The sequence below is a fragment of the Elaeis guineensis genome, chromosome 11 (genome assembly GCF_000442705.2).
Source record: "Elaeis guineensis isolate ETL-2024a chromosome 11, EG11, whole genome shotgun sequence".
Lineage (NCBI taxonomy): Eukaryota > Viridiplantae > Streptophyta > Magnoliopsida > Arecales > Arecaceae > Elaeis > Elaeis guineensis.
The window spans coordinates 106934720-107078898 of record NC_026003.2 but is presented as its reverse complement, the minus strand read 5'-3'; the positions used below and the strand labels follow the sequence as shown (position 1 = coordinate 107078898).

At 36.8% G+C, this 144179-nt stretch overlaps 4 protein-coding genes across 5 annotated transcripts; 2 read left to right on the top strand and 2 right to left on the bottom strand.

Moving 5' to 3' along the window:
- Positions 1–575: 575 nt before the first annotated feature.
- LOC105054291 (uncharacterized) lies at positions 576–16316 on the bottom strand. Its single transcript, XM_010935783.4, has 6 exons — positions 15865–16316; positions 7142–7250; positions 2801–2931; positions 2628–2702; positions 1904–2053; positions 576–1282 (listed from the first exon to the last, which is right to left on the bottom strand). Exons 1-6 carry the CDS (start codon positions 16081–16083, stop codon positions 1163–1165), a joined length of 804 nt encoding a protein of 267 aa, XP_010934085.1. The 5' UTR covers positions 16084–16316; the 3' UTR covers positions 576–1162.
- A 13838-nt stretch (positions 16317–30154) lies between these two features.
- LOC105054292 (calcium-dependent lipid-binding protein) lies at positions 30155–60038 on the top strand. Its single transcript, XM_010935784.4, is given in 12 exon segments — positions 30155–30504; positions 34110–34211; positions 36923–36973; positions 40742–40862; positions 41990–42004; positions 42007–42107; positions 42302–42400; positions 45535–45615; positions 45704–45789; positions 47076–47301; positions 52120–52287; positions 59502–60038. Coding segments are annotated over 12 exon segments (1530 nt in total). The 5' UTR covers positions 30155–30399; the 3' UTR covers positions 59877–60038.
- A 7195-nt stretch (positions 60039–67233) lies between these two features.
- LOC105054293 (V-type proton ATPase subunit a3) lies at positions 67234–87603 on the bottom strand. Its single transcript, XM_073246074.1, is given in 19 exon segments — positions 67234–67717; positions 67799–67858; positions 68226–68419; positions 68502–68585; positions 68664–68847; positions 69426–69632; positions 69714–69874; positions 70894–71047; positions 73464–73557; positions 73560–73611; positions 73730–73837; positions 74045–74152; positions 77781–77918; positions 78371–78544; positions 78623–78733; positions 80979–81086; positions 81189–81311; positions 83264–83308; positions 87344–87603. Coding segments are annotated over 19 exon segments (2475 nt in total). The 5' UTR covers positions 87509–87603; the 3' UTR covers positions 67234–67512.
- Positions 87604–123668: 36065 nt separating this feature from the next.
- LOC105054294 (ATP phosphoribosyltransferase 2, chloroplastic) lies at positions 123669–143490 on the top strand. Of its 2 annotated transcripts, none has more exons than XM_010935789.4 (12): positions 123669–124062; positions 124175–124234; positions 127343–127456; positions 135508–135573; positions 135693–135800; positions 135890–135973; positions 139064–139165; positions 139299–139412; positions 139512–139592; positions 142223–142342; positions 142655–142839; positions 143173–143490. In XM_010935789.4, the coding sequence occupies exons 1-11, from the start codon at positions 123823–123825 to the stop codon at positions 142748–142750; spliced, it is 1185 nt and encodes a 394-aa protein (XP_010934091.2). In that variant the 5' UTR covers positions 123669–123822; the 3' UTR covers positions 142751–142839; positions 143173–143490. The 2 variants fall into 2 exon arrangements, with proteins under 2 accessions (XP_010934091.2, XP_029123037.2); XM_029267204.2 differs by lacking the exon at positions 123669–124062 and adding an exon at positions 126412–126506 and having other exon boundaries at positions 124178–124234.
- Positions 143491–144179: the final 689 nt, after the last annotated feature.

Here is a 144179-nt window from a genome sequence, read left to right as displayed (position 1 = left end):
AAGAAGTTAATATTATATTAAATAAATTAATATTATATTAATATTATATTAATATTTATGTAAAATTTGGAGTAAAAAATATGATCTTATATTTATTAAGAATATAATAGATATTATACATAATATTTTCAAAAAAATAAATATTCAACTAAATATAAGCAGTAAGCCATTTTGAAATAAAAATACTTTTCTATAGTTCACTAAATATGCCAAAACCATATCCCAAACATCATATTCTCATCAATCAACTTCCCAAGAATAACATTCCCAAGAATAAAAGTTCTTCCTGTTAACTCAACAAGTCCCAAAAATATCTTAATTCGATGGACGTAGCACACTTAAATTGGTATGGACTTATGCAGCATGTCAATCTTCAATGGTTGAAATTTTCAAATGGTTGAAATTTTCAAATGGTTGATGTGCACAAAAAATTACTCAATGATGAATTAGAAATGTGGTCGATTGTAGCTTGTCCCAATGGGCATACATGCACATCCACACACGCACACACATACATGCACACAAATCCAAGAAAAAAAAGCCTTGTTGGACCAAGTAGGGAAGTACTTCTGAAGTACAAGCAACACCAATATTCAACCAAATAGACATCTAATTCTTAGATATAATCAAGCTCACATTAGACAAAATAGAGGACCAAGTCTTGAACCGTATTTCATTTCACATCCCTAAAAATGAAGAGATTCTTCCCCGTCATAAAATACCTCTAAAGCCTGACTTGAAAGTTTTGTCATGACAAGGATGATAGAATTCAATTCCACGTTCTAATTTCAACGAACAAAGTTGAAGCATATGACTGTTTTTGGATCCACTATAGTTCCAATCGTATTCTGTAGCCGTCCAATCATAGAAACTTGATAACATGACACTATCAGCAATATCTTTGCATCGATTGACAATGGTTGCACCAAGTTGGGGATCTGTTGTAACTGACAAAGGAAAGACGTACATCTGTCTGCAGAGTGACTACAAGAGCACCTGAATTTGTATCGTGAAAAGTCAAAATTAACCAATTTCTTTTGCAGTGAATATTGTTTCAAGCAGAAATCACTAGTCATAGGATGCAGAGGTTCTAGAGGAAAAAGGCTTTCCATCTTTGAGCATCATGGTTCACACAAGCATTCTGGAAGCAACAAAATGGATCTTATGCATTATCCGCTTCCTCGGTGGATTTCTTGTATTCTGGCTTAAGCTCATGGGTCCCTTGATTGGGTCCTCTCTTGTTGTAAACACAGAGATCATTTAGTATCTCTTTCAAGAATTGCTGCAGAGAGAAACAACAATCACAAAACTATGTGAAAAGGCTGGCCTCATGGAAGAACACATATATACAAGCATCTCAAATTTAAAAAGTTGAAATCAGTTTGTCATTCATGGTCATACAAGCCAATGTATGAAAAAATATTTACAAGTTGCAGAAGATGGTCACTGATCCAGGTGATTATTACTCAGCAAGTTCACAATAAGAACAAAGGGTCACATCATTATTCATGTGTTTCTTAAAATTTGAAATGAATTAACCATACATGCAAAAAAAGTGATTGCCAAATGTTATAACAAATTAACATTAAAAAGATCAAAGTGTTTGACCATCAGCTACTAAAATAATGATCTTATGCGCGAAGGTCATAAGTGAGCTAAAAGAAATATTAGCATTTTCTACTTATTTGAGATATATGTCCCATATTTCATATCAAGGATTTGTTTTTTGGCTTAAGTTACATCAATAATAAACTAGAGCAGCTACATTGATACATTTCTCAAGGCTCATGACAGAGTAAGTCCAAATACTGCTCAGTTATATTTTATATAAGGGTGAGGAATTCAGCAGTAAACTTTCATCTCCATTACACAAAAAGTTTGAATACCGAGTCCAAGAATATACCTCAGGTTGATCTGTCTCTTGTACCAACTGTTTCAATGCCCAATTTGGCTGCCTTTCAAAGAGTTTAAAGATAATGTTCTCCAGTTCCCGACGGTCTCTACGCGTCCGTTTCACGTCAGATCCTTTTGTTGGTGTTGCCTTCTTCTTGTCCTGGTACAAAAAATATGAATAAATAAACAAACAAACAAAATATGGAACACTTTTTATGGAAGCGGACATAATTGGTATTATTGAAATCCAAGTTTACAAATGCAATAAGAAGTCTTGAAAAGAAATTGGAGTTACAAGCACAAAATACCGAGGCAATCCACATATGAGCTTATATATACATATACAAGCATACGTGATGTATATGTTTGCCTTTCATGTGAGACAGGAGAAACACATTTCTGACCCCGAGATAAATCATTGAGAGACCAGAATAAATATCATGTCAGACTGGAAACCAGGTCAGCCGCCAAGATCTGGAAAAACTGACGACTGCTGCAACTGACCAGGCTACTACAAAACAGCTCTGCACATCGAATCTGGCCCAACATAACCTGAGCGATACTTACCTCAGGGCTAATGTGCCTAATGTCTGGGCAGTTTATCTCTAGTCCAGTGTGTTTAATGTATAAAACCAACTATGATAAGATTCACATTGCGCCACACACAGAATATCCTCTCCTCAATATATAGTTAGTATATAAATGAGACAACATTTTCGAAAATATTATTATACCTTTGAACCAGATGGAACCAAGCCAACCATACCAGGCATAGGCCTCATAAGTCCTCCATGATCATTGTCAATTACCTAATACAGTAAATTTTTCCACAAATCAGGACAGTTTAAGAAAATGCAAATTTTAAAGGGAACCCATAAAAAGCAGAATATAATATTAAGATATAAACCTGCACTTGTCTAGTTTTTATCATAGCTTTGTTGGTCCTTTCACGGCACATTTTACCATACTCCCCAAAGTTTTCACTATGAGGTTCCATGTCAAATTTATGTTCCACCTTTCCTTCCAATGAAAATTTCCCTGCAACAAATAACAGTTTACTTTCAAAGTGATTATATCACAAAGGCCTCAGCAAAAAGGAACAAACATATAAAAGCGAAATCATACAACAAGTATAATGAGAAGAGATAGTATAAGTTTTGTTAGTATTATCAGAATTGTCTCTATCACATGATTATACATTTCCATTCAAGGTTCTACAATTTGGTACACCAGCAATAGAGATCTCATGGAAACAAAAATGAGCTGACATGTTCAAATAACACAAGAACATTCAAATGTTCTAAGAATAGAGTTAATTTTGAATTGACTAGCACTAACATAATAAGATTTGTCCTAATTACCTTTTGTTTCAAAAAGTGGGAAACAGAGAACTAGAAGATAACATAGTCAATTGCTTTCCATATACCATCTCTGCAAGTATCCCATGTTCTTTTTAAGGGAAAATGATCTATACGTCCCTAGATAGATCTGAAATAATTTTTAAGTTCCTGGACTTTTCAAGTTGAATAAAAAGTCCCTAAAATGCTAAGAAATTATTTCTGTATAACCAAAGTACATACCTGTATAACCTAAACATGAACGTGCATAACCAGATATTGAAACTAGGTAACCTGTGTAACCTGAACATAAATCTATGTAACTTGAACATAAATCCGTGTAACCTGAATATGGATCTGTGTAACCAATCTGTGTGGACGGCAGGAACCTAGAAATAACTTCTTAGCATTCCAGGGACTTTTTATTCAACTTGAAAAGTCCAGAGACTTAAAAGTAATTTCGGATCCATTCAGGGACCTATAGATAATTTTTTCTTCTTTTTATCTCAGTTTGGGAAATTTGTTAGACAGCAGGCCTCCAAAGTATCCCTTTCCCAGCGAAAGTTAGGCAACCTGTTCTTTATTCATGATTTCTAGAGCCATACTTTCCTACATCTGTTTTTTTTTTGCTCAATCTCCATGGGTAGTATATTAACACTTGTTTTCTCATCTTATAATCCATATTTTCCTTCTTCAGAAGTTTTCTTTGGGCAGCAAATATATAGGCAACTGCTTTCTTTCTCTGAGGCTTTATATAAGATCCATACTACTAAAAAACTACACATGGTATCAAAGTAGTCTTAAGTCAATCACAATATATTTATACACACATATCTCTACATGTATCTTTGCTCAAGACAGCCCAAATGGGAATTTCTGTGTTATTTTTCCACTTAAGTGTATGATATTTACAAAATATATTCCCTTACGGAAATAACTCTTGGACGCACAAAGGGAACCATGTAAAGAGGAAAAATATTGATGCAATTGTAAAGTTGGTTCACTAATATTCATAAGTCTGCCAACAGGCTTAGGCTGGCTCTAGGTAAAGACCAGGCCAAGGGCCAAAAGAGCTACAAGCCTATGTCAGCCCCAATTCTAATGTCTGAGTTGAATTACAGTTCTGCTCGGCCTAGAGAACGTTCTCTTGACCCAAGCCCAGCCTGAAGCCTCGTATCACAACATGATAAGTTTCAAAGAATTTGGACCATCTATTGAGATGGATGACCTAGTCTCCTAAAACTTTTATCTCAACCAACCCTAATGCTCTAGCCTCTCACAACCTCATCCTCCTAATTCCCTTCCCATATGCTCCCCCCCATCTTTATCACCACCTACACAGCACCTCCCCACCTGTTAACACCATCTACCAGTCATGGACAAGTCCGCTCACCTTGTTTCCAACCCCAAGGTCTCCTTCCTCTCCCTTCCACCACCCCCCAACCCACTCCACATTTTTACTCCACTTCTCCCCCATGTGTATCAACACTTCCCCTTTCCCATGCCCATGCAGTAAGTTCCCTTGACCTCTCATCTGATGTCAACCTACTTTTGACACCCACCCACATTAACCGACCTTCAGCCCTTCCTTTCCATGATCCACAGCCCCAACCCCCTCCCTACACCTTGATCCCTGGTGAACCCCCATTCCCTCGTGCCCATTTCTGCTCACCCATCTCTCCCTTCCCCTCCTAAGTTATCATCATTGCCATCAACATCACTTTGTAAGGCTTCCTAAGCCACATACAACCATCCTCTTCTGACCAGGGTTAACAGAATGTGAGCCAAAGATGACCTTAAGCTTAAGTAATTCAAGCAGAGCACAAGCTTAGAAAGGCAAGTTAGCTTCTTGAACCTCCATGCTCTACCTATGCATGCAGCTCCCTTGACATCTCCCCTCATCCAATGTCAACCCACCATTCACTCCCACCATCACTAGCCCATCTTCAGCCCTCCTCTGCGCCATCCACAGCCCCAAACTCCTCCCTACTCCTCAATCCCTGGTGAAACCCCCCTTCCCTCCTGGTGCCTATTTTTCTTCATCCATCTCTTCCTTCCCTCCTAAAATACCGACACTGCTATCAACATTATTTTACCACTTCCTCACCCATATACAACCATCATCTTCCGACTAGGGTTAGTAGAATGTGGACCAAAGATGGACTTTGAGCTTGAGCATTAGTTTTGCATTCAAGCGAAGCATAAGCTTTGGGAGGCAAGTTTGCTACCTGAACCTAGAGGCTTTCAGATGTCTAATATACATACATACATACATATAGATTTGTAATATACATGCATGCATACATATTTACATACATATTGTCATGCAATATACTGACATAAATACATGCGTATATACGTATCTGTGTACGTACATTCTCTGCACCATTCCATTACTAAAGCTTATTTCCTTAGCAATTTTTTTAAAAGAAAATCATATACTTATGTCCAATAGATAAGCATCTTGAGGTGAATTATATCTCATCAAACATCCACTTGAAATAAGGACCTAAAACTGAAAAACAAATTTTATCTACAATGGGCTCAGACAAGTTGAGCATTTATTGGGTCATCGGTATCTCACAATACATGCATACATACATATACACATAGATGTATGTATGTATGTATATAAATATGTACATATGCATGTATATTCTCTGCACCCTCCTATTACTAAAAGTTTTTCCCTTAGCAATTTTTTTTAAAAAAGTCCTATATTAAGTTCAATAGATAAGCATCTTGATGTCAATATACCTCATCAAATATGCATTTGGAGTAAGGACACAAAGTCATATTACATCAATAAAGGGCATATGCAAGTTAAAAATTTATAGGGTTGTTAGTCTCACTTCTATTCCACCCAAAGAAAGTAAAACAGAGAAGTGGAATAATGAAGATTTGCATATTTTTACTTGGATGTGGAACAAGATGAAACTCCAGATCAACTAAAATGTGATTCCTAAAATACTCCAATATAAAAAATTTTGTGATTTTTTTCTCCGAAATCCAGCCCTACACCTAGGAGATTAGTCACCTAGTGTTATGTCATTCTGATAGGATATTACCCTCGTACACATGATACAGAAATACTGCAGAAGGCAAGAGTATTTTTGCTGATAAACTTGAGAAGGCTATAATCCAAGATTGAAAATGTGCAAGCCTGCAAACTCTTTTTTCCCGTTTTGGGTGCAAGCCCTCATGCTTACCGACAACGAAGTATCTTTTTCATACAGAATGCACTATCAAGTATTATGGCTGACAATTTGTTCATATATTCTTGTTATTATGATAATTAACCAACAACCATGGTTAGTGGTCATGGTTTCACAGCTCTACTGAACTTGTTTGACAGCCCACTAGATAAAATTATAAGCTATATATCTAACCATATATCCTGGGGACAGATTCGCTCAGTTAGTTATATTAGCGTTGCATATTTTGTAACCTAAAGCTGAATGATAACTATTTAGTTTTTATTTATTTTGAGCTAAATCAAGCTGCACAAGAGCAAGCAAAGCTAAGTTGTGTTTGAATATAGCAACAAGTTTCAGTGAAAGAATGCCATTCATCTCCCAGAAAGCATCATTGGTGCCATCTCTGATATTGTGTCAGCAGATTAACATCACATGAACTGTTGCATAATCTCAAATGGACAACTGACAAAAACTAATGTGCCATGTGCCAAATGTTTAGTATAATATAAAAGATTGGCTAAATATGACAAATATACTACAACATGGTCTTGAGCTGTATAGAGAATACTATATGATGATTTCTGTTGCCATAAGAAATACCACTGAAAGGAAACATTTTCAATTATTTAAAGAGCCCATTGGTCATAAGACAACCAACCAATATTTGTCACAAATATATAGCCAAAAAATGCATAAGTGGCAATGCGTCCTTACCTTGGTTAGATTCAGAAAAAACACACATTGGAACAAAGTCTTTAAACATATTGAGAGAGTAACTCTTGGGTGTATTGCTTGAGTCATTTTGAGCCATTTCCATCTTAAACTGTCAACAGATAAGATAGAAAGACCTATTACAAAGGAAAAATATATAGTGACTGAGTTGTAAAATATCATTAAGATTAACAAAGCCAACTTAAAAGTATTGAGCGTAAGCATGGTGTAAAGAATTATTAAGAGTTCATATGCTTTTGATACAAATAATTATTTCTTTTTAAAGCTTCAATATCAAACTTAAGATCAAATAGAAGGTCACTTAGAACAAGATTTTATGTCTTGCTACCAGGGTGCGACATGATATGCCCCCATACTGACATATGGTAAAGGCGCTAAGTCCGAAGAGCACCCATACCATCTGTTGGTATGATATTGTATCATGCCCCCATGCCATATGGGTTCCCTACCAGTATGATACACGTAGTATGGATCAATATGGTCCAGTATATAAAACCTTGATTTAGACACTTAAAAAGTCATGTCTGGCAAGTTCTGAAATTATAATATGTAATTAAAGTGAAATTAACAGCCTTAAGAAACCAGCAAGACTTCAAATTTAGACCAAGATATTGATAGGGACAGATCATCACAGCAGAATATATAACATCATACAGGCAAGGAAGATAAACTAGCTCACCTGCAACTTTGAGCACTTCACCCTAAAGATCAACTTATAACAATTTTTATTGATTCTATACATGTATAAGCACAAAGTTTGCCAGATAAGTTGAGTGCCATGAATGTGCCACTCAATTTATGCAATATACATCAACATCTCTGCTATGTTAGCTTCACTCCATCAATCCTATATAAAGTAGCAATAACACATGCACAATAATATAGTAAAATTCCATAACAATCCATATCATATTCTCAAGCGTATTAGTTGTCATTCTCTTGAAGAATTCCAGAACAGATATGACTTTAGTCAGTTTACAATAGACATCAGAGCATGCTGCAGCAGTATTGACTTCTCGTGCATAGTCATAAAATCACAATGTTTTTCCATATATATTCGGGATTCCTTTTATTGGCAGAATGGTTCAGAGAATTATTCTATAGTAACTGAACCCCTATCAACATATTTTATAATTAATAAAATCTCACAGTTCCACCATAAAATTTCAACTTTTTGATAACTGAAGCTACTTACTGTTTAAGTTGTCTCCTTTTTTGGGAGGCTTTTTTGCTGTTGCTTGCCCAACTGTTGTTTTTTCATGCAACTGTACATGAGATCACTAATATTCTCCATATACAAATTTTATCTGGCTTTGAAATCTTATGAGTCCATGGTTTTGAAATCCGGACAGAACCACCCGATTCAGGCCGTACTGAGCCATACCGACACGGAACCAGGTCAGTTTGGCCCTGATTTTTGGCACCCAACAAGAAAAAAAATTAGGAACCGTCCAATTCAGCCCTGAACCAGATGGTTTTGGACTAAACCGGAGTCCCGGAATCGCCTGGTTCAATGGCTTTTTAATCCCCTGACATAGAGAAGTCTTTCGACTTCTTCTCTGTTTCTCATCTCTCTCTCTTTCTCACTCCCTAACACTGAGAGCGCAGAAGACTCCAAGAATGCATGGATTAAAGCTCTTTAAGGTATGTTTCTCCTTCTTATCTCTCTTTCCTCTCTTCCTCTCTTTTTTTTTGAAAAATTCATGAAAATGAAAAAACAAGGGAAAATCATGTCAAAAAAAATTTTGACATGATTTTAATATATGTTATAGATCTATGGATGATCTACACAATGACACTAAAATCATTAATTTTCAATACATTTATAATTTTTTAAATTAAAAATATATTTTTGAAATAAAAAATTATTTAAAAAATAAATTTTAAAAATAACTGTCAAATCAGATTATTGTTTAGGAACTTGCAAGCTATTTTTGACATAAATTTAGTGCCCTTTATTAAATTATGACGCATCTTGTGCATAGTGACATAGCCTAAATTTAGATAAAAAACAGCATTTCATGCATGTCCATTATCTCAGAAAATTATATGTAATATGCATGGTAAGATTCTACATGGATCTAAGATCACATTATTTTTTCATAATTTTTAAATTTTTAATATATTTTATTTTAAAAAATAAATAATTTAAAAAAAATATTAAAAAATTAGGGAAACGAAATCTACTATTTTTAGGTAATTATTGAAGTAATGTGCTTGTCAATTTTCAAGAATAGATCCATCAAAAAAGAAGAAAGATCCAAAGCGTGACATTGGTTGGGAGCATAGGGAGATGCTCTCAAGTCAACATCATTGGAGATATAAATGGTATAGTATAAAATTCAAAGGAGTTACACAGTTAAAGCAGCATTTGACTGACGGCTATCCGAATGTAGCTATATACCATAAGTGTCCACAAAAGGTCCATCAGTTAATGAAGAAATACTTCGCTAATTTTAAAACAACGAAGGGAAGAAATTTGATAAACAAAGTAGAGGTGGACCGTCGAGCAGCAAAGCCACCTTATCGCTCCAGAGAGTCAAAGAAAGGATCTGTTTCAATGATGAGCAGACACAGATCGAGGCTGTCATTCAGACAAGCTTGGATGATCAGTGACAGCTAGAGGAGGTAGCCAGGCATAGAGCTCAATTTGGACCGTCAGCTTATAAAGGTAGGTCAGGCTCAGGAAGCACTACAACAAAGTCTGAACCACGGTTTAGGAGAATATCCTCAGTTAAAGAGCCCACCAATAGAAGCACCAACCATCTTGTATCTATGTTGGGAGCATTTGACGGTAGAAAGAAGTTCTCTAAAGAGATTCTAATAGGAGCCACTGTCCGCGATTTGAATCCACATGCCTTTCCTAACAGAGATTCCAAGCAACAGAGGATTGATACTGTTGCGAATGAAATTTATCTCGGACCGGAGGCACTGGAGCATGATAAAGCCCAATGAGTCGACGGTGATCGGACCTACAAAAAAAATTTTTGCCGAAGATGGCTCCGCGGGAACCCTCCGATGCTCGTCAGATTTCTCACAACAGACGGAAAAGCACGTATTATTGAGGGAGAGGAAGCTACCTTTTGGAGGCTGGATCCATGGAGAGCACGAGGATGTCATAGATATTTTGTCTCCCATTAAGTGTCCTTGAAAGTGGCATCTGGCAATGTCTCCTCATAGCACGTGGGGGCTGCCTCTATTAATGGTACAGGCTGACAAGCAGCAGTGAGAGAGCATGAAAGATTTGCTTCACTAATGATTACTCCCATTTATTAATGGGTGATGTGATGGGCCACAAAAAGACCTTTAGGGGGGTTAACGGCCAGAGTTGAAAATGGAGACCTATGCTGGGATGCGGCCGATGCTAGATGTAAGGGTCGAAGGAGGCTCGCTGATCGAGGAAGATCGGTAGCCGATGCAAAAGCCAAGGCCGTCAAGAGGCTCATAGGCCGAGGCGGGGGTCGAAAGAGCACGAAGAGCACAGGCACTAATGGCCACCTTTTCTCTCTCCTCCACTTCTTTCTCTTTTCCTTTTTGTCTGGTTAGGTGCTCATGGGAGGATGGGACAAGGAGCAAAGAGGCAATTAAAGCCTCTGTCAAATCCCCTGCTGTTGTTTTTATTAATGATATGGGCATGCGACCATGAATACGACGTGGCTTTGTTGATGGCCACCTTTATTATTAAATGGAGCAACATGACCACTCTCACCATGACAAGCCACCCTCTTTAATTGTAGCATGAGGCCTTCATTCAGGTTACATTAGATAACTTCTTAGATAAATGTCCCACTATTCTGGGACGGTGTATCTTATTGTGCTCATTATGCTTCCTCCGACATTGTAATAATATTCCTGCATGTCTCCTATCATGACTCCCCTTCCGCTCCGTGTCTTCGGTATAACTGAGGTGCCAACCCCTGACAGGAGTCATCCCCCCTCCAAAGCAGTAATTTGCTATAGTCACTAGTGTGACACATGATTAGGAGTAAAAATTGGTTAACGATCAAAACACCTCTTGGGTCGGTGCCGAGTGAAGGATGACACTTCTCAAGTCATCCATGACTTTCAGGCCTTCAACTTAATAAGTGCTGTTGCTTCGCAACACGTGCTGTGGGTAGACACCCATTAATTGAATGCTGTCGTTCAATAAGCTGAGAGTGGGAAAGGGGGCCTTGCCTTCCTCGAGACCTCTTCTCTGTGTCTTCGGCATGGCCGGGTTACCACCCCCAACAAATACTATGTTGAGAAAAGACAAGAAGAAGGATATGCAGTGAGCTATTAAATCTTAGTTTCACTTCAGTCATATCCAAGCAAACGTAGCAGACAGCCTATATTATCGCTCTGCCATTTCATCTATACAGGCTATCGGTCTAGATGTAGATCCTCCAGGATCAAGAGATATCTATGGTGAGCTTCTTCATCAGAATAAGAAGGATCTAAAAAAATAGATTGCCTCGTATCAGAACAAGTAGTCAGTGTATGGGTTGACTGTGATGTGTGATGGTTGGACTGGTCATATTAGACGAAGCATCAACTTCTTGATATATTGTGATGGAAGAATATTTTTTCACAAGTCTATTGATGCTTCAATTGAGATGCACGATGCCAACTACATCCTCAAATTGATGAACGTGATTGATCAAGTAGAAGAGCAAAATATCGATCGATTATCATAGATAATGAATCACAATATAAGGCTGCATAAAAGATATTGATGGAGCAGCGACCGCATATTTTTTGTACTTCGTATGCTGCACATTGTATCAATCTAATGTTGATGGATATTAGAAAGATTCGTAGAGTACAGAAGGTAGTAGAGTTGGCACAAAGCATCATCAGATTCATCTACAACCATACATGGGTCTTTTCACTGATGCGGCAGTTTGTTGGGGGCGATATATTGAGACCAGATATCATACGGTTTGCTACCAATTATATAGCACTTGATAACCTGATTGATAAAAAAAATATAATTGCATTAAATATTTGTCAGTCCTGAGTAGCAATAGAGCAGATATGCCAAGACAGACACTAAAAAGAGCAATGTGGAGAGCTTAATGACGAGACAGTCATTCTAGCAGCAGACCGAGAAGATGATGGCGGCTATCAAGCCTCTATATGAAGTGCTTCAAACTGTGGATGGTGAGCGATACCTCCAGATGGGTTTCTCATATTATATAATGGAGAGGGTAAAGAAACAAATCAAGATGGCAAATCCACAGCATACCGATGAGTACATTAGGATCATCGACCATCGATGGGGCCATCAAATGGGCAGGGAGTTGCATTTAGCAGGTAAGCAGCAAATTAAAAACTCTTTCAAGATTTGTATAAATAAACTTAATCAATTATGAAAATTTATATGCAGCTTATCATCTGAATCCGAGGTTTCAATACTCCATACCTGAAATTGGAATGGATAAAGAACTTTTGTCCGTCCTACAAAATATAATAGACAAAATGAAGTCCGATCCAGACATGATGGCTGTCTTGAACAAATTAAGTTCAGTGATGTTTATTAACTTAGCTATATCTTCAATAAGTAAGATATTATAACAAATAATTTTTTTACAGATGAAAATATTTAGGGAGGGCACAGAATCATTTGGAAGTAATATAGCAATCAAAAGCAAATCAAAGATGAATCCAGATATGTATTAATAAATCTATTATTATATTGACATATACAATCTTCTTTTTGATTTTGCTAAATTTCAATGATTTTGTAGCTGAATGATGGATGTATTTTGGTGGATCCGCACAAAATCTGAAGGATCTTGCCATCAAGATCCTCTCCCAGACAGTTTCATCAAGTGGATGTGAGCGCAACTGATCGATCTTTGCCCTTATCCACAGCAAGTAGAGGAACCATCTAAAACAGAAATACCTCAATGACCTTATGTATGTGCACTATAATTTGAGGTTGAGACTTAAATGCGTTAAGAAAGTTCAATTGAAGTATTCGAATCCAACTACGAGTGATTTTATTGATGAAGATGAAGATCTGATGATCGAATGGGTTATAAGTCAGCAACATGAGCAGAGCTTGATGAGCCAGGATCACCTCCATAACCTACCAGTTTTGTTGCTAGTAAGGCTAGGATGGACGCCTCTCAATAGACAAGTAGCAACATTCCACATAGGCCTCCAGTCGATACACCACAGTATCCACCCTCACAGCCTAAGCAGCCAAAGCAAGGCATGACGAGAGGACAGGTAGTTGCTAGGCATAGAGACAAAAGAAAAGGAAAGACAGTTGCAGTCCCAGTAGAGAGGGAGCATTCAGTTCACTCAGATTCGACACCAGACAGAGCAGTGATGATAGTTCTACTCATAGATCCGGTGATCATGGAGGGACCGGAGGACAGGAGACGCAGCTAGTTGATAGTCTTAAATTCACTGATGAGTTTCAGTTTATGCACGCCGTGCAGAATAGAGACTATGGTGCACGAGTTGGTAGAACCCGCGATGATACGATTTCATACAGACGACGGACTCCATAAGATCGTTCAAGATATAATGCAACTATAGATGACCTCACACGTAGAGTAAAACCCATAGATGTATCAATTTCATCCTCATATTCTAAATCCTCTTATCTGCAACCAGAAGCAGCCTATGATTCTTATGGATATGAATATGGATATCGTGTATCGGAGATATCTTCTAGTGGCTACTATCCTATGCAGTCCAGAGTGTCTTACGGATCAGAATTTGCTGCCAGTATATTTGGATGGGGCCCTTCACAACCAGACTATTAGCCCGATAATGCCTCTCAGAGTCAAGACCTCAGCGAGAGTTCGAGGATGAGTTATGATCCAGTGCGTCTACCTTATGGAATAAACACAGATGATTATAATGCTATATGCTTAGACAGATGGACTGATGTTCCTCCTAACTATATAAATGATCCTGCTATTTATGAACATCAATGATCAACCAAATTCTGATGATCAGTACGTATTGAGTATTTTTAGATTTTTTAATTGATTTAAATATTTTAGGATCAAATGATATCTAATCCATGTATTAATTATTTAGGATGCTAAATAACATAATGTCATACTTAAATTCGCATCATATGCGATTAAAGATGTATCGAAATGATACAAATCAAGAAATGTTGTACCATGCCGAACCGATTAGTACACCCCGTACCAAGCTGGACCGATGGAAAACCGACATGATTCGGCCAGTTCAAACGGTATATCGATGGTATCGGAAGGAAAAGAGAGAAAAAGTGAGAAAGAGAGAGAGGAAGAGAGGGAGGTCGGAGCCACGGAGGCCGACGGTGGCCCACTGCAACTGTCGGAGGGCTTCCGAGCCCCGTTATCGTCCGATAGGACACTTGAAAGAGCGAGAAAGAGAGAGAGGATGCTTGGGGGGGCAACGTACCAGACAAACGACGCCTCCATCGCGAGGCCCCCTGATGGTCGGCGAGCCCATACCAACAGGCCTGAGGGTGGTCGAGCGGGAGGACGGCCTCCACGGCTCTGTCGGTTCGCCCCCTTCTTTGAAACGAAATAGGGTTCCCCCCATTTCATAATTTTTTTTTTATTTAAACACGTGAAGTTGGCAACTTTCACAATTTTTTTAAAACAAAATAATTAGTGAAGTCAGCAATCCAGTTGCCGACTTCAACTATTTTCTGATTTTTAAAAAAACCCGTAAAATAGAGACCTGTTTCACCCCGCGGCACCATCCGCGCGACTGCGCCATCGAGCGGCCACTCAATGCTTCCCTATTGCAGAGGACTGAACTCCTGCATAATCAAACCTAGCCACTCATCTAAGGCTTTAAAAAATTTCCTTTTAAGTTTTCTGACATATCATGGTTTTGGGTCCTATGATCATAAGAAATCAAATATTAACTCAAGAAAAGTCTACATCAAGCAATAAATAAAAAGTCATGTCCTGCTGAGAACAATTTTGAAACACTAATTATAGAATCAAAGGCAAAAGCATAAGTTAAATAGAAACTGTTGAAAACCAACGGCCAAATCAGTTGTAATACACAACTTCCCCTTAGTCTGGCATGTTATTGGCAACAAACTTGAAGGCACGAGGCATATGATTCCCCCACAAGCTTAGCATTTGCAGCAACTTCCACATTAGAAAAGTATTGTGCTGCCTATTGCACCACCAACTCAACGCTCCTCCTCAACCTCCTTTGTTTTCACTTCACTGTCTTCAGCCACATGGAGTTCTAAATCCTCCCTTCACCATCCCCGGACCAAACAACAGCTTCCCGATTGTAATGAATCATATGCTTCCTGTAAATTCATGGTGGCAATCTTCCAATAACAAATTCTACACTGCTAAAAATGGACCATCAAAACGCTCAAATTCACAGCAATACTAAAGTCCTGAATGAGAACCTAATCATAAGGACCTCAGAAAGCAAGTCTCTGCACTTCAAGCATAAGTAACAGCATCCTTTCCCTTGTAAGAGTAGCAGCAATTTCGTTCAACTATTCCACCGATTAGTTTCCTTTTCTGAATTCATTCAATTACCACCACCGATGATTGTAACCACGAATAGCAGTACAATTAACCTAATTTTTCAAAACAATTCTTCCACAATTTCTTCATCGGAATGTACTTAATCAAATTGCACGCAAGGAAGAAAAAAAAAAACAACAATTACTTAGAAGCAAGAGGAGTGCCCTAGATGAATGGGAAAATAAAAAAAGGAGGAAGGCTTGCCTGCAGAGAGGAGGGCTCTTCGGGATGGAGAGGGTCGAGGGAGAGGACGACCTTGGAGACGATGGGGGGAGGGAGGCCGGCATCGGACGACGAGGCGGCCGCCGAGGCAGCGGCGGACTGCCACGACCTCGACACCACCGGCGGGCACTTCATCAGCCACACCGACCGATCTGCCCTCCCCGTCTCCAGCACGTTCCTCCCATCGTCCTCCAGCGACATCTCGTCTCCCCTTCTTCTTTCTCTCTCTTTAATCTCCCTCGCCCCTCTCACTCTCTCTTCTTGTTGTTGTTCTTCTACTCCGTGAGGAAAGCTGAGAGAATCGAAGATTTGGTGCACTCTCGACGACCGAATGGAATTTTGAAGGGTTTATGGCTTTCTCCTTTTCGCTGTGGAGTCGCTGGAGCTGTCGTTCGCGCAGGGAAGCCCCAGAGGCGAAAGGAGGTGGAGGAAGGGGAGGGCAGGGAAACGCGACGCACGGCCCGTCGGGCTGCCCGGATGCTGTTTATAATACAATATGGTCGGCGGCTGATCAAAATTCGGGAGCAGAATCGCCGACTTCAGATACTCTGGTTAATATATAAAAAGCAGAAAATGAAAGAAGATTGGTTTGCAAATGAAACTTTCCGGTCCCTTTTTTTTTTTTTTTTATGCATACTATTTACACTCTTCTATTAAGCATTAAATATATATATTTTATTTTTAATAAATAAAATTAAAAATTATTTATATTTATTAACTGATATTATTAAGATTTTTATTTATGAACATCAAAGATATCAATGAATATATTATTCATAAAAAAAATTATAAAAATATTAAAATTTATTTATATTCATTAATTGATGTTATTAAAATCTTCATGAACATTAAGAATATAAATAGATATATTATTAATTTTTTATAAATATAATCAATCAATTATATGAATATGATCTACAAACACACACGCAACGCACGAGCTTAAAAACTAGTTGATAAGGAAAAAAAAATGCTGCCCTGGTGGAAGCCGATGGATGGCTGATGATCCATGGGACCCCGATCGTCTCACTCCCATATCATCAATCATGGATTGCCATATTGGATAAGTGTATTGAGTAGTGATGTGGAACGTTGTTGATGATATTATCGACGTGCTATATCAATTCTTACCGCCATGGCGGTCCTTATAATCAGATATGATGTGATTGTAACAAGTAGATATATTGAAAATTAATGTAGTGTAATGAAACATTCCTATCATTCCATAATTTATGCAATTAAAAATATCTATGAATAAAAATATATATAATTTTTAATACATGTAAAGATATCATAAAATATTTTTGATCAATTTTTTGCTTTGAAATTGCCGTCTGGATTATAAAGCAAAAGGAATCAAAAAATCTAAAACACACTTATTTTCATTGTTTACCGATCCATTGAATTATTTAGTTTCTCATGATCCAATATTTTTATTGCATTATGCATCATAGACGCATTATATCTATTTCTAAATTAGATTTAAATTTTTAAAAATAAAAAATACTTTGAAATTCTGCTCTATGCAATCATTCATCATCTTTTTATGGCAAATTTTGTAGGAGACAGAATCTATAGCGAGAAACAATAATTATAATTATTTAATCTTCCTTATGCACCACATTATTTTTGGATGATTGGACAGTTTATTCATGAAATAAATTTATTTATGACAATAATTTTATTTATGAATAAAAATTATTATCTTCAAATGGCGCCATGATGAGAGGAGAGAGAGTTCTTCTGTTCAAATCAACTGGTACAACATAAATTACATCACAATAAGAATGTGATATCCACTTTTTCGAAATCGTAAGATTAGTGGATTTCCCTGATTGCTGCACCTTTGGTCTCTTCCAACGTAAAAAATTTAGACAGGGTTCTACCAGAGGCACAAATTTTTTTCTCCCTAATGGAGGCCTCAAGTAGATGTTATTGCCTTAAGTACAGTACTCCGCTCATGCACACCACCGGTTAATGTGGTGCATCCGAAGGAACCATGCATCAACGAGCAAGAGGCCTGGCCACATCTCTTTCGGCTTTTGTGGAGCGATGTTTGGGTGTGCATGCACAAGGCGCGGAGAAAATTTGAAGGCACGGAACGGTGCGCCAGCCATCGAGCGCCGTTAAAAAATGGACGGCCATCAAATATGGGAACAAAAGTCATATAGAACGTACATTATAAAATATTAAATAGGGGGAGTTCATACTTTATTGCATTTCTACCTGTGTCAAATTTATAGTGAGCGAGATTTTTTTCTACTAATAAAATTATTAATTTTATAATTTAAAAAAATAATATTTTTTATTTTTATTTTTATATATTTTTTTTAACATTATATACTATAGGATCATATGATATATATTAAATAAATTAATCATCAAAAAATTAATACATATCTACAAATAAATTAAATACAGTTTTTATCTAACAAAATATTTATCCAACATCCCAATATACACCTATAGATAAGATGATATATAGCTTTTAGAATATAACACTCATGAGTGCATCGCACATAATTAAATAATACATATTAAACGGCTTACTGATATATACTGTAAATTTTTTTAATACATATCCAGTAACAATCCAATACACCTAAAGATAAATTGATACATAATTTATTGAACTTAGTACTCATAAATATACAGTATATGATCAGTTAATACATACCTAGTAAAATATTTATCCGACATCCCAATACATAATTCTAGATAAAGCAATATGCAGCAGAGAAATTTGAAAGAAAATAGATAGACTTAAGGAAGATCTCATGGATAGAAAAGATGGCATATGGAAGAGGAGAAAAAGACTCAAGAGGAGACCTCATAAATGGAAGAAATGACTTAATGAGGAAGATAATCGATGAAAAGACTTGATGAAAAAGAAAAAAAGATATGGATAGAAGGATCTTTCTTAAACGTGCATTTTATTTTTTTCATTGTTTCAGTTATAAATTAATGGGCTTCATTAATAAAAAATTTAATTTTATTTAACTTGTTGGGACAATTCAACCAATCTCAATTCTGACTATAGATCGACTTCATAAACACAGTATGCTGACTCACAATCAGTTGACCGACCGACAGTCGGCTATTCTCAACCATCAACGAACAATCACGATAACTCAGTTAATATCCGACTCACGACCATCAACATATCAGAGTTATCGATCGATGCTCATTCGGATCTTTACGACTACCAACATATAAGCGGCTTATCTTTCCACGATCACGTAAGATCAGAATATGCGAAACCTACATATCTAACTGTTATAAACGGTTATCAACTACGTATCACGATCATTAGTGGGCATAAATAATCCATTAACTCCATGATTATGGTCCGATAATTTAGTGCCATAAAAAGTGGGACCACGTGCTCGAGATTATATCTGAATTATCTATAAAAAGAAGATAAATAAACAACATTGATAAGATAATTCTGAGCTAATACTCTATCATTTCAAATATTCTTCATCTGTTACTCACCACTTTCCACTAACTTGAGCATCGGAGGTTCCTGCCGAACACAATTTCAGTTTGTGAGGATTCATTTTGCAGGTGCTCTTCACCGGCGACAGACGCAATAGGAGATTAGCCGCAACAAATTGGCATGCCAGAAAGGGTCGACGTCCGTCTCAATTCCTTGGGGCTGAGGTCCACCTCGGCTGATTATGGGGCCCTCAGACTGTACACATCGGAGTCCCCCTTGATTGGGGGCTTTGTTGTAGTTCTAATAATGTGGAGGCACCAATAGTCCCACATCGGTTGTGAGTCAAGAGGACTCACGCTTATAAGAAGGAAAAAATTTTTCCACAAAAGGTGCCTTTTAAAGGGCAAAATCGTGAGGTCCATGGACCAAAGCGAATAATATCTCACGTGATGGGCCGAGCCCTTATCCGCAATAATGGCATGCCAGGTAGGGGTCGAGGTTGCCTCAGTTCTCTGAAGCTAAGGTCCATCTCGACTGACCGTGGGACTCCTCAGACTGTATACATCAGAGTCTCCTTTGACTGGGGGGCTCTGTTATGGTTTTAATAATGTGGAGGGCACCAATAGTCCCACATTGGTTGTAAGTCAAGGGAAACTCATGCTTATAAGGAGAAAAAAATTCTTCCCACATGAGGTGCCTTTTAAACGGCAAAACCATGAGGCCCATGATCAGAGCGAACAATACTCACATGATGGGCCGATTCCTTATCCGCAACATTGGTGCGCCAAATAGGAGAAGAGATAAACAACCATGCCAAAAATCAGTAGTCAACAGTCAACAAGGTCAGCGAGGCAGTCTTCCCATCGGAAGATGTTCCTCTCCCACCTCCAGTGGTAAAGTTCAGTTCTTCGCATCCTGTAGTCACTACGAATGCGCAAATTATTGTACTTATGCAGCAAATAAAGGTATTAACAGAGGTAGTCCAAAGCCTCCAGCAGCAGCTGCTGCCGGTGGAGGAGCCGATAGCTCAATCAGTACCATTAGGCATAGCCGCCATCCACCATGGTGCTCACCCTCCTTATCTCCAGAGCGACCATCTCGACACTCTCACCGAGACGGGCAAACACATTTTCGACACTCCCATCATGCCACCCATCATTCACGGTACTCCCCCTCTCCTTCTCATGCAATAGTATCAGGAAGGGAAAGTCTACGGACGCCTTCTGCTTCTCCATCTTCAAGCTCTTCAAAAGGTTCTACCCTCGATTTTTTTTGACAATGGCAGTTCGACGACCACGAATGCAAGTTCAAGAAAATCGATCGCCAACTTGCCCGACTTCAAGTAGAAGTCGGAAGTCCTCCAACGACTACGACTTCCACACTGCCCAGCCTCTCTCTAGCACATCCTGGATGAGCTGATTTCGTCTCGATTCAAGATATCGCAGATGGAGCCATACGATGGCTCCACCGATCCGATCGACTATTTGGAGAGCTACAAGGCTCTTATAATGATTCAGGGGGCAACCGTCGCCCTCTTATGCATCAGCTTTCTGTAACTATTCGGAAGGCTGCTCAAACCTATATTCTGGGCTTTAATCAGAGAGCATTAATTTTTTCGAGCAACTCGAATATTCTTTCGCGGCTCACTTCAGCACTAGTCGAAGGCCACACAGACATTAGACAGTCTCTTCTCTATTAAGCAAATGAGATAGAGACGTTGAGAGATTTTGTAGCTCAATTTAATGTGGCCACACTTGAAGTCAGAGATTTTAATGAAGATATGGCCATATCGATCATGAAGAAGGGTCTGAAGAGATCCAGATTCATCTATTCTTTAGATAAAATCTCTTTCAGACTTATGCTAACTTTTAGAGTGTGCGTATAAGTATATTCGTACAGATGAAGCTGCTTCTGATCCAACCAAACATACAGAAAAGATCAGAAGAAGAAATAGAAGAAAAATAAGCTCTGACCGAATCAAGTCGGCCAATTACCAATAAGCGAGCTTCATCTCGACGGAGTCGAAGTCTAGCAGCTATGGCAGGTATGACTCTTATATTCTTCTTTCTGCTCTCCATGCACAGATCTTGATGGAGATCAAAAGAAAGAAGTATTTAGACACCCTCCACCAATGAAAGTGCCATCGAAGAGCCGTAACAGAAAAAGTACTGTCGGTTCCATTGTAATCACGATCATGATACTGAACAGTGCATCCAGCTCAGGGATGAGATAGAGATCCTGACTCGATGAGGCTATCTCAAAAAATTCTGACGCGATCGTCCGACTTAACCTCCCACCGACCAACAATCTCAACCGCAAGCTGAGGAGACAATTAATAATTGACCAACGATGGGAGTAATCAACATGATTTTCAGGCGACCAAAGAACTGGGGGGCAACTTTCGAAGAAGAGTCGGTGAAAAACGACGATTCGATAATGTAATTACTTTTTTGGAAGATGATATTCGGAGAATATAAACTCCTCATGATAATGCTATCGTTGTTTCAATGATGATAGCAAATTATGATATAATAAAAATTCTAGTTGATAATAGAAGCTCAATAGATATTTTTTTTTACTCGACTTTCTCTCGAATATGACTATCGACTGATCGACTTATAGAGTCTCCACATCATTATTCATTTCACTGAAGATACAGTTACTGTGGAAGAAAAATTACTCTCCCATTAACCGCAGGAACAGATCCACAATAAAGTACTGTTCTATTGATATTCACGATTATTGAGTTTTTTCAGCTTATAATGCCATACTCGGACGATCTGGACTTAATTCTCGAGAGCAGTAGTCTCAACATATCATTTATTGATCTGATTCCCAACAAAAAATAAAGTCAGAGAGATGCGTGGAGATCAACAACTCGTCCGACGTTGCTTCCTAGTTCCGTATAGAATAATCAACCTGAAGACTCTTTGTCCATTAATAAATTGGATCAAAAAAAAATAAAGAAATGGATGAACCAGTCGAGCAACTAATTTTCATCCCACTAAAAGAAGAAGATCCTTAGAAGATGGTCCATTGGATCGTAGCTTCCTGATCCGGAATGTCAACAACTAATAAATCTACTAAGAGCAAACGTCGATATTTTTGCTTGATCAGCTACTGATATGCCAAGCATCCCTCCGAAGGTAATAACTCATCGGCTAAATATTGATCCAAAGGTTAGGCTGGTGAGATAAAAGAAATGGCCTTTTGCTCCTGAAAAGTAGAAGGTCATCGATGAAGAAGTCGATGAGCTCCTCACAGCTGGTTTCATCAGAGAAGCAATTCTGATTGGCTCGCTAATGTAGTGATGGTGAGAAAAGCCAATGAGAAATGAAAAATCTGCATCGATTATATAAATCTAAACGAAGCCTGTTCGAAGGATAATTTTTTTTTCCGAAGATCGACCAACTAGTTGATATAACTTCGAGACACTGACTCTTAAGCTTCATGGATGCCTTTGCTGGATATAATCTGATTCGAATGGCACCTGAAGATGAAAGCACACAGCCTTCGTAACAGGATAAAGGTATCTACTGTTATAAAGTAATGCCATTCGATTTAAAAAATATCAAAGCTACTTATCAGTGGCTAGTCAACAAATATTCAAGGCATAAATCGGATGAAATATGAAAGTTTACGTGGATGATATGCTGGTAAAAAGTTCTCAAACTACTATCATATTCAAAATCTGAAAGAAGCTTTCAGTACACTTCGACGACATCAGATGAATTTAAATCCGACTAAGTGTGCATTTGGGGTAACTTCTAAAAATTTCTCAAATTTCTTATGTCACAATGAGGAATTGAAGTCAATCCTGAGAAAATAAAGGCTATTATCAATATAAAGCATCCAAGTTTTAAGAAAGAGATACAACAACTTAATAGAATGATCGCCGCACTCAGTGATTCATATCAAAGTCAGCAGAAAGATATTTATCCTTCTTCAAGATCTTGAGATAAGTAAAAAACTTCACATGATCAGACGAGTGCCGACAGTCTTTTGAAGATTTAAAAAGATATCTGGCATCTCCACTGCTACTTATAAACTCAAAGGTCAAAGAAACTTTGTATCTCTATTTGGCAACTTCGACTGAAGCAGTTAGTTCGGTATTCGTCCAGGATGATGAGAATGAATTAATGACCAATTTATTATACTAGCAAGTGCTTCATAATGCTGAAATAAGAGATTCGAGGATAGAGAAGATGATCTATGCTCTAATCATATCATCACAATGACTTCGCCCATATTTTTAAGCACATCCTATTATCGTCTTGACAGATCAGCCGTTGAAGATGATTTTATACCGATCTGATACTTCAGATCGAATGACAAAGTGGCAATAAAATTCAGTGATTTGATATCCAGTATTACCCACGTCCATCGATGAAGGCACAAGTTTTGACCGATTTTATCGCTGAATGTACTATACGAAACAATAATCCTGAGGATAAATCCAATGACAAAATAATGCAAGTTGTAACTCCCAAGCCCGACTTAACATCGGTATGGGTGCTATATATTGATAGAGCATCTAATACACAAAGCAGTGGAGCTGGCTCATTTCACCAATTTCGAAGGAATTGTAATAGAATATGCATTTCGATTCAATTTCAAAGCTTCAAATAATCAAACCGAGTATGAAGCACTCCTAGCTAGCTTAAAGATTGCCAAGGAGTTTGACATTGACAATCTGAAGATCTTCACTGACTCACAGCTAATTACTGAACAGGTTAAGGATGAGTTTGAAGCTTGAGATTCTGTTATGATGAAGTATCTTTAGAAGATAAAAGATTTATGTTGACTGTAAAATATTTTGAGATCTCTCACATCCTAAGAAAAAAAATGCTCGAGCCGACGTACTTTTTTGACTTACGACTACTTCATTTAACTCGCTGGGTCGAACATTCATCGAATGTCTTAAACAGTTGAGTATTGATAAAGTCAATAATGAACCAAACTGGATGGATCCAATCATCCAATACTTGACCCTTCAGAGACCAAACGACTCAGATAGATGCCTCGCAATATATTTTAATGAATGGCTAACTTTACAAAAAGTCGTTCTCTCTTTCCTTACTGAAGTATTTAAGACCAACAAATGCCAACTATGCACTCAGAGAAGTTCATAAAAGGATTTGTAGAAATCACTTGGGGGACAAATCTCTCACTTATAAATCTTATGATAAAGATATTATTGGCCCACCATGAAGAAAGATACAGCTGAACTTGTTTGAAGATGTAAACCATATCAGAAGTATGTAAATATACAACATTAACCAGCTATTCAGCTGACATCAATTATGCACCATAGCCCTTCGCACAATGAGGAATTGACATACTTGATCTTTTCTCTCAAACATCTGGTTAGAGGAAGTTCATAGTGGTTGCCATTGATTACTTCACCAAATGGGTGGAGGCATATAAATCTTTGGCACAGATCACTGAAAGTAAGATAGAAGACCTCATTCAAAAATTAATTATATGAAAATTCAGTCTATCACCCACCATCATCACTAATAATGGTCGACAATTTGACAATCAGAACTTCAAAGACTTTTGTATGAAATTTCACATTACGTACAAACTCACATCAGTCGGCTATCCATAATCTAACGATGAGGTGGAGGTAACAAACCGAATAATCCTGTATGGTCTCAAAACCAGATGAATGAAGCTAAAGGTCTCTGGATAGAAGAACTATATCTGGTCCTATGGGCATATCGAATAACTCTTCGCATATCAATGGGAGAATCGTCATTCAATCTGGCCTATGAAATAGAAGCAATAATCCATTTGAGATTGGATTACCATCAACCAGGGTGGAACAGTACCGTGAGTCGAGCAATTCAGAATATCGAAGAGCCGACTTAGACCTACTTTCGAAAGTCTGACAGCAAACTCAAGTTGAATGGCAGCATATCGACAAAGAGTAGTCTGATATTATAATGTGAAACTCAAGTCGAAGGTCTTCCATCCAAAGACTTAATCTTAAAAAAGATAGAAGTCTCAAAACTTTGGACCAAAGAAAGTTACCTCCAAATTGGGAAGGACCTACAGAATAATCGAGACACTTCGATCGAATGCATATCGGTTAGAAACTTTTGATGGAACAACTATTCTTCAGACCTGAAATACTGATAATTTAAAGATGTATTATCAATAAAGTTGTTCATATGTACAATGTTCAGAATGAAATATTGAATTTCAGAATCATGAAAGTTTTAGCCAACTACAAAATGATAATAGACCGATAAATGAACGATCAATTCTCATCGATTGTATCTCGACTGTATTTCAATTTTTACTGTAAAAATCAACATACCAACTATATTCTGATTTTTACTGTAAAAATCGATTCTAGTCGAACAACTACTTATGCTGACTTAGTTTTAACTAAGCAGAATATTATGCCAATTCGACTTTGATCGAATCGAAAATATACCGACTTAACTACGATCAGTCAAAAGATATTCGGTTTACCATCATTTATCAAATATCTAGATATACTGACTTGACTATGATTAATTGAAGGATATTCGACTTATCATCGGCTATCCAAATATCTAAAAGGTAAAGTATGTCAATTAACACTCGACTAATGGATGAATTCTACAATAGTTATTACTGAACATTTGATTCGCCAATTAATATTCGATTGTCCGACTATGATTCTACGATATTGGAAGTATACAAAAAAAAAGAGAAATTGATACTTTGAAAATGTTCTTTTTATTCATTAAAGAAAAATTATAAAAAATGGATCAAAGTTCAATTACAAAATTTATCTAAGTACAAAAAGAAAATGAAAATGCTACATCGATCACCAATTGGTTTCTTCATCTCCCTGCTCTGATACAGCTTCGATAGCTGGAGCAGGCTCTGGTGTAGTCGATGCATCATCTTCGATCAGTGTGGCACCCTCTTTAGCAGCCTCTTCTTCCGAGCCAAGAGGAACGACGCTGCCAAGTCCAAGTCTGGATACAATTTACTGATCGTATCTCAACCGTCCTCATATCCAATGCAGTAGGAAGTAAATTCACCTTTGCGAATTTCCTCCTTGAATTTCTCCAAATTTTTGAAGTTCTTGATGGCCAGATTTAGAGTGTCCTTCGCCGACTTTGCTTCAACTCTCATGGAGGCCAACTCAGCATCGGCCAGTGCCAGCCTTTTCAAGGTGGCCCGATGCCTTCCACGCTCTGCTTCAAGTTCATCAATGCATCCATCCCTTTCTCTTCAGAGCCGATGGATGGAGTGCTTCTTACTCCTAATCCGAGATTCGAAGGATGTAATATTTTGTTGAGCTGACTCAAGCTTGGCTTTGGAGGACTGAAGCTCGGCTGTCAGATGGGAGACTTCTTCTTGAGGCTTTGCCTCCCATTCGGTTGCTGCCTGAAGTTGTTCGAGGGTAGCAATCTTCTCTGCATTGGCCGTCGATACCTTATCCATCCAAGATCGACGAAAGTCGGTGATCTTCTGATACCCGCTCTCTAGAGCGTGCATATCGTGTGCCCACTGAAAGCAGAAGACAAATCAAGTCAGATATAAAAAAAGAGAGAGAGAAATGTCGAAAGATTACCCCAAGTATCATCGGATAGAAGGAAGAGAACATCTCGGCCACTGTCCGACTCTTCCTATTCTCTTTATCAGTTGGGAGAAGAGCAGCTTCAATAAACCACTTGGCCAATGTTGGATTGGCCAAGGCTAACTCACCTTCGGAGATCCAGATGTCGAAGAGAGTGGGGAGGCCCACAGACGACCCATCATCGGTTGAAGTCATTGGCACCTTCCCTCGATCACCAATCAATGGTCGTGCGCTTGAGACCGTCGGAAAATCAGTACTTGACTGCGCCTGAGATCGTTCCGCTTGAGGAATAGTCGATGCAGCCGCAGACTACTGAGGTTCGGCCACGACCAATCCAGCCTGAACCCATGCTGATGGAGCTGCCGATGGTTCTGTCGTAGCTCCGTCATCTCTCGCCGCCCATCCTCAGCAGACGGTGCCTCAATTGGAAGAAGCATTGTCGGGGCCGACAACACTAGGACTGGCTCGAGAACTGACTCCGACGGAATGACGAATTCCCTCATCGGTACCGACGGAGTGGTGACCCGACTCTTCTTCGATGGTCAGGAAGGTCCAGCTTCAGCTGCTGCCTTCTTCTTGGCAGCATGCGAATGAATATCGGCAGCGGACACTCATGCCCTTTTCCGCATAGCTGCAATCAAAAGAAAAGATCAGTATAGAACTCAGAAATAAACAAAAAGAAAGAAATGAAATGGCCAACTATATTATACCTAAGGAAGTTATCAAACTAAGTCTGGCATCATAGAGAGCTTGTTCGGTCATCAGCTCTCGTTGTGGTGAAACTTTCATGTCTTTCAGTCAGAAAAAGTCTTCCCGATCATTGGCATCCACACGACTATTCTCATTGGGGCCAGTTCTTGGATAGCCCTAGCATGAAGGGAAGCCCCAGAGAAAAAAAGAGACAAAAAAAATTGATTCTTCCATCCATGAATGGATGATGGAAAATCGGAGATGAAGGAAAGATCTTTCCTCGGGTTGAAGAACTACTAACCCTTGGCCTTGGGATGAGGACGAAGGACAAAGAAAGTCCGAAATAAAGAAGGACAAGGTTTAGTCGGGATAAGCCGATATAACAAGGTGAAACTAATGATCAACCGGATGGAGTTCGGAGCCAGCTGAGCAGCACAGAGACCATAGTAGTCGAGCAGATTTCGGACGAACTTCGAAATCGAAAATCGAAGACCAGCCCAAAGGTCCTCGACATAAAATGCGACCTGGCCCGAAGGAGGAGAGTTCACCCGATCTCTGTGCCAGGAGCAAAAAGCTGATACTGCTTCAGAATATAGTATTGTTCCCAGAGCTATTCAATATTGAGCCCGGATAAGGAAGAAGCTTCCATTTTCAGACCCAAAAGAGAGTCGTTGGCTGGATTCCCCGAACGATTATCCTAAGAAGAAGAAGCCTTTTTACTGGCCATCAAAAATGAAAAAAAACTAGAAAAGAGGAGGAAAAATCCTAAAAGAAGGAAAATCCTAAACGAGAGAAGAAGAACTCGCCCTGGAGCCAAAGGTGACATGAGGAACAAGACTCGGAAGCACCTAACACTAGGGCAGCAGAACCTTCTCTTGCAGAGGAAAGCAACAAATGCAAAAGTAAAGCCTGGATGAAAGCAACTTTATATATATAAGATCTCTCAACGGTCCGGATGAAATCAGGATCTCTTTAGATGTCGACACATGACGACATCGAGACCGACCATTGACCGAACGGTTTGACGCACCTACTCTTAGATCATGCCACCTCATCATTATCCGCGTGAACAATTCGGAACCAATAGTATTTGGACACATGGCCAAGACCTATTAATCAAAATCAAATCGTCCAGATTTTTTGGGCACCGAATTATCTTTCCGAAATGGCAGTCCAATGATAATCTCACGGTTATCAAAACAACAAATAGCTGGAAACCTCTCGTATTTCAAAAATCATAAATGCCAGTAGTCGATTCGGGATTTGAAGCAGCACGTGATATGACAACTCTCTTCGTCTAACGTGAGACCACGTGACAATATACACGTCAGATCACCTTGGATTTGGGAGTGGGGGGCAACTGTTGGGATAATTCAACTGACCTCCGATTTGATTATAGATCAGCTTCATAAACACAGTATGCTGACTCACAATCAGTTGACCGACCGACAACTGGCTATTCTCAACCATCAATAGACAACTATGACAACTCAGTTAATATCCGACTCACGACCATCGGCATATCAGAGTTACCGATCGATGCTCATTCGAATCTTCACGACTACCAACATATAGTCGGCTTATCTTTCCACGATCACGTAAGACCGAAATATATGGAACCTATATGTCTGGCCATTATAAATGATTATCAACTATATGTCACGATCATTAGTGGGCATAAACAACCTATTAACTATATGATTATGTCCAATAATTTAGTGCTATAAAAAGCGGACCACGTACTCGACGGTTACATCTGAATCATCTATAAAAGGGAGGTAAGTGAACAGCATTGGTAAGATAATTCTGGGCTAATACTCTGTAATTTCAAATATTCTTCATCTGCTATTCATCATTCTTCACTGACTTAAGCATCGGAGGATTTTCGTCGGACATCATTTCGGTCTGTGAGGATTTTGTTTTGCAGATGTTCTTTACCGATGACAGACGCAACAAAAAAATTAACCACAATCTGATTTATAAATTTTATTTTTAAAATATAAAAAAATTAAATTAAATCTATCTCATATAATTTTTATTTTAAATATAAAATAATAAAATAGCATGTGACACGTTGTTACCGTCCATCTTCCAATGACAACCATTCAATATATATATATATATATATATATATATATAGCAACCAACCGTGTACCCTGTAGGATCCTTGCTGCGTCAGATCATATAAATTTGCCGACAACGACCCCAATAACAACCAATCGAGGCGGGGATCCTAAGCAACGAGTAACGCTCACCACGGTAACATGATGTGCCGAAAGAATGAGACCACTGAGTGTGATTTGTTTGCTTAGGCATGCCGGCATGCCGACACCAGCAACCTTCCCAAACAAAGAGTAGTTATGACGAATTTGGAAGCGGTTCCATCCCGGGACCAGTCCCAGAGAGGAGTAACGCCGCGAAGTCAGTTGCCGAAAAAAAAAAAAAAACAAAGGACATCAATTATTATTATTATTATATATATTTTTAGCGCAGAAGGAAGTTACAGGCCACAATATTATTTGAAACCAATATCTAGTCCACCTCTCTTCAGTCCCACCTCCCTCGCGGTTATCGTCACGCTAGTACGCTTCCTGACCACCGTCTCATCTTCTTTGGCCTTATCGGTCCGGGTCGTTAATGGCTGCTCTCCAGTATTGATTTCCACGCAGCAGAGGTGGCATTGGATCCGAGAATCAGAACAATAAAAGGAAACTAAACGGGAAAAAAAATAGGAGGGGAGAGACAAGGCGATTGGTCTTCTTGTTTCGGGGAGGAAAATAGGGAAAAATTAAGAGGGAGAAATATGGGGCTGATCTCGGGCATGGTGATGGGGACGATGGTGGGGATAGCGCTGATGGCCGGGTGGAGCCGCATGATGAGGTACCGCAGCACCAAACGCATCGCCAAGGTTGGCATCCGGATTCACCCTCTCGCTTCCCCCTTTTCTTTGATTCTTTCTTTCTATTTTCGGATGCGGTTTTTTAATATCTTTTCTGCCTTTGATGACGATGGCATTGTGAGGATGGCTTGGATAAGATTTTTTTTTTTTTTCCCTCGTTAAAAAGGATAACATGTTTTCTATGCACGTACTTCCGCTGAGTCTGTTTTTGGGAGTTGAGAATTGGCTGATGAGAAAGATTGGTATTTCACAAGGTTGGCATCTGCTGAGTTTGAACGAAATCAAAGTAGCTGTTCGTTTTGACAATCATGGCTCCTTATGGATAAAACCATAATTGGATTTCGTTATGTTGTTAGGTTATTGTTAGCTTGTCTTTTAGTATGGTTTGTTAATTTATTGTTAGCAGAAGTTATATTTTTATTGCTTTTTCATTTTAATTGGCAATGGCAATCATTTATAACCAAATGCGTCATGAATTCTGAACAGAGCTCCCAGCTATGACTACTGCATTGTCAACAAAATTCTCTTTCAAACCAACCTCCGTTTTTTTTTTTTTCATTTCCCATCTAAAGGATCCAAGAGCTTTCTTTTAATCACCCTTTGGAGCATTCTCTATGCGTATAGCGGTAATGTCTAGATTCTAAACAATGACTTCTTTGGCACACATTTTCACCACACCTGCTTGCATGGATGCTTCCCTCTAAGGTAGAATGCTTCCCTACCGATGCATTTTTACATCCCACAGCTTCGGTAGATCGCTTAGCCCCATTCATCTTCAGTACAAGAGCACTCGATTAGTGAGCTATCATGCACTCTTTCAAGAATGGCTGGTTCTAGGCAAATCTCCTGGTTGTCTGTGCACTGCTACCTCCTTCATCACTGAGCAGTTATTTAGGGGCCTTAGCTAGTAATCCGGATTGTTTCCCTCTCAATGATGAAGCTTATCTCCCAACGTCTCACTAGCCGACCTTGACCCCTGTCCTTCTCCTTTATTTTTCGGAAAAAGAATATGAAAGAAATGCCGTCTATCTCTTAGATGGGAGTAAGGAACCACCCAAAACATCTGAGATTGGGAAGTCTATTGCTAGGTGCATCTCCTACCTCGGACCCAGATGCCTAGTTGCTATTTGATTCAAAACCATCTAGGATGCAATATTCTAATTCCATATTTCAAAGATTTTTGTATTACCCCTCATGTCCTTTTTTTTTTTTGTTTTGTTCTTAATGTATCCATAATAAGTTTTAGCATGTATGTTGTGGCTGGAGTTTTTCTTAATATAGCTTGACATTCTCTGTATATTTGTCTTTCCCTTTTTCTTTAGATAAAATGACCTATTTGCTGCACATTTGATCCACTAATGAATAGTACTACGGCCTGTCCACTCTCTTAAGATATTGTATTTGCCTTTTCTAGGTCATAGGCCGGAGCAAAATCAAGTTTTTATCCTATTATATTATATAATGTCTCTGATTCTTCTTCTGGGGTACAGCTGCTGGTAATGATGTGTCTCATTTACTACCACCAGCTTTATCGGTGGTGTCCTGTTATCATCCAATTTACATCTAGAATTTTGCCATTATGCACCATAGCTTTTTCTGTATGTATAGGATCCTGTAGTCTTAATCTCCTTTTTCTTGTGGAGGAAAAGCACTTTTTTATATTCTCCTTTATAACTATGCAATACAAAGTCTTCTTTCCATCCTTGTGTTGTCAATCTCATTTCTCGTTAATTTTAGAAGTAGAACATTCCAAGTTGTTCTTTTGTCAAGATAACTGTCTTCACTTCTTTTCATGAAGAATCCTTGTCTCCTTGTTGTAAAAATTGGGAGCTAATGCAATGTGCTACTTTCAAAACCCCAGTTGACCTTGCACCCCTTCATCATAGTTAGGTTATGTTGTGATCAATTGCCCATGAGGTATGCTTTACCACACCTTTGCCTATTTGCCATTATAATGAAGTCAAGCCATGAAACAATGCTTTTATAAAGAATTCCTTGGGCAACACTTACTTAATGCTTGCAGTCTAGCATTAATGAGAGCTGTATTACAATTCGTTTCATAGTTTATTCTGTTCACTGCAGGTATTGTAAAGTCTCTTAATTACATTTTCTGTAAACCTAATGTCATCCCTAAACAATTACAATTTGGCTTGGGATCAATGAGTGATGCTGATATTATGTATCATATCGTTCTGTGATCATAAACAATGTCTAGGAACTTCAGGTGAGTGCGATAGATGTAAGAGTATTCGAGATGGGTGCTTGTCTGAATAAAACAGGCATGTTCAGATATTAGAACATTGGAGGAAAAAATAGAGGGGGCCTAATTAGGGTAAAGGTGTTGGAAAGCAACAAAGATATTATTAGTAATTTAGTATTGCTAACAAGAAAAATCTTAGGAAGCCTTAATAGGAAAGGTTTGATTTTAGTCTGAGCACTGTGAAAGAAGCCTAGGATAACCTGGCTAATTTGAAAGGGAAAAGCTAGTGTTCATGGTAGATGTAACCGTCAGTGCGAATCAATGGTGAGAAACACTGGTGGCATTATTGACCCTAATAACCTTTCTTGGCATGAATTGATTTGAGCTGGGCAAAGGTTATACGATATTCAGTTTGTGTCTACTTTGGGTCATCATCTTGATCAAATTTATTCTAAATAAGATGGTTCCAGGTCAGATGCCATGTCTCTTTCAAGTCGTGAATATTGTTAAGAGGCTTTTTTGAGGTAAGTTGGATCTGGTTCATGGTTCGGAGTACTAGTTGTGGTACCTATACTGGTACCTTGCTGGTCCAATGTCGGGTCAATTCATGGTACTGAAACTCGATATGCCCCCTGTACTCACTGTAGGTTAGCTACTAGTATGGTACGCCTGGTACCAGGCAGTACAATCTAGTATGGTGGGCCATGGTCTGATTTGTGTGGTTCAGGTCATTCAAATCATGATATGGTTCAAGAGTTGAATCAAGCTGTTCAGATCAGTTTGGACTGTCTTGTCACTTACCTCTCTGGCAGGATACATATTTAACCCTCTAAAAGGTAGACATGGGATTGTATCAAACCAATCAAACATAATTCCCAAAAATTGAACCCATTTCCATCTCTAACAAAGAAGTGTTCATAACATGGATGCGTATCTTTAGTTACAGCATATTGGTTATTATTGTGACCTGACCAACAAAATATATCCTCAATAGAGGCAATTCATGCATCATGGTATGGTCCCTCAACATTTGAGATATTTTTTTGATGGACTTTCAGTTTAAAATCAAGCTTTTAGCATGTTGGAAATTCTGGTGAGCTGGGGTACCAATCAAGTTAAAAGACTAAAAACTTTGAAATTTAACGTCAAGGCTTGTTATCTATGATTTTGTAAAACACCAAAGAATTATTGTTGTGACTAAAATTTTTTGTTTATGCTAACTTTTGTTACACACAGAAGCTAGATGTTGATAATCATGTTAATTCTCTCAATCAAGTTATATGGATGCATCATGTTATAGGGTGCCACACTCTATATTTCAAGATATTGTTGTGCTCCTTAATATTTAAGTAGCTTGCTGAATTCAGTCGAACAAGATTGTCGATACTTCTGCTTATACCTTCATCTTTTATAGGCAGTCGATATAAAACTTTTAGGATCCCTCAACAGAGATGATTTGAAGAAACTGTGTGGTGACAATTACCCTGAATGGATATCTTTTCCTGTATTTGAACAGGTTAGTGCAACCTGATCACCATTTTGCAGCACTTTAATGTATTAATATCTCATGTGCATGTTGACTGCATTTATTGGGTCATTTATATTTTCTAAGTGTGTATTTTGTTCCTAGATGTGTGCAGCCCAAATATTAGTTTTGGGGCTTAATTCCTGAGAATGTGATTTCCCAAGATTGGGACGGACTGAAATTTCTGAGATTAATATTCAAAGGAGGAGGAAGATATAAATGAAACCAACATGTAGATGGAACTTGAAAGAGAAGAATTTGGGCAACGTTCAAAAGCAACTTATGACTTTTTCACTGTAAATCACAAAATATTTGCAAATTTGCTAAATGAGGAAAAATACTTATTTCTGATGTTGCATCACATGTGAAAATAGTTTAAGTTCAGTATTTGTGTGTAGCTTGAATAACTTATAAACTGTGACCATACATTTATAGATTGGGTCAGCTCACATGTTATTTTCATTTTGTGCAAATAAATGGATACTTATTGCTTTATTTTATTTGCAAAATCTGAAAAAAAAAAAAGGAACGTCAAATGATGTATCTTGGATCACACCACAACCTCCATATATTTTATGCATGCCTTCTCTTAGAAAAGCATTCTTTAAAAAAAAATGGGATTTGAATTAAAGTAAATATCAACCATATTGGCAATCACATGTACAGAAAGTTTTTTTTTTCCATTTTTGAGAAGGTAATGATTCTCCATAGGAGCACCAAAAAAAATTTATTAAAAATTCGAGAGAGAAGTTACCGGTGAAAAGAAAAGGAAAAGGAACAGAAAATTGATCAAATTTACAAGCACTCCCAGTTTTGTCATTCTTGCACACAGCACAGAGATGCTTTTTCTTTACCTGTGAAAATAACCCTTTGAGGGCTGACTTAATCCTCCCAGTGGTCTCAACTCTTGAGGCCTGAATTGTTGTCATCTATTAAAAGCCACCCATTCTGCTCCAGTCAATTTCTCCAGCAGATTGCTGCCACCAACATATTCCAACTAATATGATCAGCCTTAGAGATATTAGCCTTTGTCCTATATCACTAGACTTCATTAATTTCACAGGCAGTCCATGAGCTCCAATTGTATGCATAAGGTGTTTTCAGATAGCACAGGTAACGGGTAGGACCATAGATCAATAGGAGAGGCCAAGGATCTCCCTCCTGAGTGCAGAAATTTGTAGGCTGAGTTGGCAGAGAGAGCCCATCCAAGTTCCATCTCCACTTGATGGTGTCCCAAGCATTTGAAATTACAGAGAAACCTTGCAACACCTATTTAATTCAACAAATTCAAGGGTCTTGTCCTTGTTATGCTGTATCTGAACATATCCCTGAAGACCTATGCATATTAATAGCATAGTCCCTTACGGAAGTGTTGGGTTATCCACGATCCTGAAGAAGCTTGGGAAGGTCTGAATCAAGGGATGACTACCAATCTAAGTATCCTTCCAAAAGAAAGTTTTAGACTCATTCCCAATTTTCTTGAAAATGCTGGCAAAGTGGAAGCTTTCAGATTTAAGAATACATGTCCAGATGGGGGAGACTAGAAATCTGAAGGACTTGGAAGTATGACTGGGAATTCTGGTCTTGTAATATCTAACTGGCCAAGCCTCTTCCATGGAACTCATCCTGGTGGAACTTCCACCACCATTTACAAAGCAGAGTAACATTAAAACCCATGGAGATCAACAATTCCAAGCCCGCCTCTCTCCTTTTTAGGTCTACAAACCATTTCCCAGTTGGCCAAGGAGGGGCCACCTTCACAGAATCCTTGCCTTTCCACAAAAAGCTTCTTATTTTGTCAACTCTTCTTCTTACCCAAGCTGGTGAATGGAAGATGGATGGGTAAAATGTGGGGAGAGAAGTGATCAATATTTACTCAAATTAGTCTTCTGGTCTTCCCCTAATAGACAAAAATTTACACTTCTAGCCAGCAAACCTTCTTTCAAATTGTCGATCAGAGGGATCCAATCTTGCTTAAGGAGAATATTGTGGTGCAGAGGCAACCCAAGATATGAGATGGGGAGAGAGGATGCTTGAAATCCCAGAATATCAACAAATCTCTTGGCTACATCCTGGTTTTCCCCCTAATTGAACTAGTTGACTTTTGAAAAGGTTTGTTTTCAGCCCACCATCAGCTCGAAGCCCAGAAGGATAAATTTTAGAGTATGAATGCTATCAACACCAGAATAATGAAAAAAAAATAGTATCTTCTGCATAATATATATTGAGAGTTCCTTTATGGTCACCAAGGCTTCCAGAACCCTTAGTGCTTCATCCAGAGCTTTGGAGAATAACTTAATTAGAATCAAGACTCATGAGTAAGAACAGAGAGATAAGTTGTGAGGAGATCACCTTGTGTCTGCCATCTTTTGAAGTTGATCCAATGACCAAGAATTCCATCTACAAGAATTGAATTCTTGCAGTATGCAAGTAGATCATCCAGCATCTCCATTTGCTACCAATGCCTCTCTCTTGCAACAACTCAAAGGGAAGTCCCAGATCACCAGATGGTAAGCATGCACATCTGAAACAGTACAGTGTAAACTAAATACTCCAACTTGTGCATTTAACTAGAATAAGTTGTTTGTAAAGCCATTTTCTTATCAATACTTACAAATTAACTATGTTATTGATTTGTTCATGTACTTGGTTTTATATCTATAACGTCACTGTGTATGTTTTACTTTTTTGGGTCTATGCAGGTGAAATGGCTAAACAAGCAATTGAGTAAACTATGGCCTTTCATTGCAGATGTAAGATAATTCACCTTTATAGCATGCTTTTCATTGTAGCAGCTCTTCATTTACCTATATACTTCTATAATTTAGTTTTCTTTCTAATTAGGACAAATTATACTTAATTTAGCAGGTCTGTATTTAAAAGCTTGATGAGAGCTCATTCTCTCCAAACCGCTTATACAACTCCCTCTTAGTTTTCCTGATTAACCTCATCGTAAGACATTGAGTTCCTGATTGTATTTGTACAGGCACACCCTTTCTTCAATTAATGGCTGGCTTTGGACTCTCTTTATTTTACAAGTAATATATTACTTCTACATGCTTTTCTACTATTTTATGCAACACTTAGTTGTCCTTGAGGGCATTAAGTGATTTTATCACAAAGCCTACTTTTGTATTCTCTTTGATTCTCTCTCTCGTTCTTGGAAGAGAGAGTGAAAAGAGTAAAAAAGGGCAAATATCTAATGAAAATGGAGTATATGTATGTATGTTTGCATGTGTACATATGTGCATATAAATACATACATATATGCATGCATGCGCATGCACATATATGCATGCACATATATCCACGCATGTGCATGCATATATACATACAGATATGTATAGGTAAATGTACTAAAGTATATACTTCATATAAACTAGAGTCTGGCACATGGTTACTAAAACCAGACAAGACCAGGTGGTCGGATCAGGAAACCTGTGAACCAGCTCCTTATCCTGTCCAATTTCACTACAAGACTGGGAATTCAAATGACTCGGCATCAATGTATCAAACCAGTTGGTTTTCTGAAAAACCAATTACCCTGGGGGTAATAACCAAGTGAACCGGGTTTGTCCAGCTTAAAAAAAAAAAAAAAAGAGCGATCAACTTATAAAGATTATCTCTCTTATTTAGAAAAAGTTATATGCTAATAGTCAATTCATTACAATAAAAAGCAATGAACTCCTTTTTTCTTTACTAGCAAATTAAAGAAATAAATCTATACATCATTTTATTTATTTGGAATCTTAAAAATTTACTATTTAAAAATTAAAAATATCAATAATTCTACAATTTTCCTCATTATGTATTAACTTTTATCACAATGTTTAAAAGTTAGATGAATTGTGATTTTTCCATTTATATTGCATTGAGAGTTATTGGTAGTTTTTCATATCTTCCTATATTATATCTAATTTTTTAATATCTTTAAATTTTTAACACTTTTAATTATAACTCAGCCTGATCAATTGACTTGACAATTGGACCAATATCCTAGTGATGAGTCCTCTTGGCTGATTCAGTCGCCATAACTATGGTCTGGCATGTGCGACATGCAGGAGAAGTACAATGGATCTCTATGATACCCCAATCTGATTGACATTCATCCTTCTTATTTCTTGTCCCTGTAATAAGAATAGATTAGACAGATAACCACAGTGTACGAAGCCTCGTAGATGGTGAGGCACTGGAGAGTTTCTTTAATATTAGAATAACAAATACACGCGCACATACATACATATGTAAATATATATCCACTCGCTATATCTAGACATCATTTGACATGCTTTTTATGATTGGCTGTCAACCTAACATCAGCCCTCCACGTTTTTATTTGGGCTTGGGATTGACATGGGTATGTTATATTTTATTCCATTGAAGCACCATAATTTATGTTGGATCCCTAATTCCCTATATTTTTGAAAAACATCCAAAACTGAAACAAAGAAATCTAAGAGTAAGATGACAATGTAATTTTTGTTTTCTCGATCAATGTGTTAGTGTGTTCCCCTTGATAGTATGACAGGTTTTTCCCCTTGAGTTAGAACTAACTAACACATTGACTCTTTAGGAGCTCTGAAAAAAAATTATTTATACAAGTAATGCCATTTTACTTTTCCACATGTTACTTTCTAATATGGATGTAATTGCTTTTGCCTTGAATGAAAACTGAGAAATTTTATAGATGTAACAGCTCTTTTGCCAGCCCTCCCTAGTGAGAAGTTCTTTGAACGTTTTTCCATTTATTCCCAAATATTTTGCTGAAAATTTTCTGAATTTTGTTTCAACATAATGATGTAACCATACAGATAACATATATATAATATTTTGAAATTTCAACTTCCATTAATAACTTATAACTTTATGAATATTTTTTGAACTATTCTGAAATTTTCTATATTTTGGTATACAATGCCTCCAAAATGTCTTCAGACTACTATTTCTTATCTTAATCACATAATCTCTGACCTTTGTTAAGTCAGTCTCACTTTTGGCTGAAATTGTGAAGTTAAGCTTTAGGCAAAATATTTTTGAATTCCAAAATTTTTACTATGATCAATGTAAGGACCCATGCAGGCGTATATTTAGTCTCACATCAATTATTCATTGAGAAGAACTTGGATACTCATATAGGCTAAGGAACATAAATAACACCTTTCGGTTAGTCTTTTTGGATGAGATTCTCGATTGTTACAATGGTATTAGAGCCAACTCGGCCCATAGCTTATGTAAACTAGGGGATACTGCAGCACGGGCTCATTGACGTTGAGCACAAGCTGATCATGGTGTTTGTGAATAGAAGTATGGATTTGGACTCTTAGCCTAGCGAGGATGCCAAGGCTTAAACGGGGGAAGTATATGAGGATTAGTGCGGACGTGTATTTAGTCCCATATTGGTTATTCGCTGGAAAGAACTTGGGTACTTATAATGAACCAAAGAATCCAAATAACACCTTCCGAGCAGTCTTTTTTGATGAGATCCTTGGTTGTTACAATCACTCCACAAGCCCACTAGGATGTACATCAGATGTAATTGGTTCCATACTATGCAGTGAAAGTTGTTTGGCCAGTTTTATCAAGCTTATAAATTGACCCTAGCAAGGTATTTACAATGCCTCATGTTGATAAAACCAGAGCAGGAAGCTTATAATCTGGTTAAGTTTCTAATTTCAGGTGCTCAATCACCAGAGATGCCACAATTTTATTTAGGGCTTTCTAAAGTCCACTAGATGGTATCTGTCATCTTTTTAAAATTTTCGATCCACGATATCATTCCAAGATGCTTCTACATTCTTTGTGTATCTGTATCATGCTCTTATGACTCATTCCTAGTATTGGACATTGCATGGGTGCTTGGTAAATATAAGTTAGTTTGGGGAAAACCATTAGGCATGGAGCCAACACACTCTATTGGCTTTTGCGTAGGCCCACCTTGGATATGCAATCAACTAATTGACACATTCACCTTTTCTATATTGGAACTCCTAGAGAGTTCCACATCATTCTTAATATTGCATTTCATGTTTGTATTCATATAGTTGCATTGAATTTTATTATTAGATATTAAGGAAATCCAAGGTTTTAAATATCATGGGACGGGACCATCCCAATTTTTTCATGAAACAGGATGCCTCGTGTCTGGCATGTCCAAACCCATCCTACTCCATTTCCCTAGTTGTCTAATCCCGCATGAGATGTTGCCCATCCCGACACAGGATAGTGGTATGCCTCGCCACCCCATCGGTATTTAAACCTTGGAAGTTGGAACAAGTGCAATTTATGATTTTTAGAAAATATAAGAATTTTATATATTTTGTTATTTCCTTGGAAGTATGGACATATATGGAGCTGTATTATTGAAATTGATAATTTTTTTCTTCTTATGTTAAAAATTTGCATGCACCTTCTCATAATTGCAGACCAATAAATCCTTTGTTTAATGCTGCAAGTCTGTTTCTAGGCTGATCTCTTTTCTTTTCTTTTCTCTTCCGTTTTTCTTTTTTTTTTTTGGGTCTTAGGCAGCAACGATGGTCATCAAGGATTCTGTAGAGCCACTACTGGAAGATTATCGGCCCCCAGGAATATCCTCACTTAAGTTTACAAAACTTTCTTTGGGAAATGTTGCACCCAAAATTGAAGGTTTGTATACAACCCAAATGTTATACACACACACACACAGACATTATATATATATATGTGTGTGTGTGTGTGTGTGTGTGTGTAAAAGTTTGTCTAACATGTCCCTGGAAACGTATTATTGATAAGTTTGAGGGAAGGCAGGGTTCTTTACCTGCTTCGCTTACAAAGAGGTATGGCTATTATGCATATAGTTATTATAATCATATGTCTTATGTCACAAATCTTGTGGTCAATGTGATCTTTTTTGTTTGACATCAAATCTTTTTTGACTGGTATTATCAAAACAAGGTTAGTTTTGATTAACATGTGAAGGGGGACATGTATGACTTGTTGTTTAACAGAAGAAATTATAGACGTAGAAAATAATGAATTTGTCAAAAGTCAGTAATTTTCACTTCTTTTGGCTGTCATTTTAGATTGGTATATGTTATATGGTTTATTACTTCATATAAACAATCCGGTGTTCTCCACAACTTTTACTTGGAAAGTCAGAATTTCCAAACATCTTTCTTTCACCTTTTCTTTGTAAATTAATTTGATGGGCATATAATACTTTTTATTCATTTGCATTTTTTTATTTGATTAAGGATAACCTCTTATTATTGAAGAAGCAATTTGTTTCCAGATGTTTATAGAATTTGTATGGTTATGATATTACCTTTGAACTAAAATTTTCAAGTCATCAAAACAGGATGATATGCATATAATACAGATATCACTCTTGAGTTTTGAATAGACTTAAGAAATATGAGCTGCGGCTTGGTTACTCTCTCCTACTGTTTTTATAATATTTTTGAGATCTACTCTTTCTTCTCATCTTACCTCATCTTCTTACTCTGCCAAATTTCCATCTAGCCGAGAATCTGTATATGTTGGCTGTCCTTGGGCTGCTTTTGTTGTCATTCCTCTTAGCCTTCATACTGAATATTTTTCTTGAAATCCTCAAAACTTTAATGGTGCGCTTTTTTCTATTTTATTTCCATTTCCCCAGAGTTCTGATACTTTATTTCCTTTTCATAATAGAATGGCATAAAGTTCAAGTCAAATGTGATCAAGTCTTTTGACATGTTGTTTAGACTATGTTTATTACATATATATTCTATGATACATGTATTTTCTGTATGTAGGCATCCGAGTTCAGAGCCTAAGAAAGGTCAGATTACAATGGATATTGACTTTCGATGGGGAGGAGATCCAAGCATAATTCTTGCAGTTGAAGCACTTGTTGCTTCACTACCCATTCAGGTTTGCATGTTTATTTGGAACTTAAAAATTCATTTGTGGAAGGGCACTATTGTCATGGTTTGTCAAAGTGCTACTACTGGATTTTTATTATTCAAATTAGATATGCATCCATGGAAGAAATGCATATATTTTGATTTATATAATATTTTAATAAGTGTGAGATTTTACTTATCATTATCTTGCTTTGGTTGCAGTTGAAAGATCTTCAGGTTTTCACTGTTGTACGTGTTATTTTCCAACTTTCTGAAGAGATCCCCTGCATTTCTGCTGTTGTTGTTGCTCTCCTTGCTGAGGTATGGCCAATTTTCTTTTTGTGCAACTTCATGAAACTTAGACATGGGAGAGCCCCATTATTATTTCCTTCCCTGCAATTCCATAAATTAGTTGTAACATGAAATAGGTATTAGAAAAAATTGGCAATTACTTGATGCTGAATCATTTGTTATGGCACTGCCTGTTCATGGTGGGAATCAGAGGATTACTTTCAGGAAAATATAGGTGGGGCCGTGGGGGTTTTTGATAGATTTTGAAATGCTTGTGTCGAGCATAGATTTAGACTTTGGTTGGAACAAGATGAAAAGAGGATATGGATGCCCATTTTAAAATGAATGAGATAATTCTTGTTGGTTATGGTTATAATACACATCCATCCCCCTTGTGGTGGAGAAATTGAGAGATCTTTTAGTTATTGTATTGTTAGATTTGATCTCAGCAACCTTATATAAAGCCACATGGCATGCCATGCTGAAAGGTTCTGCTAATTGTAACAGCAGATGCTACTTGGTTGATTTGATATTTGCCACTGTTTTGATCTTTTGATCTTGTTTGCTTACTGAATAAAACAGCTAGAAAATGTCCTGGATTTTCATCAACACAATTGTAGCATGTTTATTCCACCTAGGAAGGATGTTGCTAGTGTGACAAATGAGCCTTATGTTACACCTAATCTTCCTTCTCTACTGGGAATTTTGCTATTTTCCAAGGCTTGTTCTAAATCTTGATACTTCCTGTGCTATTTTCCACCAGGATTCATGTTTTAGTGTTCAAAGGATGTTGGCAACAACACTGTACGATAAGTTTGTTGCAGAGGGATGGTGGACTCAATCCGTTGACTCCTTGTGAAGTTGATTTGAAATAATTGGCCATTTTATATCCAAATTTTCATTAAAAAGTTAAAACAAATATAGGAACGCTCCCAATATTGCCAGTGCTGATCCTAAACATTAATAAAAATGAAGGACTGTTGATGTCAGTTTGACTGGTTGCAAGAACAGAATCTCAAGCTATGAAATGATCCTGATTTGACTGAATGGAGAACATTGATAGATCTTTACCTAAGTGGCTGCAATTGGTATTGTTGGTCGTTATAATGGTTTAATGCAATGACATCTAATTCTTTTGACATAGGTGCTGGCCTGCTGCGTTAATTTCTAGTGTCACATTTTTTAACATTGACTTATTGTTAGTTTTGAAGTTTCTGCTAGTTATTAGAAGACAATGTGCCTATATCAAATTGACATATTAGATAATTGCACTAAACTTCAAAACTGGAGTAAATGTGAAAGCATTCCCAACATGGAACCCATCTGACCAAATTTGTTCTGAACCTGATCCGATCCCACCCAGTGTATTTATGTTTAAACTGGATCTTCCATGAAGCTACTGATGGACAGGTTATAGCTGCAGAATTCTAGTTACAATGCCAATCTAGGTCAGATGCAGATCACTCGCATGAGTTGTTCATGGTCCTTACTGCTTCATTATCACGAAAAGTTACAAGAGTAAAGCCTTTCATGCTTGTTTCTCTCCAACTAGAAACTTTCCATCCAGAAGAATCTTTTTAGTATATGCATTAGTTATATAGTATTTGGATGGGCCGAGGATGCTAATATTACTTGGTTGGTATTTTTTTTATTGAAGGAAAACATGTAAAAGCTTTTAGAGCCCATTTTTTAGATAAAAGAATATTTGAAACTTGCCTTCCTTGACTATGTGAGATGTGCCACTAATTTTAGATATTTTCCAACATAAATCTAAGGGCTACTCTTTTAGGCTCCACCTCACATCTCAAGGAAAAGCACTTGGATAAATCATTCAGATTCATGATGTAATTACCTGGAGAGAGGCATAAAAGCTACAGCGTGAGCCTCATGTGATATAAAGGCACACCCTGTACAGCTCATTTTGTCTTCTACCACACATGTATGTCAAGCTTCAACTGTTGCAACAATCAAGTTTTTAAATTTCAAGGGACCAAGATGTCCCGATTTCTCCATAGAATGGGATGCCCCGCTGTCCCATCCCATCCCATTCTGGCAGTAGTCTCAATTATGCATCCTGGTAGATATCCTCCATCTTTCTTGTCCACTTTTTTTTTTAATCTTTTTTTCCTATTTTTCTTTCTTTTCCTCTATCTTCTTTTTTTCCTTTCCTTTTCTTTCTTTTTCTTCTCTCTTCCTTTCTTTTTTTCATTTTTCTTTTTCTTTCCTTTCATTTTTTCCTTGTCTTCATATTTCCTTCATTTCCTTCTTTCTTCTTCTCTCCCTGTGTGGATGGATTTCGGAGTCCTGAGCCTTTTCCAGTCCCTTTTTCTCATAGGAATGGAACGCAACGGCTGGGATGCCTCCGGTCCTGCCAGGATATAAAACCTTGGCAACAATTAATAGAAGGATATAGAACATTGTGAAATAATAAGGGTTTTTGAAAAGCAATTTTGGAAGGATCATAACTTAGAGAGGATGAGACATTATTTTAGGTAGGGAGTACAGATTTGGAATGGAAAGAAGGTTCAAACTTCAAAGTTCAAATAACAATAATCCCTTTCAATCAAAAAAAAAAAGGTTCAAATGGTCCTTCAAATAATAGTATTATGTAGGCATACAAGAAGGAAAATGATGTGTTCTTCAGAAAAGTATAAAGGAAAATGCTGAGCCTACTTGCTAGTACAACAAACAAGTAAATCTCTGGCTGTGTGTGGTTGCAATAGTCCCATCAGCTGCTTCCTTGTATCATTATAACCACACTCTCCCTCTCTTCAGTTGGTAGGCCAAACCAAAATATCATAATGTAATGGGTAATGCAATTCCTTTGAATGAATTTCGAAATGATGGTTGAGTAGTGAAAGATGATAGTAAAATGGAGAATTGTTTTGTATCTATATGAATTATATTTTTCAAATCTTTGTGAAATTTTAATAAATCAACCATTTAATAAAGGTTGCATATCTATCTATGTATCATTGGTGTCACATTATCAAACAATGTTTCAAAGCACATGCATGAACCCCAAAAAAAATAAATCTATGTTTATTCTACCATGGCTAGATGCTTCAAGATTTTATATGTTAGATGCCAGAATGTGTTGATTACATCTATTTCATGTAACTTTGAGTCACTGATATCATGATGAACCTGCTTGTCTGTTTCAGCCAAAGCCTAGAATAGATTATATACTGAAGGCTGTGGGTGGAAGCTTAACCGCTATTCCTGGGCTTTCGGACATGATTGATGTAGGTTTGAACATTTACTTTTGATCAATGTTCTTCTTCTTAGACAGCAACTAATATAAAGTTCACTTTGCCATTCTCCATAATATAGGATACTGTGAATTCAATTGTTACGGACATGCTCCAGTGGCCTCATAGAATTATAGTTCCACTTGGTGGAGTAGATGTGGACATAAGGTAATCTTTTCTCCCTCTTTTTCTTTCTTTCTACTTTCATGCATGTTACTTTGGTATGAATGCAAATCTCAGTTCATGAGTTATCCTACTTCCCCTTTTAAAATATTTAAATCCTTTCCCATAAATTTCACATTCTGCCTTTCACGTCTCAAGGCAGTCCTAACCTCATTCTGCTGTTCTGACATTGACCCCACCCCATATTATGTGTTTTCATAAATAGTGTACCTTATAACCACATCCTTTCCTTCTATAAAGTAGATCTAGGATATGGAACTGACCTGTTTGGGTATCTTTTCTGCCTTGTTTCTTGTTATATTCTATATTTTTCATGTATTCTCTTTAGAGTTTCTCTCCTTTGTACTTTAGACAAACTAATTTTTTGTCTTTACAATTTTGACTCACATTTTGTAGTGTTATTTCAGAGTAAGTTGATTCCTCAATTTTATTTATTCAATACTATCATCTAGACGTAAAATGCACCGAGCTCATCTGACTTATGTCATGTTGTCAAAAGTATTGTCAAGCTGAACCAGGGGCACCATTTCAAGTGGTAAGTCAAGAAAAATGTATAACCATCCAGAACATAAATTATCACAAAATCTTGGCCATCTCATTAGGCTTTGCACAGGAAGGATAGATCAAGCTTTTTAAATAAGTTATGATTTCCATTACAAAGTCATAATTTACTTGTTCATCTTCTATGTTTTGTTAGTTATGTTATTGTTTAATGCAGTTTACTTTAGGAAAAATGCCCACTCCTCTACTCGCTCAGGATGTGCTGTGGAGATTGGGAGAGTTGCATGTATGACCCACTTGACAGCCACCAGCCCCATATGTGTCACACCGTTCCTCAATTGCCACATAGAAGTATAGAACCAGGTTAATGAGCGGGTAGGGGAGTGGGTAGACATTGCAATACTTTTTCTTTATTATTTAGATTTATAACATTGATTCAGTGTTATGAAATTAGAGATGGGTCTACCGTATGGTCTTCAGAAATTATGTTCTGATATTTCTATTGTGTGCTATTGAATTATACATAAATTATGTAATGTAAACGACTATATGTACATGTGAATATATATTTATGTACCTGCGTGCATAGCACAGTTGGATTTTTGCATTGGTATTTCAGCTTTGACAAACCAGTTACATCTAGCTTTTTGTCAATATAGTGACAGTTATCATAGTAAGACTTATCATTTTGAGGAATCTTCTTTGAGAGACTTTGCTGGTGTGAAGCTCACAATGGGATGATGATATAATATTATGAATGTTTTTTGCAGTGAACTGGAGCTTAAACCACAGGGAAAGCTTACATTGACTGTCATGAAAGCAAATGGTTTGAAAAATATGGAAATGATTGGTAAATCTGATCCTTATGTGGTTCTGTATGTACGCCCCATGTTCAAGGTTAAAACAAAAGTGATCGATAACAATCTCAACCCTGTATGGAACGAAACATTTGAGCTGATTGCTGAGGACAAGGAAACACAATCTGTTATTTTTGAGGTACAGCCGTACAACCCACTTAGCATTAAATTCATTTCTTAATAACCCATTTATTCCTTCAGTTCATTTATTTTGAAATTTTTATTTTATTTTCTGCAAGGACGGTCTTTTCATATTTTCACTGATTCCAGATAAATTTGTAGTTGTATCTACTAGAGCCTTCTGCATAAGAACTTGATTGCAATTGTTAGAAATTTCAGTAGGAGATTGCTTATTGGTATCTTCCGTCCATTGTAGATAAGAACTTGGTTCCAGACTTGGCATAAGATGTCTCAGATAGTTTTATATAAGGCCCAAGATCTTGTTTAATTACACTTTACAGTCAATAGAAAATTCCTGCATAGGGTGTTACTAGTTATTGAGATTTTCAAAAGCAGTGGTACATGCTTACATGTATCTGTGAGTTCTCAAAAATAGCTTTATACGAAGGCACCAAAACTTAAAATAATATAGTGCATAAATTTCCTTTTTTGTGGCTCCTAACTTAATTTTCTGAAATTTTTCTTAGAAAAACTTGTGGAAGTAAACATGATTTGCCCCTCTGTGAGTATAGGTATAGGATTGCTTCCACTGTGTTTTCTAGGCAAAATATGTTTATGCATGGGATTTATACATAGATAAGCTTAGTTAGCAGATTGGGAGGGTTTAATTCCCACCTCTTCACCCTATACCCACCCCAACCTCAGCGACTGACTCCAACCGAAATCAAACGCCTGCCCCCTTGCCCGAGTGCCAAGGGGGGTTGCTTTTTGTTGTCATCATGTAATCTTGAAATATCTATGCAGCTGTCAGAAATGCAGGGGCATCTTAACCTAAGGGGATTGAAAGCTGTTTAGGCATTTCTGTTTAAACTTTGTTGTAACTTTCAAGGATGATGGGTATAGGCTGGGACCTGGGAAGTATAGATCACTGAGATTGTGTTTGAGGTGTATAAAAGATATTTCTTGTATAATCAGATTTTATGCAGAATATTAATGAAATTTCTGTTTTTCTTTTATCCTATTGTGCAATACCATAAAACAACTTTTGGGCTTGCAACCCTTGATAAGGCCTAGTTTTATGATGGTGTGAGACCATTAAATATCATTTGCTATTTTCTTTCTATCAATGGTTTCCATTAGTTCATGTTATTTTGCCATTTCTTGTCAAGTGTTACAAGTTTCAGGGCAAAAATTTTCATAGACTCCATTAATTTCTTCCTAAATCTTATATAAACATCCATACCTGGCCATAATGATTCACCCCTGCTACTTAAACCTAAATTCCACTCAACCAAATTCCTTTCTTCCATGCTAGGTTTTGATTACGCAATCAAACTATACTGACATTTTCATTTTCTTTTGGCACCTTCTCCGTCATCATATTGCATCAAGCTTCCAACAATCATAGTTTAACCTCAGGAGAATCTTTTTTTTTCCCACAAAAAAAAAAAAGAGGACAAACTAGCAAACAATTAAAATCAGCCATCGCCTTCATATCATACTAAACCCTAGACTGTCCTACATCAACTAGTGTACTATGACAACACGTTTAAAAATTAAAAGTAATTTTTTTTTTGAAAATTTTAGAATCTATTTTGATTAATAGGTCTGCCAGCTGTTCAACTTTGAGTTATTCAGTTGTCATTTGGCTTTGCAAACTTTCTAAGTTTGAAGCTTGGATTTTGTTACAAAAACCTTAGTTTTTAATTTATATAAAGACAGATAAGTGTGGCCTAGCTGTTCGCATATCTTGGTATTGTATATTATTGGATGTGGCTAGCTTCTTATGAAAATGAGAATTATAAAGGACTATACTTTTGCAACAAATCTTGTAGAGAAATTTCATTTAATATACCTTTGAGTTGATGACATACTCTGAGAAATAAAAGTCCCTTTGGTCTTTTTGACAGGAAGCAACCTCGATACCCAAGAAATACTTTAGGTTACCTAAATTCTCTCTATCAAAAACACTAGATAAAAAAAATCTTCACATTGATTGTTAGCTCAGAATATTATGTAAAAACAGTACTTTCAGCTTTGAGAACGAACACTGTGATATAGACTCAGCAATGTGAGATCAAATATTGAATGATCATAGACACTTTTTTGAAATCCAATTTGAAACAGATCATTGAATCTCTAAAACCAAGAAAGTTGTTCAAGTCCATAAAGAGTCTTATTTAAAAGACATATGATCAACCAGTTATCTTGGTGGTAACTCCAATAATGTCTTCTTTTGAGGATATGAATGGAAAAGTATTCCTCATAGGTGGTACAATGGTCAAGAGCTATGAACAAATATATGATAGGACCCAAAACAGATTCTAGAAATCCTATGGTAGTGTGCTTCAAGCTTAGTGACCCTTTTACCATTAGGTGAGCCTTTTACCGTCAACTAGACTATCAGACCTAAATTTAACCTGCAACCAACCACATTACCACCAGAAGGTAAATGAAAAATCTTTCACGATATTTTGATTTTAAAATTCAAATTTTATTAAAAAAAATATCCATCCTATATCCATAACTTTCTTCCACATTGGAATCATTCAATATATATTTCACCTTTAAGGGTACTGACATAGAAGATATGGAAGCAATATAGAGGTTAAAGGAAAAGGATAAGGCATGATAAGAAAACAAAGCAGTCAACTAGATTTCTAATGCTTAACCAAGGCACACCATACCGTACTAGATGGTATGAGGCATACTGAACCAAGTGGTATGGAGCATACCGTACCATATAGGTTTGGTATGGTACATGGTACCGAAGGACATATCAATACTTGGTACACGAACCGGCCCCCATACTAGGTGTACCGACACAATAATAGGTGTACACAACCAATATGGGGTCCGATGCTAGGACTTCGTATTTAATGCTTAACCCTTTGTGAAGAGCAAGGTTCGCAGACTCGATATCAGAACCTATGCTAGTTGTCGGTTGGTACTGTATAATATCATACCGTACCGGACTATAACATGCTGTATTGATAATAAAAAAATCAAAAAAATTTACCCACAAGCATTTAAAAAAAAAAAAAGAAAACCGGACCGAACCGGCCCCAAACCGCTCGATATCGGGTGGTTCGGACCGATACCATACCGAACCGACCAGTTCGATCATGTTCAGTCCATTTTTCGAAAATTCGGTTTGAATTGAACCAGCTTCCTACCGGTATGGTTTAATATAGGGTGTATCGGTCAGTTCGGGCTCCTACGGAATATCATGGTGAAGAGCAATTAGGAATCAATTGAAGGAGGATTTGATGGAAGCAACATAAAAGCCTGCTTTGGTAACAACGGAATCGAGATAACTGAGTGGGCGATTGGCTTACCTTAACAGGCAACTCACAGGTAGGGTGATGCTACATGGGGATCCATGGGAGCTAGTCTGCTATCGAGCAATTTGTGTATGTAGATGCCCAAAGAGGGTTAGTAGAATTGGATTGGAAGAGGGAGGGAAGTTGCAGCTTTATAGCTTTCCTATTATTGTTGTGAAAAAAGGTGGCTATTTGTGCTTATTGAATTTTAGTGTGGAAGGGAGGTGGGTTCAAAAATCAAAACCATATGCTTAATGAAAGAGTTTTCATGAGACTCTTCTAGTCATTTTGTAGTAAGGTCAAACAATGAGGTTGGAGGGAGGGTGTGGTGATGGGGTTGGGTGGGGCCTTGGTAAACATGGTTAGTGGTTAAATTAGATGACTGATTTTGGCCCATGTATATAAGCTTTGCTTATAGGATTGTTGAAGTACTTAAAATCAAAGGCTAAAGTATCATAGATCATGCATGTGCAAGTAAGGGGTGTGGTTTGTGTCTTATGCATATCATGCTGTTAGTAGCCATAGTGCCATACGCTAGCAAACATAAAAAATTCATTCTAAGATACATTAGTTTATTCATCATTCAGAGCAAAGTTTTAAAAACCAGTATTGGAGGGCTTGCCGGATTTTTGAAAAACCAGTATGGTACTGGGTATGGACACATGATAAGGGACTGCATCAGCATACTATATGCCAGTGCCAGTTTTCTACCGAAATGGTACGGTGCCGCTCATACCATCCTGTTCTATAGTTTTTAAAACCTTTGTTCAAGTGATGAATTTTAGATATTTCATAATTGCATATACACATGTTTTAAACAAATGAATATAGTTTTTAAATTAATATATATAAATTTAACATTAAATATTATCCTATATATGTGTGTGTGTGTTCATCATTGTTTAACATGTGCATTTTATTAATTTGTCACATCAACTAGTCTTACACCTAAATTTACACATGTGGAACAAGTAAGCTCAAACAATTCATGGTAAAAGCCACAGGGGGGCATGGAACTATGTTATATATTATAAACATGGTAATGTGCTATTACACATTGTCAATCCTCTTGGAAGCTCATATTCAGTAGTGTATTAGAGATGTTGAGATCACTAATGGAATGTGAGGAGCCTTTTCATGGATTTGTAAGAACAAAATCAACCACAAATGCAGCAACATCTATGATCATGAGGCAACAAAAAATGGAGCCATCATCCTGTTATATGGTCGTCAAAAAAAGTTTGATTGTCCTGTGCAAACTACAAAATAGATAAACAAAGGCCTTGCATAGTATGCATGGTAGAATGGATCCATCGAACTGACAATAGGCAAATGGCATGAGCCTTGTTACTTATGCTATGATATCTTAGTTGTCAGCTCAAACTGGTTGTCCTTAATTATTTAAAACTTTTTTATATCTTTTATACCGTAACTTTTCAATGCAATGAATTAAATTACTCTTCTTTTCATTTTTGAATCTAGAATCAGCTCAAAGCTAACCTCTCCTGCTGCAGGTTTTTGATGAAGACAACCTTGCACAGGATAAGAGATTGGGTATAGCCAAGTTACCTTTGATTGATTTGGAACCTGACACTAATAAGGAATTTGATGTGAGGCTGCTACCCTCACTAGATACACTAAAGATTAAGGACAAGAAGGACAGAGGGACTCTTACAGTAATGGTCAGTGATTTCTACAATCCCCCTGTATTTTTTGGCTCTTTGCATTTTTCAGTTGAAAACACCAATTTCAAGAAAGCACAACGTTTGCATATTTATATGCTTGCCAGCAATTGTGTCTATTATTTTTTATTCTTTAACAAATAGGTTGGTATCTTAAGGTTCTTGAGTCCATAGAATGGCATCATAAATAGGCATGCAAGGATCAAAGTCCAAACACTGGTACCGGGTCGGTATGTTGCCTGGACTGGTCAAGGTGGACCGGGATGGACTGGAATAAACAGTAGCACAAGAATGAATAAGAAATATTAGAATGAATAGTGAAATATTTTTAAAAAATGGTTTCCCAACATTCCAGGTTATCCCAAGTTTCAAGATGTAACTGTCCTGGTTTATCCCAGCCAGTATTAATCAGGATAGTCAGATGTGCTGGACCATGTCTTGGGTAGTGTTTTCTCATTGGAACAGTATGGTACCAGCAGGATGCACCCGGTGTTAGATAGTGATGCTTGACAGTATCTAGCAAACACTCCCTGCAGCATTCTCGCCTCACAAGAGGATGTGCCAATGTAAGAGTAATGATATCTAGCAAGAACCCCTGCAGCATTATTACCTCACAAAAGCACCCCTATGCAAGCTGATTCTAATACTTCCTAATTATCACCTCCTCTTTTACTGAAATAATAGAATTTTACTCTTGGAAACTTCTGGGTACAACAATGGCACTCTGACGGCATGAGGTATGCGGCATATTAAATTATTTGGCACATAAAAGTATCCTTTAGTTATTTGCTATATCATCGTTCAAGCAACAAGAGTCTGGACTCATAATTTGAAGTTTTAGCTAATAACAGCTATTGATAATTGGCCTTCCACCTAAACATTGTCATCCATGATATGCTGATTTAACATCTGTCTCCACACTGCTGAAAGAATATTTTGTCTCAGTAGAAGATGATGTCAGTCTGATCATTTCATTGCAATATTTTCCAGAATGGATGGAAAGAACTTGAAGACCTGATGCAAAATAGTTAGGTTTTGGGGTCTAGAATACTATGAACCAGATTACAAAAAAAAGGAACTTGGAATCATTTCAGGTTCAGTCAGACCTTCAGAGTTTCAGTTTCAGCTGTTTCAGCAATTTCTATTGGAGTTTCAGATTTCGATAAAAAAATTGGGGAAAAGGAAAATTAGAAAAACAATAGAAAGATAAAGCAACAGGAAAACATATATCACAAAATTTTAGTGTTTTCTGTTGCTTGGAACAGTTGGTATATGATTTTGGCATTTTGGACTGAGAATCTAAAATGATAAAATATGTCAAAACTAATAAAAAATGCTAAAAAATCCTGCTACACGTCTATTTGAGGTTTGATATATTATTCAATTATTTGATAGACGTACTTACTCATGCATGCCTTCAAGTGCGCAACCTATCAATGGATATCAACTGGATATGACAATTCATATCAAGTATTCATATGTGGTTTTGGAAAGAAAGCAAAATAGGAAGGTATGAGGCTATGAGCTATGAGGGCTAGATGAGATACCTATTGAGGTTTTTCAAATCATGAATGATATTGAGATAAATTGGCTTACAAATTTAATGAAATTTTAAAAACTAAGAAAAAACCAAATGATTGGAGAAGTATTGTAGTACCTATCTATAAGAATAAAGGTAATGCGTTCAATTATTCTAATTATTGGGGAATTGAGCTTGTAAGTCACTCTATGAATTATGGGAAAGTGTAACTGGACCAAATATAAGAAAAATGACTATCATTTCATATTAACCAATTTACATAAATGGCTGAATGATCAGTAATGGAGGCTTTTTCTACTTAGATAATTGATAGATAAATGTTAAAAAAAAAAGCAAAGGAAAGTCTCCACATGGTCTTCATGACTTAGAGCAAGCTTATGATAGGGTCCCAAGAAGAGTAGTTTGTTGGGCTTTAAGAAGGAAGGTGTACAAAAGCGGTATATTAAATAATTAGGGAAATATATGCTGGGACATCGATAAGTATTACAAGTTGTTGTGGAACGAGAAATGTGTTTTCAGTTACTATAATCTTACATCAAGATCAGCAGTTCAACACTACGTCCATATCTTTTTAGACTAATTTTGGATGAACTTACTACTAATGTTGAGGGAGATGCATCACATGGTATGTTATTTGTGGATGACATAGTGTTGATGATGAAAAGCTAGATTAAATACTAAATTATACTTATGGCAAAAACTTAAAAGGATGAGGTTTTAAAGAATAGTAGGACAAAGATAGTATATGGAATATGCATTTACTAAAAATAGAAATGAAGATGTGATATCAATTAAGACTAATGACCAAGAGATACAACAAAGTAACCAATTTCATTACCTTGAATCTATTATACAAAAATATATATATATATATATATATGATAGAATTAGAACTAGTTGGATTAAGTGGAGAGATACATCTAGAATATTGTGATAGGTACATATTTTAGAGACTTGCGAGCATGGTATTCCGTATCGGTCCGAATTAGTCAGTACACCCCATATCGAACTGTACCGACGGGGAGCTGGTCTGGTTCAGGCTGGATTTTTAGAAAATGGGTTGAACCAGACCAAACCGGTTGGTTCAGTATGGTATCAGCCCGAACCACCCGATATCGGGCGGTGTGGTCCGGTTCGATGTAGTTTGATCCGATTCGGTCCGATTTTCTTTTTTTTAGTGCCAATGGATGAGATTTTTTTTTGATTTTTTATTATCGATATGGTACGGTATAGTCTGATACAATATGGTATGGTACCGTACTAGCCGACAATCGGTATGGATTCCGATACCGAGTCTGTGAATCTTGCTTGCGAGAAAATTTTATTGAAACGCATTAAGGCCAGCCATGTTATAGGGCTCAAGAGTGCTAGCCAATAAAGAAAGTATATGAATACAAGATCAGAATGATGAAAAATCATTTGAATGGTTTGTACAATGAAGATCCAAGGAGGTCTCAATAAGGAGGGAGATGTTTTGGTTTGTGTTGAAGATGACAAGGGGTGGAAGACGTAACATAATATTGATAAAGATTGTGAGAGAGGATCTAGGAGAACTTGGAATAGCATTAAAGGTAGTTCAAAATACTTAGCGAATGAGGATTTATAAAGCCGACACCAAATAGTTGGAAAAGCCTAGATAGTCATGGTAGTGCTTATAATTATCAAGTCATGACAGATATATTATAATTTATCAAGTTTAGAGATAAGACTACAATCATATATGAGTCCTCTAACTATGGAATACTATATCGAGCCGAACAGTCCAGTACACCCCATATTGTACCATACTAATCTCATACCATACGGACACTCGGTATGTTATCTCGTATTATATAAAATCACATACTGACACTATAATAGGATGGTACTGGTAGGGGATCCAGTACCGAGACAGCGAATCTTGCCTCTAACTATATATAAGATTTAAGCTCTATCTTATAAGTTTGAGTGTAAAGCTGCAAATCTTGTCTCTTCTTTCTCACAAAGTTCATCAAAATTTCTAAAGTTCTCTTACAGCTAGCACACTTTTGTCATACTGGCCAGCACCATACTATACTGAGTGTACCGTACCATATCGGTATCGAACCAATACATGGTACGGTATTGCACCAATACATGGTACACTAAATCTTACAATATTGCACGGCATACCAACACTATAATAAAATGGTTCCAGTATGGGGTCTAGTATCAAGACACCAAATGTTGCCTGGAACTATACTCCTAGGCCTTGTGCTTTGATGTTCTATGTATAATCTTAATATGATGGTCTTTTTGAAGACTAAAGTTTGTCATTCATGACTCAATAGTACTATAGATAGGCAATCAATCATCTAAATCATGGATAAAATGTAATTATCTATCTCACACTCAAGTTCACAATTAGACAATTATATTTGGAAATCATGTTTTCTATTCTTTGCTATTTTTATTCTATGGTATTCTTATTAGTTGGAAACTAGCATTTATTGATATAGCCTTTTTCTGCTTGTATCTTTTTGACAACTAGGACAATTTACCTGCTTATTAGTTTGGATGTAAATATGACTAATAAGACTTGGATTGTTTGATAATTACTTATGCAAGAAATTCACATGGATGAGAAATATTACCATGAGGTCAAGATCCCATTTTAATATTTATAATTGAAAAAGTGAAAAATGACAATATATTATAAGGAATGAATAAATGTTCCCAGAATGATCCTAAAAGAAAAATTCATGTATTCCATATCGGTTCGAACCGGTCTGTACATCTCGTACCGTACCGTACCAACAGAGAACTGGTTCGATTCAGATCGATTTTTTGGAAAATGATTTGAACCGGACCGAACCGATTAGTTCGGTATAATATCGACCCAAACCGTCCGATACCATGTGGTTTGGTCCGGTATGGTATGGTACGGCACTGGTTCGGACCAGTATAGCTTTTTTTTTTTTTTTTTGGCCGTTGGGTGAAATTTTTTTTAATTTTTGTATTGTCGGTACTGGCCGGTACGGTATCGTACCATATCATATTGTACCGTATCGATCGGAAACCAGCACGGGGTCCGATACTAGTATTTAAAACTTTAGAAAAATTAGTACATAAAAGTATTATCCATGATGGTGATTTTTGCTTAAAGATTTAAAGCTGGCAGGAATCTTTAAATATGGCCAAAACTGGATGGGAACTGGTAATTTTTGGCGGAGACTGAAGTATTGCTAGGAACAGTCTTTTATAAGAGAATGTAATTCCATAGAATTGATGATAGTTCTACTGTTTCTGTTCTTGATGTTAAGTAAATAAGATGCCTGCTTCTTTAAAAAAAAGAAAAAATGGTCTATTAGTTATTCTTTAATACTCTTCTCCTTTTTCTCCCGAGTTTCAGCTAGCTGTCTTTCATTGGTACCTGCCAGTTGCCTTTAGCTAGGGCCGAGGGGGAGCTGATGTCAGGTTGAAAGCCAATTGCAGAGTCTTGCTCACTACTTTTAAAGCCTTCCTGTAGAGTTGTGTTCATAGCTGACCCGTACTATTGAACTAAAAAATGTGGATTCTTTTGATGGCATCTGATGACTGTATAGCATTTCTACTGAACTTCCTGACATTGAAGATGGACTCAGTGGCATGAGTGACAATTGGATAGAATGAAAGATTGAATGCTTAGAGTAATTCCTCATTTTCCAGAAAATGAAACAGGGAAAGAAGATAATAGTTGTACACCAAAAAAGCGTACGAACTAACAGTGCAGTGTAGAACTGTAGACGTTGCCCAGCTTGTCTTTTCTCCGAGAGTATGGGAAGTTAATTAACACATAATACTTATGCTATCATTTTTATAGTAAGATAAAACTTTTGCAGCACTCAAGTTATAATTATTTATCGGATTTTCAATTTCTGGACTTAGTTATAACTTGGCCTATTTTTTGAGCTAAGGTTACCCATCCACAAGCTAGTAAAATCTAATATTTTGGGATTGTAAACTATGCTGGAACCAATTACTCTTATTAAACCAATTAAATTTTGGCATTCAACAAGATTGCAGTCATTCTAACAAGAGACAATTACAGATGTGAAAGACTGCCATTGTAAGGATAAGCAAGAAACACTTCCTAGTTCAAATAGGATGAAAGCATGAATTATTGGAGCAGTTTCTTTCTTTAAGGAAACATTTCATATGCCACCTATCTTAGTACTTCAGCTAGTCATGAAGTGGATAGATCCTCCCAACAGTTTGATGTCTTTATAGCACTTATACTAGAACTCCTGCTATCTAAGGAAGTCAGCAGTCAATTAATGGTCTTCATCACCAATCATGATAAAGCATTTCTATTTTCACCCTGCAGTAGCTTTTGTCATGTCAACTCCACCTCTTCTTTTTACCTGTGATACTAGTAGGAGTGTCATGACATGGCCAGATTCCAATATATATCAATGATTAAATCATTTTGTTTGCTGTTTAGTGGGCAGTGGTGAGCCAGCCCATAGGACATTAATCTTGTATTATTTAGAATATTATTTCCAAAGTTTTACATAGTGGATGATATTTGTAGGTCAGGGCTGACGACATCTGAATCATCCTTGTATATGAGGTCTTTGTCCATAAAATATAAAAAGTTATTTGTTGTTTCATCTGGTTTAGCTAAACAAGGGATCAATGTCTTACTGATTGGGAGAATTGATGTAACAATTGCTGGTTTGAAGCATGATGCAACATTATACCATGTTGGAAAGTGAAGCCACTGCTAATTTTTCTTTCTGTATGCTTGAAGGTGCACCCATACGTCACAAAGTTGAACAAGCTATTGAATCTCAAGTTCAAATAATACAGCATATTGTGGAGCATACCAGGACAGATTTTTTGCAAGAAAGACCCAGTATACTTGATTAAAATAGAAACACACATTTATTGTAGAGGTCTTTTTTGTTGGTGTTATGCTAGGAAACATTGTTGGTTCGAGATGCAATATATTTTATGCTCCTGATACTTGAGCCAACATGCGTTGTGACTGCTTCACGTCATTCTGATGCTATTTCTCTACAGGTTTGGCGTGCCTTCATCATGTTCCCATTTCCCTTGAGCATCAATGGACGCTTTCTATCTTGATTGCAGAATTTGTGTCTTTGTAATTTAAGTAATAACAACAAAAACAAGAGCCTGGATAGAAATCTGAAAAGGCTTATATGGAATGATTATTTCAATAGAAATCAGCCTGGATTGCCCCTGGTGCTCACATGTTGTGATGGCCGACATGGCCGGGTGCTCCTTCTTTTGTTGTTAGTTTTGTTTTCTTTCTTGTTTGGGGCTCTGCCCCCCCACTGTATCAAAAAAAAAAAAAAAAAAAATCAAAGATCCCTGTCAAATGATAGTTGCCAAGGTAAAGAATAAGAACATGTTCAACCACACACACGCACAGATGCAGAGAGAGACATTATATGCAGTTTCCTATTTTAGCATGCATCAGTATTTATTTGATTCAGTATCTTTGTTTGTCTCTCTCTTCACTCATGCTAAATTCTATGTTTTTTTTACTCTGATAAATTATATTTCCATAGTTCAAGTGATGTTCAATGAATTAAATGTCATTTGATGCCATGTACAAACCCACTAGCATTCTGTTCAGTTTAGCAGTTCTATCTGCCTGATTGTGTCTCCTTGAATATTTTTTGATGTAAAGTTATTGTGAGCCTTGCAGGTAATGTATCATCCATTCACAAAGGATGAACAGCTACAGGCTTTAGAACAAGAGAAGAGGACTTTGGAGGAGAGGAGGAAAATGAAAGAGGAAGGGATGATTGGGAGCACGATGGATGCACTTGGTGGGGCAGCATCCTTGGTTGGGTCAGGGGTCGGGATGGTGGGTACGGGGATTGAAGCTGGTGTTGGTCTAGTAGGTTCAGGCATTGGAGCTGGTGCAGGGCTGGTAGGAAGCGGATTTGGTGCTGTAAGTAGTGGTCTGAGCAAAGCTGGAAAGTTCATGGGTAAAACCGTGACAAACCAGTTCAGCAGTGCTAGGAGGAATGGTAGCAGCTCCTCAGCAGGACAGGGAGAAGGAAATGAAAGCAGATGAGCAGCTCTTGACAAGTTCACTTTATATCTATTTCAATTTCTATGTTTTACATGGTCACATATGCAAGTATGTCGATAGAGCGGTAAAAATGCTCAAGTGGTTTCTTTGTGATTACATTCTGTGCGAACCATTTGATGATTCAAGAGACTCATTACCAGCTAATCCATTCTTTAAGACAGGCTCAGATAGAAAAGAAAGGGGGGAAAAGAAATGCATTATAAAATGCCCAAGCATGCAAGCATCTTTGTTGCTTTAGGCTTTGTAAGCAGTTTGTTGACTGATGGTGGCCTTACGTAATGTAGCCCCACTTGCGTGGAGTGTGCTTGATTCAGTTATGTATAAACTTGATGCTTGGAGCTTGCTCGAACCAAGGTCTAAACAGGTCTGGATATCTTTATCTTTATCTATAGATTGATCCATCCATCCATACCTACCGCACACATGCACACATCCACTTATGCATACATACATACTGTATGTATGTATGTATGTAGAGAGAGAGAGATGAGAGAGACACGCACACACCCCCACCCCATCACATCATTATTTATACAAATGCACATATAAAATAATGTGAGAAAATTCGATGGTAATTGCAATATGTTGTCTAGTATTATGAAGGTCCATATAAATTATAATCATTATTTTTACTTGTGCCTTTCTATTAATAAAATATTTTGAGAAAATTTTTTTTTTATAAATACCTCTAGAAAAGATTGTGCAAAACAAAAAAATAATATTTTCATCTAATGGTAATACTTCTATGAGAAGTGCAGAAAAAGATAATGCTGTTATTTTTCTGTTATTCTTTTATTTTCTTTTATGGCACCATTATAATGGTTGTTCCAACAGTGATTAATAGAAAAAACTCAAATTATGTTCCTTGTCATATTAATGGTTGATAACGGTATGGTGGGGTCCGGCGCATTACTTGAACCTTGATATGGTACTGTTCTGAGATGTCGCTCCTGAATCAGCCTCAATGAAAAATATAGTGGAGTAATTAAGTGACTGCGGGATAAAGATACAAGTACTCTGTTTAACATCTAATTATTGATTATGCCCATTTTACTTGCATGATTAAGATTCCATCAAATTCAGAAGCATGTGCATTTATCGCCAGCCAAGAAAAGACATAATCATAAGACCGTATTAATGCAAAAAAATAACCCTTTTTTTTATTGGAGTCTTTTATCCAAATAATATTTTAAAAAAATTATAAAATTAATATATTTTCTAACTTATCTACAAGAATGATACAAAATCATAAAATTCATTTCAAATGATATTTTTTTTATAAAAAATATCATTTAAAATAGCGTTTCTTCGCTCCACATCATCTCCTCCTTTGTAGAATTAAAAAATTTTAAAAAAAAATCGTCATTTGTAATGACGCTTCTTTGAAAACGTCATTTGAAATGGCGTTTTCAAAGATGTCAAATGCTATTTTTTCTGTCCTCTCTGCCCTCTCCAAAAATCCATCCAATGGAAAAAAAAAAAGCGGTTGGTGACTGCGCCATACCGTATGGTTTGATTCATGTCGTTTATCGAAAAATCGATCTGAATTGTGTCGATTCCCATCGGTATCTTAACCTTCCTACTTGGATCTTGTATTCTAATAAAATGAAGATGCACATCCCAAGCAACTCCTGTTTCCTCCATGCCTAAATGTACCATCCTCAGAATCTGCATCAGGATCCAATCGGCGAATCATACCACTTGATAGTATCAAGATAGAATCCACCCATCCAAAGTTTGCATGATTTTTTACTAATTTATTGTTAATTTTAAAATAATTTATAAAAATAATCGAAAAAAGTCGTCCTATGATAGGGCAACTTTAGGCACCACCTAACCCATCCCTCACGCCACTGGGAGTGCTCAATCAGTCAGGAAAAGTGCTGAATTAGTCAGAAAAATCATAGTGTGGAAAGGTGACTCTATGATAAAGCGACTCAGAAACCGCCCTAGGGCGACTTTGTGACACCCTCCCACATGTCCTCCTAGCTCTCATCCTCCGATCGGATCCCAGCTTTATCCTCAAGTCAGATCCAACTAGCTCTCATCCGATCGGATCCTCTCAGCTCTCCGGGTGATCAGATAGAGCCGCTCTACTATATGGCAACCTATTATTGATGTGCACTCATCTCCAGAATATCCATCAGTGCTTGTCATGGATGTGCACTGATATTCTGATGTTCTGATATGCACTAATATTCTATGTGCACTATCTTCTTATTCTTATTATTCTTGTTGCAATATTCTGATATGCGCTTACGTTTGCATATTGCAGGCTTTCGTGACTTGGCTCTCATGACTTGCTTGGCACTTAGATCCGTGACTCAATAGGGATGTAGGCCCTATATCCAAATGTAGCTGCTTATATCTCCACGATTTTAGGCGACTACTTCCGCTCTGATTTTAGGCATATTCTTCTACCATTTTTATATATTTCCAAGAATATCGACTCCTATTCATCTTCTTTTCCTTCTTCTTTCTCTTCTATTTCTCTCAGAATCCCTAGCCAAAAATCTCCTTCCCATCTTTTTTTGGCCAACCTTCAACCTCCTTGCCACGATGGCTCCAAAGATGCATCTTCCCAATGCCAAAAGCAAGCAGAAGTGAAGAAAGCAGTAGAAAAGGAAGGGGGAAGGGAAGCAAGCAAAGCACTATCATCTCCTCCTTCAAGATCATCTCCTCCAAGAATTCAGTAAGTGATAAAAATATTCTCTCCAATCATATTATTAATATGAACTTTTTAGACTCGGAAGGATTTGAGATTGCAACTTAATTAGAGCTATAGGATGGAAATTTATCTGCACTCCTGAACAAAAAGAGATTTAGCAATTATGTATCATCTGGTTAAATATATCTCATTCAGCCTTCCAAAAATGATAATAAAGATTGTGCAAGAAGCTATGGATAGGACACAGACGTCTCTACCTTATGCTTATGCTACTATGATGTTATGATATTAGCTCATATCTTTAAATATTATAGAGTAAGGATTCTAAAATTAGATAGAGGTGGCAATTTGTTGAAGCTAGTTGGGCACAATTTGTGACTATTTATCGTTATGGGTCTTAAAAATTTTCTAAGTCAGTAAGCTAGCAGCTATATAGAGGGCTATATAAAATATGTATTTTTTAAAAATTGATGATAATTGATCCTTGGATGTTAGTGAGTTATAAAATATTTTTAATGAATTTTGAGACCCTTTGATCTATTCGTTTGAAGAAGAAAAATTTTAAAAATTTCGGATTTGAAAAAAATTTTAACTAAAACCCAAATTTTGACTTCTTATTCTTAACGATTTTAATTTTTTTGATATTTTTATTAATTTCAAATATGAGATATTTAATTATTTATATTTATATTTTAAAATAATGAAGAGTAAAATAATGAGAATATTAACTTAAAATAAAGGAATATAAATAAGACAGAGACGCAGACATCCACACAAAGAGTATTATATTAAATTAAAAAATAAAAAAAAAATGCCTGGATTGTAGGCACCTATATTGGATTATAGGCACCTACATTGGATTGTAGGTGCCTACAATCCAGGAGATTTTTTTTTAAAATTTTTAATTAAATATATATAATGATATTTTATTTAAAAAAATAAAAAAAATTACGTGTAGATTGTAGGCGCCTACAATCTACAAACACTTAATTTTTTTTAAATAAAATATGATTATATATATTTAATTAAAAAATTAAAAAAATTAAGATGGTAGGCGCTGCAGTCTTAATTTTTTTAAAAATTTTTAATTAAATATATATAATTATATTTTATTTAAAAAAATTAAGTGTTTGTGGATTGTAGATGCCTAAAATCCAGATGTACTGGATTGTAGGCGCCTACAATCCATATGTATTTTTTTTATTTTTTTAAATAAAATATTATTATATATTTAATTAAAAAATTAAAAAAAAAGCTCCTAGATTGTAGGCGCCTACAATCCAATGATAGGCGCCTATATTGGATTGTAGGTGCCTACAATCCAGATTGTATGCGCCTACATTGGATTATAGGCGCTACAATCCAGGCACTTTTTTATGTAGGCACCTGCAATCCACACGTAATTTTTTTCATTTTTTAAATAAAATATATAATTTAAAAATTTTAAAAAATTATTGTAGTCTACAATCAGATGTAGGCCTACAATCCAAGCAAATTAATCTGTCTCTGTCTTATTTATATTTTTTTGTGTGGATGTCTACTGCGCGTCTCTGTCTGTAGGTGCCTACAATCCAGGCAAATTAATCTCTGTGCCTCTGTCTTATTTATATTTTTTGTGTGGATGTCTACTGCATGTCTCTGTCTTATTTACATTTTTGTCTTATTGTGCCTACAATCTAGATTGTAAACGTCTACAATCCAGGCAAATTAATCTCTGTCTCTGTCTTATTTATATTTCTGTGTGGATATCTACTGCGCATCTCTATCTGTAGGCGCCTACAATCCAGGCAAACTAATCTGTCTCTGTCTTATTTATATTTCTTTGTATAGATGTCTACTGCACGTCTCTGTCTTATTTACATTTCTGTCTTATTTACAAAGTTAATATCCTCATTATTTTACTCTTCATTAACTTTAAAACATAAATATAAATAAGCAAATACCCCTATTTGAAATCAATAAAAATATCAAAAAAATTAAAATTGTTAAGAATTAGAAGTCAAAACTTGAGTTTTAGTTAAAATTTTTTTCAAATCTGAAATTTTTAAAACTTTTCTTCTTCAAATGAATAGATTAAAGGGTCTCAAAATTTATAAAAATTATTTTATAACTCACTAACATCCAAAGATCAATTATTTTGGTTTCAAAAAAATATATATTTTATATAGCCCTCCATATAAGTGCTAGCTTAGTGACTTAGAAAATTTTCAGAATCCATAACGGTAAATAGTCACAAATTATACCCAACTAGCTTCAACAAATTGCTGCCTCTATCTAATTTTGTTGATTGTTCGCTTAGAATTCTTAAGAATCCTTACTCCATAATGTTTAAAAATATGAGCTAACATAAGGTAGAGATGTGCCTACCCACAGCTTCTTGCACATCAGAATACTGCAACAAGAATAATAAGAATAAGAATAAGAAAATCAGTGCACATAGAACATTAGTGCACATCAAAACATCAATGCACATCCATGACGAGCACTGGTTGGACATCTTGGTTGGACATCTTGAAGATGACTGCACATCAATAGTAGGTCGACCTATAGTAGGGCGGTTCTATCTGATCATCCGAAGAGCTGAGAGGATCCGATCGGAAGACGATCGGATGAGAGCTAGTCGGATCTGACTGGAGGATAGAGCTGGGATCCGATCGGAGGATGAGAGCTGGACGGACATATGAGAGGGTGTCACAAAGTCGCCCTAGAGCAGCTTTCTGAGTTGCCCTATCATAGAGTCGCCTTTCCACACCACGATTTTCCTGATGATTCAGCATTTTTCCTGGCTGATTGAGCACTCCCACATGGTGTCAGGGGTGGATTAGATGGTGCCTAAAGTTAGAGTGACTTTCTTCCGATTATTTTTATAAATTATTTTAAAATTAATAATAAATCAGTAAAAAATCCTGCAAACCTTGGATGGGTGGATTCTATTATGATACTATCAAGTGGTATAATTCGCCGATTGGATCCTGGTGTGAATTCTGGGGATGGTACGTTTAGGCATGGAGGAAGCTGGAGTTGCTTGAGATGTGCATCTTCACTTTATTAAAATACAGGATCCAGGTAGGGAGGTTAAGGTGCCGATGGGCAACCGATACAATTCAGACCGATTTTTCGATAAACGATATGAATCGGACCATACGGTATGGTGCAGTCACCAACCGTTCTTTTTTTTTTTTTTTTGCCATTGAATGGATTTTTGGAGAGGGCAGAAAAAATATCATTTGACATCTTTGAAAACGCCATTTCAAATGATGCTTTCTAAGAAGCGCCATTACAAATGGTGATTTTTTTTTTTCTGATCCTTTAATTCCATGGAGGACGGGGGAGGAAACGATGTGGAGCGAAGAAACGCCATTTCAAATGATATTTTTTATCAAAAAATACTATTTGAAATGGTGTTTTATAATTTTGCATCACTCTTCTAAATAAATTAAAAAATATATTAATTTTATAAAAAAAATTAAATATTATTTGGGTAGAACACTTCTCTATTGCCAGCCAAAGGTGGCAAGCAATTAGCTGCATGGCTGCTGCTACGCTGAGGCTGTGTTTGGATTGGGAATCGGTTTTATCAGGATAAGAATAACTTATGCTGGGTGGTTTAGTTTATACCGGGTTTAAACATTATTTTCTGTTTGGAGAAACGTGCCGTTACCCCAATCAATGATTGTACTTGTGTTTGTGTGTTTGAACGCCAACCGGGAACTGCTATTCGGATGTTCCTTGGAAACAAGTGGAGGAAAAAGGTGAAACTTCACAAAATTGGACACATTTGCCAACACAATCCCTATTATTCTATAATATAATAATATATCATATAATATAAAGAATATGATAAGAATATTATATAATACACTATGTATTAGAATTTTATACTTTAATACCACATCATACATTACACTACAACACTATAATTATTAACATTACATTATATTACATTATCTATTATTTAATATTAATATTACATTAATATTGTAGAACGCCTAAAATGGTCGTTTTGTCTAATAATAGAGGGGAAGAGGGAGGGCATCTAAACCAAGTTATACAGGGTTTGAACATGTACCATGGAACTCCTAAGTATAATTATATCCGGTTTAAGTTTAATCATGAAAGTTTAACCACACAACAGACGTAAACAATCCCAACAAACAACTCAAGGCGTTTGGCTGGAAGATAAATAAGAATAAACCCCAGCTAACCTGGTTCCAAACAGGGAACAAGGCGTGGACCATCTTTTCATCACCCTGTTACTTATATCAGATGCCACAACATTTTTATAAATGGAGTTAGGGCATGACTTCATCAAGAACCAACTTGGGGCCTTAACTCCTATTGGCATATCCTATGAATGCATACTATATATATATATATATATATATATATATATATATAGTGTCAGGTGACCTAATAAATGTCCTAAATTCTGAACACAAACACACAAAAAGAAAATCTGTTACAAACCTACGATGTCCTTTTTCTTTCAAAGATTGGCTAATTACCGAACGCACGCCAAACATCATTAGCAAGATGCACAGAAGAGAATATGGAAATGTTTGAGACGATTCGATGACTAAAATGTGAATACAACTGAAAACTAAAGGGACAGCTAGCAGATAGCATAGCTTATGAAAGGACAAAAATTTATTTATTACCGACAAGCACTAGTAAAATAAGGTGATGCCCTACAACATTTATTATCACCATTTGGATTGCCTTCTAGTCTTCAATGAAGAATAAATATCATATGAGGGCAACCCAAATCAACCACCTGTCTATACAATAAACTCATTTTGCTTGGCCATATGTCACTTGGCCTTCCTCCTCTGAATAAAAAAGCAGGAGAACAAGAATGGTATGGTATTTTTTTCCCATCTACAACAATTCATTCAGGCTGCCAGAGCCCATCCACCTGCTACATGTAAATTAGAACCAAGAATACCATCCTTAGTCTTCAACCTCGCCCAGCAATGCAAATGAAAATGGCGAGAACTTATATCCATCTCCCTCATAGAACTTGTTTTGAAATTCCACCCAGTGAAGCCTCAAGGCATGCAAGAATGCACTTAGTGTTTCCATCACAAGCAGAACACCAACAGTCGCAAAGACGAACACAATGAAGCCAACAATGAGAATGATGATATTGTTGAACCTGATGCACAGCCAGTCATTCACATTCAGCATACAGGAAAATTCCATGAGACAAATAAATTGCAAAACAAAGACTACTCACCCCCAAGCAAGAAGAAGGACCTTCTCATAAAACACAGTCGACAACTCCGAATGAGCAAGACTGCAGACATGGACCCGAACAGTATCAATTAGTAGGTACCAGAGTTTCAGTATCAGACAAAGTGGACTAGTGCTGAAAATATGAAACAGTCTTACACATTTAATTTTGCCTTGGCAGTTAATACAATTAAATCACAACAACAATATGCAACCATGTGAACTTGTGCAAGAAATATGAAACATTCTACTTCATATGTGGACAGCAGAGCACATCAATCATCTTATGTAATGCCTTCAATAATGACCAAGGCCACCGCATGTTCTTTGACTCAATAACTGGACTGGTGCAGTAAGCCATTGTTTCATCTTATAATATATAAGCATAATCCATTATCAATGACCATAATTTATCAAGATGGAAGGTGTACCTGAGAGCCCATAGACGAAGATATGAAGCAGTATTGGAGACTGCTCCAAGGACAAATTCTATTGTATGTATGAGTTGGTGAACAAAAACTTCACTAAATTCAAACTCCTCATGGCCATGTGAACTGTGATCTTGCTCCAGCTCAAGCGATTCTTCAGTGCTCTGTAGCAAGGTGTATGACTGACCTTGGTGTCTCTGAAGCAATAAGCATGCACAAAATTAGCACAGGTTACGCAGGGGTCTACAAGAAAAACAAGCAATTAAGATAGACACATACTTCTTGGTGTTGCTTCTTCAAGAGAATGGGCTTTGGAAACAGCATCCAAGGAACAGAAATGAGGGCCAGGAAAAGTAACACAAGCTGGTAATGATGACAGCGTCAGTGACATTCATGTTATATTGGTAAAGAACAATATGGTATGGATGTAAATGCACAAACCTGAAGCGTTTTCTGGCCAGGAAATAGCTGGTTTTCACCGAGATCATCTGTTGGACTGAGGAACATATATATCATTACATGGTACAGATCTGCTTTTGATCCAGTGCACCATTTCACAATGATGAGAAGTGACAAGTAACCAAACAGACTGTTTAAAAAGATCAACTGTGGAACAAATTGGTACCTGCAACAGAAAACAAACGCACAATTACTGAAATTTCCAGTTGTTAGTAACAAGAAAATACATATGCATGGATGCTGTTGATCAATGATAAGTGCAATAATCCTTATGCATGCTAATGGATTTTGTGATCAGGATCAACCATAACCAGATATACATGACAAAATCTATAAATAACCATAACCAGACACAAATGATTACAAACTTCCACAAAGTGGACCATGCAAAGTCTGAGGTACAATATGTTGTCACTTTCCAGCAATATTAAGTGCAATGTCCCCAAGAAATAGATGGTGGACGAGGATAAAAATTTCAACATTGGCAGGAATTAAAGTTGTTGGCTGGTGCATATTCGGTTACCTTAAGATACACTAACCTCCAGCGAGTTCCATATTATCTTTGTGGTCCGCAAGGTAGCATGTTAAAATTAGCAATAAAAACTAAATGAGCACAGGATGTGGGGCTCTAAATATGCTATATGATCACCAAAGTACTGTCACCACTATAAAGAGCATACGTGAGCAGGAAACAAACTGCATTAGATTCTGAATGCAATATCCATGTAAGCAAGATCAAATTACCAGATATTCAAATTATTCTTAAAGAACTTCGCATTGAAGTAACTCAACACAATGCCAAGGTTCATTTGTGCTACCCCAAGAAGGATAGACATCTTCATCTTCAATGAGTTGAGAAATGGCAACTCACTTCGGGAACCATACCACTTCGGATCCACACCAAATGGATAGGTCGATCTCACCTTGATCAAGCCCACTGTAGTAGCATTGCTATAATAGAGCAAAATAAATAAATAAATAAGTCTTGTAATAAACAGTGGAAAACTTTCAAGATGCGAAATTTTTCTCTACCTGCAGGAAGGATCACGGCATGCATAGGCAGATTTGCCAAAAAGCTCAAATGGTACAGAAAAGAACTCATTATAGATTAATCCTGCGTAAATTGAAAATAATCCCATCATCATAATAACATAGCGGCCACCAAACGTCATTTCTGTTATGTCTCCGAGCTTCTGCTAAGCACCAAAACAATTCAATGAGATTGAACTTGCAAAAGTAAGAAATCATGACTAAGCAAAAGTGAACCAAAAGCAAAGGAGAATTACAAAAATGTTCTATGTTCGAGGGCATGATAAGAATCTTCACAGCCATCAAAGATATGACTATAGGCTGAAAATGCAAACAAGTTCCCAAATTCATTTTCCATCTAAAAGGAATCGTGCTCTATGCTCTTAGGAACTAGATAAGCTAAAATTTTATTCATCGGAATCAATTGCCTGAAACAATACTGTAAGTTATCCCTTACAAATGGCTAGGAGTATATGCCTCAGCTTCCTTTCGATGGTATTTCAAGAATTGAAGTTCAACATTCTAAAGGCCACCACAGTTAGATAGAGATGCAGAATCTACAGAGAATAGTGATGTTGATATAGCTAGTTTCCCTTGTTACGCAAAAACTTTGTGCAGTTCACATTAATGTTTAGGCAAATTGCACAACAAAGTAGTGCACACTGCACATATACCCACTTGTTGTGTAGCCTAAGACATCATCTGGTTACCATATGCAATATGGCAAAATCACATGTAAAATAAACATGGATGGTTTTAGGCAATCAAGCAGGACTTTCTAGCAACAATATAACAGAACTAATAATTTTTACTATGATTCTATTCATGAGTCTATTTATCACAACAATAATCCAAATTCATAGTGGTAAATATTCAGGTTGCTTTTGTCTCCATGTTATTGAGGTGTTTTTTCTAGGCATCTACTTTAGATATGACATGCATCTTATTTAGAAAGTTGTCTCATATGATCATGAAATATTAAACAGTCAGAAAATATAATCATATGCAGCATTGAATATAGAAATTTCTATGTTATTTAGAGTAGCAACTTCAAAAAGAAATGAAATTTACAAGTTAAAAATTACAAACTTCATTGCTAGTGATCTACTTAGAATGACCAGCGTTCACAACTACAAAGAATTGGAGCATATACAGCGAAAGAAAGATGCTCTCAACAGCTGACCTGGGAAGATAGTTTCTTTTCTCGGAATATGAAATACATAGTTACCAGTAACAAGCAAATACCATGGCCCCAATCACCAAACATGACAGCAAATAAGAAAGGAAATGTAATGATAGTGTAAACACCAGGATTTGCTTCCTGATATTTGGCAACCCTGCAATAAGCATAAGCCACAGTATTAGGTAGATTCTCCTGGAAACTGACAGAACAATCCCTATCTTCAAGGTGATTAACGTTCCAATATATCAGATATTTGAAAAAAAAAAAAACAAAGAAAACGTGAGACACATGATTGTTTTAGTATTGTACATTAGCATGTCAATTTATTGATGACCTACGCATACAATTACAGAATCTAAAGATATAGCATGTCAATTTATTGAGGGCCTATGCATACAATTACAGAATCTAAATAAACAAAAAGATGCAGTAGATAATCGCAGTTTAGTATTTATCAATTGCCATCCCTGACAATAGATGATTCACAAGAAATGGATGCTTCACAAAAAATTGTAGTCATCCAGCAGCCACTAAATGTTTGTTTTATATATATGTGTGCATGTATATTTTAGACTTTTAGCCAGAATGATTCACAGAAGACTGTTCCCTATTTACAATGAACAGATAATTCAGTAACAAAAACTTCTCCAAGAAATAACCTTTAAAAAACATGTTGAACAAGTAAATTATAGCAGACATGTTATAAAAATAGGCAAGATCAACCAAAAAACCTAAACAAGAAATTTCTAGATCACATTTCCGGTTACATGCCAATATTAGGAATTTTAACTTTACTGCATAATGCAATTTGGAGCTTCACAAAATATGAATAAGCTCTTAAAACAAAAGCAGTAAATTACAGGTTATGGGTGAAGTACAAAAAGAAGGCAAGACGTGGTAGCTGTGTTACTGACAAAGCTTGGGGGATTTTCACTACAAAGAGCCTTGTTGACACCTATATACAGAATATTAATCATGACAATTATGCATGTTATCTTTACAGACGGTCTAGCTACATAAAGTGACATGAGAGGCACAGATGCAGAAAAAGGGAAGTTCTAAAATGATCCCAATAGGGGGAAACAAATATTCACTGTTCCCCAAAATGCACTGTTAATGCAAGGAATCTAGTAAGAAAGGTTTTAAGATGATTAAACAAGGATTTAAAAAAAAAAAAAAAAAAAAGGAGCTCGATCCCTCACATGGTAGGAACAATTTTAGAAGCAGCTTAGGTTAGCCGATATCCAGAACCATTCGGTGGCGACAAACTATATGAACCCAAGCCTAAACCAATAGGTATTGGGATATTAGTGGTGGTTTGTTATTCACTAGGGGAATGGGTCTTTATCATCGCTTGCTATGGTTTCAAAAATCACCAAATGGACGATAAAACTGGTATCACTATTCTAGTGCACAACCCACACCAGTGTGCATACAAGTGTGTACCAGCTGTGCCAGTCTATACCAATCCATATCGGTACATACCAGTGCATATCAATAGGTACCGACCAAGGTTTGTTGTACCGATCAATACTGGTGCATACCAACCATGCTACACCACCATCGAACTGATACACAGTACAAGATGTGTACGATACTTGGTACGCTGAACTGACCCCCATATCGAGCATACCGACACTATTTTAGGATAGTACCAGTACAAGGCCCAATACTGAGATAGAGAACCTTGGTACCGGCAATACCATGAGGATCTGTACCAATGGTTTTTCAATTTTTTAGAATTTGTAAGTTTCGGTACATACCATCATACTTGTATTGCACTAATACCGTTCCATTCCCACGGAAGAATGGGGTTCAGTAACAATATTTAAAACCTTGTCGCTTACAAATGGAAAAACAATTAGCAGTACACTAAAACCAATTCTTGAGCTCAATTTGCTATATCCAACACACTTTTGCAGCGTATACATGACCCCCTTCACTATTATATGAATATAACCATGCATTAATCCATGATTTTGCTATGTACAGTATCTTTCTTAACTGTCATAACCATGTATACGCTAAACAATTTAGTCATATAATGGTATCCGAAAACCATTATGGTTCAGCAAGAGAACAAAGTATAAACATTAACTATTCAGGAAATTATTTTCTAGCAGTATCCCCAGATGTCACATTTATAAAATCATGAAGCTATTCTGTTAAAAGTTGAATCATCATTTTTTCCATTCTTTGGATCAGAAAGTTTGATTTTGATGAATATTAAGTTGACATCAACATAGCTGAAAAAATGTTGATTCCGATGTTCTCTTCAGCATTTATTGCTATATATTATCATTATACTAGTATTTACTCACTTCTGGATCATCTCCTTTTTTGTATACGGGCCAAAATGTTAAAAAACATATTAAAATTAAGTACACAAACAGCAAAATTAGAGCCAATTTGAATTTGTGCAGGTTACTTTAAGTTTCTAAATGGATGACCTTTTTACTCTCACACACTCTAATACCTTCACATAGCACAGGTGTATTACAAAAATAGCTCAGTTTTCATATGTGACCATGTAAGAGATAAAAATTTCCAGTTAAACCCATTGAACTTACCCATAAGCATCAACAATTTCCTGGAAAGCTGAAGTAAATTTGTTTGTCTGGAAATATGTTGGTGGAGATTCTTTCGTATAGAGAACCTGAAAATAGAGCCAACTTGGGAGTTGCTATCATAGGTAGCCCGCTTCAATGCATCTTGAACCTGGAAAAGGTAAGCTCAACAGAGTGTTTATGGGCCACTAATACAGAACACTACGATAACAGAAAACTTTTACCAAGGAAGACCTCAGAACATTAAAATAATAATTAGAAAGAGATACCTGACTAGTTGCAAAAACAGGGCTCCAGCCCTCAGCAACTACACATTTCTTTGTTACATCAAGGCTGAGCATGTTTAGAGTGTGGTATATAGATTTCTCTCTCCTTACCTGGAAAATTTGGGCTTTGGTGAAATTCAAGAAATCATAAAACCTGTCTATGCTGACATAGTGCTGACCAAATGCTTTTGAAGTGTCAACAGAAAAAATATAAAAATATATGAATAAAAGCCCATGCTAACGTCAGAGGATAAAGCAAATATAATTTCTGAGTGATTTTAACAAAAAAAACATTTAAAAAAAAAAAATCAAACTTACCAAGTGATTCCACTGCTCAAACTGATGGCCTATATTTTTAAGTATATTATCGCGGTGAATTAATCCGACATCTATTGTGGTCTTCAGCTCTGAGGTTTTTCCTGACACCTAAATCCAGTAGCTCCAAAATTCAGATAAAACTGTACATGGTTCTCATAGCTAGAAATTGAGAACAAAAAAATGAGTCCCATCACACATGTCAATCATTAAAAAAAGAAGTATAAAACCCACTTGTTATTTAGTTAGATAATACCATCTAAATAATTTTAGCTAATACTAAAAAGATATCCACCATCCACATGAGAATAGAAAGTAGAAGTAACAAAACAAGTTTGCCAATTAAAGAGCGAAAATAAAATAAAAGCAAGCTGAAATATCTGACCTAAAGATGAAAATAGAGCAACAAGCAATATCTTTAACTCAGCAATTTATCATTCACCATTGAAATCCCAAAGAAGATGCAAAACAGCATAAACATCATTATGGAACATCATGCTTTTTGATACCGTCAAACAAAAATAATCATGTATGGAGTTCAAAAACATGCAAAAAGTTGTACAGATCCATAGATCACTGATATTACCCTGCTGTACTGCATAATCTACATGCCTAGCAACCTTAGCAATCGATCAAGAATCCTATAAAAATAAGCAACTAGAATTCTTTTTCAACTTATTGCAGACTGAGGGACAAAATTTTCAGCACTACGATGGAAAACTTGTTATCATATTTACCAATGTGGTGGACTTGCTTTTAAGCTGGAGTGAGCAAACATAGATGCTAGTAATCATTGCAGATCATAGAATTGTTGTATATCTAACAGTACCATTTTGTATTGCCATTCATCAATTTCCAAGGCAAACAAAGAAACAATGCTTAGTTACTTCAACAAACAGAAATTGGATTAACTACTAAAAATTTGAAGAATACTTTTGTACCTTTATACAATCTGAGTCCATATTAAAATCTAAGATCAACAGATTCTTCATCAGCTCCAGAAACATAATATTAAATTTGAAACTTGAGGAGTCAAGTTGGAAAGTAAGTGTTTAAAACCCTCAGAGCATAAACACAGCCAAGGCAACTTGTCCTGGCCAAGTGTCAACTTTTATGGCAAATAGCAAAACATGATATCTAATGGACGCTTAGTTACTTTGACAGACAGAAACTGAACTTCTGAAATTTAAAGAACACTTTTTGAATTTTATAAAATTTGAGTCCATGTGAAGATCAAAATACATGGATTCTTAGTCAACTCCAAACTATAGTTTTAACTTTAAAAATTGAAGAGCAATCTGGAAAGTAATTTTTCTAAAACATTAGCCTTGGTTCATGGTTAGTACGGCACAATGCCAACCAAACTGGGTGGTTCGGTCCAGCATCATATACCATGGGGAAAATATATGATATGCAACGATCAAACCAGAGGAGGAGCTTTGGTAAAAAATTTTGAATTCTACAATACATTTCAAGCACTAAGATATTCGAAAGGAACAAAAGCCAAAACTATAAATCTTTAAAGTATCTAAAAAAATTATAACCAAAACATCACACCATACCACAAGTAAGAATGCAAATGGGTCAAGTTGGCCCACCAAGGCAACAGGCCAACTGCAAAGTCAGTCAACTTTTGGCTAGAAGAATGACCAAGAACCTGGTTATATTTCTTAAAGCCAGAACCTATTCAGGTAAAGTTTGGGTCCATCTCAATTCTCAACCAACCCAAAACTGATCTGGAGTCATGGTTGGAGAATACTTAAGCTGGTAAATATGCCCCCTTCAATAGGTAGTCACCATCATAGGTACATCAGCAACACTGCCTTAGAAGAATTGGAGAGGATATAAACATGGAAACATAACACTAGCAAAAGTCTAAAAGACCGTTGATTCTCAAATATGGAAAACATGAAATGGCCATGACTTCACACTACAGCTTGTCCTTTTGAAAAAGAATCTAACTCAGTAACTTTCACATCCACTGGACAATTAAATATCATACTTGCACCCTTCAAAAATCCGATCAATTATTACAAAATTTTAACCATCCTCCTACAAGATGATAATAAATGAATGAGAAAAGGCACAGTGGACTGTATCCTACAGAGATTATTTCCCTCAGATGGTCAGGCCTTCTGGAGTGCCCCCAGGAAACTTCACAGTGGTCTCAAGATTGCAATCTCAAGCTCTAAGAACAGAACACCTGGAATGGATGTTGTAGTAGCAAAGCACGATTTCAATACAAGCAAATCTATGCAGGTGTCATGGTTCACACACCATGATCAAGGCAACATACCAATAGGTGCACCCCATAAAGAAAATCTAGATTAAATCGTTGAACAGTCATTGTGGTGTGCAGGGAAAAGAATCCCTTGGTGGAGTTGCACGGAGTATACCTTGTCATAATATTTGGCAAGGGAAAATCCCTTTTATTCTTGCATCTATATGTATTCTCAAGTCATCTCTTTTATTTTTGGGCACTGGGGATGCGGGGGCTAGGTAACTAAAAGGTTTGAGTCATAGTTTGCAGCTAGTCCAAGTTCAGCTTAAGGACAAGCTTCTGCGCACCAGTAGCAAACTGAGAAAAAACATTGTTTTATGGATGTAATAATATCTTAAAATAAGAGTGCATGTAGAGTGATAAACTTTCAAGCTTTCAAGGACATTTAAAAATTCTACAAGTTATTTAAAATACAATAAGTTTTTGCTTTTTCTATTTTTTCCTATCTTTTCTCCTTTTTTTCTTTGCTTTTTGCTCTCTAAATGCCCCATAACAATGCACAATACCATCTAACATGGTTGCAACTTGCAACAATATCATGTATAATAAACCAGGCATATCACAATTTTCCAAAATCAGACATAGTCTTTGCTCCGAACTCAAGTTCATCATCACCAGTCACAGCACAAACATAAGAAAATGATAATACAGCAAACGAACAACTAAAAAGCAACACAAAGGGGAAACGAAAATAATATCTCATCCAATTTCCAAAATCAAAAAATTGGTTTTGGACCATGTGAGATTCCAATGAGGACCCAAGTCTACCAAATCAAACCCCTATAAATTTGATACTCAACTATGTTGTGGAAGAATTCTAAAAAGGTGAGTGCCTTGCAGTATGAATCATATTATAATCTTAAGGTTGGCAACATCATTTGCCATACCAAACAGTACCAATGTGTAACGACCATAGTATACCATACACATACGTGGTACAGGGGGTGTACCAAGTGTCGGTATGTTGAATCGACCTTGTACCAAGCATATTGACACAGTAACAGGATGATACTACTTGACAACACGCAGTCAGATAGAAGAAGAAAGTACTAACACCAAAAACAAACTTGCCAAGTAAGTTGATCATCAAAATATCATTAAAAAGTTGCACACATGCAGGAAAACCACACTTTAGGAAAGGAAAACAATAAAGTGCAGAAAAAACTCAAATCCAGTATTATTTCAGGATAATCAAAGGGTGAATTGTTTATGGTATTGGTACATAAACCCTTCACATCAGTAAATGTTTTTATGGCAAAATATAGTTTTTATGATACTTAGAAAACATATCTATGATACTGAACTTTCTTTTAAAGAAGAAACATTCTATAAAATTAGAATGTTGTTGGGTCCAAGATTAACATCACAGAAATACAGACATAAATGTTGACATGTATTAATTGATAATTAAAACTGCCCCAAGGATTAAACTAAATTAGTGAAATAGGGTGCACAAACCTCATCAATCATCTGCATTTGTTTGCCCACATCCTCTGTAAATGGATAACGATTGGCACCAAAAGCTTCACATATCTTTAGAATCTTCGTCTTTGCTCTTTCCCCGGAGTAGAAGACTACAAAGACATTTTTGGCAACCTGTAAATAAACATAAACAACAGGTAAGGCATATATGGAAGAAACCAAGCATTAGCCAATCATCAATAAGTATGCTCAGAACATTCAAGTAAAATTCACATGAATTCATGGCTAGTATTTAAATCAAAATATTGGTCATCAATGAATATTTATGTTTAAAACGTAATCAAATAACAAGCATGCATGAACTAGAACACGTAAAAACATTCTTGGCACTATTGGTTCCTTCTTGCTGCCAAGTAGACTATTGAGAATACAATAACACGATGCCAACAACTTATTACACAGACACATGCACCTCAGAATGAGGCATGCATATGAGTGGATTCAAATACTGGAAAATAATATCGGAAGCATGATGGGACATAAATAATGTTTAATTAGAACACTGTGCAGAGTAGGTATTTAGTTTCATGACTTCTAGCACAGTTTTGCATGTAAAAAGTGTAGACCTTTTCTCCTGAAACTGGGTCGGTGACTGGATCTTCAACTGCAACCTGTTTGAGGTACATGTTTCCTCTGGTAGCACGGAATAGAATTCTTTCAAAAGCCATTGACTTTTCTTTGGGTACAAGGCCACTAACGAACCCAAGTTTTACTTGCTTTGATGGATCTGCCAAACTTTCCTGAAGAAGAATATGTTAGAATTATAATTCAGAGGAAAATGAAAAAAGAAAGCGCACAGAATATGTCTGCAATTATACTTGCTCCAATAACAAAGGACTGTCAAGAGAACCATCGAAGACTTGCTGTGCTTCAATCTCTCTCTGTTGGGCTGTAGCACTACTTTGAGCTGCGTAGAAAAATTCACCAGCCTGAAAATAAGGCAGAAAATGCATCCCATATTTTAAAGACAAGAAACTTTAAGTCAATCAATTTAAAATTTCCATGAACCACTTTTACAAAGTAGAATTTTTCAGAATAAGACGCTGAGGCCATGAAAACAGGATTCCAAGCCATGTAACAAAAAAACCTCCTCTTCTAAAACTTCACATTCTACAGAGCTAATTCCAGGGATTGAGGCATCATTACTTCATCACTTAATCATACATTAATAATATGAGATGCTTCAATAACAAGTTATAAAGACTGCTGCAGATCTGTAATGATCAACTGATCTATGTCCACAAAATCAAAATAATTTTGCATCTTTCAAATATTAAAATATAGGACATAGATCTCATGCAATTTTTCACTTATACAAATCAAAGAGTTAAAACATCAGGCTTATAAACCAAACAATCATGTTTCAGAAACAAAGAGAAAAACTCTTGGAACCATGAGATGAGACTAAATTCACTTTAGCATTTATTCAAAAGGTACATGAATGTCAATATCAAATAGCTTCTGCAATTTCACAGACATCAATTTCTCAAAATTAATTGCGAAGGAATTGAATAATTGCTCAAGGCGAATTTGTTTCTGCTATGCTGGATTTCAAATTCCACATCCCACCAATAACAAGGAATTAGAATATCTAAAGGCACACAACAAAACCCAAAGTCACTGACTAAGTTAGTTTTGCCGCATTGTCATCAACCATAACTACATCCCATACTGTGTTCGGATGCAATTTGAAATTCTTTGACCTTTTATATTTGTGGCAGGAAAGAAACAACTCTAGTTGACAGATCATCAACTTCTTCAGGGAGTGAGACTTCAAACCCCAGTAATATAGGCCGGGTCCATAATTGCAATGTCACCTTACAAGTGCAAGAATGTAAGCCTCACCAAATGATCCAGAAAAGAGTATCGTAATAGACCAATACTTTAGCATATGTTCAGTATCTGCTTAATAATAAATCAAGGGCAAAATGATAACAATAATTAAACTGCCAGAAGATGTATTGGCACCATAAAGGACATTATACTCAAACTTAACCTTTCCTCTGAATTGGATCATTTATCAGTTAAAAATAGAATAATATTGAAATGAGATTAAAGAAAATGTGGTTGAAAAGGAGCAGCAATATAAACTTAGTAGTACACTGAATATAAACTTAGTAGTACACTCAGTTAAAATTAGAACTAAACAGATCAGAAGGACGTAGTTCACAAACTCAGTGATGCAATCCTGTCAAGGATTGAAAAACACATGATGTCGTGATCTATATCCACATGCGTGCATACATGCATGCATGTACATGTACACGCAAAGATAAACATCCATAAGCACAGATGGACATAGATAGGCATGTTCATGGAGATATACATGGTTACATACGCATAAAATATTTATAAATAAATATTTATTATTTATATTCATAGATTCAAAAACTGCTAGAACAGGATAGTATTGTCAATACCATACCGTTGCAATGTGAAACCAGCATCCACACAAGTGCCAGGATGTCAAAACAATCCGTACCGATATGTCTTGGCCATACCAGTCCATACTGACAGTACAGTACTGACCATACTTGTGGGTATCAATAATTTTTTAGTTTCGGTAAATACCTATCGGCACCAGTAGCATACCAATACTGCACCATTCAGATGTAAAAACAGTACAAGGTTTGGTATCAGCATTTAAAACCTTGTTCATTTTTATAGATGGTAACTAGCACAAAATGTGATCAATTTACCACAATAAATTAATCTCATTCAAAGAATGTGTTCAGGTGAGGCTGCACTAGTTTCAACTGATACAAGCTGAAACATATGGTGGCCCATTTAGGTTAAGAATTACAAATAACTAAAGCATTCTAGACTTACGTTCTGTTTTGAGTAAAATAATGGAAAACATATAGTTTAACAACCATATGAGAACTATAATAATTTATTTTCTCAAGCTTAAATGTAAAATTAAACAATGAATCAATTAAAGGAGAAAATTGTTGGAATAATATTGATTTTGAAATAGAATTACAAAAAAAAAAAAAAAAGCAAGTCAAGACAAGCTACCATTAGCGCCATAAGATGTCCCAAGGTAGCAAATCTAGTATCTTGACTTGAATAAGCATTAAAATCAACATATATTACCATATTGCCATGTTATAATAAACATTTGAGCTTTGCTTGTGTGCATTATGATATTCTACGAGTGAAAGAAATGTATACCTTCTGAAGGACAAGTTTATATTCCAATAGCTCGTTATAAGTGCGTTGCAATTTTTCACTATTTGTATTAACTTCAATCAGCTCAGCTTCAAGCTCTCCAAGTTTTATCTATGTCAACAGATCAAGGGTTAAAGCCTTAAGTTTTGTGCATTAAATATATAGACATAGTAGTATGTCAATTAGCTAGCAAAAAAAAAAAAAATAAACTACCTCCAAGTCATCAAGATCGATATGAGTCTGTGTCAAGGACATTGCTGAAGGTGATATACCTGCCTTTGTCATTTGCTCCCGAAAAAACCTTAACTTACGAGCCATCTCTCCACATCTTTTTATCTGCAATCAGTTTAAATTTAATATTACAAAGTACACAAATATTAACAAAGGCCATACTATTGCTGATATGACTATCAATTTCATCATGCAGAAGAAAAACCTTTATGCAATGAAATTAATTACATGTCTAAATTGTAGAATGCCCAAACACAAAATGCTTATGGGCAATTATAACACTAACAGAAAATTATGATTGCAAATCATCAACCAGGAAATAATGGAGCAGGGAAAACCATAAGCTACTGACTGGTAATGTAACTAAAGAGAAAAAGATCAACTTCTTTCTTGAAGATTGATGAATAGCCTACAAGATAGATTAATGTCCAGGGATGATACCATTGCTAAAATTATTACCAGAAAATTCTAAGTTGTGAAACTAGTGATGTGTCAAATTTGAAGAATGTCTGGACTTAAAAAACTTTCACAGCGGGCAGCACATTTAACATAAAAGGTTGTTTTGTCTATAGGAAATACAAAAAGCACTAAGTTCACTCTAGCATGAATAAAAAAGAGAGAGAAATAAATGAAGATTAAAAAGGAGTATATTTATGAAACATCCATTTAATACTCTCTTCCCTCGAGTAAACAGCATGCATTACACGTGCAAATTACAAGGGCAACCAAAGAACACCTTTTCTCACTCTCTTGGAGAAAACCATCCACCTCTTTGTTTATTTCCCACTCCGTCCATTTGTCTTTAATTCTCCATGGTCGGTAACTCTACTATCTATGTCCTAAAGAAGTCAAACATGTGCAATTGACAATCCTATGTAAGCTCAAAAGAGGAAAAGAGGTCCCAAAAAGAATATGCAATTACGTTGTATGAAAGAAATTATAAAATATCCCTTGAGAAGAATGAATCACCTACACAAATCCAAAACGCACAAAATTATTTACTATGAAACTTGTACATTATGGTAATGGTTAAGACAAGCAGGATTGTTTGCTCTCATGACCCCTGAGTTCTAGATGATCAAGTCCTTTCTAGAATGGAAGGCCTGCAGATAGGCCAGTCATTTACTCAAATCTCAGATCTAAGTATACCAAAATAGACACAAAGCCAACATACATTTAGAGTGACTTATTTAAATAGAGGTACATCTGAAGTAACATATGACATTTGCATCATTAATGACAAAAAATAACATCACTAATTCCATGCATTTACAACAATGATCTAACCAAGTAATTGCAAAAAGGGATTTATTACATAAAATATATCAAAAAGAGAACAAAACAACTCAAATAACAACAATGAAAGTTGTGATAAATTAAGTAATAATAAACTCTGCTAAAGTGCTAATAATGGATGTTAAATTAATGAATATAAATGCTGAATCATTTTAAAACCTAACAAGGCCTGTTTGCTATGATTTTCTTTTACTTCTTTGCTCTCATTTCTTTTGAATTAGAAGATCTATAAACAATATATAGAACATGGGTTTATTTGTTATTTTTATGATTTCAAAGCCAAAAAAATTACAGTAATACCAAGGTCTCGAGCCATAGCCGGAGTCTCAGGAATATAAAACAAATAACATGCAACAGTGATACGCAACAACTAGTTGGGTGTACAACTACTTTCTCACAGTCATGAATGCTGATGAAGGAAAAAAAAAGAAAACTGTAATCTAGGTTTTTTCTTCATTTTATTTTGCAAATGATAGGACAAATTGAAAAGGACTTCACATGATCCAAACACAACTTATAATGCCAACATCAAAATGATATCTAGCAAATTAGCAATGAGGTAAAAAAGTCTACAAGGACTTATGGCATCATGCATAAGTATTAATTGGAAAGCACATAAGTCAACCATGGTTAACAATTATATTAACTGGCATAAATGTCTAGATGACCAGCATCTTCATGAAGATTGACATGGAAGGATATTCTGAAAAACACAATACTGATGCAGATTAAATAAATGCTAAGAAAGAAAACAAAAGTACCTGGTTAGCATACGTCCGCTGGAAAGGACTCTTATCTGCATTAAGCTGAAATAATTGCTATATTAGATCACAAGTAAAACAGATTAGCAAATCAAATTCAAAAACCATGGAAGCATTCCATGCTATATCATGTCAGTTATAGAGTTTAAATCACAAATGTAAATCCTGTACTGATATCAGGGTTTTGTTGGTAAACCAAAACAAGAACTATGTTAACCATGCCTCAAAACTTAAGATGAGCACAATAGGTCACTTCCTTTAAAAGTTAAAATTATAGAGAAAAATAAATTATGATCTAAAAAAAATAACCCTAAAATCATATGGATAATCACATGAAAAACATAACTCATATTTCATATTAAGTTAAAAAATTATAATATTACTCAAAGGCTTGAATTGTTCAGAGTTTCTATATGTCCAACTCAGAGAAGCATTTTTAATCCATTTCAAGCGTTATATCTCAATCTAACATGGAGTAGGATTTTTGTCAAACTAAACCTGAGAAACGGGCTTCCTTTAATCATCCATAATACCCTTCCCACAGGAATAAGTGAAACAAATCTCTGATACAATAGAAATTACAGAAAATGTGTTTATCAGTACACTAGTCACTCAATTGATCGAACAAATGGTTCACAGAATGGAAAGCATGCAAATGAGAACCATAGAAAGAAGAAAAAAAACTCCATGAAGATAAGTTGGCATTTTCAAGGAAACATTTCTCAAATTCTTAACCACATCCCAACAAAAAGAAATACAAAAATTAAAATATATAAAAAGAAATATGTTCACAAAAAACACTGTTGAAGGCCTTACAGCTATTATTGATTCTTTATAGGCTGAACCAAGACAGAAGTAGCAATGATGGCAGAAGATGGCATCAACCAGAACTAATGTTCTTAATTTGATCTTCTGGCAGTCATAGGTTTACTTCAATATTGCATAAAAGCACAACTGTGGTTCTCATTAAATGTTTGATAGCAATCAAAAACAATCCCATTATGGAATGGACAACTGAGGTATGATACTCATCAAGATGCCTATCTCTTCAGGAAATATGGTAAGATAATGGAGAAAGAACCTTAATTTGGCTTTATACCACTCAAGTAACAACCCAGAACAAGGTAATAATGTTCATTTACAGAAGAGGATAAAGCCCAAGCCCAGGGTAGGATCACCTTCCTATCACCAATATGAAGGGAAGCCGCCAAGTATAACCATACTACAGCGAGAACAACACTCTATTGTTTTTTCCACTCGATAGTGTGATGTCAGAAACAGTTGATGCAAGGTTACAAGATTGTCATGCAAGTTGTCAAAGACTTGATTGGTTACACAATTATCCACAGACAAGCCCCTTATAAATAAAAAATTAGACTTGGCCAGGGTGAAATCAATCTCAACAAGATACAGCAAAAGTAAATGTGTTCCTCTTTCAAAGTTGAAAACTCAAAATTACAAACGAAGCACTAAAGGAGATGGGTTGTAAGAAGAAATCACTGAGATGAAGTTTTGGAATGTTCAAAAGGTCAGTAACAGATTAAAATGATGAAGATTGTTATAGCAAATAATTTTAACTACCAACATCTACCAGCAAGGTTTAACTGGGGAAAAAAATCCTTCCATAGTTGTGAGTCACACCTATCATATAATACATTTCTATAGTATGTCTTTTTATAGCCAGTAAGAAAATTATCAGCCCTTAGGCCCTTCACCAATTATAAGGAGCACTTATCATACAATATGAAAAATCCTTTTGTGACATGAACATCAATATTATGTTGACAGCATTATCTTACAAGGAGAACTTTTATACAAGAGGTAAGTTATTGAATCAGAAATATTTTAGGTTGCAGGCATTGCCACAAATTTTGATACAAGGGTGGCAGTGTTGTTCACTCTAAGGAGAAAAACTGGTTTAAATGGCTCTTCAGACAAGTTGCCAAGACGAAAGTAGGAATGATGTTATAGCATGTGCTTAAGAACCAAAAGGATATTTTTAGTTTATCATTTGCAGGTTCTAGTTCATGATGGGATTGATTATTTAGTACCCTGAAAACAAATGCAAAGTAGCAAAACAGATGGTCAAGGGGAATGTGACTAGAAAATAGAGATATTAAAGTAAGAACACAGAAGAACAATCCGTAGACCAATCTATATCATGATGTCCTCATCTAAGAGCATATAGAGCTTTTACCATACAAATTAGATGCTAGAGTTTTAGTAATCATCATAATGACTATAACTAAGAGGACAAGATAGATGCAGAGAAACATGGAATCAAGTTTCGATAGTTCTCAAATAACAACTTTAGATAAAAATGAAAGTAAGAAAGCAAAAGACTATAAGCCCTAATCATCTTTATGAAGTAAAGTAAATAAGAATATGTGCATATTAGGGATTTATATAGAATAATGACAACAACAGCATGAAAGTTGTATAGGAAATATTATTGTCACTTGTAGGATAATTGAACATCGATGCAGCTCTAACCATTCTTATAGGTACAACTCAACCAGATTTATGACCACGATTTCTGCATCCTGCTTAATTTTTCCCTCTATCTTTTGCAGTAAATTGGTTAAAAAAAAATATATCAGGTTCCTAAATTCAACCCTCTTAAGTTAGGTGCTTAGGATGTGACATTATTGCAAGGAAACCACCACATATTAAAAAATAAAAAATTAAAATAAAATAAAAAAGAAGCTAATGTCAATCGTCCAGATATTCTCTAGGGGACTCTATGACATCAGAGGGTTGGCATCAAGTTTAGAGCTGGTTTTTAACGTTCTCAAGACTTCATGGTCATAAATCAAACCATAAAGCCAGATGATATAGATAGATGGCTTCTCCACAAGGTTGATGAACAACCACACAATGTTATATAAGTGCAAATTGGGATCTCCAATAGATGATCCACTAAAACAGACCACGAGGTATAAATTGAAGACTAATATCACAAAACAACCTGAAGATGGATTCCTTGAAAATAATTGTTCTGTTACCCAAAGAGATAAAAGGAAACGATAAAGATGGAAACAGTATTGGTAAATGTTTTGAGGTTGCACCTTGATGGGTAGCGTCCATGTTGAAATTATCCACATTCCATAAGACGCATACTTACAATTCATAACAAACTAAAGTTCCCCATTCTGATTGTCTCATCAATCATAAACGATTTCTTAATAGCAATCATAGGTAAACATTCTATAATACCATGTAAACCTTTGATCAGTTAGTTTCAATAGTATCGATGATCACATGAGTTCAGGAAAAACAAAAAAGGAGTTCTGGCAATCTTCATGTGCAATGGTTTTAAGCAATCAGGAGCCTACAACCTGACAATAATGAACACCTCGTAACCCTAAACCCTTACCCCCTTCACAGAAAAGATTGAAATTTCATCCTTGTCAAAGTGATTATCCAATAAGATCAGATAGTGTCCTGCACAACCATCTAAGTGAAATCTGGCATCCATCACGGAAAATCTAAGCTCTTAAAATAGAAGGCAGAACTACGTAAATTTTTAAAAAAAAAATCACAAAAGGCTATTTAATGTTAGCCATGTTTGTACCTTGGTCCATTTTTAATAACTTGGCCCTCTGGACAATTCTTTTCCTGGCGAAAAAAGGAAGCTCGAGCAGGGAAAGGGAAAATATAGTCCAACTATTATCTTTCTTTAGCTCATCGCCTACACGATTTACATGCTCCATGGCATGGTTATCAAAATTGAAACTGCCAAAACTCAAGATAATTGCGAAAGCATAAAAGCTTCACTTTTTATTATTAAAAAGTTTTTAAATAAGAAAGGATCGCGAACCATGAAATCGAGGCATTAAATCCAACATCAGAAAGAGGGGATATCCCATGTTCTTATCAAACAGGCAGAGGAAGTAATACATAGAAATCGAACCCCGCAAACGAGACATAATTTTTGAAAAAAGAAAACAAATCTTGCCAACAGATCCACGCTAGGGTTTCAACATGGCAACGATTGCGGCAACAATAGAACTTCGCAAAAATCAACGAGAAATATAAAGAAAAAAAGAATTGTGGGAGGAGAATAAGAAGGAACCGCACATCTTTGAATTGGAGAAGGCCGAGGTCGCCGAGATAGGAGACGGTGAGGTGGGCGGACTCGATGGGGACAATGATCTGGACCAGCTGCATCGGCTCCGAGCGCATCAGATCCATCGGGGGGCAGCACCCATGCCCCCGCCCGCCATGGCTGTGGTAATCCCCCATCCCCTCCTCTCTCTCTCTCTCTCTCTCTCTCCCCCCCTCTTGCTCTCTCGATCAAATCTCTTTCTCGATCTCTCTTTCTCGGGAACTCTCTTTCAGGCAAAACCCCGATGATTATCTATATATAAATATTATATATATATATATGTATTCTGAGGATGAGAAACCTAACCCTCGCACCGACTCGATCCCTGCGTGGATCGATCGGTCGGTCGGGATCGCTGGATGGTCTCCAGGCTTCCATCCTCGCCAAAAAGGGCGAACGGGATTCCCAAATATCAGACGGACACAACCCACAATCTAACGAATAATCGTTACTAAATCTTCCTTCATCACGTGAGTGGTGGTTCCAGGTGCCACGGTCTGATTGAGTGAAATTACATACGTTGTACCGTGTGTCGTGGAATCATTTCTCTCGATTTTTTTTTTGGTAAAGAATCATTTCTCCTTATTAATGCATTCCTGTTCGCTGGCGTTCTTCTCTGGACAAATCTGATTTTTGGGTGAATGATAAAGTTACGCCTTTTAAAAAAAACTGCACTCCTCATTGTATTTGGATCTCTCCAGAGCGGGTGATCGTGGACGGAAGAGGGACGTGCGGTGAGGGTGTAGCTTCGCATCCTAAGCGTTCTGGCACGTTGCCACGGTAAGCGAGATAAAAGGGAAAAAGGCAGGCGAGGCATGCCACGAGTACGAAGGAGCACGGACAGGAGCCTGTGGCTAAGAACGGCGGGGACCAGTCCTTGGGTCTGCAGCCACATCATTGGTTGAGTAATTTATTTTTTTTGGTGATACTTATTACTAATTTACTTCAATTTGGTTCCGCGATATGCAGCCCATTTTGTTCATCTTTCCGTGGCACCAATCCTAACCTCCGACTCTTAAAAATTTTTATTAAAATAATATTTATTTTAAAAAAAATTTATCAATAAAACATACTTCCAAAATTATTTACTGTCTAAAATAAAAATACTCTATTCTCTACTGACTCACCACTATTAAAGCTAGCTAAAGATACAAATGAACGACACTATAAATCATCGGACCATAGGATGACTCTATAAGTCATCCTCTAATATAGAGCAACTGTGAAACGTCCTCAAATTTCTCTTCTAACCTGTGGCACAACGGTGATCTGGCAGGAGAGTTGACCCTAATTACCACAGACTAACATAGAAAGCCTTTTTTTATAAGTACAACAAGAGTCGACCTATGGATTATCCCTCCGACACAAGGGTCATGCAATGGATTGCCCCTTTTTGCATGCCAACCCCAGAACATCCGTGCCAACATCCCATCCAAAAGGAAACAACCTAGGGGTCACTCCTTCAAATCTAAAACTAATTTTCTCTTAATTTTAATTTTCAAAATTTTTAAAAAATATTATTTATATTTCCAACTTGATGAATTTATAATTTTGGCCTTCTTCAAGCATCTTTATCTATTCAAAAATTTTTGACTTTCTTGAGATAAAAATTCAAACTTCTCTAACCATAGTTATAATTAACATTGCAGGATATCTTATAAATGATGGACAATTTTAAACTTCAATCATATAACCTGTATCAAGCACAATAATTATTTTTTTGCGCAACCAACAAAAATTCTAACATATGCATTCAGATTAAAAAAAAATTGTAACATTAATTTTAAAATAATGTAAATCAATAATTGATCATTACAAAGTTTGTTAGCAAAAAAAAATATGCACAAGTATTACAACTATCAAAAGATATATATATCAAGATATTGGGGCCTCTTCTATGTCCGCCTCTCATAAACACGTGTCACCTTTGGGTGTTGTCGTAATAGCTTAGGCACGATATCGATCAGTGGGGAGGGAGATACTGGCATGCTCAACCTATCAACATGTGCCTGACGTCTATCTCGAAAAATCCTCAGTCTACCCTTGCCTCTGACCCTCCCATGCGTATGATCGACATGCTGCTCATCGGATCGGTACGACGTGTTTTCCAGCTCACTCATCCTCTGTGATATAGATCATCATCTACGAAAAAGTCAAAGTCCGAGAAGTCAGGATATGAGGTGTGCTAGACATATGATGAGGTACTCAGATTATCCATCGATGGCACGGTATGAAGTAATCTATCCTCAGAGATGACTCGCATAGTGTCGACAAGATTGTCCATAACATCAGCAAGGGCTCGATCCTTGCACCCAATAATGACCTCCTTATCCGGTGGTATAGCGACGTGATCCTCTAAAACTATCAGTATCAAAAGAAAAATAAATATTATTCATAAGTATAACAATAACAACATAACAAAATAAGACAAGCAAAATATATTTACCATAATGTCCATCATGCTGCTCGAAGGATAGAATCTCATCTCGGGCTGTTCACTCCTCAATGGCGAGATGAATCGTCAAGTGATGCTCCTATACCACTCTAAATATGGATCATAATAATCTATCATGGAGAGCATGGGTGGACCAGTCACAATCAAATCCTCCCACTGCTCCCATGCATCAATATACTTCCGATGCTCTCGGACCAAATCGTGGTGATGCCACCCTCATTGATCAAAACTATGGAGATCATCACATGTTGCATGGAGGGGGGACGCCCTGATGCATACCAAACTGTCGCATCATGTGCTCTAGATGATAGATCTCCACGATGTCGAAGCAAATGAGACGTGCGCATATCCTCCATACATGCTGATCTGATCGACATATCTCGGGCAATACAGTCAATATCTCCGATGTGTAAGGCACCCATATCATCTGATCGTCGTGCTACGATCAAGCTGATCACTATAGTATATGACTGTGTACGGCATCAGCTTGCTAGTATCAGTCAGTCGAGTCCTCCATCTATCCAAAATAAAATTAATATGTTATTATGTGAAAACATATAGTCATTCATCATATAAAATCAATATTACTGGTTACATACCTGCATCCCAATGGATCAATCTGGTTATACTGCATCCCATCAAATGGACCCTCAAAACTAACATCATCCTCATCTAATGGGCCATGTCTTACTGCATCACCTCCTGTCGTTGGCTGGTGGGCTCTTACCCTAGGGAGCATCCTATTTAGCCATCTGATATGTAAATACTCTCATATCCAAAGCTGCAGCAATACCAATGACCCAGCTATCTCACATGTATTTGGTATGGTAGCGCTACAGAGCTCATGATACAAGAAGGCTAAGGTAGCATTGCTCCAACTCAACTGCTCACATACGTGGAGATCACGTAGCAGAGGTAAGTATAACAACTGCATGTGGGAATCGGACTTATCGATGAACATATGGCCACTGATAAGACAAAGAATAAATGCTCGAGCATATCTCTACATGGTCTTATCATTCGCATTGTTCGATAAGTTGTGGAACGTATCGCGAAGCCAGTAAAATCTCAACGAAGATCCCGACAACATCGACTCTGACAGTCTAATCCCAAATAACTCCTTACATAGATTCGACCAGATGATCTGCATAGTACCAATGATGGCAGGTCTGTGCATCCATAATTCGAGAAGAACAGCAATGTCCTGCAATATGATTGTCCCTCTCCAATACGCAGATGAAAAGTGTGAGTCTCCTAACGCCATTGCTCTATCATGACTGTGATAAGGGTTCAATCCAACTGTATATCGCATACTCTAAATACTCCATAAAAATCAGTGATATGAAGATACTCCCAGATACTCTCATATGGTCGTCAGGCATGCATGGCAGTCGAGCCTCTATGTCTACAGCATAAGGGTCTCTTGTCCTCCCCAGAATATATACGATCACTGTGGTATCAGATTTGGAGATACAGTACGGTAGGATTTGTCGGCCCCGGATGAATGTCGGAGTCCGAACCTACCATGTCTAAGGCACAAAATGAAAAGACCATCTTACTACTAAGAAATAGCAAAGATGATAAGCAACACAAATGATACATAGAATAATTTCATAATTTTTTTCAAACATTTATACGACATGATTACATAACCAAAATATTTTAAAAAGAATACAAATGATACATAAAAGACAGTCTATATAATATGAACAAATACATAAATCAGCACCGTTGGGGGCATCTGTGCCAGTTGTGCCCTATCTCCTTACACAATCTACACTGTTCAACATTTTGGCGCTCAATTACGTCATATCATTTCAAATCCTCCTCGATTGTGGACGCTCCTTTCCATACTGTCTTGTGGATGGGTGGAATATGACTCTAGGTGTAGTCCACTCAAATTAATAATGAGGACTCTTTGGGGTATAAAAGGTAGGTGCATATGAGTGCTCATAATGTGTAATAGTATAACAGTCATCAACGATTACTTTCAGTCCAAGTTCTCACTAGCACATACAGAAAACAAATGAAAGCACGGATAGTACAGTAACTATCACTTCTGACATGTGCATGTGCGTGCCCCTAAATCAACTATCTATGTATAATTAGGTTCATCGAGGCTATAATACCTTCGTCTCAATCGAATCTCATACAAATTCGGTTGGTTATTGTACTTAACCACACCATGCTCCCTAGACTTTAGCTGGCATCTATTTAGCTTTCGTCTAATTTCATCTATGAACATCTCGTCGACCTTACTTCTCCATATTGCTATTGCATATCTGACGCTAAACCACTTTGACAAGTATTCGAAAGAAAGACGAACAAAAATGATAATGGATAATAAGCAAGCCCCCTTCAACATCTGATTGAAACTTTCAGATAGATTCGTATTCATTATTTCATATCTACATCCATCCACGTCATGCGCCAGCGATCATTTACTCAGATCGTCAAGTGGATATGATTCGAGTTATTGAAAGCAATTGGATGATGTTCTTGTTGGAATTCGGGGTTTGACGCATGCATATATATTTCAAAATTTTATTTTCTAAACATCGCAGCGGAGAACAAGATCAAAATACTTTTAATCTGAATTATGCATGCATGAAAATATAAAACCATATAGATCCATCTTATATGCTGAAATTGATATATGCTGAAATTCAGATTGTGATCAAATCACATATCTGTTTTGCAATCTTTTTCTTCAAATTTGGATTTGAAAGATAAGAGATTCTCTCTTAGCCACACAAGTATCCGACCTCTATGAGTATCTACTTAGGATCAGTCTGGAACAGTCCTCTTTAATCTGAATTTTTATTCTCCAAAATTCAACCTGCTGAATCTGAACGAAGCTCAGATCGTGATCCACGCTTGATTTCTTTCTTGATCTTTTTCTTCTCCTCTTTTTTAAAGTCTCTCCTTGCTATGTGCTGCTACCAGATGATAGAAACCAGTAAGAAAGAGGTACCCAACAGCCTTTGGGTGTGGGACTCCTTGGGATGCATGTCCTAAGAGAAAGGGGGTGTGGGACGCCTAAGGGAAGAGAAAGGGAGAGGAAGAGAGGACATGGTGATGTAATGCATTTTTATAGTAATTATTATTATTAGTTTTTAATAATTTTGATGAAATTGGTATAATAATTAACTAAATAAATGTAAGAACCTGATATGTTTTATGTCAATTGCAGGTAATTGAGCCAGGTCACACCTAATTGGGCTTAACCATATTTTAAAGATCAAATTAAGTGAAATTGATTGAGTCCGATTCAGTAGGGTTTATCATCCAGAGTCATCAGGTCTTGCATCAAAATCAGAGTCCATCTCAAAGCAGAATAACCAAATCAAGATATCAATGGATCCCACACCTTATCCTTTTTGGCATCATCAGTCAGAAAAGAAACTAGAGGTACAGAAAATAAATCAAGCAGTTAATCTCTCCCATCTAGTCAACCAATCTAAATTCTGAATATTTTGATGTGAGGATCCCTAAAAGGCAAGCTACAGGATTCCAAATTGAGCAAGATTAGATCCTACAGAATTTTGAGAGAAGCAAAAAAGGAATATAATTTACAGAATTAAATTTGAATTTCAGATGAGGTGGCTACAGTAGGTTGAAGTTGGTAACAATGTTGGATACAACAAGAAACACCCGATACACTCAGATTCTTCTCAGTATTTCTTGGCACAAAGATCTGATATGGTAACCAATTTTGGATGGCAAAGTGCTATCTTGGAAAGAATTGAATGGAAGAAAATCAGAGTCCAAACTAATTCTGCATGAGGATCAAACTTAGAAAGAATTGGAACCAATTCTTGGAAAACTCGATTTGGGCAGCCGAAACCTTACTTTGTTTTGCAGATTTTGTGGACCCAGAAAGGTTGAAGAAGGAAGAAATTCTTCTCCTCTAATTAACCATGCCTCATTTTCTTCTTTTACTATGGAAATCAGAATAAAATCAGAAAATTTGGACAGCATAAGGAGTTGATGGCTGGTGATTGCTTAAAGCCTATCCAAAGGAGGAGAGATTCTATACCAAATAGAAAGAATGATATATAGAATAAAATCATGAAAAAAATACCACCTTAACCCTAGCCCTAGCCCTATTTAAGGATCGAAAAACACCAGCAAAAGGGAGAGGAGAATCATCTTTGAAAGCTAGAAATCAAGCAAGGAGAGTTTGAAGTATCTGAAAGATTTGAAGAGAAGATTCATTTGGCTCTGCAATTCCTTCAGAGTTTTTAATTCTTTCTCTAGTTTTCTTTGAATTTATTTTCTAAAACTCATTGTTAAGATGATTTTGGAGTTTTATTTAAGTAAACTTGAGTTTGATTTTGATAAGATGAAAAGCTAAATTTCTAGCTAGGGTACCTGATGTAGCTTGGATTTAATTTCAACTCCAGAATCTTGTATTAATTTTTTTTGTTAATGCAATTATTTGTTATTTGCACTTAATACTTTTAAGTATTATTATCTTTGGTACTTGATTGATTTTGATTTATAATTGATACTGGGAAGGAAGATTATAAATTGGAGTCAATAACAAACATCATAGGAATAATAAATGGAGCGAAAGCAGAAGATTTGACCTATGGGATCTTGAAAATAATCACTGTGCTTATTGAACTAATTGAAATCTATTTTACTATTGGAAGATAGATTATAGGTTTTAATTAGTATATTTAATAAGACTCTGGAGAAATTATTAAATAATTTAGGATTATTTATCCTTGCATTAATAATTAAATTTGGATTATTAATCGAAATAGCTGGAATTGATAATTGGTCCAAGTAAAATCAGATATAACCTAGTGCTTTATCAATCGAATTTTGATTCAGCTTTCATTGAGTTCTTTAGAGTTAATTTTATTTTTCACTGTCATTCAGTTTCGATCGTTTAGATATTAGTAAAATTAGCATTCATTTTTTATAATTAAACTCAGTCCTCGTAGGAACGATCTCTTATTTATTATTATATTACTTGAGCGATTTCGTGCACTTGCGAAACAGGCTATCACATGGGACTTCTCTTTTGACATGTGGAGTTGCTGGTTTGGATGCTCTAGGGACCTTAAGGGAGGTCCCTTTAAATAGGCACAAGGAATAAATCCTATTCAATCACATAATACAAGTCCTATTTGCATTGGATTTCTTATTAACTTAAGTTATCCAACTTACTTTAGGAGATCTTTTAGGCACCAACAATTGGAGCCCTTGCAGTCATAATTAGAATCCCAAAATACACCCAAAAGATGTCCCATAAGAGAACTAAAAGCCCTCTAATCAATGGACATGTCCGACTTGATCAAATCAAGGTGGCGTCCAAGAATAACTATCAAAGAAATTAATTAGGGACTTGCACCCTTAATTTATATAATCCATAACTTCAGACACCCAACAATTAGAGTCTCATAAATCTTATTCATGTAGATTATTAGCAGGTAATTAAGTTAGAATTATCTTATCAAATAAGTAATTCCAGTAGAAAGAGAAATTGAGTCCAACTATATGCTAGCAAGGTTATCATGAACCCAATAGGTTTCTCTAAACCCAATTGACATTTTATAAGCTCAATTACTAATTTCATACCTAATCTCTTTGTTGTGTGACCCATAGGTTCAATTCTATCTGATAGTGAGATATACAATGATCTCTATCATTATATCATTGAAACTCTTTCCAATGGATCGAAACAATTCTAATTTAACTCAGCAAGGATTGTCGATCCGGAACAATCCTAGTGAGCTCTCACAATCCACTAATGATACTTAACAGTATATAGTGGCAACCCAGTAAAACTGAAATGAATCTCTAGGTATAGTTAACGTGTGATTCAGTCTCTCTATCGTGAGTCTCGACTAAATGGTAGTTCATGGATAAATCGTCAAACCTCATCATTAGTCATATGTTAGATTCGATTAACTCAAATCCAGTTGTGACTTCTATCAAAATTCTTTTCTATCAATCATACTGCTATGGCCACAGACTTTCGGACTTAGCCTCTCAAATCTCATAGGATTATTTTTCTCTATCAAGATCGATAGATCCTATCTTGATGCACACCCCACTCCTACAGTGGACCAACTGTCGCCAACATCTACTATAAGAGCTCATTCAGACTCATATTTATGTGTCAGTCAAACTTCAGCAGCCTCACTGCGAGTAGCAGTACTATCTCAAGTCAAAGGATCAGTCATACAACTACAGCATCGAGATAATCACTGACGATCGAATAGAAATCTAAGTAATCTCTCATATGGTCATACTCAGTACTAGTTGTTCTCTAACAACTACCAACACTCGTCATCCTGTGTCTCTATACAGTAGATCAGAGACTCATCTATCTCAAAGAAAGTGATTTGTGTGCCAGTCTATCCGGATCTATCACCGTCCTCTTGACGATCCTATGATCGAGAGCATTTAGGAATTAAATACATATCTCTAATTCTTAACATCTTAAGAATATGTATCAAAACTAATTTCATGGACGATTCAAAGATACATCATACTTGAATGAAAAAAAATTATCCTTTTATTGATCATATCAATATATTAAGTACATAATTATACTCTAGAATTATTATAATGTGTCAGCCATATTGACTTTTAGGACATACATCTAACAATCTTTCATTTGGACTAAAGCTAATTGATCACAAATCTAAGTTCCATCTTCTCAAGATAGATTTTTATTTTCGATTGGCTCAACTGCTTAGTCAGTGGATCTGCCACATTGTCCGCAAAGTCTACTTTTTGCACCTCGACATGAGGTAGTCATGTACACTGCTGCTCTATATATTTGGACTTCTGGTGAGACTTTGGCTCCTTAGCAAGGGCTATAGTACCATTATCTTTACAGTACTATGCCATGGCATCTAATTGGTATGACATCCAGTTTTACAACTAATATTAGAAATAAAATTCGTCCTACACATCTACAGCATAGTCAGCCTCCATTGATCGATTAATCAGAATCCTTTCAATATATCGAACAAAATGACTCCCTAATGTGGACATTCTATTATCAGGATCAGACATAAAGTCTGAGTCAGTATATCCCTCGACTCACAACTCAGAATCACCTTCAAAGATCAAAAACAAATTCTTAGTCTTTCTTAAGTACTTAAGGATGTTCTTTACAGCTGTCCAGTGCTCCTTACCTGGATTCGACTAATTCCTGCTCGTGATACTCACGGTAAGGATAATATCAGGTCACGTATATAGCATGGCGTACATGAGGCTCTCTATAGCCGAGGCATAGGAATCCTATTCATGCGCTGTATCTCCTCAGATGTGGTCGGGCACATCATCTTGGAAAGACTAATACCATGCCTAAGAGGTAAAAGTTTTTTTTTGAAGTTTTTCATGCTGAACCTCTTCAGCACCTCAACGTATAGCTTATATGATGGGCCAAGCATCCGTTTAGGTCTATCCCTATAGACCTTTATTCCGAGAATATAAGATGCTTTCCCTAGATCTTTCATGGAGAATTTTTTGGACAACCATCTTTTGATCATGGTCAGTATGAAAATATCATTCCCAATGAGGAGAATATTATCCACGTACAATACGAGAAAGATGATCACACTCCCACTGACCCCCTTGACACACAAGATTTCTTTTCATTTTTGATGAAATCAAACGATTTGATTGCCTCATCAAAATGATGGTTCCAACTTCGAGAAGCTTGCTTTAATCCATATATGGATCTTTGCAGCTTACAGACTCTGTGATCACCATCACTGAACGTAAAACCCATAGGCTGCTCCATATAAATATCTTTCTCAAGATATCTATTCAGAAAAGCAGTTTTCACATCCATCTTCCAGATTTCATAATCATAGTAAGCTGCAACAGCAAGCAAATTATGGATGGATTTTGGTATGGCTACGGACAAAATTTTTTTTTGATAGTCAATGCCCTCGCGCTAACTATAATCTTTAGCCACAAGCCTAACTTTATAGGTCTCTACCTTACCATTGACACCAATCTTCCTTTTATAGATCCATTTACACCCAGTGGGTACAATACCCTCAGGTAGATCCACTAAAGTCCAGACTTGATTTAAGTGCATCGAGTCAATTTCTGACTTCATAGCATCTAACCGTTTCTCAAAATCGATATCAAACATCGCCTCGTCAAAGATATTAGGATCATCAGTATGACTCCTATCTTTCATAAGGAACATTTTTTTTACTTCCTCCGTAAGCATATCCATGTATCTTTCAGAAGGTTGAGAGATCTTACTAGATCTACGAGGTGGTAGAGGAACATCAACTACTGGCTCATGGACTAAGAGTTTTTGAGGATCTATAGCTCTAAGCTCTCTATAAAGACTTTCTCTTCGAGCTCCACTAACCTCCCACTGTCGCCATTATGGATAAACTATTTTTATAGGAATACGGCATTTCGACTCACAGTCACATTATGGTCTTGTGAAAAGTAAAAATAGTATCCCATAGATTCTTTTGGATACCCTATAAAGCGAGCAATAATAGATCTATCCTCTAACTTATCCGCTATCTGTCTCTTGACATAGATCGGATATTTCCAAGTCTTGAGATAACCCAGACTCGACTTCTTACCGAACCATATCTCATACGATATGGTAGGAATGGATTTTGATGGAACATTATTCAACAAGTAAATGACAGTTAACAAGGCATGTCCCCAAAAAAATAAAGGTAGATCAACGAAGCTCATCATGGATCGGACCATATCCAATAGGGTCCTGTTTCTCCTTTCGGATATCCCGTTGAGCTGAGATGTTTCAAGAGGGATCCATTGAGAGACTATGCTGTTGTCCTTAAGATATCTCAAAAATTTCTGACTAAGATATTCACCTCCTCGATCAGATCGAAGAATCTTAATAGATTTGTTTGTCTGTTTCCTACTTCATACCTGAATTCTTTGAACTTTTCAAAGGCTTCATATGTAGCGAAGATTTTGTGCAGGGACAAAATGGTAATTTTAAATTTTTTTCAAAATTGTTATTTTACAGTAGAATTATTAATTAATCTCATTAATTAATACTAATTAACCCTACAATAGGATCTAAATATGATACAACAGCATGCATTTAAATTTGAAATTTAAATTTGAATCAGTAAACCTTTTACAGTACTGTGTTCAGAACACATCATCTTTTGCGGGTAGTCGATCACCGTAATCTGATCACCGTCGGGGGGTTCTGATCGTCATGTCGTAGCCACACAAATATCTGGCCTCTGCGGATCGTCCACACGAAGCTCTCATCTGATCAGCTCCTCACGAATGCTAGTTCGTGATTTCACCCTTTTGATGGCAGATGTTGATCGAACTCCTTCGATCAACGTGTGCCGACTCCTCAAACACTCCAGATCATTTACACGATTGCTTGAGAGGCTGATGGATCTCTCTCTAAAATTTGATGGACTCATGACACCCGTGGCACACCAATCTCACTTCCCAAACCCTAGGTAGAAACCCTAGGGTACACACTAGAAACCCTGCGCTCAATTTTCTTTCTTTTCTTTCCTTTTCTCTCAGAAGGTTTTGGACCTTCACCTTGCGCACAAACTTTCCTCACACCCCAAAGTTTCTCTCCTAAAATTTTTACGCACGTCCCACCTTTCTCCTCTTTTTAAAACAACGTCGAACGTGTCTTATCCGCGTGAGAGGATAAAGATAAGTGGTTGCACATTTGAATTCAAATCAAATTTGAATTCAAATGCAAAACCAACTCATCCCTATCCACTTGTGCGTGAGAAGAGAAGGGGCGTGAGTTGATTTGTGCGTGGAGAGTTTACACGAGAAACATTTTCTCATGTAAAATATGGGGCACACAAGATAAGACCATGGCGCATGGATTAGTTGGTTGCTCATTCAAATTCAAACTTTCTTTTGAATTTGAATGGCCAACCAACTTATTTTTATCCAGATATTTGGCGCACAAGGGTGGGCGTGGGATGGCTTCTGTATGGAGAAAATTCACGAGAAGTTGCTTCTCGTGAATTTAAATATGCACAGAAGAAGTGAGGTGGCGCAGGGAGAAAAGTCAAGGTGGTTTGAACCTAATTAAGCCAACCTAATCTAAATAGGTTAAGCACAATTAGAATAAATTAAATCTAACTTAATTAGGCTTAATTAGGCTCAATAAAATCCTAATCAAATTAAGAATTAACTAAATCTAACTCCTGATCAAATCAGGGACTAAACCACCTTAGCGATTAGATCAACATTTAACCTAATCGGGTCAATCCAAACTGAATCCAATTCAATTGGACTTGATCCAAAAATAATTACTCAATCAAATTGAGTTAATTAGCGATCAAATCACTAATTAAACCTCTCATAAATATTGAGTCCAAATCCGATGGGCAATCAGGCATCAGAGACCATCGATATGAAATCCTGATCAAAGAGTTCAAATTTCAAATTCAAAATTTAAAATTCAAAATTTTGACCTCGATACCCAAAATATATGGAACTCATGATCAGAGAATCTTAATTCTCAATCATAGAGTTCCAGACACATAAGACTCATAATCAGCCATCTGATCAGAAAGGAACCACTAATGTGTGTGACCCCGCAGGTTCGAACCTAAGCCGGTAGCACAGGAACCAATTCCTGTACTAATCGAAGTGGCCATCTAGCAATGGTACCCGATGATCGGATAGGTCGAATAATCGCAATTGCAACATTCAGAACCTACATGAATATGGTTACCGTATAATTCATCCCTTTTGACCCCTGTGTTTAGGACGACTCATGGTTAAACTGTCAACCCTGATGATATCATCCGAATCGTGCTCAACTCAATTAGTCCTGTGACTCCTCACTAGGACTACCCTGACCAAAATTTTGCTAAATTGAAATACGACTGTACACAGCTCCTAAACTGGAGTGGTCAATCCCATCTTGACACACGCACCGACAAGTCAAGTACTTGACTACACCCAGCAGCCTTCCATCATTGAATTAGAAATTCAGGTAGTCTAGTGCCTAAGTGCAGTGAGTTGCTTGCAAGTCACCGTGGCGGTCTCAGGTCGGAGGGACATTTATACCCATATCCCATCGGAGCAAATCTTGACAGCAGAAATAACTCCGGAGTTGGTCACGTTCAGTGCAGATGTACCATTACATCTCACCTGTATGTCATACCAGTGTCTCCACACTCTTTGGTTATGAGGACAACCAACCCATATGGCACACAACGACCTATGCTCGATAAACGTTGTCGTCCTTGGTAACAACATATCATTTGGTCACGAACATGTTTAAGGACTAAGCGACAAATCCTTCTTTGTCGAGTCTAAATAGTCCTAAGGACTTCACCACAACACAGGAGTTCATTAGAAGATGAAATATTTGTGATGAAAAAATACTAAAATAACTTTTATTTATTTATAATTCATGTACTAATACAAAAGGAGCACAACTGTCAACAGGCTGACGATTGGCTTTGGGACACTATTCTCAACAATCTCCCACTTGGTCTAAAGCCTATCGGTGCAGTATCTAATACCCATCTTCGACTTGTAGTCGTTGAACTCCTTCACCGCAATGGCTTTAGTGAATGGGTCGGCCAGGTTCTCCTTTCCGTCGATCTTCTGAAGGTCGACGTCACCTCGATCCACGATCTCTCGGATAAGATGGTAGCAGCGCAGAATATGCTTCGTCCGCTGGTGTGCCTTTGGTTCCTTCGCCTGAGCAATGGCTCCAGAGCTATCGCAGTAGAGCAGAACTGGACCAACAAAGGAGGGTGCTACTCCGAGCTCGATGATGAATTTTCTCAGCCACACCGCTTCTTTGGCAGCATCTGATGCAGCAATATACTCCGCTTCGCATACTGAATCAGCCACAGTGTGCTGCTTGGAACTCTTCCAGCAGACAGCCCCACCATTAAGGGTAAAAATAAATCCTGACACACTCTTGCTATCATCGCGATCAGACTGGAAACTAGAATCTGTAAGCCCTATAAGTCTCAAGTCCAATTCACCATATATAAGCCACTGGTCCTTAGTATTTCTTAAATACTTCATGATGGTTTTAACAACCTTCCAGTGATTCTCTCCTGGATCAGATTGGTATCTACTCACTACCTCTAGTGAGTATGCCACATCTGGTCGTGTACATGTCATGACGTACATGATAGATCCCACTATCGAAGCATATGGAATCCTACCCATACGCTCTCTCTCTTGAGGTGTTGTCGGATAATCCCTCTTCGAGAGAGAATTTTCATGGCCTATCGGTAGATAGCCTTTCTTGAAATTTTTCATGCTGAACCTTTTCAGTATAGTATCAATGTACGTGGACTGAGATAAGCCAAGCAACTTTTTGGATCTATCTCTATAGATCCTCATCCCTAGGATGTAGGAAGCTTCTCCCAGATCCTTCATGAAGAACTGTGATGATAGCCAAATCTTTATTCCCTGTAATGCAGGGACATCATTTCTGATTAAGAGAATGTCATCCACATATAATACAAGAAATACTACTACTGGACCATTAGCCCACTTATAAATGCAGGGCTCTTCTCCGTTCTTAACGAAGCCATACGTTTTGATCGTCCTATCAAAACGTATGTTCCAACTCCGAGATGCCTGCTTAAGTCTATAAATGGACTTCTGTAGCTTGCATACCTTAGACTCATCTGTGGATGTGAACCCTTCAGGTTGTATCATATACACCTCTTCGTCCAGCTCTCCATTTAGGAAAGCTGTCTTCACATCCATCTGCCAGATTTCATAGTCCAGATGGGCAGCTATCGCAAGCATAATCTGAATGGATTTGAGCATTGCCACAGGAAAAAATATCTCGTCATAGTCTATACCATAACGTTGACGATATCCCTTGGCAACCAGACGGACTTTATAGGTCTCCACCTTTCCGTCTGCGCCCCTCTTCCTTTTGAAGACCCACTTACACCCTATGGGTTTTACTCCTTCGGGTGGGTCAACCAATGTCCACACATCGTTGACCTTCATGGACTCCATTTCAGATTTCATGGCCTCTAGCCATTTCTCAAAGTCAGGTCTCTGCATTACATCCATGTATGTGATCGGATCCTCATCATTTTCATCAAGTTCGACAAGATCACCATTCCGGACCAAGAAACCATAGTATCTGTCCGGTTGATGTGGTACTCTACCAGACCGCCTTAAGGGTGCATAATCAATGGGCTCCGGATCTGATCTAATCAAATCCGGTTCAGGTTCAGTAACATGTGTCGGTTTTTTCACCTGTCGAACTTCGTCAAGTTCGACCTTAGAGGCAACAGTTTTTTCACTAAGGAACTCCTTTTCTAAAAAAATTGCCTTAAGGCTAACAAACACCTTTTGCTCATCAGCAAGGTAGAAATAATACCCTTTGATCTCTTTTGGGTACCCTATAAAATTACACTTGTCAGACCTAGGTCCAAGCTTGTCTGTAATTAAACGTTTAACATAAGCCGGACACCCCCAAACCCTAAGGTGCGAGAGTACTGGCTTACGTCCTATCCATATCTCATATGGCGTTTTGGCTACAGACTTACTCGAAACTCTATTTAGAAGGTAACAAGTCGATTCGAGTGCATATCCCCAGAGAGAGATCGACAGACCAGCAAACCCCATCATGAATCGAACCATGTCTAACAGGGTCCGATTCCTCCTTTCAGACACACCATTATGCTGTGGTGTTCCAGGAAGAGTCCACTGAGAGAGAATCCCATTCTCCCCTAGATACGTCAGAAACTCATTGAAAAGGTATTCACCTCCTCGATCAGATCGAAGAGTTTTAATACACTTTCCAGTTTATTTTTCTACTTCATTTCGGAATAGTTTGAACATTTCAAATGATTCCGACTTATGCTTCATTAAATAGATATACCCATACCTAGATAGGTCGTCTGTGAAGGTTATGAAGTAGAAAAATCCATCTTTTGCACTTGAGCTCATGGGTCCACATACATCAGAATGTACCAGACCTAAGAGTTCACTGGCTCGCTCACCTTTTTCAGTAAAAGGTGACTTGGTCATCTTCCCAAGAAGACAGGACTCACAGGTTGGAAGTGATTCACAATCACTAACTTCAAGAATTCCTTCTTGAGCCAACCTGTTTATCCTGTTCTTATTGATATGACCTAGCCTACAGTGTCAAAGGTAGACTTCTGACACATTATCTATTCTAGAGCGTTTACCGAAGTTTTGAATCACATTAACAGGCTGTGATAGTAAGTAAATTTTATTATTTAATTGTCCAACAAATATTGTAACACCATTCAAAATGATATTGCAAATATTTTTTTTATCAAAAAATCATAACCGTACATAGCCAAAAGGCCTACAGAAATAATATTTAATAAAAAAACTTGGACAATAGTGACATTCACTCAGAATTACATTACGAGAATTGATTACAAGACTCATGATTCCTAAAGCTAGAACTGGAACTTTGCTTCCATCTCCAACGTTCAGGAACCTCTCGCCTTCATCAAATCTCCTACTGACCTACAGACCCTGCATCGAATTACAAATATGATAAGGACTTCCGATATCCAATACCCAGGCAGTAGTATCACAAATCGAAAAGTTGCAAGGAGTTATCATATAATTACCTTGCTTCTTCTTTGGCCTGTTCGGATCCAGGGAGGCAATGTATTGAGGATAGTTCCTCTTCCAATGCCCGTGCTTCTTGCAAAAGAAGCACTCCGTCTGGCTCTGGTCGTGCTTGCGCTTCTTGGTCTGACCTTGTGCTACTGTCCCAGCATGAGTTTGCACCTTCTTATTTTTCTTCTTCTTGTTCTTCTTCCCCTTCCCAAAGGGTTGACGACGAGAAGAAGACCCTCCCACTACATTCACCGACTCCTTATGCAGTTGGTGATCCTTCTCAAAGTTCTGCAGCAACCCCAACAATCCGTGGTAGTTTACTGCAGGCTTTGTCATTCGAAAATGAGTAAGAAATGGGAGGAAGGACTTGGGCAAGGAATTAAGGATCGCATCCTTACCGAGCTGCTCGTGCAGAGGAAAGCCCAATTTGCTTAGGCGCTCAATCATCTCGATCATGTACAGTACATGATCAGTGACTGAGGCCCCATCCCTCATCCGAGCATTGAAAATGGCACAACTAGTTTTGTACCTTTCAACATCGTCAGACGTGCCAAAGGAGTCGTTCAACATTTGAAGCATCTCCTGTGGCTGGGCGTTCTCAAACCTTCGGCTGAACTCGTCATTCATTGCTGCCAGCATAATACATCGAACGGTGGTGCGGTCATTGAGCCACTTCAAGTAAGTGTCTCAGATCGCCTTACTAGCGTTCGGAGCTGGCTTCTCAGGTGCTGGATCCTTTACTACATAAAGGATCCGCTCATGCTCAAGGACGATTTTCAATTTTCGATACCAGCTATCGAAATTGGGTCCCATGAGCTTGTCATTATCTAATAATGACCGGAGCGACAGGGTAGTGGCCATAGCTGCTTAAAGGAAAACGAGACCTCTATTAGTACATAAATTAATACTAAAGACTTGGACTTTAGTCTAAAGTTTTTTTCAATATTTTTACGAACTGGTAGCCTCATCCTCCAATTCGAGGAATTACTTTAATTCCTTAATGGGTACTAGAATCCACACAGACTACACACGAGCCCAACTTTGGTTGGTCAACCCATGTGCATCTATGGGTAGGTTCTTAACCAGTTGTTTCTCTAAATAACTTCTAGTAATTGATTTTGCCCCAGAACCTAATCAGTAGGCTTTGGCCTCCACTGAAAAGATCTGGTTAGGTCCAACCATTAACATGACTTAATTTAGTGAATCGGATCAATAAATGATCAGGCCCGACTTTGGCCGGCCAACCTAACCACTATCAGAAAGACTCAATCAAATTATCATATTATGAATAATAATTCCATTAGCCAATGAGCACCAGGCCTTTGGGCCTCCAATGATCATTGAACTAATGGACTCATTATCACTCACTTAATGGGAGGCTATGACTTAGTTATCATTATAACTTAATCATTTTAGGGACTTAATAATTTTGAGAATTTTATTAAAGAATAGTAGAAAAAAAATCATCCAGCCAATTTCAATCCTCCCACTGACTTCACCAAGTCAGATTAAAAAAAGATTTAATTAAAGCTGGCATTAGGAGTACCTAAATCAGTCACACTGATTTACCTAATGACATGGGTGAGCTCTAATCACCAAGTGATCTAATCAAAATCTAACTTACCAGATTGGCCAGGTAAGTGAGATCAGTGGTGGGGATTTGCCATTAACTCGTCAATGATCGAATCAATGCGAGTAGCTCCCGCTTAAGAATCACTGGTCAAAACTGCCGAACTTACCTTAGACACCAACCGGTTCATTAGTTTTAATTTTGATCAACTTAGTAAATAGGGCTCCACTGCGTAGCCATGAATTAAGTCCATCTTGGTCTAGTTAAAGACATGGACCCATTCAACTACAACTATTGAAGTTGAGTCTAGAGTATCCTTGACCTAATCTAATTCAACTTTTGATTAGATTTGACCAATTACTCCATTTAGTCCATTTTTTTAAGCTAATCTTAGGTCTAACCCAATTATGGACCTAATTCATCTAACCCATTGACTCACAAGTTTATGCAATTATCTTAGGTCTTAATTCACAATTCTAGATCTACTAGACAACACTTAATTCTTTTAATTAAGTACTTGGGCTGATGGGTCAGGATTTGGTATTTCGAAAATAATTTTCAAGTTTTGAAAGATTTTATTTTTTGTTCACCAAATGTGTTGACTCATTTCACAAACGGGTCAGCACAATTCATAAACAGCAATCCTATTGCTCATTTCATAATAGAAAATAACTCAAAATAAATCATAAATTTTCTTTTAGATCTAATCTAACACATTCATGATAAATTTTATAATTAAGTCCTTTCACTGCTTCATCGGCATGGGATATAATTGCATCGGCACCCCTACCGCCATAGGAGACCCCATCAAATGGGAAGAGAGGGCCTTTAAACCCTACTTTTCTCCTATGACCAGACGGTCATGGCAACCAACCCAATTAGATTACTTGCTACTTGGATTAAGTATATCTAAATATACCAATTTCAAAATTTAAATTTTGAATTTTAAATTTTAAATTTTAAATTTTAAATTTCAAATTTGAGATTTCAACCAAATTTCGAATTTCGAATTTCCAATCTTTAAATTTTAAATTTTGAATTTTGAATTTTAAATTTTAAATTTCAAATTTCAAATTTGAGATTTCAACCAAATTTCAAATTTCAAATTTTGAATTTTAAATTTGAAACTTCTAACAAATTTCAAATTTTAAATTTTTTTTTTTGAATTTTGAATTTTAAATTTTGAATTTCAAATTTAAACTTATAGATTACACCTTAATCTACACATGCATATGTATATCATATTCTAGAACCATGCTCTGATACCATTTGTAGCGAAGATTTTGTGCAGGGGCAAAATGGTAATTTTAAAACTTTTTCAAAATTATTATTTTACAGTAAAATTATTAATTAATCTTATTAATTAATACTAATTAACCCTATATTAGGATCTAAATATGATACAACAGCATGTATTTAAATTTGAAATTCAAATTTGAATCAGTAAACCTTTTACAGTACTGTGTTCAGAACACATCACCTTTTGCGGGTAGTCGATCACCGCAATCTGATCACCATCGGAGGGCTCTGATCATCACATCACAGCCACATAAATATCTGGCCTCTGTGGATCGTCCACACGAAGCTTCCGTCTGATCAGCTCCTCACGAATGCTAGTTCGTGATTTCACCCTTTTTTGGCAAATGTTGATCGAACTCCTTCGATCAACGTGTGTCGACTCCTCAGATGCTCCGGATCATTTGCACGATTGCTTGAGAGGTTGATGGATCTCTCTCTGAAATTTGGTGGACTCACGACACTCGTGGCACACCAAGCTCACTTCCCAAACCCTAGGTAGAAACCCTAGGGTACACACTAGAAACCCTGCGCTCAATTTTCTTTCTTTTCTTTCCTTTTCTCTCGGAAGGTTTTGGACCTTCACCTTGCGCACAAACTTTTCTCACGCCCCAAAGTTTCTCTCCTAAAATTTCTATGCACGTCCCACCTTTCTCCTCTTTTTAAAACAATGTCGAACGTGTCTTATCCGCGTGAGAGGATAAAGATAAGTGGTTGCACATTTGAATTCAAATCAAATTTGAATTCAAATGCAAAACCAACTCATCCCTATCCACTTGTGCGTGAGAAGAGAAGGGGCGTGAGTTGATTTGTGCATGGAGAGTTTACACGAGCAACATTTTCTCGTGTAAAATATGGGGCGCACAAGATAAGATCATGGCGCATGGATTAGTTGGTTGCTCATTCAAATTCAAACTTTCTTTTGAATTTGAATGGCCAACCAACTTATTTTTATCCAGATATTTGGCACACAAGGGTGGGCGTGGGATGGCTTCTGCGTGGAGAAAATTCATGAGAAGTTGCTTCTCGTGAATTTAAATATGCACAGAAGAAGTGAGGTGGCGCAGGGAGAAAAGTCAAGATGGTTTGAACCTAATTGAGCCAACCTAATCTAAATAGGTTAAGCATAATTAGAATAAATTAAATTCAACTTAATTAGGCTTAATTAGGCTTAATAAAATCTTAATCAAATCAAGAATTAACTAAATCTAACTCCTGATCAAATCAGAGACTAAACCACCTTAGCGATTAGGTCAACATTTAACCTAATCGGGTCAATCCAAACTGAATCCAATTCAATTGGACTTGATCCAAAAATAATTATTCAATCAAATTGAGTTAATTAGTGATCAAATCACTAATTAAATCTCTCATAAATATTGAGTCCAAATTCGATGGGCAATCAGGCATCAGAGACCATAGATATGAAACCCTGATCAAAGAGTTCAAATTTTAAATTCAAAATTTAAAATTCAAAATTTTGACCCCGGTACCCAAAATGTATGAAACTCATGATCAGAGAATCCTAATTCTCAATCATAGAGTCCCAGACACATAAGACTCATAATCAGCCATCTGATCAGAAAGAAACCACTAATGTGTGTGACCCCGCAGGTTCGAACCTAAGCCGGTAGCACAGGAACCAATTCCTGTACTAATCGAAGTGACCATCTAGCAATGGTATCCGACGACCAGATAGGTCGAATAATCGCAATCGCAACATTCAGAACCTACATGAATATGGTTACCGTATAATTCATCCCTTTTGACCCCTGTGTTTAGGATGACTCAGGGTTAAACTGTCAACCCTGATGATATCATCCGAATCGTGCTCAACTCAATTAGTCCTGTGACTCCTCACTAGGACTACCCTGGCCAAAATTTTGCTAAATTGAAATACGACTGTACACGGCTCCTAAACTGGAGTGGTCAATCCCATCTTGACACACGCACCGACAAGTCAAGTACTTGACTACACCCAGCAGCCTTCCATCATTGAATTAGAAATTCAGGTAGTCTAGTGCCTAAGTCACCGTGGCGGTCTCAGGTCGGAGGGACATTTATACCCATATCCCATCGGAGCAAATCTTGACAGCAGAAATAACTCCGGAGTTGGTCACGTTCAGTGCAGATGTACCATTACATCTCACCTGTATGCCATACCAGTGTCTCCACACTCTTTGGTTATGAGAACAACCAACCCATATGGCACACAACGATCTATGCTCGATAAACGTTGTCGTCTTTGGTAACAACGTATCATTTGGTCGCGAACATGTTTAAGGACTAAGCGACAAATCCTCCTTTGTCGAGTCTAAATAGTCCTAAGGATTTTATCACAACACAGGAGTTTATTAGAAGATAAAACATTTGTGATGAAAAAATGTCAAAATAATTTTTATTTATTTATAATTCATGTACTAATACAAAAGGAGCACAACCGTCAACAGGCTGACGATTGGCTTTGGAACACTATTTCCAACATCATACTTATTGGTTTGATCAATTACTTAATCAAATCAGACCCATATGACTCAAATCAAAAATCTTAAATGCAAACCTATTACATGACCGAATTAATAATTTTTTCATGATCAAAATTCTTATGCACAAACATAAATTTCAGATTCTAAAATTATATTTCAGATTGAAATTCATTACATGAAAGTAAATTTTAAAATATAAAAATAATTTTCAGATTTTAACACACAAATATATATCATATATATGCATGTAAAATCAGATCTAAACATAATTTCAGATCTAAGCATGATATCATATATCTCATATACTAATCATGGATCGGATTAAAAGTAAATTTATGATCTAAATATGTAATCATATATTACACATATGAATCAAAATTCAGATCATATAAAAATTTCAGATTTTATGCATGCATCTATGTATCACATGAACTAGAACTCTTTCTAGATCAAAATTTAAATCTATGCATACAATTACATATTAACTATATATTCTAAAATTAAATCCAAAATCAAATTTTAGATTAAAAGATCCATCTATACATCTCATGTATCAAGGAAAAATTTGATTTTAAAATTTTTTGAAAAACATGTATATCAAAATTCAGTATATGAAAACCCGTGGCTCTGATATCACTATTGAAATTTGGGATTTGGTGCATACATATGTGTTTCAAAATTTTATTTTCTAAATACCACAGTGAAGAATAAGATCAAAATACTTTTAATCTGAATTATGCATGAATGAAAACATAAAACCACATGGATCTATCTCATATGCTGAAATTGATATATGCTGAAATTCAGATTGTGATCAAATCACATATCTGTTTTGCAATCTTTTACTTCAAATCTGGATCTGAAAGAGAAGAGGTTCTCTTTTAGCCACATAAGTGTCTGACCTCTATGAATATCTACTCGGGATCAGTCTGGAACAATCCTCTTTAATCTAAATTTTTATTCTCTAAAATTCAGCCTGATGAATCTGAACGAAGTAGATCAACACTTGATCTCTTTCCTTGATCTTCTTTTTCTCCTCTTCTCTAGAGTTTCTCTCCTTACTATATGCTGTTACCAGATGCTAAAAACCAGCAAAGAAGAGGCACCCAACAGTCTTTGGGCGTGGGACTCCTTGGGACGCGCGTCCCAAGAGAAAGGAGGTATAGGACGCCCAAGGGAAGAGAAAGGGAGAGGAAGAGAGGCATGGGACTTCTCTTTTGGCGTGTGGGTTGCTAGTTTGGATGCTCTAGAGATCTTAAGAGAGGTCTCTTTAAATAGGTACAAGGATTAAATCATATTCAATCATATAATACAAGTCCTACTTGCATTGGATTTCTTATTAACTTAAGTTATCCAACTTACTTTAGGAGATCCTTTAGGCGCCAACAATTGGAGCCCTTGCATTTATAATTAGACACCCTAAAATACACCCAAAAAATGCCCCATAAGAGAACTAAAGGTCCTCTAATCAATGGACACGCCCGACTTGATCAAATCAAGGTGGTGTCCAAGAATAACTATCAAGAAAATTAATTAAGGACTTGCATCCTTAATTTATATGATCCATAACCTTAGACACCCAACAATTAGAGTCCCATGAATCTTATTCATGTAGGTTATTAACAGGTAATTAAGTTAAAATTATCTTATCAAATAAGTAATCCCAATGGAAAGAGAAATTGGATTCAACCATGTGCTAGCAAGGTTATCATGAATCCAATGAATTTTTCTAAATCCAATTGATACTTCATAAGCTCAATTACTAATTTCAGACCTAATCCCTTTATTGTATGACCCTATAAGTTCAATTTTTTCGGATAGTGAGATATACAATGATCTCTATCATTGTATCATTGAATTTTTTTTTAATGGATCAGAATAATTTCACTCTAACTCAGCAAAAATTATCGATCCAGAATATTTCTAGTGAGCTCTCACAATCTACCAATGACATCTAGCAGTATGTAGTGACAATCCAGTAGAACTGAAATAAATTTTTAGGTGTAGTTAACGTATGATTCAGTCCCTCTATCGTGAGTTCCGACTAGATGGTAGGTCATGGATAAATCGTCAAACCTTATCATCAGTCATATATTAAATTTGATTAGCTCAAGTCCAGTTGTGACTTTTATGAAAATTTTTTTCATTAATCACATTGCTGTGGCCACAGACTTTTAGACTTAGCCTCTCAAATCTCATAGAACTATTCTCTATCAAGGTCGATAGATCCTATTTTCATGCGCATCCCATTTTTACAGTAGACCAACTATCACCAACATTCACTACAAGGACTCATTGAGATTCATGTTTATATGTTAGTCAAACTTCAGCAGCCTCACTGCGAGTAGCGGTACCATCTCAAATCAAAAGATCAGTCATACAACTACAGCATCGAGATAATCACTGATGATCGAATAAAAATTCGAGTGATCTCTTGTATGGTCACGCTCAGTACTAGTTGTTCTTTAACAACTACCCACACTCATCGTCCTATATCTCTACACAGTAGATCAGAGACTCATCTATCTCGAAAGAAATGATTTATGCATCTATCCATCCAGATCTATTACCATCCTCATGATGATCCTATAATCGAAAATATTTAAGAATTAAATAAATATATATAATTTTTAACACATTGAGAATATGTATCGAAACTAATTCTATAGACAATTCAAGGATACATCACACTTAAATGAAAAAGAAATTATCCTTTTATTGATCATATCAATATATTAAGTATAAAATTATGTCCTAGAATTATTACAATATGTCAGTCATATTAACTTCTAGGATATACATCTAACAGTTCTTTCAATGTGTTACATGCTTCAATCAAACTTTTAGGGCTGATTTTGCTTTACAGTTTGATAGAAATAAGTCAAAAATACTACATCATAAAATCGATCATTTAGATTAACCTCAATATGTTTAAGACATAATCTATGATAGCCATATGATGTTGTCCACCCAACAGATTCATCTGAAATAGTAGCTAATATTTCTTTATGCCGATCTAAAATTATGCTAATCCTCATATGGTCATATGCCACATAATGACGTAAATATCATAAAAATCATGACCAACTACTATGGCTCTTACCTTCACAAATAGTAAATACCAGAGGATAGATACTTTCATTTCTATTCCTCTCCACAGCTATCATGAGAGTACTCTTATATCGACCGTATAGATGCATTGCATTAATACTAATCTATTTCATGATGTGTTGGATCTATTCTTTCAATTTGAATACCATTTTCTTTCTTAACTCTTTATTTCTATCAAAAAATAGATGTTCTGGCAATGTTTCATGAAATACGGTCTCATCATTGTTGGATGTATCAACCAATCCAAATTCAGAAACAAGGGGCACCTGGTATGGTGGGACATCCTCTTTCACACTGAACTCCCCACTATCACTGCCATCAGACTCCGCATCATCATCCTTATCTTCATCATCAGTAGGATTAGAATCATAACTGATAGTGGCATCATTTTTGAATAAAGTTATATCGACCGTTGTGGTTCCCAATCCTCCAACCCGAGCATGGCATGCATGTGGCTGATTAAGTGATATAGAGTCGTTAGCTTCATGCTCCACATGCTCTATGGTAGCTGCCACATAATTAAGATCGGCCTCCGCATCATCAAATGTGGCATTACTCCAATGTTGATACGCAACCTCTTCTCCTATCATGTACTAATGACTATCAGTTACGGATATTGCTGGTCCATCAACCATATATACAGAAGTACCTCTATACTCATACTCAGCTTCATCGATCATTAGAGATGCATCAAGTAGAGATCCACCCATGCCTGACTGTGTAAGTGGAGCAGATACAGGTTGAGACACATTAACATGCTCTTCACCATCATCCAAAACTCCTACCACTATCGGCTCGACAAAAATTTCAACTGCCAGAAAATCTTCTGTGATGGAATGCCCAAGACAGTATATATTGTCTGATCATCGTACAGCCAAATATTGTCCAGTCGTATGAATCAAAAATCTATACATTACGAAATCTCCATATTAATTGTGGTCCATCTAGTGACAGTATAGCAGATCCGTACAAGTTCTTGATATGCTGTGTTACGGTCTACCATGGCCATTCGAATCCTTTGACCATCATAATATATATTGTTAGCGTCATGACTAATTCTTCCGTCCCAATGGAAGATAACAGTGACAAGTCTTGGATCTATTTTTCAAAAAATATTGTGAAAACTAACTGCATAAGTATATGAAATTGTAAGGCACTATTTGTAGATTCTTTATACAATAGCATCATCTGACATTTCTTAAAATGAATCCTTAAATTTGAAAAGCAAACCTTCAGTAACGAAAGGATTCCACTCAAAAATTATAGGACAAGTCCTAAGATTGAAATGCAGACCATGGATTTGATATCATTCATATTACCATGAGAATAGAACCCATAAATTGAAAATTTTTGTCCATAGAGAAGAATCCTTTTTATCAAAAATTTCCAAACCTAAAAATTATATTATATCATGTCTTTCGGCAACATTAAGCTCTCAAGACCTCAAGGAACCACACCAAATGCTTTAACAGAAAACCCCAATCGAAACCTAATAAACCCCTCCAATCTCCCTTAGCTAAGGATTCGGATCCCGATGGAACATCCTGTGGGACATCGAGATGGGATACCATCCCATATGTTGGGATCGGATTATTCCGCTAGCGTTCCAATATCTTGATCGGGATGTCTTAGGACATCCTCTGTCCCAAGTATCGGGATGGAGTGGCATGGCGATGTATCCCATTTCATGAGAAAATCGGGACAGCCTTGTCCCACAGGATTTAAAATCTTTCCCTCAAGTGCTCTCCTTCCCCACATATCTATCAAAAAAAGATAAAATAAAAAGAATAACAAACAAAAAAATAAAATAAACACCTTACCTTCTAATCAACCAATATAGACGAGCTGAGGGAGAGGGAGAGCTGACTGCCCACATGCATGAGATGGGTAGAGAGAGAGAAAGGGAGAGGGAGAGCTGCTCAACCACATGCACGATAGGGAGAGGGGGAGAGAGAGGGAGAGCCGCTCGCTCACGAGGGATGCAAGAGAGGGAGAGGGAGAGAGGTCTTGTTTTGAAGGGAGAGGGAGGCCCCGAGTGAATTGCCAAATAGTCTCTCAGATTTTGAAAGAAGGACGTCTAAGCAAATCGTCCTATGGTAGGACGACTATATGAGTCATCCTACAGTAAAGTGATTCATAGAGTCGCATTATGATAGGGCAACCCATATAGTTATCCTATCATAAGATAATTTTGTGGTCCACACATCCTCCAAGCTGACGTTAGACGACTGAGTCAGCATAGAAAGTTGTCCTATGATAGGAAGACTTTGTCTAGGGACAGTACTTTGATAAATAGTTTGAAAATAATATTATTTTGATAATTTATTTTAAAATTAGTATTATTTTAGTAAAAATTCTCCGACTCTTAATATCCTATTCCCAATAATTTTTTGTTGCATCTTTTTCCATTTATCAATACCATGTGAGAATTTACTCTTATAATATTATCTAAGTAATCATTTATCTATGAGTTAATTTTGTATTTGGTATTTATCTATATATAAGGTATCCTTGGAATCATTGAGTGACTTTGTTTACATTAGTATAGATTGATAATTATAGATTTCTATGGTTAAAAGATGTTGCTGATATCCAGTTATGAATATATTTTGGCCTCCTTTTTTTTTGTCAAATCTAACTACATTAAGGAACTCTTGTGTAAACAAAACCATAAGCACCAAATAGGATCAAGTCATGGAGACGATATATAATCTCAACTACACATATCCAAAACATACTATTCATATGTTTGACCATATATGATATTATTGGTATATATAATCTGACCTCATCATCTGGACATATAGTGATAAATTATTATCTGAATTATGGATATTCTTTTAGATCACATTGGTCGTTTATCAATCTACTTTTTCAGTCTGACATTTGATCGACCTAACTCATTCAGAGTTGTTCTTAAAGTATGATACTCATCTTAGCTTGTGGTCGATCTACGATAAATTACATCTATCTTTGACCAATGTGGTTACTAAGTACTAAAGGGGTATATGATACTCAATTCAGTCAGTTACCGATTTAATCTGTGTCATGTCGATATAATACCGATGTACCTCAGAATATTGACGGTAATCTAGCAGCTGTCATCTAGCTCAGCATTAACTGTCTTTTAGCTATACTATAGCCAATTACCACATGGACAAATACCCCACGATCTCTTTACAGCTGGGATTCTGTTATAACAAACTAACAATTTAACAAACTCTCCTAACGGCCTAATAACCTAAGCAGGCCTCCTCACCCCCTCTATATAAAGGGAGGTAAGGTATCCTTCACAAGATAAGTTTGATTTGATAAACTTGATATTCTACTCAATCATTTTCAACTCCACTAAAGAAAATAAGAGTCCTCTCTCCATTTATCTATCATTTCTTCTTTCATCCTTCTATTATCTCATTTCCACAACATGTTCTCAAGGTTTTATCTAACTTAACCATTGGAGGATCTTGAACCGGAGGGTACCCTACTGATTTTAGAATTTTTTTGCAAGAATCATCGTAAACTTCATCGGATTCAACCAAAAAGTAGTCTAGTTTGGTCCAAGACCGATCTCGCCATCTATCCTCTGAAGTCTTGTAGCAATAGATACCATCCAATCAACAATACCATTTCCTTCCTTGCATATGCACCTGATTGGATAGTAGGAGCACCATACAATGAATCTTTGAGCATTAGCCAGACTCATTAGACAACCATGAAATCATTGTCTTGGAATCCCCTTCCAATATCACTCTGTTGGCCTATAGAATAGAAATAATGTAAACTAAGCCCTTCTATACTGCCCCTCAACTTAGCCTAAAACATTGGCAAGTCAAAAAAAGAGAACTCACCAGCTACAATAGTAGATGATTTTGCATCATGTATAATAAAAATAGCTCTAGGATGTTGTCGTTTATTCTTCATATTACCATCAAAGTTGATCTCGAGAAAGTTAGAGAGTAAGGATTCTCTGTTAGATGTATGTCCTAGAAGCCAATTAGACTGACATTTGTAAACATTCTAGTAATATAATTTTATAATTAAAATTTTAAAATTAATAAAATTAAATTATTTTTTCATTCATATTGTGTTTTTGTATCAATGAATCATCTAAAAAATTAATTAGATAATGATACATTTCTCAAGTGTTAAGAATTTGAGGTGTGTATCATTAATAATTAATTCTTAAATACTCTCGATCAAAGGATAATCACGAACATGATGATTGATCCAATCAGTGCACAAGTAATTTTTCTTAGGATAGACGAGTTTCGAGTCTACAGAGTGAAAGCACTGGAGCGAGAGTGTAGGTATTTGTTAGAGAACAAAGGTATCGAATGCGACCATTGTGAGAAGTCATTTGGATGGCTATCTACTTATCAGTGATTTGCTTGATACTACAGTAATATTATTAGCCCTTAGATCTGAAGTGCCTCGATTGTTCATGGTGAGGCTACTATAGTTTGACTGTACATACACTCGATTCGTACATACACTCGATTCCTAGCAATATGGGTCTCTACGCTGCATGTTGGCTGTAGTAAGTTCATTGTAAGAATAAGATGTGCACCAAGATGGAATCTATCATCCTTGATAGATGAGAAAGATGGTCTTATATAATTTATGAGACTGAGTTCAGAAGATTTTGATCAAGATAGTATAAATAGTGAAAAAAAAATTTCACATACTTTACATCAGAAACTCAAATCAAATAAATTTGATATACGATAAATGATGTGATTTGACGAGTAATCCATAACCTCCATCGAGTCGGAATCCTGATAGAAGAATTGTATCATATGGTAACTATACCTAGAGATTCATTCCATTCTATTCTGTTAGTCTGTCACTATATACTGCTGGGTATCACTGATGGATTGTATGACCCATAGAGAATTAGATAGATGATTAAATGATTCTTTGTTGGAAAGAATTGAAAGTGTTCCAATCCATTAAAAAAAGTTTCGATAACGTTATGATGGAGATCACAATATAACTCACTATCAGATATAATAGAATCTATAGGGTCACACACACATAAGAAGTTTTGAGACTGATCAGATGGTTGGAATCCAAATTATCAATGAGATTGATAATTGAATTAATTTATAATTATTACAAATAACAAGGACTTAGTTGCTAAAGGTTGACAAGTTCAAGGAGGACTAATGTGCAAATGTTGCATAACTTAATTTGATTGGATCAAATTAATTTTGGCTGAATTCAAGTTGAATCACATAGAGATTTGATTCAATTAAGCTTAGGTCCAGATTTGGGCTTAGATCACATGCACCCAAATGGGTTTGAATGCATCAAATATTTGACATCCGAGTCTAATCTAAATAATCAATTTTAACTTGATCTTAGACCAGTCAACAGGACCCTGCCCTAGGGTTTCTTGAATGAAACCCTAGGTGCCATAATATGGAGCAAATATGGCTAGTAAAGGGGCCACAACATGAGGGTTTTTGAAACCCTAGCCACCCAAGCCATAAAAGAAAGTTTTTTACTGATTTATATGGGGCGGCACATGGGGATTCTCTCTTTAAGAGTCCCAGCCATCAAGGAGTCTTTTCATGAGATTAATTTTTATGAAAGCTTCGGGTGCCATCTAGGATTTTGTACCAATAAATAAGTGGCCAAAGCATCAAGGGCTTAAGAAGTTCCCACACCCCAAGTTCTCTCTCCATAGCCCCAAGGCTGCCATAGCATCTGTCACCCTCTCCTCCATGCCCAGAGCATCTCTCTCCTCTCTCTTATTTGCTGAAAATTAGATTTCAGCAAAAAATTTTTGTAAAAGCTTTTGTCCTGCTGTTCTCTTGTTTGGTTAAAGTTTTAGTAGAGGGGGAAGATAATTCTCATAAAGTAGAGAGGAGTTTTCTTATTTAATTGGAGTTTTAAGATAAGAGAGGATGAAAAAAGCTCTTGCCATGGAAAGATACTTTCTATACTTTATGAAAGGTAAAAATCCATGAGAGAGATAGATTTTGAAACTTTTCATAAAATAAAAATTGATAATCTTTTTTTCTTTCTAAAAATATCTTCTTGAGATAAACAGCTCAAATTCTAATATTAATATTAATATGATATTCTTATTAATATTAATATTATATTTATATTAATATATTAATATTTATATTTAATATATATGTATTCATATTATATATTAATATTGTATTAATATTTTAATATGTATATTTAATACTATATATATTAATAAATTTATTGTATTGAAATATTAATATAATATTAATGCATATATATTAGTATTATATTAATATAATAAAATATTATGATCTAAAGTTATATTATAATATATTAATTTATATAAATATAAATATAAATATAATATTACTATTTATATAAGATTTCAGAGTAAAAAATATTATTTATTATCTATTAAAGATATAATAGGTATTTTATATAAATTTTTCAAAAATATAGATGCTCAATCAAATATAAGCCACTTTACAATAAGTCACTTTTTTTATCGTCAATCAAACATGCCAAAAATGAAGTTACTTCTTGGGAAGAAAAGTTTTTCCTACAAACTATATAAGTCGTAAGTTTCTTCAATTTTCAAAGATTTCTCTGAATCCTTGGCTCTCGTGAAGTTAGTAACATCAATCATATGAGATCTCTCAATAAATATATGGCTTTATGTTCATATTTCATTATGCATATATTATTTTGATAAATATTATAATTGAATCAAAATAATAAAAAGTTATTTATTTGATATTATAGTTGGACATCTGATAAATATTTTAGTTATAGCCTTTACTCATCATCATTAGATACTTGGTCAATTATAGGTCATCAATGCTAAGGTACATGGAAGAGAGAATGTTATCATAATATATAATTGCTATGATCTACATGAGAAATTTTTCTTTAATAACAATTATTTTGTGAAATATGAAATATGGTTGATCGAGATGTTTTCGAAATTTGGACATGCATCCACTCAATCAAATTTTAAGTATATAAAATCCTAAAGTCTTCATTGTGATAGAATAATTTCTTTAAAGATATAAAATGAGATCTTTGCAAGCCGTTGATTCAAGTCAAAATGGGAGAAAATGTTACAATTTTATCCCTGTAATGTGGCCTAATAACCATTTATGTATAAATTATCTATGTACTTTGTTTTTTCATAAAAGTGGAGTGCATAAGGCTAAGCTAACAAGTTGTCTACTCCGATTGCTTGGAGATTGAGAAACTAAAACCTTAATTTAACCAAGACACATTGGCTAAGGTGATTTTTGAATGAGACCTATCAACTTAGAGGCAATTGAAATGGGTGTATCCAGATTATGAAATGATGTTTCGATATTTAAATAGATCCACTATAGCCAAAGATTCAGGTTTCAATGGGACATCCCATGAGATATTGAGATAGGATACTATTTTATGTATCGAAACAGAATTATCTCACTAGCATCCCAGCATCTTGATCAAGATATCTTGGGACATTCTTTGTCCCAAGTGTTGGGATAGGGTGGGATGGTGGCGCGTCCTGTTCCATTAGAAAATCGAAATAGCTCCATCCCACGAATTTTAAAACCTTGACTATAGTTACACGATGTCAATTAAATGGCTTCGAATTTATTTATATATGCATGCATGCATGTGTATATATATGTCCATATGAATATATATTATCGCACACCAATCGACTGAAAAGCACCATTTATACACATGTCCTTTATTTTATTTTATATCTATGTCATTGTCATTTCCTTAAAATTTTGGTTGCTAATATTACCAATAAGTAACATTTGTGATGATAAATATCTACATTACTCTTCCACGCAGATAACTCCAAAAAAGATTTCATTTTAACATATCCTTGATACATTTCAATGTTTGGTTTCTATTAATGGGGATGGATATTTTCTTGAGTTTTTTTCTTCTTCTTCTTTTTTTTTTCTCCAATAGAATAGGTGATAGATAAATTTCATACTTCAAGCAATCTTTGGTTTGTGCTTTGAGCAGCTACTTATACACGTTAATATCCAAAAAATCTAATAGAAAGTGCAATGTTGCAGAAATCAAGTGAAAATGAGAGGTATATATATGCACATACCAGTTTTTTGATGGACAAATATGCCAAAAGTCATATCTGGTTATGTACATATGAAAAAATCCTAAATGTAACACTAATCAAATAAATAAGTACTTGATTCAAGATGATGCTATCTTGGATTGAAGGTTGGGCGAACACAAGCCAATCATAATTTATGTCGATTCTCTAACCTAGATTACCAAAGTGAAATGTATATATCTAGTTTTTTTTTTTCAATAATGAATCATATTTTTTAGAAGTATGGACTTGCAAATCCAACTTAATTTTCAATCTCCAAAGAGTTGAATGGCATATGATTATGACATGCTGAAATGTGAGGAGAAATCCTAGATAGAAATGTATTTTATTTGATCTTTGTGCTATCTCCAATTTCTATTATGTTGAATGCTCCCTGATGCTTAACCCTTTTTCCTAATACTCCTTGCCACTCCATCATCACCATAAGATAGTTGAGCCTTAAAATAGGAGAGCCATAATTGTTGTTTTGGCCATCAAAGAGAACACTTCAATAAGGGAGAAATGGGAAACATATTGTACTTTGCTTGGCTATTATTTTATTTACAAATGATATATTCGCAAATCATATAAAATTAAGTAGGGAACTTTAATGGGCTTCATGACTTGTGATAATAAATGGGCTTATTTTAGGCTGGCTCATTGTTTGTTCTATTTTGGATTGCTTTTGAAGGGGTTAAAAGTGCTTTCTGAAATCCAAAAAATACTTTGGGCAATATCTTGATATTTGATAAAAAAATTTAAAATAGCTTTCTCATCCTTTTATAAGATGAAAATTTCTACTCGACAAAAGCTCCAATCTAGAGCTTCTCCCTAAAAGTGTCTTTTGAAGCCCATCAGAAAGATGCTTGTGTGACCAAAATACCCTCAAACCTTGTAGCTATTGCATTATTTATTATAATTTTTAAATCAAAATAAAATATATAAATTATGTTGCACTAAATTATAATAATATGAACTAATATTATATTACAATTCTATTACAATATTATATCAAACACTAATATCACATTCATGAATTATATTGCACTATGTGATAATATATTAATATGAAATAATAATAATAACTACAATACTTTATATCAAAATATTGTATTATAAATGTTAACTAATAATAGATACATTACATTCCATTATATTATATTATATTATTATATATTATACTAATATTATGATAATACTAAGTTATTATCATTATTATTTTCTCATATAAAAAATACTTTTTTAGTTTAACTATAAAACAAATGTTAAAGTTTTATAATACTTCAGAAATATAGTTATCAAGCAGCAACTAGATTTTTGTTAAAAGCTCTACTTTCAAAAGCTTTACTGTCAATAGAAATCCTAAAAAAATCCTAAATTCAATAGAGCTAGAAAAAATGAGCTAATGTTTTGAAATATCAATATGCTTGGTTTACATTTTGGTAGAAAGTTTGTAGATCACTCTATCACCTAAAAGGCTAAAAAGTTTTTAGCTACACTCAAAATGCATGAGTTTTATGTATAGGCTCTATCAATATATAAGAGAACTAGATTATGGATATTTCATAATTCTCAAAGGCGGCAATTCCTAATATTGCCTTGTCAATCTGTTAGGACTTGCTTTAAATAAATAGGTCAAGAATTGAGGTTTTACTAATTAAGTGGGTCTAAGACATTGATAATCATACAATTATTCATAGACTAGCCAATGCAAATGATTAGATATACTTTTTGATCCATAGTTGTTTTCTTATTTTTAGTTATTATTTTTTATTTTTTATGAGAATGAAGAAGACCGGCTTTTGAAATTCAAAGGTGAAGTCACCAAGTTCAATATAGAATAACATTACCAACCGAAACACCATTTTAAGTAAAAAAATTTGAAAATACAGAATAAAGAATCAGATAAAAAAATAATATTCTACTCTTTTTTTTTTTTTTTTTGAACATCCACTATAGATTCTTCTCTTGTATTTTATCTTTTAGAACATATATTTAAAAAATATTAATTAGATTGGTGTATTTTAGTAAAAATAAAACAAAATTAGCTAAATATTGTTTTATTTTATTATATAGGCTAGATGGGCTGATATGGCCGATAGACTTGCTTGACCCCATCCAAAAGTTATGATTGCATGCACCAATTTGGTCGTATATAACCAATCATGGCCTTTAATTTTTAAATATATGATCATAAAATACATACAATATGAATATTAATTTTTTAATTAAATATATTATTATTTTTAAAATAATATTTTAAAAAATATTACATAAATAAGATCCAATCATTTAGAGGTATTTGGTTGGGGGGTGAGAGTTTGGAATCGGAATCGGAATGAGTGATTTTCATTCCAATCATTTGGTTGGGAGAATTTTATTCTGATTTCGATTCTTGTATGAAATGGAAATGGATCAATCCATATAGAACTCAATCTCTATTTTTTTTATAAATTTAATTTTTATTTTAATTTTAATTTTAATTTAATTTCATCATGAATTAAATATTTTGAAAAATTTAATTATTCAATTTTAATTTCAAGTTATTACTATTCTCATTTTCATTTTAATTCTGGTTATGATCCAAACTCCCGTTAATCTAATCCGGAGCACATATATAAATATATACATATAAATATAAATAAATAAAAAATATAGATATTCTTACCTTTGTTTCAGTCTTGAATAGTTTAAATGCAAGAGGGGTTGATACTTTCGGACATCCCCATCTGATACCTGCTATAAAGAGATCGACTGCGCAAGCTCTCCGACGCTTTTCGGCTGCACTACCATTCGCGGCGGAACGAGAGCTCGTCTCTTCTCCATCTCAGGAACAGGTATAGGAAGCAATAAAGAGGGGAGAGAGAAGAAGAATGGCCGCCTCCTTCGATCTTGCTACCTTCTACCAAGTCTGGCCTTCCTCTCCCTTCCCCTCCCGGCCTTTCTCCAGGCCCTTCACATCTTCGCTCGCATGCCACGCCACCGCCTCCCCGTCCTCCACCGTCGTGCTCCCCACCGGCGATGGGGACGCTCTTTCGCCGGATCGTACCGTGGTCCGCCTCGGCCTCCCTAGCAAGGGCCGCATGGCTGATGAAACCCTAAGTCTCCTCAAGGTTTTCTATTTCCCCTTCCTTTCATTCTCCTGTCCCTTTCCTCTCCTCTCTCTCTCTCTCTCTATCGGCTTTTTTTTTTTCCTCACCGGGTTCTCTACGATGTTGTTGCCAGAATTGCCAGCTCTCTGTCAGGCAGGTGAATCCGCGGCAGTATGTTGCAGACATTCCGCAGGCGAGTCAACATTTTGAACATTAAATCCTCTTTTTCCTGATGATGTAATAAATTTGAACTGCATTGAACTCAGTAGTGATGTGATGATGGAAGCATTGATTTCTTTGTATTTTTTGAGGGTAAAAAAAAAGGAATTTGCTGATTTTTGAGCTTGCTAATGAATGGGAGGTTTTTATTTTGCTTTCGTTGATGATATATCATAACGTGGATACCTTGAAGCACTAGAAGAATCATTTTTGAAATCATGGTTGTTTCTTATAATAGTCCTCACCACACTTCTTTCTGAAGAATTGCTTTCTGAGTATTTCCTCAGAACCCTAATGAAGCATACTTATTGCCTTAGCTTCAGGCTAATTCTATTTTTTATCAAACCAACATTGAGCTACATTGCTCTTGGTATACCTTCTTAATCATTCTTTTGTTATAGGAGACCTATGTTGGTTCTGTATCAGTGATTTAATGGGTTTCTGAATGGCTTGATACTCTTAATCTTAGTTTTGAGGTTCTTGTATGGTTCTAAATATGAACTTTTAGAAGCTCCATTTTCATAATATTTTCTTGAAATTTGTTTCATTCATGGTCATGCTTTTACACTATGCTATGCTTCTTGTTTACGTCAATTATTTGATTATATAGATTTCTTCTATGAGTTTGAGGGTATCCTTCCTTTTCCACAGTTATAATTATCCAAGACATGATCCTGGAAGCCCTTTAGCTTCTAATGAGGTGCAGGGAGTCTGGGAGTGTCTTAGATTTAAATCTCACGGAGTATTGGGTTAAGTACGAGTTTGTTTCTGTTTTAGAGTAATTGTACACTTTTATTGTGCCTACAAACTGGATGGTTAGGAGGTGGTCAAGTATGTCCTAGTTAGTGTCGATGATTGGTCAAGCTAGGGCAAGGCTGTCCCTGGCTTGGGCATGGCCTGAACTTTTCCCAAGGCATGACTGAACCTGACCTGAGCCCGAACTGGAGGATTCAAGCCAGGCCTATGCCTAGGTTGTTCCTGGCGGCAAAGGCTTGGTCATTTCAATGACATGCAATGAGAGCATGGTTGTTGTGGTTGTAAAGCATGAATTGAAAGGCTCAGTAGCTGGTATGGACAATAGTGTAGGTGGTTGAAAGGGAAGAAAGGTGGGGGGGGGGGGGGGGGGAGGGGGAGGAGAAGATGGAAGGAGGAAAGAGGGCTACTAGAGGGGCAAAGAGGAGGGGAAAGGAGGACACATGAACAAAAAGGTGATTTTATGTTTGGTTGAGCTTAAGATTAGATTGTATATTTTCAATTATATTTTTATTATTTTGAGTATACGACTATGTGTGTGTGTGTGTGCGTGCATGCATGTGTGTGTGTTTGTTTATAATTTTATATATTACATGATCTGGGTTTCAGTGTAGGTTCAAGTTGGACCAAGGGACAAGGATAGCTCGTACTTGGCCTGAAAACATATGTGGCCTGAAAAACTGAAACTATCCTGGACAAAATCATAATTTTATTTAGGTTAGTTGCTGCTGAATTTAGGCCCAGCTTGATGGGATTGCACCTGCTCTTTTAGGATGCAGTTAAGAATTGGGATGTGAACCCAGTCAATCTAGTGCTGGGTCAATGTTGGAGGCTGGAGGATTGAGGAGAGATTGTGCGAAGGAAAAGAGATTTGAGGGACAGGAAGGGTAATGCCTTTGGTGACAAAATAGTGCACACTAGACTCTTAAGAATCTGAGTTTGGTTGGATGGCAAACATGACGTGAGTCAGAGGTAGCATGTTGTCTTATCATGCTTGAAATTGTCCAACAGTTGCAAGTATTTAGGTCCTAATCTGATTTAACTAGTCATTATATATGTAGGATAATCTGATTTCTTAACATTGAATCTTACCTTATTAATTGCAATATGAAAAATATTTTTGAGGGCATGTCAAGAAGCTTTTTGTAATCCATATTACAATTGTCTTCCTTCAGGTTGTTTCATGTATATGTTATTATGTAGTTCTCCATGAAGGCTAGCTATGTATGCACCCATCTAGAATACTTCTATGAAAGTATGCTACAATAGCTAATATAAATGAGGCAGCTGTAGCAGCGGGGGAATGCATATTATTATAGCCTTATATATTAAATTATTTTTAATATTAATTGTGAGATCAAGTGAATTTTTCAAGGAAAAGAATGGATTGCCTTTTAGGTTTCATAGGAAAAGACGATCCAACAATATCTTGGAGCTGTATGGTGTTCACTGAGATGTTTGCCTCTCAGAATCTTGATAAGAAGGTAGAGGAGGTAAGGTTGTGTGACCTTGTTCCCTTTTTTGTTTCATTCGTCTGTTCAATTTATTCATGCATACCACTTTGCTATAAGGAATTGTCAGCTGGTTTCTCTCCTGAATAAACTAAAGCAGCTAGAAGTCTTCGGGAAGACCGACAATCAAGCAGTAACAAGGGAACTCTTCCATTAATACATAATTTGACTTTATTGTGCTTTACTTTGATAATAGTTATACGATGTGGCTTTATTTTCATATTTATGCAAGAAGTTAGGATATACAACAACAACTTGTTGAAACTGTCATGTTTGAGGGTCTGTTATTTTTTTTTTTTTAAAAATAGAAGTTGTGGCACAAGAGCACTTTGACATTGCAGAAGTCTTGACTTTTGGTGTCTCTAAAAACAATGTTAATTTTTTAGTTCATATCATATGTAATTCAAGTCATTGAGGCATTTGTGGGTCTGTGAAGGGATGAGGTTTTGTCTTATACCAGTGATCTTTCTCTCTTTTTTTTTTTTGTTCTTATTGTATCCATGACAAATGGATGCACCTCCATTCCAACTGTGTCATTGTAGATAGTCTAATGATCAGTCATTGCCCTAAGATTGAGATCATCGTGATTCCAATTTTTGCCCCTCTTCTTCCATTAGTACTGTACATCTATGGGAATACATATCTTCATAGAAGCAGTCTGCTATTTTCTTAAATGCTGGCCAACTCTTTGCACATGCTCATGTTTGTAGATACGCGGTTAAATTCTATCACCATATATCAGTATTTTTTTTCCTCATATCAGTATTTTTTTTCCTCATCTGGCATGGTATATGACATCCATAAATTCTCATATGCAGCTTTCAAACTTGGAGGTCTGGTTTCAGCGTCCCAAAGATATAGTTCGCAAATTATGGTCAGGGGACTTAGACATTGGTATTGTGGGTTTTGACACTGTCAGCGAATATGGACAGGTAAGTATCTTGTTTATCATTTTATACCAGATATTCTTTCTGGATCTTTGACTTGTCTTTGAGCCACTGGCCCACCACTTTCTGACATTCTTCATTACTTGTCAGTGATGGCAATTTGCTTTTGTGGCAAGATTACTGCCAGATTGACAATATTAATTACTGGAAACTTGTTAATGAGGAAAAAAAAGAAATATTCCTTGAAATCTGCATAGGAATTTGAATACCGGGCAAAAAAATCCATCCATTACCTTAATTCTCATATGACTGGACACGAGAAGGAGAATACTTTCAAAGAAGTAATACAAGGTTTATGTAATTGTTTAGGAGCTAATAACAATGTCAAGAAACAATCAGACTTCAGAAAGATAAACACGGATATAAAAGAGGGCAAACAATAACTTAAAACCTTCAATTTTTTACAAGAAATAATGGAATAGGATGCTGGTAATGGCTTCCTATAGCTAGCAGCATGAGTGGATTGGGTGAGTCAAATTTTAACATGATCCATATTATACCAAAATCAGCTTCATGTCTTGGATCGAGTAATCCCCATAATTGGTCAGGCCAAGTGTAATATCTGACACTTTGAGTTTGTTGGCTGTTGAACTATTTTTCATCTGGTTTAATTAAAATGACTTAGGTTCTTTCAGAAATTGTCTGTTTTCCTAAATTCATACAAGTATCACTTGTCATGCAAGTTTCATATTGGTATTGTAAGACCTGCAAGCAAGGAATGCCGTACTGAGCCGAACCACCCGGTACGGGGTGTGCCGAACCGTCTCGACGGGGAATCGAGACAGTTTCGGCATGGAAAACGGCACATGCCGGTGCCGGGGAAGAAAAGAGAGAAAACGAGGAAAAGAGAGAAGAGAAAGAGAGAGGAAGAAAAAGAGGGAGGGAGGTCCGTCGGAGGGCCTCCAGAGGGCCGTCGTGGCCATCGGGCGGCGTAAACGCCTCTTGCGGCTCCGCGGCGTGAAACAGAGGCGATCCGTCCTCGTTTTCGTATTTTTTTTTTTAAAATATTTTTTAAAATGAAGCCGGCATGGGGTTTGTCGGCTTCATTTTAAAAAATATTAAAAAAAAATACGAAAACAGGGGCGGATCGCCCCTGTTTCACGCCGCGGAGCCACAGGGGCGTAGCCGGCTTCATTTTAAAAAATATTTAAAAAAAAACACGAAAACAGGACGGATCACCCCTATTTCACGTTGCGGAGCCGCAGGGGCCGTAAACGCCGCCTGCGGGCCACGGCGGCCCATCGGAGGCCCTCCGACAGCCCCTCCAGCAGACCCCCTCCCTCTTTTTTTTTCTTCCTCCCTCTATTTCTCTCTCTTTCTCTCTTTTTCTTCTTCAGTTCGGCTCTATTTTCCTTCGTCGGTTCGTCTCAGTTCGGAACGAAATGGAGGTGTACCGAACCGTACCATCGGCTGGCCGATCCAACCACCGGTACCGGTTCCGCAAACTTTGCCTGCAAGTCTATATTTTGGAAATTGGTTGAGTCAGACAAAAATTAGAATCAGGTGTATTAATGCACTCCTACCCATGAGCATGCATATAGAGCAGTCCGTTCTCTATGTATACTAGTAAGTAACCCGCGCTACGCAACGGGCCCAAAAAAACTCTATAAAAATATAATAATAATTTAATGTGAATAATATTTTTTAATTTAAATTTTATATTTTTTATCTCAAAAATTATTCCGGCTTTATTTCTTCTTCAAAATATATTGTTATCAAATACAAAATAAATAGTATCCAACCATATCATGACAAACAGTTATATAAATCAAGCATAGGACATTAAACATTGTCGTCTACGGATTGATCGAACTGATGCAGATCAAGAATCAGAAAATACTTCAGCAATCTTCATCAGCAGTAGATCCTTCATCCAAACTTAAAAGAGAGAATAGAATAATTTTTTAAAAATATTTTTGTCATGCTCCATTTTTGTCACCATCCAATTTTTTATATCATAGATTATTAATCATTTTATTAATATAGAATAAAATGCTATATTAAATAAATGATATTAGAAAATATTATATTCAACCAAAAAATATTTTATTAAATTTTTTAATCCACCAGATCATACGCCATTTTTTATCAATATTATTAAGCTATATTTTCATTAATAATTAAGTCATATGTTCAACATAAATATAAAATGAAAAACAAATATAACAAAAAAATCCAGCAGTTTTCCATATCCTTTTCACGAGGACATCCTCATAAAAATATTCCAAATAGTTAAAATATGCACTGACTGTATAATTTTTCTATGCAACCATTCCCTCATAAAATAGTTTATAGGGACTCTTACATAATCCTCTAAAGGGTTGATTTTTTATGTGCCATGAAACTCATAATTCACCTATGTGGGCGGGCCCTAAATATCTCCCCCCTGCTCAAACCCTATTCCCCTCCCGATTCTTTCTTCCAGCCGCCCTCCCTCCACCCCATTCTCTGTCACCGTCTCCAGCATCCTTCCTCATCCGCCTTATTTGGCCAAGCTTCCTCCCTCTCTGGTCGAATGTGTCCTCTATGCGTAGATCTCGCCGTCCAACGATCCACACAGAAAGGTCATGGCACTTGCGACGGATCCACGACTCTTTCGAGCAATCGGACCTGCCACCATCGCAATCGGGACCATTCTCCTCCTTTTCTCCTTCCCTAAGATGGGAGGCCGTTGGTTGCTGTGATAGCCGCTCCTCCCCATCTTCAAAGGGAATCGGTCGCTCTTCGGTAATATGTCCTTCTCCGTTCTCTTTCCTCTCTTTCTCCGATCGACCCCCGCGATTTTTCTTCTTATATCCCTCAACCACTCTTCCTCTCTGACCCGATCAACCCTAACCTCACACTCTGAAACCCTAACCCTAGCACTGTCCACCACCATCCCCACCCTCGAACCATGGTCGTAACCCTCACCCAACCGTAACCCTCATCCCATCCCAATAGTCCTCTCCCCGACCCCAACCAAACCCTACTCCGACTTTCGACTCTCCCTCCAATCGAAAATCGTAGCTCCTCTTCGTTCTCTTTCCTCTCTTTCCCCGATCGACCCCTTCTCCTCCCGCCCCTTTTTTTCTTCCCATATGCTTGAACCACTTTCGTCCCCGACCTAGGGAACCCTAACCCGAAGGCTTGTCACCACCATCTTTTCCTCTCGCCCACCATCGAAACCTTAACACCACCTCCATCAGAAATTTTAGCTTTCTCCACCGGAAGCTGTAACCCCAACTCTGACCCTAGCCCTGATCCTAACCCTAACCTAACCCTAACCCAATCGGCCATCCCAACCCTAATCGGACACAAACCCATCTACATTTGACCTAACCCAATTACTCATCTTAACCCTAACCCAAAATCGAACCCTAACCCCAATCCCGACCCAACTAAACCATCTTCCAACAACCAATAATCGGCAACCAAAAATCCAATAGCTGAATAACCCGGAACCCAATAACCCACCACTCGGTAACTCAAACTCGATAACCTGATAACCTGAATCTGTGCACGGACATCTAAACCCTTTAATGCCCAAAGAACACCCGAACCTGAATCCTATAGGCCTAAATCCAATCTGGACTCCCTGCTCGCATCGTGCATATCTGTGCATGGAAGCTGTCGGACTTCCAGCAGCACCATTGACCGTGGAATGCTCCATAGTGATGCTTGAGAATGGATGGTTGCTCTATACAGCAACCTCTCCAAAAATCTCACCATCGATGGTGATCAGCAGCGTTGATCACACATGAACCCTCCCTCATCCACATGATGCAGCATGGGAAGAGGAAGGCTGCCATGGCAACCCACATTGCTCTGATGGTATTTAAAAAAAGAAACGAACTTACCAAATTCTCTCTTCTTCCTCAAATGATGCAGTAAGGAGTTCGGATGGCTGCAGCATACCTGCAGCAACCACCCCAATTAGTCTAATGAGATTGTAGAATTTGAGGATATAGATCTACATACATTTTTAACAAAAAAAAAAATCTCAGCATTGAAAATCTTCTTCCACGCATGGTTGCCTCCTATCATCTAGAGGAGAGGATATATATAGATCTTCTCTGTCTTCCTCTGCTGATTAGTCCCCTCCATCATCTTCCTTCGTGACTTCCTGTAACTGTCCGTCCAAATCACCATCATAACAGCCTGCTAAATCAATCTATTGTTCTTTCTAACCATCTATTATCTAGCAGTCAGGATCTACGATTCAGATGGAATCACCAGAAGATCCTGTCTCCCTCTTAAACCATTCTGTATGGCCCAACAAGTGGGTCCTGCCATCCTGTAAGTGGATTTCAAGCACGCGATTGTGGTGTAATTTTTTTTCTTTTAATATATCAGCCATTGGTTGGATTAGATGGCAGACAGGACCTAGCAAGTGGCTTTTGCCACCAGCATGCAGATTTGATTGATTTTTTTAATAATTTATTCTCATTGTATGATATTTTAAATTCTATCCTCATTCATTGCATGACATTTTAAATTTTATCCTCATTTTAAATTTTAAATGCAAAGAAATAAGCCATTGGTGGCTAACACGTGGCAAATGGATTGGATTACATGTGGGATGCTGGATGTGCGACACTTGTCGTATTGGGAAAGCACTGGCTTCCTCTTTAATGTAATGTATATGTGCTTCTATATGCTCTTCGGCCCCTTCCCCCGATTTTGGATTTATTACTTAAGATTGCCCCTTCCTATAAACAAATAATGCTTATAGCACCAAAAAGGCATTTCAAGCAGCAAGACTTTAGCTTATCCCCTTTCAAGCAGCCCAACTTGCTTGGCTTTTTGTATCTTTTTGGTCGTTTATTTACCAAGATATTCTATAATTTTAGTCATTAAGAAATTTAAAGGCATCTATCTCAATTGAGATAAACCAAAATCTTGGTTGTTCCATTGTTAATAAAGGCCATAAATTCTCGTTTTGTTTATATTTTCTCCATCAATTATCTTAGTAAATGATAGCTTTGGTTCCATCGCTCAACTTGTTAGCATAAAATCAAGTTGGTAGTCTGAAGATTGTCATCTTTTTTCCTTTTTAATTATAAAAGGTTTATTTTTATAATCATTACTATAGTCTTATACATTCCTTTTATTAATGGTCACCACGAAGGTTTTAAATACCTATGGGAATGGTGAGACATCCCACAATCATGAGTCTTGGGATGGAATGAGATAGAAATGGGCCGGGCCAAGCTAGGACATCTGCCATCCTGAGTGTCGGTACATGGGGCATCCATTTCTATGGAAAAATTGAGATGACCTTATGCCATGGTTTAAAGCCTTGGTCACTAGAGTACTTAAATAGTATGGCATTCTTTTGAGTTTCAAAATATTAGAGAGCTAAGTAAACCTAACAAAAAGGATGTCCCAGTGCGGAGGTTCCTACGATTGTAGGGTCTAGAGAGGGTCAAATTTATACAGCCTTAACACCATGTGCAGAGAGGATGTTTCTATGTTTTGAGCTGGTGTCACCAATGTCATAATGGAGCGACCTTACTATTGCACTAAGGTTCGCTCTCAGCCAAGTTAACCTTATGCTCTTATGATTTACAAGTCTCAATTAGTAGTTCATTTGGGTTTTGATGCCTTATCCATCTCCATCTTTTTTTTTGAAGTTTTTTCTACTTCACTTTTTGTAATTGAACAAAGAGAAACTTGATGACATTAATCATGCTTCTTTTGCACAAACTTATTAGGATCCTTGCTTAACAATATGCAAAAAAAAAAAAATGTTTTCATGTTTTAGTCTCCTCATCTTTCAGTGAAGTCCTATTATAATCTTGAATCCGAGCCTCCAACATTTTGATGAAAAAGGTCATGTTATCCTCACTCTCAATGTGTCTTATTTGATCATTATTTAAAGATAAACTCTCGTATTCAAGCAGAATTGTGAATTTCATTCTCACCCAAGGTTCGCCGACTCGAAATTGGAGCCATGCTGGTGGTACGAGTTGGTACGCCTCTATATCGGATCGTATCGGGCCCGAGCTGATGCGGAAATGAGGGAGAACCAGAGAGGAAGAGAGAGCAGGGTGAGGGAGGAAGAGGGAGGGAAGGAAAGGGAGACTAATGGAGATGTCGGCGGTGGTCATAGGAGGGCCATCGAGGCCTTTGGGGCTCCACTGTTCTCTACGAGAGAAGATTATAGAAGATAGAGAGAGGGGGAGGGAGAGAAATGGAGGGAGGAGAAGGCGATGGGAAGGCTGCGAGAAGGCTGTCGAGGGGCCGTTGGGTGGCTGTCGTGGCCGCCAGACGGCCAGAATCGATCTCGCGGATGCCATGGGTTCAAAACAGGGGTGACCTGCCTTATTCAAGTTAGTGAAGCTGGTACACCTATTGTTAGCTTCATTGTGCATCACGTCAAAAAAAAAAAAAAACTAATGAACAAGGGTGGGTTGCCCCTGTTTCGAGCCCATGATGTCCATGGGATTGATTTCAGTCGTTCGGCAGCCATGGTGGCCAACGGACAGCTCTCCGGTGGTCTCCCCACTGGCTTTCTCTCCCTCCCTTTTTTCCTATCTCTCTCTCTAATTTTCTCTGGCGGAGGACCCTGGAGGCTTCGGTAGTCCTTCGACGGCCTCGATGGACCACCGTTGGTCTTTTCCTCTCCTTCCCTCCCCTTATCTCTTTCTCTCTCTCTCGTCCGCTCTTTCCTTCTTCCTTGCTCTGTTTTCACCGACATTTTGAATTGAATGCCCAAACTGCACTAGTTGGTGGTTGGTATGGTTTGGCATGCCCTGAACCATCCAGTTCGGGGTGGTTCGGCATTCCATGTTCAACGGTTCAGAGTGGTTCGGCATTCTGTGTTCTCGCCCTTATTTAATTTGAGCTTAAAACTGATATAGCTAGTATTTAGTCAACTGCCTGCATGCTTCAAATTTAGCTTGATCTCTTGGCTGCTTGGATCCTATCCTCTCATCAGTTTGGGTGTAGATGGTTTCATTGATGCAAAGTAGGGGTCGTTTTCTCCATTTAATCAAATAGTCCTTTAACTTTGGTTGCCAATTCAATGATTTGAGCCATATTTAACAAAAGAAATTTCTTGGGATTTCGCATCTTGTTTTGGCCAACTCAACCTTGTGACTGTATTTGTATCTTGACAAAGTTGTTCATGGTGGAGAGTCAATGTTATCTTGTCTATATATGAGTTGATGCTATCCGATATTTGCTTAGAATATTGTTAGCCTTAATAGAGCATGACAACATAAACTTGCCTGGAATAACTGGCCTGGGAGGACTCTGCATTAGAATGAACTAGCACTGTTATCAACAGTTGTTCTATATTGTACATGTCCTCGACTGCATTATCTCCCAACAATACAATCCTCAGATATTTCTTGTTTAACCGTCAATCTGTCTTGATAAAATCATCCTAACTTTTCCAGATCATCATAAGATATGTTGTGATTGGTTTCAGACTTCTTCACAATAGATGTGTTTACTATGGAACATGAAAGGCAAAGAAGCTTATTCTATAATTAACTAAACTGGTAGGATCATTATCTTGGAAGTCCCATGGCAGTCAAATTAGTTAGTGTTTAGCTTGATCTACAAAGTTACTAAGTTTACCTCCCATAAGATTCTGAATACAATTATTGATTGAAACTTCTTGCATTATGGTGGATAAGCGTCCTCACAGCCTTCTGTAGATACATATCTTCTAACCCCTATCCTTGTTAGCTGAAAACAAGTCATTTTATTTTCTCTGGTGTAGTTAATTTTGGTAGGAGATGCCATATATAATTGTAGTCTTAACATCTCTGATGTTGCCAACCAGATACTCTTATATGGGTAGCAGTCTGGTTTCACACATATAAAAATATTTCGCATCTACTGCTCTTTTTTTTTTTCCTCTTTTTTTTTTTTTGTTGTAGCAGTTTGCATGTGCTATTTGATGTTGGTGCTTTGAGATCTTGCTGTCTGTTAGTGCTGATATTTCTGTTTGTTGATTTTGATACGGTTTATATATATTCATTTTGGCATTAATCTTGTTTATGTGGAAGCATAGACTTATAGCATGGTTTATATCGTTTGGGCAGGGAAATGAGGATTTAATCGTGGTTCATGATGCCCTCGAGTATGGAGCCTGTCGTTTATCACTTGCAGTATGTAGAATCGTAGATATTGTCAGCCTAGTGCATACTTCTCACAGGAGTTTTTTTGGCTTATAACCATCATGTGCAATATTATTTTACAACTCTGGTAATGATTTGTGATTGATCAGATTCCCAAGTATGGAATTTTTGAAAGTATAAATTCCCTGCATGAATTAGCAGAAATGCCTCAGTGGACAAAGGAAAGGCCTTTACGTATCGTGACTGGGTTTTCACATGTACACTAATTTCTCATATTTCGTTTGATTTAAACAGTTCTCCTTTTCTTAAACATTAGATGCTTATTTTTTAAAATCTTTCTGCATAGCTGGGCCCGAAATTTTTGAAAGAGAAAGGTCTGGAGCATGTCAGTTTCTCAACTGCTGATGGAGCACTTGAGGCAGCCCCTGCGGTGAGAATTTTCTCATAGTCATGCAACTTCTTCTGAGTAATATCTGAAAATAGGTTTTTCTTTTTTTGAAAGGAAGACAGTTATATTATAGCTCATAAATAGTATGCTTCTTTTTCTGCAATTTGTACTGAAATCTTTACTATTTTATTATTTCTAATTATTTTCTAAACATTTTAAAGGTTTCTGTCCTTCTTCTCGTTCTCTTCCTGTGTTGTGATGAACTGCAAGTGTAAATAATAGTTTGCTGATTTTTACCTGTAATAAAAGCTGCAGCTTTATTTGGCTTTTTATTTATATTTGGGGGGAAATCCAGTCTTTTGTCTAAATAACATCTTCTTCAATCTTGTAGTCCCAATGGACTCAAAAGTTGTTAGACATATAGTAAAGGATGGTCGCGTAACATATATATGATGCCTTATATTTTCACTTATGGAGATGACATGCTAGATCCGTTTAAAGTGGCCTATCAATTACTTGGTTCTGAACCTCAGCAAAGATGTTAAATTGACTCAACTTCTGAGTTTCAATGTTTATTAGAAATTTACTTTTGGTAGGTTAACACATTATCATTTTTCTTTTATAAAATGAATGTGATTTAAAATATTTAGATTTATTTTATCACCATCATGTATGGTTATGGCAAATGCTTTTTCAAGTGCCAATGTTGTAAAGGTGCAGTCTAATTTTAGGGTTGTTACAAAGACCCATAGACCTGTAATTTACCTGGACTATCCATACTTGTTAGTGATCAATATGCATATGGATCAGGTATGGTTCCAAAGATAGACATGTAATTTTTCAGATCCTGTTCTACTAAAACTTACCTGGCCCAACTTGATCAAACTGTGTCAGCGTATGAGTTTGATTTCCATGGATCCTACTCGACCAAATGATCCAGTAACTGATAGCCCTCCCAAAATGCAATGCAAAGTTTAGACTTCCATTTGTCGCATTTCTTACAGAGCTTATTAATTATATTTTGAATATATGTTATTAGCTAATGATTTTGAGGGCATGAAAGGAATTAAGCTTTAGAATAATGCTACCTGCTTAAGACTTGTTCTCGATGCATTCCTGATCCAACCTGGACCCAATCATTATCCAACAGATCATATTGGAATCCAAACTGAACTAATTCTTGGATGGGTAGGGTTTGGTGTATGGATTCAAATGTAGACTTGAATTCCCCATGGGTCGGGTTTGGGTTAGGTGATACTTAGATCCAACCCCACCTGATGGCACCCCTAGGTGGTTTCTAAAGGTGGCAGGTTGCAACTCCTAACCTCCTACATGGTGACAAGCAAGGTTTCCTGTACCGGTACCGGTGGCCGGATCGGCTGGCCGGTGGTACGATACGGCACGCCTCCGTTCCGTTCCGAACCGAGGCGAACCGACGAAGGAAACCGGGAAAGAAAAAGAGAGAAAGAGAGAGAAATAGAGAGAGAGAGGGAGGGAGGAAGAAAAAGAAGGAAGGGGATCCGTCGGAGGCCCTCCGGCGGACAGCCGTGGTCATCGGGCGGCGGAACGGCCTCCCGCGGCTCCGCGCGGGGAACAGGGGCGATCCGCCCTGTTTCTCGATTTTTTTTAAAAAGTTTTTTCAAAATGAAGTCGGCAAGTGGTTTGCCGACTTAATTAAGTGAAGTCGGCAAACCACTTGCCGACTTCGTTTTGAAAAAGCTTTTTAAAAAAAAAAATCCGAGAAACAGGGGCGATCCGCCCCTGTTCCCCGCGCGGAGCCGCGAGAGGCCGTTCCGCCGCCCGACGGCCACCGCTGCCCGCCGGAGGGCCTCCGCGGCCCCTCCGGCGGATCCCCTTCTTTTTCTCCCTCCCTCCTCTCTCTCTATTTCTCTCTCTTTCTCTTTTTCTTCCCGAAAATGGCATGTATCGTTTTGCATGCTGGAACCGTCTCGGTTCCCCTCCGGGACGGTTCGGCACGCCCCATATCGGGCGGTTCGGCTCGGTATGGCAAACCCTGGTGATAAGAGTACTAGGTGGTTACCCAGTGTGGTAAGAAAGGAAGATGAGGAAAGAGAGAGACAAGGGAGTAGAACAATTTTGAAGTTTGGTCTGTTCTCTCTTTGCATTTGATATTTAATTTGTATTTTTGCATATCAATTTTCATTACTTCAATTGACAATTTTCCAAAACTACAAATTGGAAGAATTAAAATTCTCTTCGATCTTTCGTCTCCCCCCTCCCTTCTCCCCCCTCCCTTCCCTTATGATGAATGTGAATTTTCTTGTCATATCATATTCCTGTTTAAATCTTTTTGACATGTTTTGGCCAATATTAGGGAAAAATGGCTGAAAATATTGACCCAAATATACTTTTGAGATATAAATTTTAAACCTTAATTGTAAACATCTTTTAGTTTTGCTCTAGTAACTCTTGCACCTTCATATGAAGCCAACCTTGTGTGTATGCCTTAGATATGTGAATCAAATATCCTTCTAATATTGTATATTTCCCTAACAGGCTTGATAGAATGTACAACTATATTTTTCAGGCAAGGTAAATAATCTAAATTATTTTTTCCATGATATGCTGATGTTGATAGATATATGTATGTCCTAAATGTTTGGCTGCTTGGAATCTGGAGCAACTTGTATTTTGATGTAAAGATTTTCTGGTAGGACAACAATTTTGTCTTTTACTTTAGCTACAAACTTTTGTTATCCAACTTCATCCATAACCTCCTGGGCTTTTATAATGTGCTTTTTGATAAGTGAACTGAATGAAATTTCACAGTATTCCATGCAGTGGAACCTGCAAACTTGACATTTTTCTATATCTGTCTTGAGAACCACATGCTTGCCTCGTCCATGCCAATTACCACTGGTATATGAAGTGTCCAGAGTCCAGATGTTGCACTGCCAGAATATGTACCAATCTACAGTTCCATAAAATATTCGTATTAATGGGTTGACTCTGTGCAAGATATATGTTGTAAAGTGTAGTCATTTAAGTGGTTTCATAGAGTCTTGTATTTAACATTGGAATCTGTATCTCTTGCTAAATGTAGGCATGATATATCCCTTCAGAATGAAAGAGATGAACTATAACATTTCCCGATGTTTCTTGTTGTTTCAGATGGGCATAGCTGATGCTATTATTGATCTTGTGAGTAGTGGAATGACCTTGCGTGAAAATGATCTGAAAGAAATTGAAGGTGGGGTTGTTTTAGAAAGCCAAGTAAGTACCGACTCAAATCTCTGCTAACCTGTGCTTCATATATAGACGACCTATATTATGAATTTTTTTTTAAAAAAAAATAATTTTATAGCAGGAAAGGTTTATATCTCTTGACTGATTGGATGTTGTGCAGGCCGTTCTTGTTGCTAGCAGGAGATCCTTAAACACTCGGCAAGATGTGTTAGAGATTACTCATGAGATTCTTGAAAGACTAGAGGCACACCTGAGGGCAACTGGGCAAGTTACGGTATACAAGGAATTTGTTATTGTCTGCTACATTTGATGGCCATCTAAATGTTGTTTCATTTTCTGTTAATTTGCCCCTAATTTTGATTCAACATGCAAGGTGGTTGCAAACATGAGGGGAAAGAGTGCAGAAGAAGTGGCAGAGAGAATTCTTAGCCAGACATCTTTATCTGGGTTGCAGGTAATGATTCATAATAGAAACATAAATATACAAGTATTAATCTTTTTTACTCCTTGAATATTGTTTGCTTTTTAACTATGAATTCTCTGCTGTTAATTCTATGCTAAGTGGTCACCATTATAGTAAGGTTTTCCTTGTTGATTTGGAGATACATGCACCACATGATTGACCATGCTTTATCTTTTTTCTTTTTTTTGGTTACTAATATACATGCAATACTTTATTATCTAGTGTCAGGATGATGCATGATCAGCATATGTTAGGTTTCCCTGCTGGATTATGCAACCTGGTCAGTATAGTTTCTGTCTTTCTAAATCATTGATGAGGCATATTCTTCCCTGAAAGATTGCCAAGTGATTGGAAATTGCATTGAAAGAAGACAGCTTATAGGCAGATGAGATCAAAAGTGAGGAGGGTTTTTATTTTGCACCCCACGGGCCTCTAGGGGAAGTTTGGAGCAGAGAAAATCTCATCTTTTGGGGGGGTTTTAAGTGGAATTGATTCAGGTCAACCCCTTAAAGTGCATGTAGTTAAGGGTGTGGTCTTTTGAGTCAAGCCAGTCCAATAAAATTCATATTAGGATTCCCTGGAAACTTTTTTACTCTTTTAGGAATGGACTCAGTGATGCATTGGGATAATGGCTTGTCTTTTGAATCAACTGTCTGCTTAGTGTAGGCATTCCTTATATTTCTGGGTCAAACAAGGAGCCAACTGTCTCAAGAAATCTGCTGGTCTGATTGGCTGTTGGGTAGCCTTATTTGGACTGGTAAATAATTATCTAAAGAGGAAGACCTGTGACAACCGGTACAAAAACTGTTTGGAGATTGGTTTCTTTCCATGAGGAAATGTTGTAATGCCTTAATTTACACTTCTAGTTTTATTAGAGTTAAGGGAGTTTAGAGACTTAGGATTGTCTCCTAGAGCAGTTTGGTTTCTCCATGGGTTCCTTACTTCCTTGATAAGCCCGAAACAGTAAGTAAATGCTAATTTCTTTCAAGGTAATTGGTGCACTTTTTGGACTTAGCAATCATAGTTGGCCACCCTTTCTCGGTTTGTCAAGGAAATGCGAATAGGGTGGAATTTTTAAATTTTGACCGATCTATCTTTGGAGATTAATAAATTAAAAAGTTTTAAATCTTTGAAGAAAACTTGGGTGAATACTTGATCATGACAAGAGAAACATAGTATCAGGCACGTGAAGAGAAAATTGTGGCAAACGAAGAAAATAAAACCATACCTTTTGCCTTTGTCTTCTATGGTTCAATTATGGAATTACCTTGTAAATGAAGGCCATCATGACTTGATATTGAAGTAAAGGACAGCTGGAAGATATATGAAAAAGAAACAAGAAAATGAGAAAGGAGGGAGAAGGAACAAGAGACAAGGGAACCATTTCCCCTTATATTTATTAGTTGGCTGATTTAATGCTCTTACTTGACTGCAAGTCCTGTTTAGGCAAACCATTTCCCCTCCTGAAAACCAAGGGGCGTCTTCCTTTTCTGTAGAGATTTGCTTCAGCTCAACTCCTGCAAGAACCAGAAATTTCTTCCTCTCATCCAGCCAAGGGCTGTTAAGAGTTAATGTGAAGTTGAAGTCTCAAGCCAATAGTATTGGCAAATTTAACCCTATTTTCTTGGACGAGTGTTTTCTAGAAGCTCTGCAAAGGTGGTTGATTAAAACTTCTGTTCTAGCATAGAATAGTTCTTGGATATTCGAAGAGTCCCGTACCCTTAGGTCATCTCACTGTTTTTACCAAAGTAAAAAAGGTCTTTCGTATGTTGTTCTAGTCATTTCATTGTGATAGCAGCTAAAATATATATGCTAATTTATTGAAGATTTATTACATGACTTTTTTCCCCTGAAAGAAAGGAGGGTAAGTAGTGGGCTATAAAGGGGCGTTGTGGGGAAATTTGCCTTGTAATCAATTTGAGATCTTCATGCATCAATTGCCTTAAAAAATGAGGGGGAAAAGTCAATGACAAGTCCGTGGTCTAAAAATCTTTTGAGGGTTTGTTTGGATATTCTTACAGGATTGGGCTGAAAATCCTGTGGGAATCGGGCCTGTTGGCCCATGTAGCTTATGTTTTCTAAGAGTCTGTCCAAACCCAGCCCAGATCCTAGCTTTGGGCTGTAGAAAGGAGGTCTTTTTTTTCTTCCCACAGTATTGGGCTGGGTGGAGTTTGGTTCATACATGGCCAAACTTAAATGGATGGCCCAATCCATAAGTCTACGGATTTCAGCCTAATCCTTTAGGAATAATCAAACATGTCTTGAAAGTTTGATTATGTCATAGGGCATGATTTTCTTTAAACTGAAGTTGTACATGATATTCTATGTTGTTTTATTTAGGTTTATATTTCAATCGTAGCTGTTTTGTTACTACTCTTGTTTTTTCTCTCTTAAGTTTGCAATTTAATGATTTTCAAGAGTGCTGATGATCTTTTTTCTTTATAGAAAAACAAATTGAGCCAAAATGGTTATGGTGTTTATCCTAATTTAGTTGCATATTAATTTATGCAGTAAAATTACAGATTTGGAAGATCTTATGGAGCCTTAAATAGTCTGAAAACTCCCTAGATCTTTAGTAATTTCCTTGTTATTCTGACATGCTTTTTGGTTCTTTTGCACAGGGGCCGACTATAAGTCCAGTGTATTGTAAACGTGATGGCAAGATTGTTGTGGACTACTATGCACTTGTCATATGTGTGCCCCAAAAAGCACTTTATAAGTCTGTCAAGCAACTGAGATCTGTGAGATATCTTCTCTAAACTATAAATGGGATTCAGTGACTTTTTCCTCAACAAATTTTGCATGCAAAAAATTCTTCTGTTCAACCCTGTTATGGAATGAGTAGTTCTCCTCTGTGTCAAAGTTGAGGACCACGCTTGTTATGAAGTTTCCTGCTGCTTCACTGACTAGACTGTAATTAAATAGCCCTGAACCATTCTAACCTAATGCATTGTATATATAAAAGTTCCTTTGCAGGATTGGTTGGCATGTGGATATGTAGTTTTATCCTGCAAGAACTTTCCTTGTCATTTATCTTTTTTTTCCATTTGCAGATTGGTGGCAGTGGAGTCTTGGTGTCTGACTTGACCTACATTTTCGAGGAAGAGACTCCCAGATGGCGCAAACTTCTTTCGCAACTTGGATTATGACCTTTTAAGCACCAATAGCTCTCAATGTTCATTATTAGTTTTTTTGTAGTGGTAATGGTCGTCAGAGTTCTGATCAGACATTGAGCTAGGTAACTTTTTGACAATATATATATTTTAGTAACTAATTATACATCATAAGGTAATTTCGTTTAAAGCTAACGAACTTAATGGGAACCTAAATGCAACTTGCAGGGTTATTAGTCTCTTGCTTCCTGTTGGTGTTTTATCGTTATTTTCTTTTTTATAGTTGAAGTATCTTGGAGAATTAATTTAGACTGGTTGCTGTGCTACAACATTGCAACATAGGCCTCAGTTAAACTCAGAACTTATTTTTTGTTGTTAGAGTTAATTGTTTTCTTCATACCTCCCCTTGGCCTCGTATAATGTTTGTATTCAAAGGCAAATCATTTCTTTATGTGCAGGTAATGCTATTCGTGGCTTATGAGCTTATTGGAGCTGATAAATCTTTGATACAAGAGAGATTGCTCTGCTGTTCACTGATAAGGGCCCCTAGCTCAGACCCATCAGTGTTTGACAAGAACAGCAAGTGAAAATGTATGATTATTATGCAAGGGTAGTGTCCATTAGTTTATTAGTAGTCAGTTCTGGTTCCTTGTATCATTTGCATAACAGGAAAGTATTACTATCTTGTTTATGCAGTATTTTTTTTTTTATTTATTGTAGCTGGTCGATGTTTGTTGCATGGAATAATTTTGTTGTAATTTTGGTTAATAGTGGTCCGATATGATGTGCTTTTAATCGGTTTAAGAAAGCGTAGTTTCGTTCACATTGGGTATCTAAAGTCAGCGGTTTGAATTACGTTCATAGGTCGTTTCCTGTTATCAGTTTTGTTGGGGTATATCGATCGACCAACGACCGATCGATGACCGACGACCGACTGACGATCGATCGACCAATCGAAGGTACATCGTCGGCAGACCCTTTCTGTCCTACCGACCGACTGCACTAGAGGGTCCGGTGTCCGACTCCCGTGACGTGCCCGATTTCCCCGACGTGTCCGATTGACCGTAGGAGTCCGAAGTTCTATCCGGCGCCTCTCGGCTAGCCATCGATCCAAGGTCGGACGGTTTTTCCAGGCGCCGTACTATCGCAGAGGCTGTCAGTCCTGACAACGGCATGCGGCGCTACCGTCTAGCGGTATTATCCCGCTTATGGCATGGTCAACCCTAGTGATTTGACGGCCCAAGGCGAGTTGACATCTTTACAGCGGCTCTGACATTTACAGTGAATTGACAATTCTTCAATTGTCTGCGCCATTAATGACGGTGCCATACCGCTCCACTATATATATCGGGGGAGGCAACAGTGCTGCGGGCGGTTTGAAAAAACTTTCAGGCTCGCTTCTTCTTTTCTCTCTCGATTGAGCTCTCTGTCTTCATTTCACTGTTGCCCAGTCTCCTCTCTGATT

Bases quoted from the DNA above. Each gene is read 5' to 3' on its own strand.
- LOC105054291 (XM_010935783.4), bottom strand. From the start codon at position 16,083: ATGTCGCTGGAGGACGATGGGAGGAACGTGCTGGAGACGGGGAGGGCA. The intron at 2,703-2,800 runs GTTTATATCTTA...TTACTGTATTAG, and splicing joins TAAAAACTAGACAAGTGCAG to GTAATTGACAATGATCATGG. The intron at 1,283-1,903 runs GTATATTCTTGG...TTCTCTCTGCAG, and splicing joins AAGAGACAGATCAACCTGAG to CAATTCTTGAAAGAGATACT.
- LOC105054294 (XM_010935789.4), top strand. From the start codon at position 123,823: ATGGCCGCCTCCTTCGATCTTGCTACCTTCTACCAAGTCTGGCCTTCC. The intron at 124,063-124,174 runs GTTTTCTATTTC...TGTTGTTGCCAG, and splicing joins AAACCCTAAGTCTCCTCAAG to AATTGCCAGCTCTCTGTCAG. The intron at 139,166-139,298 runs GTAAGTACCGAC...GATGTTGTGCAG, and splicing joins GGGTTGTTTTAGAAAGCCAA to GCCGTTCTTGTTGCTAGCAG.